The 109,871-nt window shown below is 43.1% G+C and overlaps 5 protein-coding genes across 6 annotated transcripts; 2 read left to right on the top strand and 3 right to left on the bottom strand.

Moving 5' to 3' along the window:
• Positions 1-3,610: 3,610 nt before the first annotated feature.
• On the bottom strand, positions 3,611-8,006 carry LOC310864472 (THAP domain-containing protein 5-like; the record flags this gene model as incomplete). Its single annotated transcript, XM_083773159.1, has 5 exons — positions 7,890-8,006; positions 6,583-6,766; positions 5,675-6,435; positions 4,552-4,738; positions 3,611-3,736 (listed from the first exon to the last, which is right to left on the bottom strand). Exons 1-5 carry the CDS (start codon positions 7,961-7,963, stop codon positions 3,611-3,613), a joined length of 1,332 nt encoding a protein of 443 aa, XP_083629285.1. The 5' UTR covers positions 7,964-8,006.
• Positions 8,007-10,565: 2,559 nt separating this feature from the next.
• Positions 10,566-18,588, bottom strand: LOC310864828 (uncharacterized protein). 2 transcript variants are annotated; one of them, XM_083773622.1, is made up of 4 exons: positions 18,402-18,588; positions 14,200-14,383; positions 13,303-14,054; positions 10,566-12,913 (listed from the first exon to the last, which is right to left on the bottom strand). In XM_083773622.1, exons 1-3 carry the CDS (start codon positions 18,476-18,478, stop codon positions 13,305-13,307), a joined length of 1,011 nt encoding a protein of 336 aa, XP_083629748.1. In that variant the 5' UTR covers positions 18,479-18,588; the 3' UTR covers positions 10,566-12,913; positions 13,303-13,304. The 2 variants fall into 2 exon arrangements, with proteins under 2 accessions (XP_083629748.1, XP_083629747.1); XM_083773621.1 differs by having other exon boundaries at positions 13,309-14,054.
• Positions 18,589-20,885: 2,297 nt separating this feature from the next.
• On the bottom strand, positions 20,886-49,867 carry LOC310864933 (serine/threonine-protein phosphatase 5-like). Its single transcript, XM_083773783.1, has 13 exons — positions 49,748-49,867; positions 45,305-45,546; positions 44,506-44,653; positions 40,680-40,801; positions 31,241-31,306; positions 30,775-30,873; positions 29,723-29,828; positions 28,582-28,724; positions 28,282-28,369; positions 27,771-27,811; positions 26,833-27,011; positions 26,032-26,113; positions 20,886-25,581 (listed from the first exon to the last, which is right to left on the bottom strand). The coding sequence occupies exons 1-13, from the start codon at positions 49,842-49,844 to the stop codon at positions 25,519-25,521; spliced, it is 1,476 nt and encodes a 491-aa protein (XP_083629909.1). The 5' UTR covers positions 49,845-49,867; the 3' UTR covers positions 20,886-25,518.
• Positions 36,526-38,100, top strand: LOC310863910 (E3 ubiquitin-protein ligase TRIM39-like; the record flags this gene model as incomplete). Its single annotated transcript, XM_083772438.1, has 1 exon — positions 36,526-38,100. The coding sequence occupies one exon, from the start codon at positions 36,526-36,528 to the stop codon at positions 38,098-38,100; it is 1,575 nt and encodes a 524-aa protein (XP_083628564.1).
• Positions 49,868-55,746: 5,879 nt separating the features above from the next.
• On the top strand, positions 55,747-78,977 carry tgfb1a (transforming growth factor, beta 1a). Its single transcript, XM_083773685.1, has 6 exons — positions 55,747-56,112; positions 71,481-71,756; positions 72,735-72,969; positions 74,728-74,878; positions 76,038-76,148; positions 78,068-78,977. Exons 1-6 carry the CDS (start codon positions 55,773-55,775, stop codon positions 78,113-78,115), a joined length of 1,161 nt encoding a protein of 386 aa, XP_083629811.1. The 5' UTR covers positions 55,747-55,772; the 3' UTR covers positions 78,116-78,977.
• The last annotated feature ends 30,894 nt before the right edge of the window (positions 78,978-109,871 follow it).

Genomic DNA, 109,871 nt, shown 5'->3' with positions numbered 1-109,871 from the left:
TGTTGAACTTGGTGTCCTGCTACCGTTCACCTCTCTCTCCTCTCACTGCCTGGCCCTCTGCCAGCTGACTGCGGACCCCCCCCCCCCCCCCTTCCCCGGGCCCTGACCCAGCCGTGTCTCCCCCACCCCGCGAGACAGAGCGAGGGAGCTGGAGGAAGGAGAGGAAAAGGCAGGGAGGAGAAGAAAAGGACCCGTCACAACGGGATATCTCCTTTCACCCTGCCGCTGAGAGATGGAGATTTAATTACACTATACACACACAGTCACACACACACACTGTGACACACACACACACACGCACACGCACACACACACACGCACGGTACACACACACACACAGTCGTACGCGTGCCCGCGCACTCACACGCACATGCACACACAGTCGCACACGTGTCTGCGCACACACACACACACGCGCACATACACACACACACACACACACACACACACACACACACACACACACACACACACACACACACACACACACACACACAAACACAGAACAAATAGCTGCTTGGGTTTCCGAACAGCAGTCCGTTCCCACATTTAATAACACACCTTCTGTTGAGTTCAACTTGTGTTGAGTTCAACCAGCAGACCCTCAACTCTCAACACAAACACACAGAGTATAATGAAAACCATCCTTCAGTTGGCAAAAAAATACATCCAAAATAGAGCAGAGGTTGGTGGCAGTGTTGAGTGTTGCCAGATGCGAGAGAAATTTAAGCAACTATGAAAACAAGCACAAAAGAAGCAACTAACACATGAGCACTGGTTAAACAATATTAGGAAGCCAATATTTACAATCGAAAACAAGCCCCCCTATTCTTTGCACCGTATATCTCATGCAGACTACTAGATTATGTATCCATTCTACAAACTTTTCATTCGTTTATATTTCAATTGTACCCTATTTTCCCTAATAAGGTAAAAAACAACGGCAGTGGCTCAGGTAGAGTGACTGGATGGGAACGGCAAGGTTCCCAGTTCGAACCCGGGCTCCCACAGAGTTAGTGTTGAAGTGTCCTTGAGCAAGATGGTTGGTGCCTTGCATGGTTTCCTCTAGCATCAGTGTGTGAATGGTTGAATGTAATGCACAATCTCTGTAAGGCACCTTGGATAAAGGCGCTATATAAATGCACCATTTAAGAACAACACATATTGGCCATTTTTACACTTGTGTACGCTATGTGATGCTATCAGATCCTCTTGAGTAGCTTGAGTGATGGCGCCTCCGGGCCACTATTGGAGATATCATACCACACAGTTGAAGTTAAGTTCCTATTTTGGGGTTTAGTAATACAAAAACAAAAACGAAATGGTTTGGTGATGATGATGATGACGACAAAGATGATGATGATAAACAATTATTCCTTCATTCAGAAAATGCAGTGCTTTCCATCAACAAAATCACATGAACAGTACTTCACATAATAATGCATATGAAATGAATATTAAAAACCCTGCAGTGCACACTGTAAACATAGCCTACAAAAATGGCACTTGAATGTTTTTTTTTTTTTAATTATTATTATTCACAAGCTGCATCCAACACCGTTTCTGGTTGATTGTGGACAGTTCTGAACCTTTTGTGTGGAAATTAGACAATGTTTTATTAGACATTTAGTTTAAACCACTGTTTAACATTTGTCAATGGGGAAAACCAATTTTGGCATTTTTCAATATGTTCCCCTACTTGGATTTCTTAGGACTTTTGATATGTTATTAGTGACATATTTATGAAACAAAAATTTGTTTGAGGTTAGACCCTAGATTGCCTGTACTATAAGGGCCGATACCGATACAGTATCGGGACATCTCTAATGAGGATAATGATGACTGATGAAGACTAGGTGCCAAGGTCGCTATTAAAATGGGCCTGTTATAAGTCAGGTTTACAAAAACCCATCCAAACATCACAAACATGTGAAAAATGTGCTCTGAATGTGCACTTTGAAAAAGTGCTTTGAAGAGCATTTGCTCTGCAATGAGAGACATGTAGATCCTGTGGTCTGGTAGGACACCGACTGGTTGGAAAGTGGTACTGCATGAAGCTTCCCCTCACAGTAAGCCAACACATGCTACAGTACTCACTATGCAGAATGTCCTATTGAAAAAATTCAAATGTATAAAAATATCTATTTTCAAATGGCCGAAATGTATATAGGGCTGTATATAAAGTGGTTTATGTATGTTTTGTAATAGGTGACTAGTAACTAAAGTTGTCAAATAAATATAGTGGAGTAAAAGTACAATAGTTGCCTCTGAAATGTAGTAAAATTATTGAAAGAATTATTGAAAACTTGACATACTCAATTAAAGTACAAATACCTCAAAATTGTACTTAACACCTTCAGTGCCCGGGGGTCAGGGGTCAAGGTCATGCCCATCTATTTGTCATATAATACAGTTTTGAGCCTCGTGCACATGGCATATATCAAAATGTACATCAAGATGTCGGCTATCTAAAAATAACTGAGTGGATAGGATGTTATGGTATGTAGTTGTGATCAATTCAGCTTGTTTTCACAAAATACAGCCTTCTCAGAAATAGAACTGGAGTTACAGTGAATACAAATTTAAAAAAAAGTGAAACAAAGTGCGATAATTCTTTCTCTGGTAGGCCCACATAGCCATGGCATATCTCAAATGAAAGGTAAAGTGAAATGAAAGTCTAGTTTAGTTTACAAAATAAACCAAGCATCTGAGATGTGCCCTTATGAAATGATTATCATTCGAAATGAGTATAGTTTCTCAAAATACTACAGAATTGTGGGTGAGAGGGGCAGTGATTTGGCCAATCACTGCTCGACCCACCAACTGGAGAGTGTAGTGATTGAGGGTTGAAACACTCTAAGAAGGTTGGAGAACACTTGATGACCTCTCTTCCAGGCAAAGGCTTCACCCATTAGAAATTTATTATAATTGCATCTTTGATGTATTTACAATATGCATAAAAATCTGAATCTGAATTATTTTGGTTGTTGGACTGAGTGGCTGGGTATGGGCTGATTTTTTTTTATTTAATGAGAACAGTTTATTTGCTGCATGTCAACTTTGAAGTCCTAACAGAATATGGTGCAATTTTTATATTTGGTCTCACACATCATTGGAAATTGACTGTCTGCCGTGTCAGCCCATTTGTCCTGGGAATCTATTAATGAAAGATACGGGGCTCGAAAGTGCGACTGTCATATTATGATCCCGAAATATAATCCACGTGACCGGAAAATAGAATTGGAAGCACTTGTGCGATTGCACATAATTGGTGTATATAGCATCTCATACTATATTACTTACTGATCAGAGTAGACCTTCATCTGGAAAGACTTGTTTTTGGACATCGTTTATTCCAGCTAAATGTCAATATATTTTAGCACTATTGTTGTGTTTAACATATTTTCCAGTATAACGTTATGATAGTCAGTTTCAGAATATATCGACACTCTGCAGGGATGTCCAGTCAGATTGACTGTTCTATAACCAGTCCAAGTCCATTTTTGAATTGTACAGTCAGTGACTTGTGCGTCAATGATGCTTTTTGATTTTGGTCACCAAACTAATTAGTAATGAAACAATAAAGTAATGGAGTTCTATTAGTCCATATTCATATTTCTTGCTCTACCTCATGCACTGGGGCGTAAACATAAGCACCGTCATCCTGTTCGTATTTGACAACCACTGTGTCCCACTCCCCGGTGTGCGGTCCCGCTGTACTCGCCTGGATGTAAGCCTGGTGCAAGACAAACAACAGAAAATTGAGTTAATCATAATAATAATGGATTGTATTTATAATAATGCACTTAAGCACTTTACATTTGTGTAAATCTAAAAGTGCTACAATAAGCATTTGCATAAAAAAACATCACAACTATAAAAGATCTAAGAAACAGAAACAAAGCATTTAAAACGTGAGGGCAAAAGGAAAAACCAGTGTAGCTAAAAATAAAAATACAGCTTTGTAAAAAAGACTAGAATTTCGACGCCCTTCGGGTGGCGAATCCTAGTTACGGTGCCACGCAATGGGCAGAAGGATTTGACAGCCTCCACTTCATGTTTCAGCTGTGTTTTTAAACCCAGTATTGTGCACTTCATGAAGTAACGGATAGCTACACATCGTAGACACACACACACCCTGGGTAAATTGTATGTGTACTGTACTGAGGATCATAATCTTCCCCCACGCCTCATAGTCTCCGACTGTCCGACCCAGCGGAGAGAAAAAGAAAGGGTTGGATAAAGTGTTTGTTCAGTGAAGATGTGCTGGTCTTATTATCATTATTAGTGTTAGAATTATTATTGTTGTTGTTGTTATGATTATTATTATTATGATTATTATTATTATTATTGTTATTGTTAACATGAACCTGAAGTTTACAATTGTAATATCAGATATCAGATGAAAAGAATCACAAGGTTCTCCGATCGACCGTAGACTTCCCCAGAGTTGGCGTCAAAGTGTCCTTGAGCAAGACTCTTAATTGGGTAAATTGTGTCAGTGAAAAAAGGTAGTTGACGAAACCAACAACCCTCGTGCTGCAGCCTCACCCTCTCTAGCAGCTGCAGCTTCTCGTGGTTGAGCAGATTGCTGTGTCTCAGCTGCTCCACAGTGTTCTCCAGACCCAGCAGCTTCTCCAGGTGACGTCTGTGCCGCTGCTGTAGCACCTTCACCTTCTTCTGCAGCTCGGCTGCAATGGCCTCCAGCTGCTCTTTGCTCAGACTGTTCTTGTGGTAGCTGTGCGGGAAGGAAGAACATACTGTGACGTTGCTTTCGGGGCAGAAACCTCCTAACTATTATATTCTTTAAAAAAATTCGTAAATGAACGGCCTACATGATTATACCACAGCGTCACACAAAAGTGTCAGATCAGCAGCAGATATTCTAGCTCGAAACTCGAGCATGTAGATAGTACTTTTGCATTTGAATCCTGAAAAGTCACAGTTTTGGACATAGGTTTCCACCCGACAGAGATGATACTGGATATCACTCCATGAAACATAGTTGGTCACAGCAATGCAACAAATGTATCAACAAATGTTACAAGTCGATGCATCAGTTTAGCTCTAACCACTTAAAACCTACAGTATATGCCTCGTTGACTCAGGTCTCCCAGGGGTTTGTCATTTGGCCCCCTCCTTTTTTCCCTCTACAACAAACATCAAACTCAAAGTGTTGCAACGTGGCGTCACGTTATGACAAAGCAAGCAATGCAATCCTTTTAAAATCAATAACATCATTATATTTTGTGTCACATTGTTGATTTCTTTAGTAAATGTGTAATAAGAGAGATAATGAATAGTGAGTCATGATTGTTTTGTGGCAGATTAGAACCTCCGGTGAGGTTAATTTCTCTATAATGACGACACACTGTTCATTATCCCTTACATGATAGTGAGCGGTATCACCAAGCCCCCAGAATGGCATGGCCAACGTTGAAGCGCTCGGCCCTACTGGTCAGAGCTGGGACTGCAGGCGGGACCGTGCATTTAGCACGAGTAAACCCCATGCAGCTGGGGTTTAACATTGAGCACTTCCACATTTTGGACACCAAATTTTGGTGTCCAAATCGAAAGAATGCGGAAGTAGACCGTTCTTCTGGGTGCTTCAAAACGCCACTGAGCAAATTCCATTGAAATGAATGCTTTATAACTCTATGGGTATCACCCTCACCAATGTTCCTCCAGTTGGTTTTCCTGCTGCTCAGTACTGCCCTCTACAGGGGTGTCCGGCTCTCCCTCTGTGTCCAGCGTCTCCATAGTGAGGACCAGTGCAGACGAGTGTTTGGACACTATGGGGACCGTGGACACAATGGGCGTGGAGCTCAGGGCAGACGACAGTACCGTCTCTGGGGAGATGGCGCAAGGTGGCGTGGACAGCGGCGCACAGCGTAAAAAAAGGTTGGGGATCGTCTCCAAGTACGCCATGACCTGAGCTTCGTGGTCGCTGCAGGGTACAACGGACAGCTCCTCCATGTCTGGGGTGACGTTCTCCACACGCAAAGCGGTCTGAGTGTCCACGGCGTGGCCCGTCAGCGACTCGTTCACCACCAGTTCTCTTTGATGAGCTAGAATGGCAGCGGTGATCCCGCTCAGCAAGTCGTCTTCCTCTTCAGCAGCAGGACATTGTGATACAACAACCACCTCTGCGTTCTCTCCTCTGTCAAGACCAGTTGCATCCTCCACTGTTTGGAATAAGGTCACAGGGAACTCCATTCCCGTGTCAAATCTATCCACCGATGTCGGCGGGTGCAGGTCAGTCCTCAGAACGTCAACGGTGTCCCTGATGTCATGTGGTTCCACAGTGCTGCTGCTGCCCAGCGGTGCAGTGACAGCCACTGGCTGTGTCCCATTGTCTGCCATGGGTGTCCTTCCTTTAACGTTGCATCTGAGCCGCTTGGCTTTCTTCTGACCGTGATCTATGCTCTTCCGTTTCTAGAAATGAGGACAAACACACATAATATATTGACTATGAAACAAGACTATTATAGCCAAGACTAGTGGAAGATGCCATGTTCAACATTGGAATTATTCATTTAAACCAATTTTGAATTAATTTCATGCTTCATTCTCCTGTCTTACCACAGGCACCTTGAACACTGTAGGTACAGCGTCATTCTCAAGGTAACGGATTCCCCAACGTACTTTGAAGCAAGACGGTGTAAAATGTTCATGGCAAATGTACTGGTGTTGGGAGGGAGTCCAGTCTTCTCGACCCATGTTTTTCAGCCATTGTAGTAACCTGTCTGGCTCATGTAGAGGCAATCTACAACACAGACAGTGGAGATCACACACTTTGTTAGAGAGGTGATGACATCAAACAGGAAGAGGCAGAGTACACATGGAATCAAGATAAATACAATCTTATGGCTTAGAGTTTATTGATGATGTTTAGGTATTATCATTTGCTGTGAGTGGACGATCCAATAAAGCAAAAACGGAAAAAAGAAAAACGAACCAGGTGTTCGACGGAGATATAAACATGTGATGATGATAAAAAGGTGCTCACACGGATCAAACGGGATCAAGGCATACAAGAAAAAGAAACGATCCGGGCACTCTCAATGTTACAATGAGGAGGATAGCCTTTATTAAATTAAAAAGGCAACTGCCAACATGTTGCATTCTTGCCCTGATGAAGACCGGTTAGGTCGAAACATGTTGGCAGTTGCCTTTTTAATTTAATAAAGGCTATCCTAATCCTCCTCATTTTAACCTTAAGTGCCCGGATCGTTTATTTTTTCTTTAAAGCACTACACTTGTTTAAAAGAGGGTTCACCTTGTTCAATTCATCATAATATTTAGAGATATACAAATATGCACTTCTATACATAATAATTATATAATAGTCAAAGAAAAGGAAATCATCATAAAGGGAAAAGAAAACATACATTGAGAGTCATACACTCATACACTGTTAGGGCGTTCCACATTTTGGTGGTATAGGAGCAAAAATAATTGAGTCCCTTGTTTGTGCCGAATCTGGGTTGCACATGGTTTGTTGAACTCCCTTTGGTGTTGTGGGTGTGGACTTCGTTGACATTAAGGAAGTATTTAGACAGGTAGCCTACAGTATGGTTATCTTGGTGGTGTTGTAGCGAATCTTGTGGACCAGACCCATTGCAAAGATGCTGTACTCTGTCGTCAACCTAAACCATTCCCAGCCTGCATGTCAAAGTGGGCAGGGGTGAGGTGGGTTCGGGGAGTGACGAGTGAGGCCGAGGTGAGCGTTGCGCTCTAGTGGATCATGTATCGTCGTCATTCAGAGCAGCAACACTTGACTGTTTGATTGATTGATTGAACATGGTTCAGTGTGATAGAATATAAACGTTGAAAAACACGTGCTGCTGCTGCTGTGCCTGTGAGTCAGTGACTGTGTGCATGCTTACTTGTAGAAGCTTTTCCTGTTGTCATTGTTTGCTGAATCATTCTTACAGTGAGAAACACAACAATACTTGGGCATGTCGTCCTCAAGTCCTTATCACCTTGTCGTCGCTGTCCTCTCGTGGCGGCATAACAGATACGCACCACGGACGAACGATGATCAACAGTGTTGCCAGATTTAGCAGAAATAAGCAGCCAGGTCTATGAAAACAACCCCAAAAGAAGCGACTACAGTTTAGCTATAGGTTTACATGTATAGACTAATCCAGATGGGCTAGTCTAGAATCTTTTGGACTTGGAATATGTTTTGAAACATAAAACAAATCTCGTACCGGGGGTTTGAGAACCAGTGCTTTAAAGGGATAGTTCAGATTTTTTTAATTTATAAGCTCTATGAAATACTTGCCATTAATATAGTGGTTGCAACTGTATTAATTGATTGCCCAAATCCTGTGGTGGGAGTTCTGCTCTGGTTTTGGTCAATATTAAGTATTCCGGTCATTTTGTGGGGGGCACTGGGGCGACGCAGTAAAAGTAAATCAATTCACAAATCTGACGACATTTGAATTGTTTACCTATTTCTAAAAATGATTAGCGCAACTTTCGTTCAACTTTCACATTGAACTATTTGTTGGGAGTAGTGATATGGACACAAAAAACATAGTTGTGTGATAGAGGGGTCGAATGAATGAAGGTTGCACAGTTCCATTCACAGTGTTCCATTCACCTCCACCATCTGTTCTCTCCCCACCAGGTAGGATTGCATCCAGCTCACTGATGTGCTATACCAAAACCATTTTTGCTTTTTAAACCAGTATGGAGTGGTTCACAGTGTCAAAAGCCTTTTGGAGTTCCAGCATGACCATGCCGCAGTATTTGCCAGCATCCACCTCTTGTTTGATGTGGTCGCTCAAATATAGGAGGCATGTGTCAGTGAAGTGGGATGTTCTGAAGACAGATTGGAATTTGTACATTAATTATTTTGTGGCAAGATCATTTTCAACCTCTTCATAGACTATTTTTTCCATCACTTTCGAGATGGAGCTTAGAATACAAATAGGGCGGTAGTTGCCGGGGTCTAATTTGCTCCCTTGCTTATGCAGGGGGGGTTACTTTGGCCAGTTTGAAATCTTGGGGGACCTGTCCCTGACACTCCCTGTTTGGTGGAGAGGTTTATTATGTGGGTGATGATTGGAGCTATAGAGATGGCTGAGTCTGAGAATATCCTTGTGGGGTTGAAGGGCACTCAGGCCCCATTTACACTGGCAGCCAAATCCAGCCTGAATCAGATCTGAGCCACATCCATATTGGAATCTCATTAGTTTAAATGAGTCATGTGACATGTTGGAGTCATTTAAACCAATTAGATTTCAATCTCGATGTGGCACAGATCTGAGATTTGTCTGCCAGTGTAAATGGGGCCTCAGTCTTTTAAGTACCTCCTCAGTTGTTACCATGGCCAGTTGACAACGGAACGCTGAGGAAGGCCTACTCGGCCAAAACACGTTCACCGTTTGCTTGATGTTTTGTTTGTAAACCTGGTTTTAAGTTTTTGACCGCAGCCTATAGCTGGTTATTTAGAAGCTTCCAGAGCTCCCGAGGATTGTTTTTGTTTTTCTCTGCTTTATCATTGATAAAGTAACTTTTTGCGCATTTGGTCATGGTACTTCCAATGTTTCTTAGCTTGTTTCGTTGGGTTTTTAGGATGCCCAGTTGGGTTTGGATATCACTGTCGAAGCGCATGGCTATAGCTTGGACTTGCATTTAAGAAGTTCCGAGGATTTTTTGTCTCTGGCTTTCATTGCAGTCAGTATGTCCGAATTCATCCATGGCTCCGAGCAGGTTTGATGGTTCTCAAAGGAGCCATGTTGTTTAGTACCGATGTCAATTTGGTTTTGAAGCCAAGCCATGCTTCTTCGACTACTCATCGGACCAATCCAGATTCTCCAGTTCAAGGCCTCGCTAGAGTAGGTTTTGAGGTCCCTAGATATGACTGTTTTGTGACAGCCGGACAGTTCTAGAAATTAGCAGCAAGTCTAAATAAGCAAAGTACAGACTTTAGAAATAAGACCCTAAAAAGCAACCTGCAACTTAGCCTAAGATTTAGAATCTCGTAGAGAATGTCAGAATCGATAAATACATCTACGAGAGACAGTCTAGGCCTAGGGCACGCTACCCGCAACTATTGATATTGCAAAGTGACTTTACAGAAAAACAACCCCAAAGTAGCTTATAATAAGCAGACATGGCAACACTGATGATCAGCTGTTTGTCGGGTGACGCACACTATATGCGACTGCCGACTGTCACTCATTTCGATAACATTGGGTATTTTTTTTGCCTTGCCTTACCAATTCGCAGGGATGGATTTAAGACTTAACAAATTAAGCTGACCGCAGTGCCTGCAAGGGGTTATATTAGAAAGAGCAGACTTTAGTCACAAACATCACCTCGGAACTGATCGGGAGAAAACAAGCGTTTCAGTGTCGCAGTGGTTCAGGACCATGGACAGCACCACGTTCCACTTTACCCAGACAAAAGCAGTCTGAGGCCTCATTCACACCGTTTCACACGTATCAAACACAACAAAATTACATTCAAACTATTTATATAATTTAAGTGCTGCAGATAGTGTTGAAATATGGCGAAGTGGTTTAATGTCAAGGTCATAGTACATCATAATGTTAGTGCAAAGACACACTTCTCCAACAGAAATGGGCTGTTTGAGTTATACATCAAGCTACCAGTATAACATCAAAACAGAAATAAATAATATGTAAAGCAGTTTAAAAAAATTACTTGACCAGACCTTTTTAATATTCAATACTTCTTTCCAAACATTTTAACCCCCAAAATATATACATAGGCTGACTACGCACATACACAATCGTGTTTACTGGTACACTAGTGCTTGTCTTACAGCAAAGCTAGCAAGGGACAGTAGATAAATAATTTTGAGGGGTCCCCAGATTATTAAAAAAAAATACTTTTTTTTTACTGAAAGTCTGGAAAATGGAAAGTAAGGGTTTACAATAGTAAAATAGAACAGCACACATCCTCCGATCTTGGTGCTGTGCCAAACTGTTAAACTAACAGAAATCATAAAGAAAAGCAAAGGCAAAACACTTTTGGACCAATACCGGTCGAAACGTTGTATGTCCTGCCTGCTGTGATTGTGAATATAACACGTGGAGAATTACAAAAGTGAGTTGCGAGCCTTTGCTTTTCTTTAGGGTTTACATCTGGTTTCAGTATATATTTATGTATTTTCTATTAAAGGTTTTATGACATTCATTTTCATTTATTTTTCTTTTAGGTTTTATGACCTCAATTACACCCAAAAAACCTGAACTTTGAACATTTTCTGTGGTCTGAAGTTTTCTTTGGGTTTTTTTGGGCCTTTTGAGCTACAATGAAAACAGGCAACACAGTGAAACAGTGACATCTGCTGGCAAATCCCATTGACATATATGGGATTTGCAGTAAGTGATGTCACTTACTGCCGGCAAATCAGAGCACCTGTTTGAGCCAGAAAACCCCAGATCACAGAAAATCTACTGAATGTTAAAAGTTCATGTTTTTTGGGTGCAATTGAGATTAGAAAACCTAAAAAAAAACAAGAACAATTCCAAAACCTTTTTTTTTTTATGTCACAATCCCTTTAAGGTTGTTGTAGTGGCCAATTTGAATTTTGAGGGCGGGGTCTCGAGACATGGCCAAAGCATTTTCGGGGGTCCCAAGCTAAAAACTTTGAGAACCCCTGCGCTAGGGGGCAGTAGCTGCCAAATGAGTGGCACAATGACAGACAGGGTAGCAATGCCTTCCTCTATGGGAAGGAGTGCAGCAGTGCAAAACGATATGTAGGCTAGCAGTTATAACTTATAAACTGTCACACATTAAACATAATTTTTACTACCGTATTTCTTCTAAGAGACAAAGGGAAGAAAGAACACAACTAGTTGTTGACTGGGTAGCTCCAGGTCAGTGGTTCTCAACCTTTTCTGGATCAGGGCCCACTTGAACATCAACTGCAAGTGTTTGCAGCCTACTCATCTGATCATTTAACCACATGATTTAAGTGGCTAGATCGGTGGCCGGTGTGCATTTTCAGAGCATGTCATGATCGATCGAGATCTGGCTTTGACCAATGGAACCAATAATATATAAGTTTATATTATTTATATTTATCACATTTCACAAAGAGGGAAAACAAATGCGATGTCTTTTATATACATTTTCTTTACAATATTAATATTATTTTAATCTGTAATATTTAGGGCCTAATTGCAAAATCCCCATGGCCCCAGCACACTGGGTGAGAACCACTGGTTTAACTGATGTATTAAACTAAGTATTAAACTACGCCACATTGTACTGTGAATTAATCTAAACAGGGTTTTTGGGGTCTAGAGACAGAACAAGAGTGTGGCTGTGTCCAAAATCATATACTAACATACCATCTAGCATGGCAAATTAGGAGGGTATACTTTTTACTTGTATAAAAGCTTAGTAGATACGGTACTTGCATGTGAAAACTAAATGCATTAATTTGGTAACTATTACAGCATGTAACAGTGTACACAACAAACCAGAATCCTCCGTCATAAGGTTAAATTCTTAAACAGTCATTTGTTTAAACTGATGTTGTTGGAACGCTATGTGTGGTAACTCTGCTGTCACAAGATGGGGCCTAGCATTCCATGTGGTCTCATTAGTATGTGCGATATCGTTGCTGTATGTCGGGCAGTTAAATGAATGCCCTACTAAGAGTGGCGCACAAAAACAGCCGATCTATGAGGTCATATTTTTAAAGGTTTTAAAAATAATACTTAAAAAGCATACAAACTATATTAGTATGTATTATGTGATTGTGGACACAACCCGTGTGTGCGAGCAGCGGGTGATGGGTTCAGGTCAGATGGGAGGTCGTCGGTGTCAGGTCACACCGCAGCACCCCGTCCCTCCGTCTCCACATCGTTCCCATCTGCATTAGCGCGTGGGCGTACGCCATGGGGCCGGCAGTCTGAGGCTGTGAAAAGGAAGGAGGAGGTTGGGATGAGTTCACAGTTCACACCGTCATGCCTTCAAAATTGGAAAACAACCGAAAGAAAACACACCGGCATGATGTACAACTGCAAAATGTTTTCCCTTAGTACTGTGATAATGACGAATCACATCATCTCAAGTCATGTCATGCTGTTCTTGTGGTAGCTGTGAGGAGAATATATTACAATGTGAAACATATTAGCAACATAAGAAGCAGCAATGCAACTTCCATCACCAAATACTGTGAAGCATCAGTTTAGGTTTAATTTGTGTGTGGCAGTAGAGACAATGACTTGTTTGTTGCTGTGGTGTTTAGATTAAGATTTAGGTTTTTTTCTCCCCCCCTCTCCATCCCCACCCCACCCCACACACCCTCACCAATGTTCCTCCAGTTGGTTTTCCTGCTGCTCAGTACTGCCCTCTACAGGGGTGTCCGGCTCTCCCTCCGTGTCCAGCGTCTCCAAGGTGAGGACCAGTGCAGACGAGGGTTCCGGTGTATGTTTGGACACTATGGGGACCGTGGACACAATGGGCGTGGAGCTCAGGGCAGATGACAGTACCGTCTCTGGGGAGATGGCGCAATGTGGCATGGACAGCGGCGCACAGTGTAAAAAAAGGTTGGGGATCGTCTCATAGTACGTCATGACCTGGACCTGGTCGTGGTCGCTGCAGGGTACAACGGACAGCTCCTCCATGTCTGGGGTGACGTTCTCCACACGCAAAGCGGTCTGAGTGTCCACGGCGTGGCCCGTCAGCGACTCGTTCACCACCAGTTCTCTTTGATGAGCTAGAATGGCAGCGGTGATCCCGCTCAGCAAGTCGTCTTCCTCTTCAGAAGCAGGACATTGTGATACAACAACCACCTCTGCGTTCTCTCCTCTGTCAAGACCAGTTGCATCCTCCACTGTTTGGAGTAAGGTATCCACCGATGTCGGCGGGTGCAGGTCAGTCCTCAGAACGTCAACGGTGTCCTTGATGTCATGTGGTTCCACAGTGCTGCTGCTGCCCAGCGATGCAGTGACAGCCACTGGCTGTGTCCCATTGTCTGCCATGGGTGTCCTTCCTTTAACGTTACATCTGAGCCGCTTGGCTTTCTTCCGACTTTGACTTATGCTCTTCCTTTTCTAGAAATGAGGACAAGCACACATCATATAGTGACTGTGATACAAGACTATATAGCCAAGCTGCCATGTTCATTTTAAACCAATTTTGAATTAATTTAGGGTTGAAATTTCACAACACAGTTCATGTTTCATTCTCCTGTCTTACCACAGGCGCCTTGAACACTGTAGGTACAGCTTCATTCTCAAGGTAGCAGATTCCCTCATGTACTTTGAAGCAAGACGGTGTAAAATGTTCGTGGCAAATGTATTGGTCTTGGGAGGGAGTCCAGTCTTCTCGACCCATGTTTTTCAGCCATTGTTGTAACCGGTCTGGCTCATGTAGAGGGAATCTACAACACAGACAGTGGAGATCACACGCTTGGTTAGAGGGGAAGACAATGACATCAACCATGAACATAGTTTTCAGCAAGTTTAAATAACTGAAATAATGACCAAGAGCATATCATTGATATAAGATAGAAGACACCACCAACTATTGAACACCCTTTACATCTGTGTGTTGGTTAAATAAATATTGAACCAATGGAATGTATTAAAAAGTGCTTCGGCAAAAAACGCCTAACTCCATTGGATCTTCAAACTATCTGCCAAACCAGCTAACTCATAAATCAGTCCTATTGAACAGCCTTTATGTCTGTGTGAAAAGTATTAAAAAGCACTTCGACAAAAACCTCCTAACTCCACTTGAGCTGTATTTCCTGAAATTTGTACATCTTGGAGTAAGGTGGTTTCTTCCAAACAGCAGAGATATTCACATTGTGTTCACATTCACTGTTAAATATTGGACTCTTGTTGGTTGATAATACGAGATACAGCCAACAAATGGACAATACTGTGTGTGGCGATTTCATTGTGTTTCATGAAATGTCTGAGAGTCAATTTGCCCAGAGGCATGCAATTGTGTCTGCAATTTGCAACTAGACCAAGAAAGTTTTCTTCCTGTTCTGTTTTTACTGCTCCTTGTATTGATGATCACTTGTGTAGTAAATGTATGTCTTGATATGTCTTGAATGACAGGACCACAATGGAAATAAGCCCTCAGGGCTTTTTTGGTGTTTTTTGCAAACTGTTAAAGTATTCAATCAATCAATATCTTTTGATGGGGCTGGTGGTCAAATCCTGTCTTGTTTGATGGGGGCTCTGCATTGCCCATGGGCAGACAGATAGCAGTGGGCCCTAGAGGGTATGCGCATGTCTAAAGTGACTGTGACAATTTGGCAAAGTGAGTTTAACATTGTTTAATGCAAGCAGATTTTCTGTTTGAATGTAGTGGCTGTCAAGGCCAGAAAGTATTTTTTTTTACTTGTGGGCGTTCCCGCATAACTTCCAGGTATGATGATGTTGTCAGACGTAGGGATGCAAATTATCGATTCATAGTTAATTGATACGTTTTGGTAAGCTTATCGATCGATAAGCGGCATTTTTTGTAAAAAAAGAAATCTGAATCTTAATTTCCCTCGAGGTCTAACATAAATTTTTCTGATACACAGAAATAATACAAACGGCATATTATATTCCTTAATCAAATATTTATTTGACCATTGACGATACTGGGCCAGGCAATGGCATCTTTGCGTTGGTGCAGAAAGCATTACATTCACAGAAAACAGAGAGAGAGAGAGAGAGAGAGAGAGAGAGAGAGAGAGAGAGAGAGAGAGAGAGAGAGAGAGAGAGAGAGAGAGAGAGAGAGAGAGAGAGAGAGAGAGAGAGAGAGAGAGAGACAGACACACAAAGAGTGAGAGAGGAGGCCCAGGCCGTAGCGTAACGGTCTGGGCACCGGACTGGTGATCCAGTCGCGGTGTGCCGCGGGTTCGACTCCCGGACCCGACACGGCCTTTACCGCATGTCATCCCCCCATCTCTCTCCCGTTTCCTGTCAGCCTACTATCTGTCCCTTACAAAATCAATAAAAGGCGTAAGCCGCAAAAAAATATCTTAAAAAAAAAAAAAAAAGAGTGAGAGAGGAAGAGTGAAATTACATTCCCACTTTCCCAGGTGAATTTTGTAACAATTTGACAACTTTAATATATGCTTATTTTGAAAAACAGCTCAGGCTTTCATGCCATTGACTGAGCAATACAAAATTAATGCATCCGTATAGTGGTGCTTGGTCCCTCATCTCTACCCCAAAACAGTTGATTGGCTATTTACTCATTGTCCACATTTCAACCAATCCGATAACGCAGGGCAGGACGGTGCACTGAGCAGAGAATGGTTGGCACTGGCATCATCATCAAGAGTGTGTGCATTGCATCACTTTATTCAACTACTAGTTGAACCACCAAGTACACCACAAGTAGCCTACAATGGTAACACTTTAAATATTTGTCAAGCTTTGTTGTGAGCTTGTCGATCACACACACACACACACACACACACACACACACACAGTGTTGGGCAAGTTACTTTGAAAGCGTAGCTTGTAAAGCTACAAGTAGCTCACCATGGCAGTAGCTTGATCAAGCTACATAGCTACCCCTGGAGAGATGTAGCTTGTAAAGCTACAGCTACATGGAAAAAGTAGCTCAAAGTAGCTCAGCTACTTTTTATTTTTCAGCGTTAAATTGAGAATGTACATGCGGGAGACCCCCTCCTCCCCTCTGGGAGACCCCCCCACCCTGCTCCCCTCGGGGAGACCCCTCCTCCCCCTGCTCCCCTCTGGGATTCCCCTCCCACCCTGCTCCCCTCTGGGAGACCCCTCCTCCCCCTGCTCCCCTCTGGGAGACCCCCCCACCTTGCTCCCCTCTGGGAGACCCCTCCTCCCCCTGCTCCCCTCTGGGAGACCCCCCCACCCTGCTCCCCTCTGGGAGACCCCCCCACCCTGCTCCCCTCTGGGAGACCCCTCCTCCCCCTGCTCCCCTCTGGGAGACCCCTCCTCCCCCTGCTCCCCTCTGGGAGACCCCCCCCACCCTGCTCCCCTCTGGGAGACCCCCCCACCCTGCTCCCCTCTGGGAGACCCCTCCTCACCCTGCTCCCCTCTGGGAGACCCCTCCTCACCCTGCTCCCCTCTGGGAGACCCCTCCTCACCCTACTCCCCTCTGGGAGACCCCCCCACCCTGCTCCCCTCTGGGAGACCCCTCCTCACCCTGCTCCCCTCTGGGAGACCCCTCCTCCCCTCTGGGAGACCCCCCCACCCTGCTCCCCTCTGGGAGACCCCTCCTCACCCTGCTCCCCTCTGGGAGACCCCCCCACCCTGCTCCCCTCTGGGAGACCCCTCCTCACCCTGCTCCCCTCTGGGAGACCCCCCCACCCTGCTCCCCTCTGGGAGACCCCTCCCAGCCTGCTCCCCTCTGGGAGACCCCTCCTCACCCTGCTCCCCTCTGGGAGACCCCTCCTCACCCTGCTCCCCTCTGGGAGACCCCTCCTCACCCTGCTCCCCTCTGGGAGACCCCTCCTCCCCTCTAGGAGACCCCTGCTCCCCCCTGGGAGACCCCTCCCACCCTGTGATACCAGGGCCAATCAGAGGCCAATTAGAGGCAGCTGTCAAGTGCTGATATGCCCTCAAAGCAATCAGAAAAAGGAACAGTCCTTGATTTTTCAAAGGGGGTTCTAGTACAAGAATTAACACAGCAACCAATGGTCAAAATTAATATATTTCTTTCATGTTATTGCCCAAAATTGTAGCTTGTAACTTGAGTAGCTAAGCTACAAAAAATGACCCAAAAGGTAGCTGAGCTACTTGACGAGGTACACAAATATGAATGTAGCTAAAATACCACAAGCTACAGCAAAATGTAGCTCAGCTACGTAGCTCAGCTACATGTAGCTTAATACTCCCCAACACTGCACACACACACACACACACACACACACACACACACACACACAAACAAAATCGGCTTCCCGAATGTTTGCCTATGCATGGGTGAAAGCAGTTACCAAGGGCATTGAGGCTTAGACCAAGTGGTCTGCCTTTTTAATCCACTGGCGGATAAAGAATGACTAATAGGCCTACCGTGTCAACACACAACCTGGCATATTGAACAGCTACATGAAACCTTATATCCAATGATTCAACAAACTTTAAAGCTATAGGTTAATTACCTTTTTGGGACATTATGTGTGATATTGTTGAGTGCTATAATAAAAATGTAGCATCTGAGATAAACGGAGCAGAAGTAAGTAAAAGTATCGACAATATCGCCGTAAAGTAAAAACAAATAAATACTATTAAGTTGGTCTAGACTACAATACTTGAGTAAATGTGCTTGGTTAGTGTTACATTGCATCTAAACGTAGTGTGTTTCTGACTGTGTGGATCAACACACGTGTCACTGTGTGTTTGTGTGTGTGTGTGTGTGTGTGTGTGTGGCTGTGTGCGTGCGTGCGTGCGTGCGTCCATACTTACTGGTAGAAGCTTTTCCTCTCGTCATCGTCGTTGTTTGTCGAGTCATTCTTACAGTACGACACACAACAATACTTCATCGTCCTGTTGTCACCTTCCTGTCTTTCTACTGTACTCTCGTCTCCTCTCCGAGGTGGAAAGCCTGGTTAAGCGTCTCCAGGCAGCAGGTGGGCGCAGACCATAATATACTCTAGGCGCAGACAGCTTAGCCTTTGCGTGTGTTTGTCGTGTGACGCAAACTACGCGTGACAGTCACGTTTATTGAAATCGTATGGTGCTATTTTTTCCTTGTTTTTTACCTGACACGTTCATTCATCACATGAAAAGTAGGGGTATAGGCCTACTCATGGGCGTAGTTTGAAATTTAAAAATAAATAAATTGTAGGGCGTTTTCTTTTACAATGCCCGGCTAAACTGCGGTGCGCGGTGCACCCCTTGTGGTGCGCAAGCGCCTTCTAGGTATTTTGCCAACGGCTGATTCGGTCTGGTTTATTAACCAGGCTACCTTAGGGGGTGCGCGACATGAAAAGTCTAATGGTGGTAGCACTGGTAGGCCTACTATATGGTTTTATTTTAAATATACCGGTATTAACATATTATGCCAATATATGGCAAGTAATGCAGAATATAGCCTAAGCCTATGCTGCATATATTATGCCATATTCAGGTTCATATGGGCAAAAAGGAAATAGGATATTTCCATGTGGGGGGGGGGGGGGGGTGCATCAGCTAGGTCGGGAGCCGGTAACAGGGGGTGCATGGCCAAAAAGGTTTGGGAACCGCTAGGCCTAACCCCTAAAAATGAGTTATTTAGGTAGTAGGCCGGCCTACTGTACATCAGCACGCACGCACGCACGCACACACACACACACACACACACACACACACACACACACACACACACACACACACACACACACACACACACTTGCTGCCTGCTCCATATAACTTCCAGCACTACGGGGGTTTCATGTTTTTTAACTGACTTGCTGTCATTCTGGAAGTGTCGGCACGCATTCTTTGAAACTGAATATCCCATCCACGCATGCTTCTTGTAATAAAAGGTGGAAAACGAACGTTTGGCAAATGGATATGGACAAATTTAGGCCAAGGAGTGTTTTTCGTGCAAAACTAATGCTTGGAATGGATTCAGAATCACGAAAAACCTAGTTACATAATATGTTACTTAAAGTATATGTGATGAAATATTTTCTTATAGCCTATTGGTTGTCACAAAATCGCGATGTTTCCGGCAGAGCAGACCTCTCATTCTGTGGACCTATAATGACCAAGTGAATAGAAAAAAATCACACCAGTGTGAACCAAGTGATGCAACTCCCATCTATTGGTTCTCTGTATCGTTCCAATTTGTATCATTCCAATTTCTTCTCTGTATCGTTTCAATTTCTTCTCTGTATCGTTTGCGTCCAGCAGGTGGCAGCCATGTCACATACTTCTCTCGTTCCATGCTCACACAGGTGCACACACACACACACACACACACACACACACACACACACACACACACACACACACACACACACACACACACACACACACACACACACACACACACACACACACACACACAAACAGGCACACGGACATTGTAAGCTGGATGTAGAAGTGGTTGCACCACTTAAAAACACAAATAAAATGTATGTCATGACATCACAGGTTCATCACATCCTTAACTGCTTTTGGGCCTGTGGCTCCCCGGCTATATACAGTAGGTCAGGGAGGGGTTTTCAACAGGTGGTCCCTGACCATTCATTTAGCAATGTAGGATTTGTTGATTTCTAAAAATGTTTTGAACGATCAGTCAAAAGGTAGACATCGAAGAGGAAGGACGGGTGGGGAAGGATCAACATATGGAATGTCATAACAGGTCAGCTCCATATGGATATCTAAGGGTTTGAGGTCAGATGTAGAGTTGCTGGCCAGCTTTATGTAGATCTAGAATGATTCAGTCTTCTCCATGTATGACTATCCAGGGTTTGATGAGGTCAGTGTCGTGATCTTCATATATGGAGACGGCCATATGCAGAGTTACCAACCTGCACACATTTTGTGTACCAACCACGCAATTCTAGGGGTATAAACACCTAGAATTGCGTGGTTGGTACACAAAATGTGTGCAGGTTGGTAGCTCTGCATATGGAGTGTGTCACAAGGCGTGACATACTGATGGCTTTACATGGTGGCGTGACGGACTGACGGACAGGTTTTGCAGGTTTTCATAGTAATCTGCGACCTAGTTACAATAAAATAATAGTTGAAGTGGTCAAAATGACAGATGCTTTCCCGGTTTTAATGGGTTGAGTTGAAACATCGTATAATTCCAATAAGGCACATCTGACATTTACTTCAATGTCCTCTACGATTAAAAGATGCCTGCTGCAAGACACAAAGGCTATTATTTGAGTTATAAATCGAGCTACAACTCCACATCAGCACAAGAAATAAAGAATACAAAGCCGTTTCTAAAATCACTGGACTGCATTTTATTTATTCAATATCTTTTTTCCCTCTTCCAAACATGTACACGGAATATTTTAAATGATACAGTATATATATACATACACATTTGTGTATTTTGCTTATCTAAAAAGTTGAGGGCCATGTGCGCTTCAAGAGAGACAGGATTGTTTTTTCTTATTATTATTCTTCTTTTTGGACATCTTGTGTGGTGGTGGTGAAGAAATCCACAAATGGGCCAAGAAGTCACTGGTTGTCAAACATGTACTGGTGGAGACCGGTGTTGCTACCAGTGCTTGTCTTGTCTTTACAGCAAAGCTAGCTGGGGAAATATTTGATTGTGCAGGAGAGGTGGGGAGCTGCCAGATGAGTGGCACTATGAACAGATATGGGGTAGTACTGTAGGAGCTGTGGGCAGACAGCCAATAGGGATGGGACGACATAATAATTACACTTCACGATTGTGGCAAAAAATATTTTGATTAATGATATCTCGATAATCAAAATATACTTAAAACTTTAAATGACCCTTTTGTCAACCATCTGAACACCAAGCATCCCTATTCTGGGGGGTGGGGAACGTTCGGCAAAAATAGCCAATCTAAAAGCACACAGCACGTTGTGAGCTTGTAAATCTGCTATTTCTGGCGAATCGATGTAGAGTGAAATAAGGGCGTACCAAATGCACTCTTTACAGGTCAGTTTTATGAAGCATAGAGGGAGTAAAGTGGTACTAAATTTGCAGCTCAACAAAAGCAAATTCATTCTGCCATACGATTGTTGTAAGCGTTTGGTTTTATAACGATAAATGATAATAAGTTAACAATTATTGTCCCATCCCCTAGCAGCAATACCTTTCTCTATTGAGGAGTGCAGCTGTGCAAAACATTATGTATCAGTTACACGTTTGAAACAGGCTAAACACAGTTAATGGTTGAACAACACTTTCTTGAAGGTCTTGAAGGTTCTGAATACTTTTCTATGTTTGTGGTAGTGGTGGTGGCCTGGGTGAGTACATACATCTTTTGCAATCATGGAAAACAAAACGATTCAACTACATAAACTGTCATACAGGTTTGGGACATTTAACCACTTATTCACCACCATTGAGACCTGCATGAGGCCGATTCTACAAATGCCCTCTAAACCAGTAGTTCTTTCAAGATTTTTTCAAAAAAGTTTTACAGTACAGCACACTTGTACATCTCCAATTTTTTAATAGCAAACGCTAAAATAAAAGAATTGCACGAGGCTTTCCTGGTTTTAATCTTAGTTGACCGGAATCCCAAAGCCCCTGCCCCCTCCTGTGTTCTCACTACAAAAAGGGCCCTATTTTCGCCATGCTATATATACCCCTTATCCCTAAACTATTTACTATTTGAAAACATTTTAAAATTGTTCAACTAGCCGATCTACATCAACACATTGTGAGCTTGTAGATTGTTTATTTGAACTATTCAAAAATGTTTTTCAAAATAGTAAATAAGGCAAAGAAGTAGCTGATCTACAAGCTTACAATGCACTGCATTGTTGAGATCAGCCATTTCCATCAATATTCCCACCAGAATAGAGGGTTCATGTGTTTGATAAAAAAAATTAAATAAATACTGATAAACATGATCCTGCTCCTCTCAACCCCAAGTCAAGATGCTGTGTTACACAGGCCAATACAAGTCTAGATACTGCTTCTTGTAAAAACAGAAGAAAAAAAAGGAACAAATGAAAAAAACTAAACAAAAACAATCAATTCCATTACAGGTCTTTGGTACATAACCAGCTACTTTGTCCCATTTGTCGATTATATTTATAGTCATATATTTAAAAACCAAGCAGCTCCGACGGGGCATATTGTCTGCATCCTTCGTCCAACAGTGCAACTCAAGAACAGGCGAAATAGACCACACGGAAATGGGGATTATTCTTTTTTCAGTTATAACCTCTAAAAACGCTTAATTGTCACATGGCAAAATAGCCGGCCTACAAGCTCTCAATGCCCTGCATCGCAACATCTTGTGCACTTGTATATTGGTTATTTTCACTATTTTTCTTTCTTTTAAATATAATTCTTGCCCATTCCCAAAATAGGGATGCCAGGTTGAAAGTAGTTAACACTGCAGACAAAGGATAAGGGTAATCCTGCAGTACCAATCCTCCGGTAGTTTCAGACTGCATTTCTAGGACCCTAGCGAATGGCCATGTCGACTCCACCAATACATTCTATACATATATATTCTATACATAATACAAAATTAGATTTTAGGAGTTCTCGACTCAACGTCTCATTCACTTCCATCGTCAAGTGCCACGTGTAATTTAGAAATAAATGACCCATCCAAACGGTATGCAAACTCGATGGGTGCAGTCGACAGCGCAGCCATTCCGACACTTGCCGTGGGCTGCCGTCTGTCAGCTACTAGCATAGATAAGGGTCCTGGAAATGACTACTTACGGTCATGAAACTGCAGCCTCTGGTACTGCAGGAACCCAACAAGAGCGAGAGACAAAGGGAATAAAGAAGACATCCAATTCTTGACCGGGTAGATAGTTCTAAAGCCTGCAGCATACTCCACAGAAATGACCGAACCTTTTTTCCAACCTCGGTGGGTCAATATGAACGAAATGACGTCATTGTACAGTGCTTTGGCGACATTCATTTGAGCAGCTCTTGCACCTCCAAGATTTTCTAACTAGTAAAACATCACTGTATAGACATCGACGTGACAGTCCAGAGGATTGTACAAGGTGGTAACAAAATATCTAGCCAATTTGTTTTCTAATGTTTAGTGGTTTATGCATTTATTCCTGCGCAGACTTTGTATCTTGCAGATTCAAAAGTTGTATGGGAAATAACTTTTTATACTCTGCAGCAGTTCCCTGCAGACAGCCTTAAGTCTATTAGCTCAGTTTTCTATCAAGAGCTCGCCAGTCAACAGCAGCCATTTCAGCCGAAGTACGAAAAGTGTATGTATATATTGTATAAACGTATTGTTTCCGTAAGAATTGCGCCATTTTTAGCCGTTTTGGCAGTTATGTGCTATCGCTTTCCATGAAATTCGGCAATATGGTAGAGGGCCGTGAGAATCCCTCAGGAACTGAGACAATTTTATGATTTGCTCGAATGACTTTTTCGGACATCAAAAAAGCGACGGCAAAGAATTTCGTGGCCGTGGTAACCACGCCCCTTGAACTTGCATCTCCATTCATGCGAGTGGTGTCTGTACTCTGGTTACGTGACTACGGTGTTGACAGACAACCTCTTCAGCCAATCAGCATAACAAAAAAAGCTGACGTCATCTCAGTGAACAACACTAGCCCAGAACATGGAACCTGATTGCATATTTCATGCCATGTCGGGGACACATCACAAACCCAAGAACAGCTACAAACCCCATATTGTTTGTTATTTAATGTAGAAAGCCTTTGTTTAATTAATCTATATTTTTCCTATTGTGGAGATGTTTATTGGGACCGAAAGTCGCATTTACTATGAAATCCTGCATCTCACGTCCGTCACACCTCCATATATGGTTGCGTCCATCCGTCACACCTGCATATATGGAGTCGGCCAGCAACTCTTGTTGATCTGACCTCACCAAATCCTGTACACAATTTTTGGGCTTGACCCCGTCTTATAGCTGCTTGCAGCTATATTTATTATTGATTTTATTATTCTGTATGTCTCTGCAAACCCCCAAACACGTGGCAGTATACACACATTTGCACTGAAAGGACCACAACGGAAATAAACACCAATCAATCAACCATGATTTAGATGGTTTTATTTCCGCAATCTGCCAGTAATGTACCATAGGTGTAAATCCCTCTCTGAGGGACTACAAACATAACCAGATGGTAATTAATTCATGGAGAGTGATAGCACATCATTTGTCTCTCTGAGACAAATTATGTCACAGCACAATCTATTCCAAGGGTTCCCAAATGTTTCAGGCTGGGAATCCCCAAAATAATCATTATTTGAACCACGCACCCTCACAAGCACTTGGAATTGTAGGCCTTACATTTAGTTTGACTCAGTTCCACGGATAAACATAGTGAAAATAGCCAAACTCCAAGCTCACAACTGAGGCGCTGTGAGCTGGTAGATCAGCTATTTTCACAATGTTACACACAATATTTGACAATTTGGCCAATGTGGTACTAAAAGTCATTCGATTTTGGAAATGTGCAGATAGATACCCTGTATACACTTATACTGTGTTGGTTTGTTGATGAGTGAGAAAACAATGTTGCACATCAAGCTAATCAAATGGGGACACCGCAACATAATTTGGGGACCCGCTCAGAACTGAGAGTGAAGCCGCAGTGAGTACAGTACGTGAATAAAACCGTTTCATCCTCAGGAGAACTTTGCTCGTTCTGGCAAGAGCTAGGCAAAGCAGAAGAAATAAAGAAGTTTGACATTGTTTGGAGTATTCTGCAGGCTTAAGGGATCTCTTACCATGTCAACTACATCATGGTGTACATGTGAATTGACACCACTGGGGGGGGGGGGGGACAGAACAAGAGCTTGTGTGTGAGTGTGTGTGTGAGCGAGCACTGGAGGGAGTGATGTGCGGATGGGTTCAGGTCAGATGGGAGGTCGTCGTCATGGGAGTCAACAGGCACCGGGTCCCTCTACAGTCTACATCATTCCCATCTGCATTAGCGTGTTGGCATACGCCATGGGCTTGACATTTGGATGAGGCTGTGAAAAGGACAGACACATTTTCACTCCGTGGAAATTTGTTGCCGATGTGGAAGCTTGCATCGACTTTATGAGGTTAAAAACAATCGGAAGATTTAAATCGGCCACCGATCTATCGGAGCACTCCTACTGAACCTAACCTTATTTACCTCAGTAAAACTGTGCCTGAAACCTAACCATATTTCTAAACTTAACCTCAGTAAAACTATGCCCAACCCTAAACGTATTCCTAACCTAAACCTCAGTAGAACCGCTGGGGGCGAGCAGTCCGCCACAGAAACGGGGGTGAAATACTCATTGCCTTACGAGGCACAGCTCTCTAAACATTATGCAAGAACGCACTATAAAACACTATAAACTTTAACGATACTAGTAGGTCGCACATCAAGACTTCGAATAAAAACAAAGACAAAGAGGGTATAGTGCTTTTTATAGTGCTTGGCTACTTACCACAGCAGTGAACTGGTGAAACTCTGGCTTGAGGTCAGATCCCCTGAGGTGAATATAGGCTCCTTTATTTGCCATCTGATCACTGTTGAAACACACAGTATGCCATCATAGTAAAGATTTTGAAATAGAAATGCATCAATAATGACAACAATTACCATAATCATGGCGCAACCTATACGTTGTTTTACCTTTGAAGCCGGATGCTACCTCTGTGTCTCATTAGTTATTGCTGTACATGTAGCAACATCATTATTGTTTTTACATTTTTTTATAAGAATTTGTTAATTTGTTAATAAGAACTTAAGTTCATCAGCCTCAGGTATCAATGGTTTACTTTAAAGCAAAATAAAATATCATGGCTGAAAATGTTTGTATGACCAAGACCTAATGTGCGATTTGTGAAACAGTGTTGAAAGATTTCAGATTGAGGCTTTAGCCATTGCTTTTATATAAAAAATATCCAAGACTATTAACATTTTTATGGAAGATTCTTCTGAACACATTTCATGTTAATGCTCTAATCTTAACCCATTTTAGGGGGGAACCCGTTTAACTAAGCATTATTTGGCTATTGAAAAATAGCAGATCTACAAGCTGGCGAACTACGAGCTTGTAGGTCTGCTATTTTTGAAAAATCGTAAAAATGCGGCACAAATCTTTTAATATATATTCTTTCAGAGCGAACGTTTTTTTTATTTCGACGTCGGGCCTAAATAGGTTAAAATAATAACCGAAAATAGACGATCTGAATTTACTCAGGACTTTAATGCATGCACGAGGAAAAAGCAATAAGACACATACCAGTAGTTGGGCGCTGAGAACACGGTGATGCATTTCCCTGAGTGGGTGACCTCGTAGCCCTCGCCCTTCACCTCGTGGCTGCGCACAATGAAGTCCAGCTTGTTCTGCTCCAGAAAGCGTGCCGTGACGTCCGGACCAAACTGACAGCTCACTCCTCGCTTGCTGACCGACCGCCCATTCTGTGTCCCCACACACACACACACACACAGACACAGACACACAGACACAGACACACAGACAAACACACACGATGATGAACAACTAGAACAGTGGTTCTCAAACCTGTTAACGGACCATTTGGTTCCTAACTATCAAACATTTGGCTTGGGAGACCCCCTGGAACCCCCTCAAGGACCACCGGGAGTTCCAGGACCCTAACTAAAGAGCACTCTGGTAGTAGGGCTAGCCAATATGGAAATCACACATTTGTTTTTAGCCATATGCCATGATATATTGATAATGTGATGATATTGTGCATATGACATGTGTAAAACACTAGTTAAATATCAGTTTTTTACTGCATGAGTTTCAGATTTTTCTCACTGAACCTGAATACCTAAAGCCAAGTAGGACACCTAGTGGCTGACAGCGGTAATGAGGTTATTTAAAGCAGGCTGCACCCAAAGTGAAATAAATAAAGTAAGATATGTGCAATTGCACATGTGCATCCAAAACTTGCTGTATTGATGCCGGTACCATAGGCAAACGATCAAAATAACAATTATTATACATTCTCTAATTGTGTAGACTTATCAAGAGTTAAAGATCTATTTAGGGTCCATTCGGTTACCAACTCTCCATTTAGCTAGGGACCACCTGGATCACCCTCAAGGACCACTGTTGGTTTAGAATAATAAACCTGCAGAAAAAGACTTTTCGGAGCAATGCTGCTGTTGCAGAGATGTTTATTATTCTAAATAAAATGCAAGGGAACTAACCTGAGGCTGCGGGTCTGACCACAGAAGATCACACATGGGACCTGAGGAGGGGAACAGAGGACAAAGTTGAAGGGCGGCCGTTTCTCCTCTGGGGGTTTAGTCACAGTCACACGGTGCACTCAGGTTGCATGGGATAGCAAAAGAAAATATCATGACTCATCTCCTAATCTGTGATTTGTGAAACAGCATGGAAGGAGCCACCCACCCATAGTACTTAGTCTTCGAAAAACACAAGACACAAAATGTAGATTTTTAGGTATTCTGATCCTAAACCCATGTTCTTGCTTTAACCTTTTACTCCTATGAAATATCCGAGACCATCAGGGTTTTGTGGAAGATGCATATGAACATGTATTCTATTGCTAGTTTGACCACTTGAAATATGCTTTCATCTTAAAATAACTGAAAATAGCCAATCTATTTTGGTGCGGGACATGTTTCCAAATGACTGAAATAAGTTGTGGTGAGTGAGACCTTCAATCCATGAGGTTATCATGTCAAGTTACCCTACCAGAGTCTGGAGGCTGTCGGTTCCTCTCTATCTTCCTGAGATCGTCCAATGTGACGCCATCTTCACTGAACAGTCCTCCGTGCATCACCTGCCATTAAAACACAGAAGAGGGGCTTATGTGTCGCTCAATCACACAGGCACAAGCAATTTCATTACATTGGTGTGACATGCTCCACGAAACAATGAACAACTAAATATACAACAAGATAATAAGAATACTGGACCGTAGTGGAAAGAAAGAAGACAAATCAGGTTAAAAAGGGTCAGGAAATGGGTTAAAACACACTAGTGTGTACTGACCAGAACTTTACTGTTGATACACTGTGCGAGAGGGAGCCACTGGAAGACCTCGCTAAACAACTGGAACATCTGGGCTGTGTACTTGGCTTTCACTTCCCCTTCAAACCCATACATCTGGTTCATGTTGTCCGTTTCGTGGTTACCTAGAAGAGGGAGGGGCATTTTGGGGCGCAACAGTTAATCAATCTAATCGATTGAATCAATTATCAAAAAGATATATACATGTATTTTTCCTTTCTTTGAGTAGCCAATTCTTTAATCGATCTAATCGATTGAATCAATTATCAAAAAAATATATACATGTATTTTTCCTTTCTTTGTGTAGCCAATTCTTTAAGCTTTTTCTCCTCTCAATTTAGTCGCATTTAATTCCTTCCCCTGCTTGCCACTGCGGTTTCTCCTCACTGAGGAGCCCCCACCAAGAGGACACGCCTCCGTCCTACTCCTCCCCAGCCCGTAAATGACATGAACACATGACTGAACACAATCTGTCCATCACGACCCCAATGAGTCCTTATTAGCAAAAAGTCCTAATTAGTCCTATCTAATCTGTGATTTGTGAAATACCGCGAAAGGAGCACCACCACACTCTAGCGGCGTGTTTTCATAAACAAGCTAAATAAGTCAAATAATAATGTGTCAGTAGCCATTGGCCAGTTGAAGAAATTGCAGATTGAGGATTTCAAACCTTTGCTTTTATGAAATATGCAAGATCATTAGGGTTTTATGGAAGATTTAACATGTATTCTATCGCTAGTTTCACCACTTCAAATACTATTTAATCTTAAAATAACTAATAACCGAAAATAGGCTGTCTAGAAGCTTACAGTGCGTTGTAAGGTTCTGGATAGACTATTTTCAGTCACACGCTTCCATATAAGTCATGACTGAAATCAGTCGTGGCAACTGAGAACTTTAATCCACGCGACCCTTTCCGGCCTGGTGGAGATAAAGACATATCAGATAACAGACTGACTGATTGCCTGCCTACTTGACCCGAATTTGTTGACTGACATCCTGGGATATATTAGAATTATAATAATATAACTTGTGCCTTGAATGCTGGAATATCTATGCACTACCATAACAGTTTGCAACATATTGGTACACTACAAATGCATTGCACGGTGAGTACACTCACCTCTAAGCAAGAAGAAGCAGTCAGGGTAGAGCAGCTTATAGCCAAAGAGTGTAAGAATGACCTCAACGGAGAAGGAGCCACGATCCACAAAGTCACCATTAAACAGCTGCAGTGCATGGTTGGTTAAGGATTTGGCTGCACCATTTACGGTCAACTGTGGGAACCTTATGTTCAAAACCATTACTTTTCAGGAAATTAGGAAAAAAAGAAAAAGACCTGCGTTCAAATGGAGTTGCGAGACTTCGTCCAAAGCTCTTGTTAATCATTTTAATTAACCCATTCAATTATAATTTATTTTTTAAGCAAACATTATGAACACAATTTTTGTTTCTGGGGATCCCTGGAACAAAATATTTATAAATGGCCTGGGCCGTGGCTCAGCGGTTCAGGCACCTTGGCTGGTAATCCAGTCTAGCAGTGTGCCGCGGGTTCGACTCCCGATCCCGACGGCCTTTACTGCATGTCACCCCCCCCCCCCCATTTCCTGTGAGCCTACTGTCTGTCCCTCCATAAAAATTATACAATAAAGGCGAAAGCCACAAAAAAAACATTATATTATATATATATATACTGTATATTATATATATATTTATAGATGGAGGTTGGCGGCCAAAGACAGATGTAAAGGATGACCAATACTATTGATTCATGAGCAAATAAAAGACAAGATACAGAGATACAAGGTTTCTACCAAACAGCGGAACATTCAACATTTGAGCAGAGAGGACTTTCCTTTATTAACTGTGTGGAGTTTGCATGTTCTCCCCGTGTCCCCTAGGGCAGGGGTTCTCAACGTTTTTGGCAGGGGACCCCCGGAAATGCTTTGGCCATGTCTCACGACAAAACATAAAATATGGCCAATTGTTTTTATTTATTACAGATGCTTTCCTGGTTTTAATGGGTAAAATTCAGTGTACTTTCATCTTGGTAAAATAAATAGCAAAACAAATGGAAACATTATCAAACACAGATGTGATGGCAGATGGGTAAACACGTGAGTAGCGCACATGTTCCAAGGCGAACAATATGATTTCTGAATGAAATAAGGATACATAAGAGTTGGTCTCTGATGGTAAGCCGTTCAGCTCAAAGATATTGAGGAGGTCGTAATATTGCCCATGGGTGTCGCCACAAATTGTTATCTTTTCTGTCTAGGGTATAAAAAGAGAAACGCCATTATTACAGTTCAAACTTAGGGTATAACAGTATACACAAAACAACATTTCATCATAAAGATTATAATAAAAATAAACACTTTAGGGCAGAACTTTAAGGAATACAATGTTGACACTGACAGTCTTTACTTAAAGCGTACTATGTAACTTTTTTTTAATGAATAAAATGATAATTTCTCCAATCTTTTTTAACTGATGGTAAGATTCAATTTATCCCCTGAGCAAGCTCAAATCAAAGATCAAATCCGGGGCAGAAGGGGAAAGTTGCATAGTGCAGCTTTAACTGTCATGTACTCCAGGAAGTGACTAAACAGCCACAACCTAATAATCATTCAACACTTACCTCTTTTAATGTGATTTCAATCAGACTTGGAAGTTTGGACAAAAGCTCTTTGACTTGGATCAAAATCTGCAATGACAGATAAAAGCATGTATTTTAACGCTGCATACAGCAACATTTTGTTTAGGGCCTGTCCAATGCCAGGTTTGGATCAGATGGCCGTCCTGAAGTCCTAGAACAACATCCTCAAGGCCTTATTTATTCAGCATTTGAGCCACGGACCACTATTTCATGACATTTAGCCTCTCAGAACAAGAATTTGCATATTTTGTTCCGATGGATACAATTTCCCCCAAATTCCATGTTGTATTGAGTGGTACCATAGGAGGGATAACAGGGAAACATTGACCATTGATCTCTAATTGTGGAGACCTCTTGTAAATTAAGTAATGCAGATGAGAGGGTTCATTTGGTTACCAACTTGTTATTGTTCTTTATAAAAAAAAAATATATATATATATATATATGAATGATATTATTTACAATCATTATCAAGTATCTAAAGCTGAAGATCTTTGTTAACAAATACCATATATTCTTTTGTCTCCACCAGGCCGAAGGCATGAGGAGAGAGTATGTTTTGCACTCCGTCCGTCCGTCCGTGTACAGCTAATCTCCGGCACCATTAACCCGGTCAATGCCAAAATTTGCACACACTCTCCCCTCTACCCCAACTTTTCCAGAAGAACCTGTTATAACGCCACCATGAGGCAGATTTTCACATTTTTACCTAAAACTGCACCGATCTGCGTGAAACGTTGCATGCACACTTCCTAGAGGCAAAGGAAAAACCTTTGACCATGCATTTTTCACATGTGCCTTTTATAGCAACACCAGGAGGCCGACTTTTGTAAAACAATTTTTTTTATATTACTCCGGCAGATTCTGTCTAGCAAAACATAAATAAAGATAAAGTGCCAATCGGCACAGGTCTCCACCAGGATTCTTCCTCAGCCTAGTGGGAATATGCATGCACAGTTTCATCGCAATCGGACGCTGCGTTGAGGAGTTGTGGCCATTTGCTACTCCTGAAAACTGTAGGAGCCAATCGTGGCCAATCAGGATGGAATATGAGAAATCAAACAAACCTGTCTTGATCACATGACTATGGAGATGATGTGTACCGATTTGCGTGAAATTTGGATAAAATCTGAAGGAGTAATAATAGAAAATGTGTTTTACATATGTCGGCCTCCTGGTGGCGCTATAAAGAGCAGATGTGAAAAATTCCAGACAAAGATTTTTCCTTGGCCTCTAGGGAGTTGGCATACAAAGTTATCCACAGATCCGTGCAGTTAGAGGTAAAAACACTTTTTGGCCAGTTATAGCGCCACCTTGAGGCTGAGTTGAAATTGTTCATGTGGCATTTTGTCCTCGGCCTAGTGGGAATGTGGGTGCACAATTTCACGGAAATCACACGATGTGTTCAGCATTTTGTTTGAAACTGAGCACTCCTGTGAACTTTGGAAGCCAATCTTAACCAATCAGGATGGAGTGTGAGAAATCTGAAAGAGCGGTTTCGTTGAATGGCTGTAGAGAGACTGTGTACCAATTTGCGTGATGTTTGGACAAAATCTGTAGGTGTACTGTGCAAAAACTTGTTTTGCACAAAGCGGCCTCCTGGTGGCGCTATAACAGGCATCCAGGGAGTGTGTGTGCAAAATGTGGCATCGACCGGGTTAACGGTGGCCGAGATTAGCTGCTAACGGACGGACGGACGGAGTGCAAAACATACTCTCCCCACATGCCTTCGGCCTGGTGGAGACAAATATACATACATACTGGACATTTGGTCCTCAGACCATCAACTCTGTGTCTGTCTGCCGCATAATAATGAATTGCATTTTTATAGTGCTTTTCCAAGTGCTCAAAGCACTTTACAACGGTTCATTCATTCATACATTGGAAGAATATCGAGAAATGTCCTGAGGATGTTGTCCAAAAATATCAAAGAATCCACAAATCTCATGTCCCTTTCATGGCGATTCCTGATGTCATCAATATGACATCATAGTACTAAAGACAGACTGGACTCCAAGTACTATGATAACAGATACTGCACACAGGGGTTACAACGGGTACTCTGGCCAAGGGTACACTGGGTTCTCTGACAAGGGGTACTGCATAACTGAGATGCATGCATTCCCAGTATTTCAGTAAGCTTAGGTCAGGATTTAACTCTTTGAGGGTTTAAAGTCAAATCCCATGTCAAATCCCCTTTTCCCAATGGGAGAAATGCGTTTTTGAATGATTTATTGAAAATTCTCTGTTGTGACTCTGCGACAATAAAAGACCTTCAGAGAAAGCTTGACAAGTTTGCTTCCAGGAAAAAAATGAATTGAGTTGATACAATGTTTAGTTTTTGTGTTGGAAGCCATTTAAAAAAGAATGCGCTTACACAATGTAGTGTTTTTAGCACATGGAAAAAAGATACAGGCGTTTTAAAGTTTATTTTGGTAACAACTTTTTTTCTACAGGGCGCACATACCTATGACATATCTCATTTTAAAGGGTGAGTTGTCTAGTTCAATAATAAAAAAATAAAAAGTTTCCCACATCTACCACTGTAGATATTTTGCCATCTATAAATAGCAAAGTCAGTCATGAGCAAACTGACCAACCCAGCTAAAACTGCCTACTGCCCCCTACTAGAACAAGATAGAAACTAAATGTTATTCTTTCCTGAAACTTGACATTTTAACGAAGATTTCGATATATAATATGTTTACATAGTCTTACCAGTACCCTAGTCTATTCATTCATGTATCTCAAAAACCTGTTATGAAGAAACACAGTTTTGATAAAAAACACATCCAATGACATAGTTTTCCGGACTTGGTGCCTATGAGATGTATAGAAATGTAGACTTGAATGTACTGTATTATATAAAAAAAAAAAATTGGGTTCTTACCATCTACCGTTACAGAGTAAATCACAGTTGAAACTCGCTTAGTCAGAACATAAACCTCAGAATAGTGTAAAAATAGACATGAGATGTATCTCGGATTTGAAAAGTGCAAGTTTTATTTCTTTTTTTCTTACAAACATAAAATTATAATAAATATAGAAAATAAATAATGCAATAGGACACCCACTGCCCCCCCTCCTCCCCCCCTGAACCACCGGAGATCTGCTCCAGTACATCTGTGATGAGACTAACCGCTATGCAGCGCAGTCCATCGCAAAGGTGTGTATTGTGTATATATATATATATATAAGAAGCCAACCCTCGTGTCCTACTGGTCTAGGTGTAAGGCTAATGAGACACCGCAGTTCAGGAGAACCATGAAACTGGCCCGGTTTCTGCTGCTCAAGCGGTTTCTTCATTTCAGTAACCAGGAGACTCCAGACACAGGGGACCGAATGTACAAGGTCAGACATCTTCTGAACTATCTACTGGCCCGGTTTCAGTCTTGCTACACACCAGAGAAGAACATCTCACCATGAGGAAGAACAGGGAGATGAAGCGGCTTAGCAAACCAAATGACATGAAGCCGGGCGAGACTCTCATGCGCCACAACATGACGGGGTGATGCTGTTGGCTTGGCGGGACAAGGTGGCGAAGATGTGCACCACCATCCACCCACACACGATGGTCAAAGTCACTGAGAGCCTGTAAAGTTCTACCTGTTTCGGATGGCAATGTACAATGCGTTCTTGTTGCACAAAATAAAGCAGGGCAGGACAAAAAATCTCCTGGACTATCTAATGTTGGTGGTGGAGAAGTCGACATCACTGCGCAGAGGAGGAGGAGACATCCGTCCATTTCTTCACGTCCTGGATCTAGATAGATAGACAGACAAGTTAGATTTATTTGCAGAAATTACAAGTGTTGATCCATTTCAGAGTCAACACATTGTAGCCAACACACATCAGTGTTGATCATCCATTTAATTATCACAGCGAAATGTCCGTCATTGTTCTTTACTTTGCCGCGGGGTAAGGCTGGTACTGTAATGCAGGCGGCTAAGCTAATTTATTATACTTCTAAATCTATAAGTATTGCGCTTGCATGATGATCAAATCAACGTATTGTACCGTGGTTTATATGCTATATATATTATGAGAAATGTTCCATTACTTCCCCTCCTCCCATATATTCAGATGGCTATTATTATCGCTGTTTTGTTTTTTTTACTTTGCAGAGGAGTTGCTAGCAGCTAGCATTACAGGCTGCGGCCTGCGCTCCAGAAGCTCGGCAAAAAAAGAAAAAAAACAGCGATCATGATTCATGATAGCGATCTGAATATATGGAAGGGGGGGGAAGTAATGGAACATTTCTCATAATATATAGCATATAAACCACGGTACAATACGTTCATTTGATCATGTAAGCTCAATACAGATCTATTTGAAAGCCCCAGTGGTTGCTAGCAGCATGTAGCATGGATGGATGGAAGAATATCCATCCATTTATTATACATTAGCTCAGCGGCCTGCCACAGCGGCGCGGCAGACAGCGAGCATAAACTAATACACACTGAATAGATATAGCATATAATGTTTCAGACAATAAGATTCTTACCATAGAAAAATCTGGTCACCCGTCCAGATCGGAGTAGGATGTCATCGCTCGAGCCAGGCCGGGAAGAATGGTCGGAAAGCCCGCAACAGCTGGCTTGCTCAGCGTAAAGAGGTTACGGTTACGGGGCCGGTCCTTCAGGACGAAGATCGTACAGAGGTGTTCCTCCATTGTCGTCTGACGCACCAGACAGACAACAGACTACTAACTAATACATCTAAACTAAATATAATCGCTAAATATACTCAATCACTTTCGACACGCCACCAACTCTCTCCCCATGCAGAACCGCAGGGGGCGGGCACGTTTTTTATAGCCAAGGACGCGCGCGTGTTACGTGACACGGGATTTCTGGGTATTGTAGTTTGAATTTCAACAAAGGGACTTCACACAGCGATGCGGAGGTTATTAATCTACCGATATTCATAAAAATAAAAAAAAACGAAGAAATTCGTTTTCCCCCACACTCAGAACGTTATTGAATAACGCATTTATTAGTTATTTAATGGGCTTTTTAGGATCGGCCTCAGTCCAAAACGGGTTAAGTGTCCAAGTGCAGGACAATGAAGATCAATGTGCAGACTTTAATAATCATCTCCTCTCCCGTAAACATCTTGGTGAAGTATTCTGCCTCACAGAGTTTCCCTGTGAACGTCCGTCTCTGCGATGACATTGCACGCCTATATGTTGTCAGTATGACGTGGTTTGATTAGGTGTCTGTACAAATAAACCCGACTCGACACACTTTGATCCTCAGTGTTTAAGAATGGCCTGTATGAGCAGTTGTCTGTCTGAGGAGCAGTTACGCTGTGCAATCTGTCTGGATGTGTTCACCGATCCAATTGCCACTCCATGTGGCCACAACTACTGTAAAACCTGCATTACATATTACTGGGATACTAACGATGTGTGTCAGTGTCCACTGTGTGCGAAGAAGTTCCATAAGAGACCAGAGGTCTCAATCAATACTTTGATTTCCGAGATGGCCGATCAGTTCAGGAAGTCTCAGCAGCAACCTGCTGAACCGGATGATGTGTTGTGTGACGTCTGCACAGAGGCCAAGCACAAGGCCCTGAAGTCCTGCCTGGTGTGTCTCACCTCCTACTGCGAGACTCACCTGGAACGTCACCAGACGGTCCCAGCGTTACAACAACACAAACTAATCAACCCTGTAAAGAACCTGGAGGACATCATCTGTAAGAAACATGACAGGCCTCTGGAGATGTTCTGTAGGACTGACCACATGTGTGTCTGTCAGATATGCATCGAGGCAGACCACAAGGTGCATCACATTGTATCTCTGAAAGAGGAGTGTGAAGGAAAAAAGGCTGAGCTCAGAAAGACAGAAGCGAAAGTTCAGCAGATGATCCAGGAGAAGAAACTGAAGATCCAGGATGTCAAATACTCGGTAGAGCACAGCAAGAAAGACGTAGACAAGGAGATAGCGGACACATGCACGCAGTTTTTCACTGCTCTGACGAGCTGCATTGAAAAACACAAAGCAACAGAGAAACAGGCGGAGGCCTTCATTAAAGAGCTGGAAAATGAAATCACTGAGTTAAAGAAAAGAAGCAGTGACATTAAGCACCTCTCATACACTGAAGACCACCTCCACCTCCTCCAAATGTTTGCATCCGTCAGCAGCCTTCCACCCACCAAGGACTGGACAAATATCAATGTCCACCCGTCTTCATATGAGGGGAGTGTGAGGACAGCTGTGGCTCAGTTGGAGAAGACAATCGGTCACGAGATAGAGAAACTTTATGACGCCGAACTGAAAAGCGTCCAGCAACATGCGGTGAATGTAATTCTGGACCCCGACACAGCACACTGCTATCTCATCCTTTCTGAGGATGGAAAACAAGTTAATCATGGCCTATGGCAAAATCTCCCAGACAACAAGGAGAGATTCTACCCATGTCCATGTGTCTTGGGAAAAGAAAGCTTCTCAGAAGGAAGATTTTACTATGAGGTCCAGGTTAAAGGGAAGACAGACTGGGATTTGGGAATGGCCACAGAGTCCATCAACAGGATCAACATCGCATTTAGACCCAACAACGGTTACTGGACCATGTCATTAAGGGATGAACATGTGTACTGGGCCGGCACCGACCCCCCTGTCCTCCTCCCTGTAAGAGAGAAGCTCCAGAAGGTGGGGGTGTTTGTGGATTATGAGGAGGGCCTGGTCTCCTTTTATGATGTGGAGGCCAGAAATCATATCTACTCTTTCACTGCCTGCAACTTCACTGAGAAACTATTTCCATACTTATGTCCTCATCTTCATAATGGTAAAAACTCTGCTCCCCTCATCATCTCTCCTGTCAATCAGAGTATAGTGTAATACTCTGCTTTATAGTCAACCTAGCATGCTGTGAAAGAAAAACAGCACCCTGACTTCACACAGGTGTGATTTTATTTTGTTATTAATCAACCCAGCCAAATATTTAAAAAAAAATTGCCACGTAAATAACATTTGGTTTCCATATCGCAAAGAAGCTCACTCTGCACTGAAACTATGCCCACTCAAAGGAGAGCTGCAGGCTGTCTCAAGTGTCAAATACACTTTGGCACTTTATTAAAAAAATGGTCTTACTCAGCATAAAGTTTACAAATGTCCAATGGATCAAGGTTAAAAAAAAATTGACACGTTGAGGTGAAGATAAATATGTGGATTGAGATTGTTATCTGCTCCGAGACATGAGTAACTTCTACTGTGATGGACCTGGAAACGACCAAAGCACAACAGCTCAGTCTGTGTTCTTCCTTAAGGACAAGACAGTGTAGAAACCGACGACATACCCATTACCCAAATGTATAGATATGGTAATAAAGTTCATTATCATTACTGCACAATCTGTTCAGTGGATACTACATTACCCCTTGAACATTTCCTCACTGTACAGCCCCCATTGCAGCTAATGTTTTTTTTTGTTGCTAATGCCTATGTATAGATGTATACATCTTATCACACCTTCTCCCCCTCTACTGCCTGTATACCTATGACTGCACGGCCACACACACAACTCCAACTTAATGGTCAATGACGAGACGAAGATGAGAGAGCCTAGCCTACAGGAGAAAGGTGCCGAACCAGACACCATGGTGCCAGGAGAGCCTGGCTCTCAATGTTGGAAGGACAAAGAGCAGAGGTACAGGAGGTCAGGCTAACAGCACAGCACACCCCGTCATCTATAATGAAGGTGTTGCAGTGGATAGGGTCTGGCAGTGCTCCAGTTAAACGCAGAGGGCAAACTCGAGATCATACGCCACAAGGTCCTGTGGCGTATGATCTGTGAACTGTGCTGACCTCAATCGCAAAGCACAGGGTCTGGACGAACAGCCCAACACATGCAGACATAAGGCCATTGGCAGTAGACTGCTAAAGAGCCTTCCCCCCCAGACAATCAGACCCATGAACAAGATATAGCCAATAAACTTGGGAAATGCCAATATCCCTCCAGCCCGACAGCGCCCCCACATGCCCATATGATGATTTACAGCACCTGCATGTTCACATTATGATGTTTACATTAGGGGGTAGATTACCTAGGAGTAACAACTTCACACGCGGCACCTTAAAGCACTGACTGTAATAATTCCTTGAACCTTGAACATAGTTCACAGTCTCTTTACAGCATGGCTCTGAATGAGGTTGGTCGTTTAATAATCTTTTACTTTCCTTTTGTTTTAATTAAATGTTGTTTTACCTTGCTGCACTGCATTTTATTTACGCTTGTATATTGTTTACGCTTTGTAAACCCTTATATATTATATAAAAAGTGTATTATTATTATTATGATAACGTGGGTTACACACAGACAGACGTACAGAGACTTTTATAGATAGATATCACGTCTAGGTCTATAATGTTCAATTGTTCAACATATTGTTTCGGGGAGCCTGAAAAGCAAACCCTCTTCAAGCTAAAATTACAGCATTTGTTTCACAGCAAAATATGATAGTGGTTATAGGTGGAAACCACCGCAAACACTGTCCGTTCAACAGGGGATTCACTTGAATAGATATTATCCATGTATGTATGGTGCTAGGATGGATCAGGCAAGATGGACTCAATATACCTAGATTTATGATATACTTTGAAACAAATGTGCTAGGATAGTAGTGAATGAACAGGGTTGCAGGTGTATTATTTCTTTCTTTGTTTTCTTTTTCTGTATCATTTCATATATTTGTTCAATCATAATGGCTGTACAGGCCGGGTTCCCATACATTTTTAACAAAACATTTTTGTACGTTTTCTAAAGTATTTTATATATTTCCAGGCCATTAGCAATCATATGGTGGCTCTTACTCCAGTGTGCCATCAATGCCCCAAGACCGTCTCAAGTGAAGGCGTCACATGACAAAAAGAACAGATTGACAAGCTATCACGGTGCACGGTTTTTGCCTTTATTAGACAGTATACAGTTACTAGGCTAGTCTGACAGGACATTGTCAAGATCGGGATTCGAACCCACGACACGCTGTGAAGCAGCATAGGTGCCTGGACCACTACGCCAGCCGTCCAGGCCAGATCTTTTATTTTTCACATGACATCCTGTATACATTAGGCACACTCGTGCAGCACAGGCTAGCACTACGCTTTACCATGTTATACGTCATTTAGACAAGACATGATTTTTTATAACAAAATCAATAGCCAAAAACATTCAAAAATGTTTTCCCCAAAACCATTCCCAAAGGATTTGATTAATTCCAAACCTTTTCTAAGCCTGCAAAATTTCTCCCCCAGGAATGTCATGATCGTAGGAACCCTCACTATTGATACATTTCATTGTTGTAAACCTGCAAACTGCTGAAAATCTGTCACATCTTCTATGTAGATATATCATCACTATGACTGTTTTGTCTGCATATTTGCGCCGTCCTGTTCCAATCAAAGACACATACACTACATACCTGATAAGCACACTTTCTGTGCAGTTTTTTCTGCTCCTTGAACCACTCCATCATGTCCTTCATGAACGTCAATGTTACCTTCCCGTCTTCCAGTTTGGGTCCAGCATATTCATCCTCAATCGCTGCATTACAAGATCAGAGATGCACACCAAAGAAAGAATACATGGGATTAGTAACATGGTGCCATATCATTTGAAGCTGAAAATAGTTAATGTAGTAAAAAGCAGTTTCCACGACTGAAAAAGGAATGCTTGCATAAAGCCTTTGTACTATTCTTGTAATAATGCAGAAACAGTCATGTAACATGAAACACGACGCCAAATGTACAGTATTAGAATTGAGTGAACTCAAATAAAAAGTGTGGTTAAACGGAACAAGCAGACTGGAACTATTATTCTATTATTATTCACTAGAATTTCGCGGCCGCTTCGCGGCCGCTCATCCCAGAGTTACTTTGCCGCGCACTATGGGAAGAAGGAAATTGCGGGAGTTGACTTCACATGTAGTAACGGATGGGTTATTAGTTATTATTATGTGTCCTTATTAGTGTAGTGTAGTCAACACGTTATGGCTCATACACACTGCCCGGTATTTGCTCCGATTATGCTGTCGGGGAGCATTTTTGGCGCTGGCCGACAAAACCCCTGATCTGACGTTACTGGTAGATCGTGATCTACCTTTTGGGCACCGCTTAACTCAACCTTTTTTGTCCCAGGGCACACTTTTCATAGCCTAAAAATGTCGGGGCACACCTAGATATACGGTTTGTGTACACTGTATATATACCGGTGTGTACATATAGTAAATATAGTAAATATATATATTATATATAATATATATATATATATATATATATATATATATATATATATATATAGAATATTAGTGGTCCATGACATGAAAATGTTTGAGAACCACTGCTCTAAAACAACATTGGACAATGATGTTTGACAGTCAGCAATATTGTTGCTTATTCTAGATTTATTTTCTGACTTTTTCGGATTTTCTGATTTGATCTGGCCTGTTAACATTTTCATAGACCTGGTTTCCCTCTCAGTCAATGTGGCAACCCTGGTCAATGCCGTGTTGACTGTTGTGGTTCTGTATGATGATTTAGGTTAGCACAGCTAGGAGGATGCAGCAGGCTGATGCCGTCATGTTTAAAGATGGAGTGCCGTGATTTTTTCCCACACTTAAACATGATCATCAGGTGTATTTAGGTGTATATAAGGTATAATTTTTTCAAAAAAGTGTACAGTATTTGTTAAAATGATGGTTTTATGTGGACACACCCACCAGTTCATTAGGTATGCGTGAGTTTAACCGTAGCACCACCCACCTAATCCAGTTCCTCCGCCTCCTCCTTTAAGACCACCCACTTGTCCTAGTCCCTCCCCCTCCTTATAAAAGGACAGCCCATGGCTCTGCCCTTTTGTTTACAAAATGACAAATTGGTGTCTGTAATGTAACAAGAACTCATGTTTTTGTGAATGTTAGAAGTGAATCCCATATTTCTGAGATAGGCCTATCGTATAAGCACCATTATGCACTTATACTGCCACCATCCATGTATAGGCCACGCATCCATACCATCAGATCTGATTTTTCTGATTTTTTTTATAATCATTTATTTATTTCTTCCAATTATATTGACCCTATTGTCACAATCAGCTCAGCTCATCATCCAATTAAATCATAGTTTAACAGCAGAAACAATTCATTTGATAGATCATTTAGCATGAATAATTTTATTAATTTGACAATATATTGTAGGCTATTGATTTCCTCCAGCTAAGCACCCTGGCATCAAAACTGTCCAAAACACTTGCACTGCCCTAGGCACATTATGCTCTGGACAGAAGACTCTCCACTCTTGCTCTGATCAAACTAAATTTACAACATGAATGTTCCTTCTGACTGCATTGAGTTTCAGCAAAAGTCGCCAGATTTGAAGAAACAAGCGGCCAAGTCCACAAAAATAAGTCACAGATATTGCCTTGAATATTTATGAAAACGTTTCAACAACACCAATCCTTTTAACAACATATTAATTTGAGGGTCCTTCACATGAACCATTGGTCAAGTCAACCACATCTCCCCTGAAAGTTACTTATATGAAAACAAGCCCAAGTCGCTTGTAATAGCCAGACATGGCAACATGGCAACTTCCAGCGCGACACAACAACATATTCTAATTCTTGACTTTACAGCCTCATATAAGTATTAGGACCTACATATTGACTACAACAGCCAACAAGAATGCACATGCACTGTGACACTACACTCTGTATCAAAGCCCGACCACTGTGATTATAAAAGAAACAACCTACTCCTTGAGAACAACAAGAGCAACTATACAGCAGAGCAGGTAGGAGGCTGGTTTGTTGTGGTTCCTTGATTATCCTGAGGACCCGACGTGAACATTTACTTGCTTCCAATCTAACGGAAAACAGTCTGCTCTGCTGTGAACTGGTAATGTGTGAAATGACTGTTTGAAAATCTGCCACACAGTTACACACAGCAGCAAAGAGCAAACTGGCTGCGCCGTTCAGTTCACACGTGTGTATGTGGCAGGCAGCTCCGCCCACAGAGGTTGTCGTATTTAAAAATATATATAGAGGGGGAGGTGCGTGTGTGCGTGCAATATTTTTACGTCACACTATCCGTGTTTACTTCATTGGCCCGTTTGACCGACAAGTGTTCAGCCTCCAGGAAGAAACCCTAAATACAAAGTTATTACACCATTGCAAATAAAAACGACTCCAGGGTGTCTAATGAAGTACTGTCACCCCATAGACACATGAAAAGCTGGAAAAATACAAAAATTGTGGCACTCCATCTTTAACAGTATTTTGCGCAATTTATGGATATGGACTTATGGCTCCATCGCTGCCTCTTTCTTTAGTAGAAGTAGAAATGTAACGTGTTGCTGACTGTTTACCTCCCTCTCACACGCGCGCGCGCACACACACACACACACAGCTGACGTCCTCTCCCACCGACGTCAGCTGTTAATTTATCTCCTTATTCATACACGCTTTGAGCTGAGAGAAGCTATAAACGCCTTTTAAATATGACAATGCTGTATATATATCAGCTGCACAGTTCAGGCAAGTGTCTGTGGCACATTTAACTTTAACAAAATAGCTTTGACAGCTTAAATCCGCGCGGCAGTGTTGTGTGTGTGTGGGACACGGGGTAGTGTTGTGTGTGTGTGTGTGTGTGTGTGCAATCAGAAGTACTGGCAGTAGCGAAATAACAAACGCGATCTGTCTAATCGTAGTAGTTAGGCACAAACCAAGTACTTTCTAAGAACAATGTTGATGTAACTAAGACATTCGCTGAGCGAGCTATATTTTAAATACAGAGATTTAGAAGGAATAAGCGAGATGGTTCCCCCTTCCGTGAGGTAAGGTTTCTCTGCGGAGTGCGGAGAGGGAGATCCATAGGGGAGATCACATTACAGCAGCCAAAGAGGGAGGGGGGGGCTGAGAGCTAGTGACGGCTGCGCAGATGTTGGCTTGGTTGAGTTTTCATTGGCTAGTGGCCACATCTTATGGGCACATCTTTTATGGGCACATAACTTTACAATGATTAAATTAGATTGTATTAGGTTGAGTTGTCAAATAATTAAAATATAAATCGTAACAGATGTGCCATGTCATAGGTTGGTGAACCAATAGGGAGCCGGCGTCAGTTTCCAGCGCTAGTTTGAACCTGCCCCTCTAGTCCTTGGAAAGCTTGGGTACTTTCAGGCTACTAAATTAACAATTAGTGGCATAGTATGCAGTCACTACATAACTATACTATAGCACCATGCACTTACTCATGTTCTCGATGTCTAAGGAGTCCACGACAGATCTTTTGATCTCGTCGCTGGCGATGGCTCTCTCAAAGGCCTTCTGCTTTACTATCTTGTTGCACTCCTGGTACTTCATCTTGGCGTCCTTGTCGTTGGGCCGTACCTTCACTACCTGTTGACCACAACAAGGGAATAACTCACTTCACTACCTGATGACCACAACAAGGGAATCCTACTGATTCATAACAAATTAACAGGTTACAACAGAACCTGAAGTAAACAAAGTTATGATTACCATTTCAATCAAACAAGTATTCTGTCTATTAAGGTATACCATAGAATATCTTCTCTGTTGGCTGGAAACCTCATATCACTAAAATAGCGGATAAACAAGCTCAAAATGCCTTTTCGAGCTTGTAAATCGGTTATTACAAGCTTTGACAATACGAGCAAAAAAACTAAACTAAAACACTAAACTAAACTAAAACACAAAAAGTAAAAATGTGGAGATATGGTTTCTGACTAACAGCAACAATATCATATTCTAAGTCTAAAAATCAAAGCAGATACTTTGCAAAAGAATGAAATTGATATATAGACCATTGTATATCTTTAGCCCAGCACCCAGGCACCTGTCGATGTATATTATCTAGGTCCTCTTTCATGATATAATTTTCTCTAAACTTTCAAGACAATGTATGTAAGTACATGTGGGGTCTTTTGTATGTTTTGTGAGGTTATACAACAAATGTGATTTATGTTATGGTGGTTTATTGGTTTACCACTGCAAGTGCACCGCACTGGCACAAACTGGGCTTCTTACCGTCTCGTAGTCTTTTAGTGCCGCCTTGAACTTGCCCAGTGCCATGTTGGAGGTGGCGCGTCGGTAATAGCCTTTGATGTAGTTCTTGTCGACCTCCAGGGCCTTCGTGGCGTCGGCCAGGGCGTACCCGTAGCACTCTGTGCGCAGGTACGCCAAACTGCGGTTGCTGTAGAATACGGCATTGTTTGGGTTGAGCTCCAGAGCCTCCGTGTAGTATTTGATTGCATTGTCATAGTCCTTATCTAAAAACAAAACAAAAGAAACAGTCATAATTATTCGATAATGACAGGACCAACATCATCTCTCTATTTCTAACTTTTTTTTCATCTCTATTTCTAACGTTCCCTCCCATTACCCTAGGCGGGATAGTGAGGCCAGTGCCAGTGAAATGCGCAAAAAACCAAATAAGAAGAGCCCCCTGGCCAACCAGGAAGTGTAGCCTCAGGGGGATTATTTTGATGAGTGTGAGCTTGGATTAATGTTTTCTAAGCTCCCAAACATCGTACTTTATACCATTTTGAGCAGAAAAACGGCAAAAAACTGTGCCTGCGGCTACGTCGGATTCGGTGTCCATGACCACTGGCACATATTAGTCACCATACAGTATATCTTACAGTATGAATGAAAGGGGTGAAAAAAAGAAATGACGTCTCAGAGGTACCGATCTCGTGGAGACTGTCCAGCAAACAAAAACTTTGGCTTTCAAACTGCTCAGCCAAAGAGGGAATCCCCCCCGGGCAAAAATTCAAACTATTTCAAAATCTAGAGTTTGCGATGCACTGTGAGCTTGTTTTTTTTTTTTTTTAAGATATTTTTTTGCGGCTTACGCCTTTATTGATTTTTGAAGGGATAGAAAGTAGGCTGACAGGAAACGGGAGAGAGATGGGGGATGACATGCGGTAAAGGCCGTGTCGGGTCCGGGAGTCGAACCCGCGGCACACCGCGACTGGATCACCAGTCCGGTGCCCAGACCGTTACGCTACGGCCTGGGCCCACTGTGAGCTTGTTGATTGGCTTGTAGATTTAGTTTAGAAGATTAGCAATTTGTCATGCAACGCAGTATATATAAGGATTAAGTGCTTATCTAAGTCAGTATCCTTTCAACCAGTACTAATAGCCCAATCCTCATCCACGAGGAGTGTGTGGAACAGGTGACCTAATATAAGTAAACTGGGCCAACCAAGTTGACTCCATCTGTTCCCGAATTAACCAGCGCATGCACTTTCTGAGAAGGCCTCAGGGTCCATGGCGTGGCAACAAACATCATGATTCATGTTACTGTTCTACAGGGAAAACATAGAATCCGTTATCCGTTATGGCATCACCACATGGTTTGGTAACCTGTCCGTCAAACTCAAATCCCAACTTCAAAACCTAGTCAAGAAGAGGGCTGGGAAAATCATAGGCATGCAGCCACCATGTTCTCTTCAAGAGATATTTGAGACTACAGTGAGGAAGCAGGGCCTCAAAATCACCCGAGACCCGAACCACATCCTCCATAAGGAATATGAGTTGATGCCATCTGGCAGACGGTACAGATCACCATACTGTAAGCTCAACAGATATAAATTCTCTTTTGTTCCACTGTCAAAACACTCAATAACAGATAACTAACTACTGGGGGGAACGGGGAAGACCTTATGATGGGAGAGTGCAATACTGCAATACTTGAACCTTGATATATTTGCACAGTGTGGGTAGGATAATTAATATTATTATTATTTTTGTACTATGAACTGTGTGTGTATGTATGTATGTAATAATGTACAACGCTGTCTCTTGGTGCCCAAGACAAATTTCTCCTCGGAGGCTAATTTAATTGAATTAATCAACTGTAACAAAAAATACTATTAGCCAACGTAGGAGAACTAATCAACTTAACAAATGTCTAGGCCATTGGTTCTCAACATGAGGGGGCCCAGGGGTCCTTGAGGTAATTCCAAGGGATCCCTAGCTAAAAGACTGATACATGAATTATCTACACTGTTATTACATGTAAAAACGTCATATTCTAGAGTAATGTATTGGTTAATTTTTTGATCAGAGCTTCACTGTTATATCTATAGACGAATCCAGTCCACAGAGGCCAGGGTATCCTGGGCACGGCTATAACTGTGGTGTTACTGCCTGGTGTACCATTATAAGCACAGCTTTATACCACAGCACTGATTAGCAACACCTGGCCTAGTACAGGGCACTGCTCCATGGATTTGTCTATACCTAACAGTAGGTAGGTAGGAAGGTTGGTAGTTAGGTAGATGCTAAGTAGACAGGCAGGCACAGACAATTTCAAAACATTACAGTACATCCCTTTACCAACAGTAATGGAATTCGGAACCAAATGACAGACCATATTGGACCAAATCATGTCTGACACAAACACAATACTGTTCTTTATTAGATTATGGCCCCAGAGATGTATAATAATAATAATAATCTTATCAAATGGGGACCATGGTTGGCCTAATGATGCATATCAAATTGGGGTGGTTCTTGGGATTAGAAAGTATGACAATAGCTGGTCTAGGCCTTTTTTCTCCTCCAGGAGACTTTCAACCTGGTCCTGGTGTCACCCTTTTTGTCTTAAAGGCAAAAATGTTCAAAATGTTTCCACATAAATATAACTTTTATCTAGCTAAAACAGGGTCATTTGCTGTATGATATTAGGGCTGAAGACTTAAGTGCTTATGGCAGCTATCATTTCAGCGCCATAGCTCAACCAACCACCGCAATGCCTAATACAGTATGTCAAGACAATGGCAGAGCTCTTTGCTGCCAACATGTAACGTTGTGTGTGATTGCCTATTGTGTTGAGATCCGACAGACATGAGGGGAGACCTACGCCATCCTGACAGAATGCCTCTCCCTTGCATCTGCTTTGACTTGTCACTCACACAATGTCAGTCCTGTTCATGTCCATGTGCATATTACAGAGGCTCCTGCTATTCTCAAATCGCCTGGCCTACCCTATAGCATATCGTCACTGTTGGGAAGAAACATCCTATCTCAATATGCAAAGTTTGTTTTTCGTAAATGAACGCACTATACTTGATCATACTACACTAACTACAGCATCACACAAAAGCATCAAAATTAGCAGATCTTGTGCGCTTGAAAAGTAACCGTTTTGGACACCGACAGAGACCGATTCTCAATTTCGAGGACCCACAGTTTTACATGCATTAAGACTTAATGCTCATTGACCCCCATCTGTGATTTTTATTTTATTTGTTTTCTAAACTGTACAAATCTATTTTTGTAATTTAACTCTTAAGAGTGTGCATATGTAGCCAAATGGACTCATAACTAATGGTCCATTCGGTTTCATTTGTACACTCTTCACAGTTACCCATACAGGTCCATTTGGTTCCTAACTATCAGTCATTTACAGTAGCTACTGCATGGGGTGCCCCATAACCACCTCAATGACCTAACGTGGAGAACCAGCTGCATTCTATTCATCTTACTCAAAAATAAAATGACATCAAGATTTCAAGTCAGCATGCTCAAGTCAGCATGCTCCTAAATTACATTAGTATCTCAAACTGATGACTCAAAGTATCATAATAATCTAAATTATAATGAGTTGATAGTGTCTTGTTTTGTTTTTAGATATACTAAGTGAATTTGTCATTGTTTTAGAAGCCAGTCATTATTTTGAGATACATATATACATTTTGAGATAGGGTAGGGTAGGTCATTACTTTGAGTTACTGAGTCAGTTTTCAGACACCAAGACAAAGTTTGCAATCATAACTATAACATAACACCACGACATTGGTGGGAAATGGTCTTCCTTTAAAAGTCTTCAGGCTGAAACTGACCACACCATTTAAGTGGTTATAACATTCCAGGTGAACACAATGATGTTTGTACAAATCATCCTTTCATAACAGTTACAACACGCGTTGGTGGCTCATGTTGGAGTTCCATGCAGTTGCTAAGTACTTAGCTGCTTCCTTCTTCTATCTTAAGGAAGACATTGCAGACATGTGGGGCCTATCGAATTGTGTGACTTCCGGGAATATTCGTTTTATTCCGTTTCAGCGAATACGTGCTTTATGTAGAGTTAATACGTGCTTTATGTAGAGTTTATGCAATGTTTATAATGTATACGGTTGAAGTGGTATCGGTATCGCGCGAAAAGCTCTTTGGATTGTGTGTTTACTGTTTACAAAATAAACGCGCCACGGTCGAAATTCCAACAGTGCCCCCTCTGGTCGCAGTATTCGATATGGCGCCGGTTTCGGTGTAACGGCGTCCAATGAATGAACGGTCTTCCTCCGGTTAGCATTGCTCGCTAGGCTAACATTAGCTAGTCTCTCGGGTTAGCAAGCTGCGTGCTTTTTACGCAAGAGTCGGCGGCGCCACGCGGACGGCCAGGTTCAACTCCGTGCGTGCCGCCGGGACACGAGGTGAACCTGTCACAACCGCAGCAATTACCTTTAAAGTAACTATTCGCCTTCTCCTTGAGTAACTCTGCATTTTTATCCCCCTCCGCCATCTTCTTCTCACTGCCGTCTGTCGTCGCATGCGCCATTGGTTCGGGCGTCGCAAAATGTGTCGCAAAGTGAACTTTGCCTTTCTTCGTTGGTGTTTTACGGCATCTGGAACTCCTCAAAAGTTTCGTTAATGCGTTCTACTGCCACTTTCTGGTGTTCTAATGATATCACTGCCTATTCCTTCCATCTCTGCTTCATTTAAACCCGGTTTAGGTTTATCATCATCTCCATTAATAATGTATCCTTCATCTACCTTATCTATTACTGTACTGTGTGTGAGTGAGATACGAGAGAGAGCGCGTGCGTGCGACAGCATGTGCGTCTGTGCATCTGTCGTGATTAAGTTCATTCATGATCTGTCCTGATGATGGTAAACGGTGCATTTACTGTATATAGCACCTTTAAAGGCTTTATCCAAGGTGCTTTACATAGATTGTGCATCAATTCACCCCTATTCATTCATACACCAATGGTAGCGGAAACCATGCAAGGCACCAACCAGCACATCAGGAGCAATTAGGGGTTCTACTTCAGAGTCTTGCTCAAGGACACTTCAACACTAACTCTTGGACTCCCGGATTCGAACTGGCAACCATGTGGGTACCTCCATCCGGCCACTCTACCCCTGAGCCACCACTGATATTGACCGGCTACTACAGGTAATTGCACAATGGCAGGGTAAAAAAATAGTTTAAAAGTGTGGGTGGAAATGCTCTCTGGCATGTGGTGTCAGGTTGTGTCCTGACTCTGAGTCAGAGACTCAGAGGGTGAGCCCGATGCTCTCCTACTCCTGTCACTTATGTGTAGATTGTGTCAGTGTAGAATTAACTGCCAGTGCCACCACATCTGCACAGACCTATTTTTTGCGGTAGGCAAAGTGTAGACTGTAGAGGGTCCAGTGCCTCAGGAATAACCAGAGTTCATGGACTGTAGAACCAGCTTCTCCATGCACTTCATTGCCACTGGTCTGAAATCATTCATTGGGCTTGTGTTGCTTTTTTAAGGACTGGTATTATGACAGAAGAAGGAGCTGTGAAGTGTACACCCTGCCAGCTGCCCAGCACAGGCCTACCTGCAGTTAGTTAGTGCCACCTGTAGTGCCATCTCCCCATCCAGGGTCGGGGGGCAGATTTTGAGGAGGTGTCTCCATTCAGTCTGTCAATAGCATAGAAACCGTTTAGGTTATCCGGCATGTTGTTGTCTCAGGTCTCTGTCCCATTCGTACTTCTCCTATAGTTAGTGACAGTTTTGCACTAACGTCAATGACCACTGACCAGTTCTACTATGTGCAAACATAGCAAATAATCCTGAATAGTGCACAGCACAGTCCCGCTAAATAATCAACAACATTGTTGTATTTCACCCCTGAGATTGTATTATCACATTTTGACTCAACAGTTTTGAGTCTGAGTTTGTGTGGACAATGTTCCTCGTTTTCAACAATCCTTGTTTCACCACCAGGTGGCATCACACACCTGTTTAAGCTCCTGACAGTATGCATAACGAAAAGTAAACAAATATGGTGATATGTCATCCTCATTACATCCCACCCTCCTACCATTCACAGGAATCAGTGATATCTAAACAGCACTGTGTCACAATTACAATTTACAATTTTGGCATTTAGCAGACGCTCTTAATCCAGAGCCACTTACAATAAGTAAGAACGGAAAACATTGTAATACATCAAAACATAAAAAAGTCAGAATCCTACATAAGCTTAAGAACAGTGGAATATCTATTTAAGGAAACTATATGTGTATAGAGTGCTCTGTCTACATAAAGTGCTATTTAAGTTACATAAGTTGAGCCTGTACATACGTCTGTAGGAGGTCGAGGCCAGGGCAAGTAATAGGGACACTGTGCCAAACTCTGTTTTCAGAGTGTGCCTGTAGTAGTGCTTTTTGTATTTTAGAGGACTTTGTCAGGCCTATTGCATTATAATTATACCCGTTCCTCCTTAAGAACAGAGTTGTGTCAGAGATTGATGAATAGGTTATTTAGACCAGCGGATTTCCACATCTAAACTGTGGTTTGGTGTCAACTATAAACCAGACATAATAGAGACTTAACCACACAAACCATATCATCCCTATTTTGAGCATCATAGCCTAATGGCGAAAATAGGGGAACATTCTCAGAAATATAAGATCTATAAGCTCACAAGGTGTTGTGAGCTTGAATCGATTTAATGGGATTTAAAACAACATAGGTAGGTGGTTGGGTTAATGCCATGGTGTAATTGTTATACCAATTATTACATTACAAAACTCAACATGGCTATTCTTTCTTTCTTTCTTTCTTTCTTTCTTTCTAAAAATGTCAACTTCCTGTTGATTGAAGATCTATCATCTATCCAGTTCGGATGTTCTTCCTTATTCAAATAGTGAGCTGAATATTATATACACTCGCAGAAACAGTTTGGTTTGAATTGGTTTATTATGTGCTAAAAGAGTGACTTTGAAACCTGTTTCACTGTGTGCAATGTAAGTCAAATAGCATAATATTTTTGAAATACCAATTTCGAATCAACAGAGTGACTATGTATCTTGTCAATATTTTGAGTTACATCATAGCAAGGTAATAACACAACCCGAACCTTTACCAAGGGTGGCATTTTGCTTTAAGTGGTAAACCTCAACTCCTCAATTACTTTTACCTCAACTCTCTTTTACATACCCGTTACTAACGGGCCGTTAGACAGGGATGAAATGGCTAAATCTAGCATTTGTTTATTCCACTGGTTCTCAACCCTTTTCATCTGAAGGGCCCACAAATTAAGATGTATTTGGCCAATGGACCCCCATCTGAAAATATTGTGTGCCAGCCGGGGACCAAGACTTGTGTTTCACTTTTCTCTTTTAAGATTTATTTTGAAAATAGAAGATCTACAAGCTCACAATGTGTTGCATCTTGATGACAAGATTTAGATTGGCTCTTTTAAAATAACCATGGGGTTAAAGTGGTTAAACTGTGTTGTGGGAGGAAGTGGACTAATAAAGGGGAGGAGCCAAACCGAGTTCCTGTTTCTGAACAAAAAAAGGAGGTGGTGCACCCATGCAGAGGCTAAAACAAACGTGGAAAAATACTATATATTTTTCTCAGGGGGTTCCAGGGGGTCTCAGTCAGACCCCCTGGAACCCCCTCAAAGACCCCTGGGGGTCCCCACTTTAAGAACCACTGGTTAACACAAGTAGCCTATAGTAGTAGTCTCCCCCCCCCCCCCCCCCCCCCTCCATACAAGCAGCATCACAATTCAGCTCTCAGATCCAGGCCCCAAAACCTAACCTACAGCAACACAGTGAGCCTTGTTGAATCTCCATCCTGTGAAATCCACTGCTCCGCTCCTTGTTTTTATTTACCCACACAGAACGGTGTGGGCTGGCGGGGGTGTGTGGCTGCCTCCGCTCCCTCTGGCCTGGCAGTCGTTTACCTTGGCTGGCACCTGCTAAATGCAGCGGTCGGTTGGCCAGACACTGGTGCCCATGGAAGGCTTGTGTTGACATGTCACTCATCACGGCCGCACTGCCCAGACAGACCGGACGAGAGAGACAGACAGACAGACAGACAGACAGACACACAGTGTGCGTGCGTGCATGCTGTGCGTGCGTGCGTGCGTGCGTGCGTGTGTGTGTGTGTGCGTGTGTGCGTGTGTGCGTGTGTGCGTGTGTGTGTGTGTGTGTGTGTGTGTGTGTGTGTGCGTGCGCGTGCGTGCGTATGCGTGTTGAGGGGGGAAGGCCAGTGGCACTATAACTGAGCCAGGCATTCAGTGCATTCTGCCACTGGCTGCTTCTTCCTGGTGTGTGTGTGTGTGTGTGTGTGCGTGTGCGTGTGCGTGTGCGTGTGTGTGTGTGTGGACAGGCAGTGGAGCTTCGCTGTTAAACAGCAGATGTTCTGCACTGAGGCCGTTACCCTCATTTCCTGGGCGGAGAGCAGCTCCTCCGCTCTATTAGACAAGTAACAGGAACCGAAAAAAACAGAAGAAAAAACAGAAAGAGTAACAGAGAGAGAAAGAGAGTGAGGGAGGGAAAAGTTGAGCTCGAGCTCCACAGAGCAGCTCTCCACAAATCACTTTGTCACCAGCAAGCTCTGACAAGCACCAAGAGAGAGAGAGAGAGAGAGAGGGAGAGAGAGGCCTGCTGAGAAAGAAAGATTGACCGAGAGAGAAAGAGAAGCACAGGGGGGGAGAGATACAGCTGAACAGAGGGACAGTGTGAGAAGAGAGTTGTGCATGTCAGAGGAGAGGAGAGGAGCGTCCGCCGAAAGAGAAGAAAAGGTGTGAGGACTGAGGAGGAAGAGGCGCTGTTGGATGGATTGATACAGGGAGGAGGAGAGCACTGCAATCTGACTCCTGGATAACAGAGAGAGAGAGAGAGAGAGATGAGTTGTTACTCCTGATAAAGCGTCGCTGTCAGACAACTCTCTGCTCCAGTCTGGTCGGTCCTCTCACAACACTGACACGGTGCGTTCAACTTCTCACTTTGTGTTACACGAGGGGAGCGTGCCTGGCTGAGTGACTCCTGGAACCAGGCTGCTGCTTGCTGCTGGTTCCTCCTCCAGTGCTGGTCGCTGCTGCTGGACGGGTTCCCGTTTCAACTTCTCTCACCTCAGGCCCTGTACAAAGATAGCGGGACGTTATCAGTGCTATCACACCGCCCGCAGCGTGGGACCGAAGAGCAAATAGTCACACTGTACGAAGAAGTTCACTCCCTTTCTGCGTGTGTGTGTGTGTGTGTGTGTGTGAGATGTGCATGTGAGAATGACTTTGAGGTGTTGAAAGCGATTACTGGTGTACGGCTTGACGTTCATCACATGTTCGTAATGTTGAAAAGAGGTAGTCATACTAATTGTCAGATGTTTTTCTTTCTGTTCAGATTCATGACTTCTTGCTGAACTGTAGTTGAATATGATGTGTGTGTGATATGAATTGAGGGGCAGTATTACTTAACTCTGTCTCTCTCTCTCTCTGGCCCTCAGCTATCTGATGGACTCTGGGCAGAGTCAAATCCACAGAGAGATTTATCAGGCCTGCAGAGGAAGCCCAGAGGTCGTCTGATCAAACTTGAGAGACACGAGATATAAGAAGGACCCTCCTCACCCCCACGGAGATATAGGAAGGACCCTCCTCACTCCCACTTAGGAGCACAGGACACGGCACTGTTCGTTTCCCTTTGTTGGAAGAGGGGCTGTCGAGAGGGGCGAATGAGCTCGAACCGCATAGGAAGGACTCATAACCGAACGGAGGCCTTTTGGGGTCAAGGAGGACAGGAAGCCGTGGTCTTTGAGTCAGACGCTAGTGAGAGTTGAGATCTGCCCGAGGAACCACTCTTGGTTTTGTTGCGTGTTAAACAGGCAACTCCCCTCACACTCACTCTGACCGTCTCCGGGGAGGTATAAAGCGCATACCGGCTTGGCTGTGTGATTTACACAGTGAGCCCGACCACTGGACTGGTATGTCACTAGATTGTGTTCTTGGACTTGGACAGGACTGACATAATATTTGAATACGCTGACACCAGGTCGTGGGCTCTGGCACCGACTGCTGCTGCTCTGGTGGACTTCGGGGGGTGGGGGGGCTTGCTGCAGACTGCAGACCGCCGGCTCAGGCTGTGTTTGTGTTGGACAGGGGGGGGTGGGGGGGCTCAGCGCAGTGCAGCCTCGGGGGGAGGTCATCGAGTTACCTGCAGCTGAGTCACAGTTTGTGTAGCGCTTGCTTGTTGGGATTCTCCCCTCCTCGGCTCAGACACACAGCAGCAACATCGGTTTTGTCTCCGGGAGCCACTAAAACGGTCCAGGACTCTCGACACTGCCCCGATTGTTTCCCCTTCGTCTGTAAACACCTCGTCGCGTCCGTCGCACCTCTCCGACGCAGTGATTCACGGTTCCCACAGGGGGGGTGGGGGGCGGATTAAAGGCTGATTCCAGTGTAGCCGAGGGAGGGGGGAGGCTTTTTTTTTAACATCACAATGAGGCTGGCCTACTTAACGGCGTTGGTGGCGGTGGCGGTGTGCTGGGTGGGAGCGGGCGTGAGCGATGCCATGTCCACGTGCAAGACGCTGGACCTGGAGCTGGTTAAGAAGAAGCGCATCGAGGCCATCCGCGGCCAGATCCTCAGCAAGCTGCGGCTGCCCAAGGAGCCCGACGCCGAGGAGGAGCAGGAGAAGATCCCCGACGCGCTGCTGTCACTCTACAACAGCACCGAGGAGATGCTGAAGGAGCAGCAGGCGCTGCCGCCGCCCGTCTCCATGCAGCAGGAGGAGGAGGAGTATTTCGCCAAGGAGCTGCACAAGTTCATCATGAAGCAAGGTGAGTCGGGTCGGTACCATGACGACGGTGTACCTCGGTACCTGCAGTATAGTACAGTATAATGCCTAAAGGCCTATTCATACTCGGGTGATTTTCACATTTATGTTTATGTGATTTTCATAATGTTGCTGATGTCTGAGGTATGGGTGCGCTCCTTGGGTACCTTCATGATGCTCAGTGACATCATAGAAGGTATGTGTGTTTCCCTGCCCACATCCCTGTTTTCTTCTACGGGGGAATTTCACCAGGGTTTATAGTTATAGAGGGTAAATAAATTTAAATTGTAATAATCCCATGCTCCCAAATTGGACAGCTAATTAAATCACTGGAATATACTGGAATATAAAAATTAAAATAAAAAACATTTTCACCAATTTTGCCACCCCATATATGTTTTGATTTAAAATAAATATACCAGGGTTTAGTGATGGTGTTGTGACAACATTTGGGTTTAGTGTTCTATAGGGTTAAGACATTTTTAACTAATTTAGGACTGAGACCAGATTCTACAAATCATGACGGTTTTCAGACAAACCTATGTTTCTATATCAGTGGTTCTCAAACTATTTCATGTCAAGGACCCCAAAAATGATCTGTATTTGGCTGCCGACCCCCATCTGAAAATATGTTGTTCCAGGGAGTTAAAAACGTTTGCTCTGAAAGAATATACTGTATATTCCAAATTCTTTACACATTTTCATGATTTTTCAAAAATCTACAAACTCGTACCGCGGCCATGCTATGAGCTTGTAGATCTGCAAACTTTCTATAGCTGAAGTACCAACTAAGAAGCCTAAAGGCGAGAAGCGACCTCGCCCTTTAGGGTGAGATTGTGTGCACACTGCACGCACCCGCCTGGGTGACGGCAGACTGCTGGGCGAGAGCTGACGCTTTGGCATGGGGGGTCAGATCAACATATGGAATTAATTCTGTACTGGCCATATAAGAAGCGTGTTTGTGTTTGATGAGTTTGATGAGGTCAGATCAATGAATGTTCGAACAGGTCAAGCTGAACATGTGACAGAAAACTTGGACCAGGCATGCCCTTATCCATATTGTGGCCTATACAGTGTTCTATAGGCACCCTTTCACCTTGCAGCATAAATGAATGGACCAGGCATGCCCTTATTTCTGTATCATTTTATTAAAGGACAAAAGCTTAGTTACCGAATTCATGTTCACTCCACTCCAGTGCTAGTCATCCTATAGAGCTCCACCTCACACCAGCAGGTCTTTCCAGCAGTGCCCGATCTTGATTCCTGCCTCTCTGTCTCTGGGAGACCAAGCTTATGTATGGGTTTGCATATAGCCTATGCGTATGCATGTGCATGTATTGTACAAAACAGTGTGCGTGGTATGTACTGTGCGCACGTGCACGCAGAGTCTAGACATCATGCTGAGCAGGTGACCATTTCTAATTTCTATAGGATGTCAACACAATGCCCCATTGATTACTATTATGGCCCTGCGCGTGGTGTCTCACCAGACACAAGTCACAAGTCCAGAGTTCCCATGTTCCCATGACAGTATATAACATGATATCAACAATATGGATATTTCATCGTGATGTGGCTCCTTAATATACGATACGGCATAAGATTACATTTACCTCCTCTTGTGTTCTCCACGCACGCACGCACGCACGCACATGTGCCACTGGAGTGCGAGGCGGCACCCTGGTCATGGTTCAAGTCTTGTATCATCCGATGCTGGAAGTCAACCTGTAATGCGAAACAGCAGTCACTCACTACCACATGCAGTCACTGCCATTGGATTCTTATGGCCGTAAATTTGCTCTCAACATGTGTTTTATGCACGCAAACACACACACACACACACACACACACACACACACACACACACACACACACACACACACACACCTCACACACACACACACACACACACACACACACAAAGCTGTTGGGGATCAGAGATCACAGCCGCATGCAGTCAGTGGGGCTCTGGCTTGCATCTGTTGTGATGCTCTACACATGCACGGCTCCCATGGTATCTGTGGCATTTTTACGGCTCCATTGTTTACTCGGCTGGCTGCAGTGTTTTGGCCAACTTTTCCTGGGCCTCTAATTGTGGAATGAGCTATTATACCAAACACCTTTATGTTCCTCTGTTACTCTGCCTATGCAATATACACTGCAGTGGTCCCCAGCCTTTGTGTGAGCTCTGGACCATTAGCATACTGTCTGCCGGATAGTAACCTCATATCATATCATAATATGATCTCTCATATACAGTTTTGGACATATATTATATGTCCAAAACTGTAACTTTTCAGGACGCTACAAGTTGAAGCCACGCACTAGCGTACTTTCCATCCACCGGAAGAGACGCCTATAGGCACTTTCTTGACGCCTTTCTGGACCCACTGAGTCTGGTTGTTATTGCTTAAACATGTCATTTTATAATTTTGTGGAACATAATATGCCATATAGTTGTTAAGAAATGACATATAGTGCTTCTTTAATTTCCGCCCAAAAAAGGTTTCTGCCTGACAGCAATAATATTCCAAGAAATATTCAAGGACTCCCCACAACAACATGTATTTATTAAAAGAAGGCAGCCATATAAGAATGTCATGCCATTTCTATTTTATTGTATTACATTTTCATTAATGATCTCAAAAGAGCATTTATAATTATAATTACATGCCTGTTTCGCAAACCATTAACAGTAATTATTTAATGTTGACATTTTTTTAAGTCCCACGCTATGCATGCATGTTAGTCTGAAGCATGTTCAGATGTTTTTATTTCCTGAGGGAAACAAAAGGTACAATATACCAGTATATTTAAAACATGACAACAAACGAGAAACCAGTGCCGTGTAGTGCTCTTTCAGCACCCTGGCATCCTCCCTATCCCCTCGTTTTAACGACCACTTCAAAAGGAAAAGAAGCGTTGAGCGGACAGAGCTCGCTCAGGCGTGCACAGAAAACCCCAACAACAAAAGAACCTTCAGAAAACGATGGCAATCGTGTGGTTCTGCTTTGATGAGTGCCAAAGAACATAAGAGAAAGACGCACAGCACACTCCTTCACCCTCATTCTGTCGTCCTCGTCGTCTCCCCCCCACCCCCTCCCCTTCTCGTTCTTTGGCCATCCCTCAGGAACTGGGGGGGGTTTCCTGTAACTCGAGCACTGGGTTCTCCCTTCCTCGCCCTGTCACTTCTCCTCTCCACCCTTATCTCCTTCTAATATCTTTTTTCCTTCTCTCTTTCTCTCTCCTTTCCTCTCTTTGCCCCCCCCCCCCCCCGCCCCCCCCCCCGCTCTCCTCCGTCTTCCTGAGCTTATTGCGAACGCAGTGAGCCACTTACTATGACAGCAAGGGCTGAATGTCTGTGTGTGTGTCTGTGTGTCTGTCTGTCTGTCCCGCTGTTACACCACCCGCCCGCCACCAGAGGGCGCAGCTGTAGCACACACACACACACACACACACACACACACACACACACACAGGGCGCAGCTGTAGCACACACACACACACACAACCACACACACACGAGCTGCGTTCGCTTCCCGCGTTTGCGCGTCTTACTTGTTATCAGTTAGTGACATGGCAGCTTGGCAGGAAGGAAGGCCAGGCCCGGCGATAGCCACTGAGTTTGTGACTCATGTCCGGTCCGGTGCCCCATAGGGAGCCTGTGTGTTTCCTATCTCTGTGGTGAACCAAATACCACAGTCTTACCAAACACATTCTTACAGTACCTCCTTGCCCCCCCCCCCCCCCCCCCGCTTGCTACACTAGATGGTTGACCCATATTACCAAGTCTAGAGTGTTAAACGTGCTGTAAGTGGTAATATAGGCCTATATTGTTCAAAAAAGGTTAACCCATTTAGGCCTGACCTCAAAATTTTAAAGAAATCTTCTAAATCCTCCAGTTTTCTGAAATAAATTGGTTCACGATTTTTCAAAAATAGCAGAGCTCGTAGTGCGCCACTCGGTAGATCTGCTATTTCTCAATAGCTAAATTATAACATAATGTTTAAAACACCAAAAGGGGTTCCCGCCGCTCTGTCTATGTTAACATTGTATATTATGTTATGTTTGTTTAGTAACAGGGGTCTCCCTGTCTCTCTTTCCTGGCCGCGATAGCAATTTGATCAAATCAGGAGAGTGACCTCAGAATACAGAATATTGGAAAACAAACAAGTGAAATTGGAAATTGGTTTCCCACCTGAAAGTTATTAGCTTGTGTGTTCAAATGTGCAGAACTAATGGCAGAACAATAAGGATTGTATTTTATTTCTGTCAAAAACATCGTCGTTTCTGTCCATGGTTCATTTTCCTGGAAGAAACACCAGCTTGCCCCGAGCAACCTGCAATGCAGGCGTGCCGCGTGCATTATTCGTGTGCAAGATCATCTTATAATGTAATACTTTTACTGTCTCAGTTTGTGCATCGGGTAAGAATTAGAATAGATCAAATCCCTGCCAGCCGATGAATGGAGACGTCCTTCCCTCAAAGCACACACAGATCCACCTCTCCCGCTTAGAAAAAAGCATGTGTCAAAGCAAAAGCTGCAACCTTGAACACAGACGTAGTTGTATTCAGAGGAAAATTAAGTGTTTTTTTTTAAAGGGGAGTATAGCAATAGGTTCTGCGTAGGAGAAGAGTGGTTGTTTTATTTAGCATTAATCTGTGAGGATTAAGACCTACCACCAAGCGAGGAAAAAAAGCATGGGTGTGTGTGTGTGTGTGGGGGGGGGGGGGGGGGGGGTGCGTGCGTGCGTGCGTTTGTGGTCTGTCATTAGCTGCGTTCACTAGCAGCACGACGCATGTTGCTGAGTTGCCGTTAAAGTGTTGCTCAACACGTTCGTTGGCGTCATCAAGCGATCATCCATGTGTGGGAGCATCAAACAAGAGATCACTTTACCGTGTAGTGCGCTGAAATTGTTTTTAAGCCAGCTCAAATTTCTTTTGTAGCTTTTATAGTTCGTCATGAAACGACGTGAAGTGTCGGGATGTCGCTAGCTTCCATTGAAAATTACTATACTGTATGTGTGGCCTTGTCACTGCTACTCTGTGAACTGAACACACCAATCAGTCTTTTTGAAAATCACACAGATCTAGTTTCATCTCCTTGGGCTAAACTACTTTACCATTTTTTTTTTTTTTTTTCTTTTTTTTTTTTTTGCGGCTTACGCCTTTATTGATTTTTTAAGGGACAGATAGTAGGCTGACAGGAAACGGGAGAGAGATGGGGGGATGACATGCGGTAAAGGCCGTGTCGGGTCCGGGAGTCGAACCCGCGGCACACCGCGACTGGATCACCAGTCCGGTGCCCAGACCGTTACGCTACGGCCTGGGCCTACTTTACCATCTTTTAATGGTAAATGGTGCATTCATATACCGTCTTTATCCAAGGCGCTTTACAATGTGCATTACATGCACCCACTCACACACACGTTCATACCAACGGCAAGTGAAAAACCATGTGCAAGGCACCAACCTGCTCATCGAGAGCAATTCAGTATCTTGCTCAAGCACACTGTACGTTTTAACAATGGGCGTCCGGAAGTGCGTTAATTGTCTATGGGACCTGCATGGCAACTATCGGCGATAGCAGGCGAAGAGGTGGGCGGAGGAACGTCGCCAGAAAACATGAAAATATTTTATCTTTGGACGACATCGTCCGGCAATAGCCAATCTAATTTGTGTGTTGCTTTGTTTACCCTCCATACCACCTATACGAGGACATAGGTGGAACCGTGGAACGCTCACTAGTAGATTTGTATTTGCCCAGAGTCGCCGTTGTTCTCCCGCTGTTAAAACGCACTGTAACTGGGAACATTCCGTTACCCCAGTGGCCACTCTTAGTCACTGCCACCCCATTAAGATGCCAATCTTTCAACTGAGAGAACCTAATACGGTTATTTGTATAATATTTTAGGTCTGCAACCATTTATGAAATATTTAATATCTCTCGATTAAGTGAATAATATATGCATCTCTCTGCTGTCTGGAAGAAAACACTCCACATTTATAGGAGGTTTTTGTCGAAGCGCTTTTTAATACTTTTCATTGGTTCAATATTTCTTAACCAACACACAGACGTAAAGGGTGTTTTATATATCAACAAATCAACAGCTAATAACATTGAATAGATTTTCTTTATAATCAACTAAATCGATTGTAATTTAACGACTTGAGACATATTTTCATCACACATTTTCATGTCGCGCAAACATACCAAATGAAAGAACTCATCTACGAGCTCCCAACTGCTATTGATCTTTTAATCAGCCTGTACATATTTCTTTCACCGGACGCTGGTCCCTGAACAGGGCCATGACGGTACGGTTCATGTGGAAGGTGGAGGTGGGCGGTGCACGGTAGGAGGGTGGAGCTGATGGTATACGGACTGGAGGAGGCAGGTATTTAGGCTTGTTGCTGGAATCTGGTTCCTCCCGCTGGTAATTACAGAGCTGTCTCTCTGCCTGTCACAACAGCTGTCCCTGGCTTACCTGGGGATAGGCGCTGATTAAACACACAAATCCCCCCCCCCCACACCCATAGCTAGCATGCAGGGACGCCGTGCACAACACGCATGGATTAAAGTTCTTCAGTCTCCATGACTGACTTCAGTCATTTGGATTCCATGGAAGCCGTGCATGTCTTCTGTGGAAGCATGTTGTGGAAGCATGTTGCTTATTAGTTGTTAACATGAAAGGGTATTTGAAATGGTCAAACTGCAAAGAAAGCCAACCACTTCCACATTTTCTGGGGGTGCCCCAAGTTGGGGGTGTTTTGGAACAATATTCACAAATCACTGTGTTCAGTATTTAATACTCCAATACCTTTTAACTTCACAACCTTGTACCTGGGCCACATTGAATGTCTTAACCAGTCGAGATACACAAAGCTACTGCAGGTGCTCTTGGCAGCCAGCAAAAAGTCAATAACAAGAAGATGGCTATCCCCAATCACACCCACAATGGACGATTGGCATGGAATAGTCCTGGATATTTTCAAAATGGAGAAATGAACATACATGTTAAGAACTAGATTAGACAATTACCAAATTTGGAACAACTGGATAGTGCACATTGCCCCTCTGAGAGCGGACTTTGTGTGATCTCACTGGTCCTTCGCCTGCTTTACGATTGTAGAAAATGTTCAAGACACCTCTCTTTCTCTCATGGTCGAAGACCAAAGCTGTATTGTTTTTGTCCCCCTCAGCAATAGTGTATATACTTTCGTTTTTTTTTTTTTTTTTTTGGTTGTTGTTGTTTTTCTGTCTGTCTTTTTCTGCCCACTCTTTTCTTTTTGTCCTCCTGAAATGTTTCAATCCAAAGTGATATTGCCCTGTTTGTCCCTGTTTAAGTGTGGACTTGATGTCATATGAAAAAGGACTATACAGAGACATTGGAGTTGGAGCCACATGAGGGAGGGAAGAGGGGTTAAAAACAAACAAACAAAACAAAAAACTTGGGAATTGCTCGTGTGTCATATGTGAAAATGTTATCTGTAATGCACTGCTCTTTCCAAATAAAACAAATATTAAAAAAAAAAAAAAGGTCAAACTAGCGATGGACTACGTGTTTAGAAGCATGTTCCATAAACGTGAATGGTCTCAGAAATGTCAGAAAAGCAAAAGGTTAGTGCCTCAAATGCCTGTGATTTCTTCAACTTGGTTGGCTGTATGTGGAACAGCAGCATCATCACCTCAACATCATCACCATTAAAATTTCACCCATGAGATTGTGAGATTGTATTTTACTTTATTCCCCTTCCCTAATATCTATTCTAGAAGCAGGCCTTGTACAGTACAGTACAGTACAGTATGTGCACACACACACACACACACACACACACACACACACACACACACAGTTCAGGAGGTCTGACTTGATCAAACCTGATTCCCGATCAGATTCTGGATTGTCCAGATCTGATTAGTAGTACGAGCTGCCAGTGTAAACTTATTTATATTTTTGAGGGGCGCTAGCCTCTCCTATATACAGGTTTAATGTTTTTAGTTCAATGTCTGTTTTAAAAACACTATTGACAATGAAGGGAAAATTGACATCATATTGTCACCCTCATTACATCATATTGTCTCTTTATTGTTAATGGCATTTAATGTTTGTGTTGGCACCGTTTGTTTTACACCACCATTACATCACCTAATCAACATGAGTTAGACTTTGAATATATTAGCGCCCCTCACTTGATTTTTAATTTCAAGGAAACCCATAACTCTACAGGTCCATTTGGTTCCATTTGTACAGAGTTACAGACCTGTAATAATACTCCAGTTTTATGTGATAAGGTGACCACCGAAAACTGCAACATGACGTCACACCGTGGTGATTGATTGATTGAAATTGTATTAACAGATTACAGAATGGGTACAGTCCAAGGAAGGTACAGGTCAATACAAAAGCTGCTAAGAGGATGAAACCAGAAAAAGCACTAAGACTTGCCTACATCAAGGTCCTCCATTTTCAATCAATCAAAACATTTAAATACATTCAACCAGTAAGACGCCTATGGGCGAGAAGGCCAAAAGGGCGAAGCCCCTGAGAAGCCCAAAAGAGATGCGGTTTTGAAGGAGGCTAGTTGGAAGGGCATTCCACATTTTGGTGGCATAGGAGCTAAATAAATTTAGCCCCTTGTTTGAGCCAAATCTGGGTTGAACATGGGTTGTTGAACTCCCTCTGGTGTTGTCTTCGTGGACTCTGTTGATAAGTGACTCACCCCAACACATGTCTCTCTGTTTTTACTAACCACCATTTCGGTGGTCACCATATCACCTAAAACTATATGAATATAGGCCTTCAGGATCCATTTGGAACGCCCTCCTCAAGGGACCCTGACCGTCCCTTGACCCCACTTTGACCAATGGCCTTAAAGTTATAGTCAAATTTGTAACACCTACATTTGGGGAGGGTAGATGAAAACGTTTCAAAATAGTGTACAATGGGTTAAACCAAAGTGAAGCACGCTACTTTGTGTAACACCACTCCTCCATTGTGCAATGACACAATGACAAATGCTTGTGATGAAGGACAGAGTCCCTTCAGGCTTCAGTGCCACATGTGTTGCCACTTCACAGTCAGTCAAGCTACGTACTAGTGTTGCCTAAGCTTAATAAGCGACTTTGGGCTTGTGTTTCTGAAAAGTTGCTTGTAGTTGGTAGTTGTGGGTTGCTTTTTTGGGGGGCTTGTTTTTGCAAATATCAACCATCGGAGAATGTGATCATATAGTGATAGTGGTCAACTGTGACTACTGAAAAGGCAACGCGTTTGTAGATCGGCTATTTTCAAACATATTTTCAAACATATGTTTAAAGTTCTCGTGTGGCCTAGTAGTCATTTCTTTTGGGCTTGTTTTCAAAGACCTGGTTGCTTATTTCCTCACAGTCTGGTAACTGCTACGTTACATGTGGAACCAGGTTTACGCTCTCTCTGGGTTGCCTCCAGGCCGCGCATTTCCATCTCCCGCTATGAAGCTTGCTCAACAAGACATGCCACTAAAAGCATCGCCTCCGGAAACAATCCGGGGCTGAGTTAATTGGAAAGTTTAAGTGCTAAAGTCACAGCGTAATAATTATGGGCAGTATAAAACTGGTAAGGTTTCATTTGAGGAAGTGACTTAATTTCCTGCTTGCAGAAAAACACTCCATCCATCATCAACCCCCCAGATGTATCTACCTCATATCTCTTGTGTTGTCTAACGTCACTTTGGGGCGATGGCTTCCTTTGCTAACAGCCCAGCATTACGCCACTGCCAGTGTTGCCAGATCTTACGAGAGAAATAAGCAACCAGGTCTATGAAAACAAGCCCAAAAGAAGCTTATAGGCTGCATGAGCAATTAAGTTTAACTGGCATCGGATATTTGAAAACAGACGATCTATACAAGTAGCTTGTCGATCTGCTATTTTCAAAAGTACACTACATATTAATTTGTGGGGGTCCTTGACATGAAAATGTTTGAGAACCACTGGTTTAAAAAATATTTAGGAAGCAAGCCAAAATAAGCAACTACACTTTAGAAACAAGCCCCGTCCCTAAAGATCTTTCCAAGCGACTTTACAGAAAAGACAAGCCCAATGTGCTTATAATAAGCAGACCTGGCAACACTGGCCACTGCTGTCCTCACTTCGATATGATTAATTCTCCGTTGACGTTCCCTCATTATTCTCTCTGGGTGGATCAGGCACAGTGTCATCTATAAGTCATCTCCTTCTGTGCTTGACCACAGCTCCTTTCCCTTTCATGGTCTGCCGTTTCAACTCTAAAGATGTGAAAGTTCACATCATTCATGCCACAATGACATGAAAAACAAGACAAAACATAAACCAAAACAAACAGCATTGCAGCCAAAAGCCCAGCACATACAAGACAATTGTAGTGTCTTCTGTCTGCAGCTCTTCATTGTTGAAGGATTCTTCACCCCATGAGCCATATAAAATGATGGTCAGGATGGATTTATTTTGGGGTGAGGAAGCGTCCAAGGGAGTCCATGTCGATTTTGGCATGTGCATCTCTATGGCCTTTTGACAATAATCATGAATCATCGTGAACATCTGATGGCCATTAAGTGGTCAGACTCTGAGTGCATAACCAAATCTACCACAAGATATCTTGTGTTTAGCTATTAAACCCTCCTTTGCCAAACACGAGAACACGATATTTGATAAAGAGTATTAATCCAGAATTAATAATAATATTTGTACGTATTTTAGCTTCCGTCGCTAGCCACCGCTTGCTTCCATATGTGACGTCACCGAAATCCCAAAACATGCGCGCACACGCAATCTTTAGTGGCTTCAGGGCTCAGAATGACGTAAAGGATATTAAAGCATATTAGTGTTTCTATTGCTAGATTACCCTGGTTCGAAAATGCCCCCCCCCCCCCCCCCACACACACACACACACACACACACACACACTAGCACGGATTCCTAAACGATTGACACAATATGTAAACTAAAATGACGTTTTAGTACTATTGTTCCATACTGCCAACCAGGTGAAGAAATCACAGATTGAGGCTTTTCTTTTATATAAAATATAATAACTGGAAATGGCCTATTTCTACAAGCTCTCAATGCGTCTCAGACGAATTGAGAGCTTGTTGTTTTCTCCGTGCAACATTCCATATAGAAGACATGCTCCAAATGGTTGAAATCAGTCATGGCGATTGAGAACTTTAATGTAACCCATGCATATGGTATAACAATGAAAACTGAAAAATATTGTATCATTACAATTTTAGCATTTCAGCATTATTTGGGTGGCCCCACTTGCAATATCTGCACGGCCCACCCCGCCACAATAGCGATATACTGGTAGTAGGAAATGTTCACTATACACATATAAGATGTTAATGTTGTTGGGTAACGAGGGGAGGCACAGCAGCTGTGCTGCCTGGTACGTCTTGGAACAGCCTGCAAAGAAGCATATCGTCGCTGTCGGACAGAAACCTCTTATCTCTGAACCCCAAGCTTGTGGATCTGCTTAGCCACTTTGAATGTTATCAAGCAATAATCACCAATATATTCTTATCAAGACCATGCAATGGAGCCAGTAGGCCTATGGATATATTTCCTACATATTGACGTTGTTGTCACTGAGCCATTGTCTGATGTCGCAGTTGGCATGTTGTCCGACTATTACTAACCCTAACCCTAAATCTAACCCTAATCCAACCTCAGTCTTAACCGGCCACGTAAGTAAAGTTTCACAATGTTTTAGCTTCGTTGGCAGTAATTTCACTTCTGTGTTTCCTATAGTCGCCTACTCACGGTAGGCAGTATGTAAGAAATGTCATACTGGCTCCATTGCATGGCCTTGATAAGAACATTGGTGATTATTGGTTGATAATATTCGAAGCCGGTGAGCTGCTACTTTTGAAAAGTAACAGTCTTGGACATATGAGGTTTCCACCTGACATATGAGGTTTCCACCTGACAGAGACGATATGTACAGTATAAGCGTACATTAAGCCTGGTGGTGGTTCTGGCTCTATTCTGGCTTGCTGTCAGAAGGTAATTATTGACGCTGAGAGTGTCTTAGCTTTAACAGGCTGGGACACAGCAGACCTGAGTGGTGTAGGAGGTTTTGGGTCCCTGCCATACCCCAGTCTCTCTCTATCTCTACCATTGATACAGTGCACATATCCAGTTTCCATTCCACACACACACACACACACACACACACACACACACACACACACACACACACACACACACACACACACACACACACTGTACATTCTCTCTCTCTCTCTCCCTTCACATTATTCACATGTGTCTGTGTCATGTGTTCATACGGGTGCATTCACTTCACTTATGTTCTTCTTTTATCCTCCTCCTCTCCCTTTCCTGTTATCTTCCTTCCTTTCTGCACTCGTTCTCCCTGTGCGTGTGTGCGTGCGTGCGTACACTGCAGTGTCGCACACGAAGAATAACTATAATATAAGTGTGATTTAATAAAAGTAATAGATGACTATATACAAGTGACAACTTAAAGGAGTAGTTCACCCAAAAGATTACTCATTTTAGCAATTACACACCCCATGAAGCCTTGAATTCACGGAGATTGTTTTGTTTTGATCACATTCCAAAGCCAACAATTTGATGCCCAGAAGAGTCTCAAAGAGTCTCCATTGCATCTCTGCTGGTAATAAAAGTATTGGCGTAGGAATGTGATAAAACAAAATCTCCAAGAATTCAAGGCTTCAAGGGTGTGTAATTGATAGAGAACAAGTACTTTTTTGGCCGAACTATTCATTTAAGCCTGATAGAAAAAGGTACAGCGCATCATGATGCAATGCGTTGTGAGCTTGTAGATCTGCTATTTTTGCTATATTTAAAGGTATATTCAGTGATTTCACTCAAAAAACCGTAGGTTTCGTTTTTGGCTGTGGGACCCAGCCTTTCGTCCAATCAGGATAGAGAGTCAAAAACGAAACCTAAGGTTTTTTGACCCCCAGGGGTTAACTGGGGACAGGGAGGAACTCCTTATATGGCCAGCACACTCTATAGTAGGGAGGATTATCACAACAAAACAAAAAAATAAGTGATATTTGAATTAAGTGAAATCACTGAATATACCTTTAAAAAAAGAAGAAAGAGAATAGTTTTTAAATTGTTGCCTCTAATGACTTAGTGAGCCCCTGATTGTCCCAGGCCAGGCCAGCATTGTGTCGATGTGTGTCCCTGCTAGACTGTGGACAGTATGTAAACATATACAGTACATACACGGTAGGTTAGGTTTACATTCTCCTGTCAGCGTCCAGGTCACTGTACTAGATCATACAAATGACATATACTGATATCAATATAGTAGGCTACTTGTCCATTTTAACTTGTTGTGTTTATTCATAAAAACTTATCTACTTGATCATACTACAGCGTCAAACAAAAAAAATAGCAGATCTACAAGCTTGAAACATGGCGTGTAGCGATGCGTTTTGTGTCCGTCGGTCTGCCATTTTTGCAAAATTTGAATCCTTAAAAGTAACAATTTTGGACATTGTCGGATTTCCACCCGACAGACAATATAATACTACTACGACTATCACTACTACTGCTACTACTACTACTACTATCATTATATAAATAATATACATTAATTCACTAGTATAATAATGCATTTATTTGAATGTATTTGCATTATTTCTAAACATATAGAGAAAACAAAAGTTGCAATTTCCATAGCTCTTCTCCTCGCACACATTCTCCCCAAGTGAAAGTTAAGTAATGGAAAAGATAGGATGGTTATGACATAATCCTCTGGCCTTCATTTTAACACGTAATCAGATGTTTAGCAAGTGAGAGCATGTTGTAAAACACGGTAAAATCCAGTGTTACTTTAACTGTGTGAGAGCGAAAAAACTGACCCTTGTTGGTCTTAAAAAAAAGCCCACTTTAATAAAAGGATTTTGACGTGTTGCAGTTGAACCTCCAGGAGCCTTCAGTTGCGGAAACGAAGCCACAAAGCATTTTGAGCTTGTGGATCTGCTATTTTTGATGCTTTTGTGTGACACAAAGTAAGACATTAATTTATGGAAAAACACTAAAAGTTAGAATGTGGAGATAAGAGGTTTCTGCCCGACTACAACGTAATTTGACTGTGTGGGAATCCACTCCTGGAACCAGTGTGGACCTCACGTGTAGGCTACACGTAGGTCATACCAGTGGTGTAAATTAACTTAGTGCATTTACAATTTTGTATTTACAATTTTATGTCATTTTACTTCTACTCCACTACATCTCAGGGGCAAATATTATACTTTTACTCCACTATACAATTATTTGAAAACGTTCCATTTGTACACTCTCTGAGTATATCTTCATTGCATTATTGATATGTTTACTTAAGTAAAAAAAATGTAGTACTTTTTCCACCCACTGGTTTACACATTCACACTCTGACTATGGTTGTGTGAGGCCGGTTTTTACACCACGACTCCACCCACCATCCCATCCATCATATATGAGGCTTCATATATGTGTGAACTACAGTGTGTATTAGCTCAATAGTAAAAATGTCAGCACCTGTGCAGGAAAAGGGTTCAAATCATGGGTAGAAAAGGAAAGTCACATAGTGCTTTTTAAACTAACTATAGACCTGTACCTGTCGAGCACCGGCCTACTTGGGAACGATGCAAGTTGGGAACAATGATAATTGGGAATGCATATACCCCACCCTAGTATGCAATACCTGTTATATCGGTTGGTATAGCACCCATTTTAACTGTCTGCTGTGTCCCTTTTGTGCCCATACATGCAGATCTCTGTATCTGTCTGTCCTTGTACCTTTTATGTCCAATATATGGCATATGGGGGGATCAGCAGTTGTGGAAAGTCCTTGTGCAGTGGTAAACGTCTGTGGAGAATGTGTGGAAATGTCTGAAGATTACAAACTGACTGTGAAAAGTAAGCAAATCGCAGGTGTGGGGAATTCAGGAGGGGTTGCCATGGCAATCAATTGGCTCAGGCAGAGCATGGAAATTGGACACGTGTGGGGACTTAAGGCTCATACATAGTCTGGATTTTCGGTGGTGGGGTGACCACCGAACTACAACATGACGTCACGAGCCGCGGTGAAGAGCAAACCACCGCCACCGCTCCAGCCCTTCTCTCTGTTTTTACTCACGAGTCACCACCGCTCAACGTTATTTCAGCTCCGGTGGTCACCTCACCACAGAAAATCCAGACTATGAATAGGCCTTTAGGCTCATTAGGTCCACTGGCAGAGCCTTTTCTGGCGGTATCTGACCGACTCAAGGCACCCCGTGTGGTGGCGTGCAACACGTGTCGAATTTGAAGGCGGTGGGGCGAATATAGCATTTCTAATATTGTCACATTTTTTCTACTTCTCCCACCGGGCCAGGCACCAGCAGCACCAGCACCAAGCAGAACCACCAGATGTTCTTCAACATCAGCCAGATGCGTCAGAGCGTAGGCAACTACCCGCTGCTGACCAGCGCAGAGCTGCGCATGTACATCAAGAACCCCACCATCGCCTCGCAGCAGCGGGTGGAGCTCTATGAGGGCCTGGGCGCCACCGCCCACTACCTGGCCTCCCGCTTCATCACCAACAAGATGAAGGACAGCTGGTTGTCCTTCGACATCACCGAGACCCTGCAGAGATGGCTCAAGGGGACCGGTGAGTCACTTAACAACTTACAAATGTATAATTAGTGGACGCTCGTCTTAACCAGAGACACTTACAATAAATAAGGTACATACACGTCTCCCCAGCTCTTTAATGAATAGAAAACACATGTTCAGGTCAGTATACCAGTTTTATCCAATCAAGGAGAGACAACGCATACAGGATACAGGATATTAAGCAAGTGAAACTGGAAGGAAGCGATGAAACACTCTTGATTGGATGAAATTTGTAACTCACCTGAAACTGGGTTTTCTGTTTACTAAAGTGCTGGACAGACCACTGTCAATCACAGTCCCCAGTTAAGTCCCAGGTTATTTTTTAAATGTGTTTATATATACAGGTATATGTGTGTGCGCGTGTATGCGTGCGTGTGTCAGAAATTGAAAGCAATTTACTCTAAGTGTGTACAAATTATGATCTTGAAGGGAGAGGGCCCTAAACAAATGTTTACTTAGTTTAGTGGGTCGGGAGCTTTTACTGTTCCATGCTCATTGCTCCTACACCCAGCAATTATAGTGATCACTATCATTTGATAACAAGAGACAGTATCTTGTCCTATCCCACCTCTGATTTACTGATTTGGCACAGCTGTGTGATGTGTTCATCATGTTAAACCTAACATAATGTATCATATGATACAATATAACCTAAGATGAAGATGTTGACCCCAGAGGGCGAATTGTCAGCAGTCAGGTATGAGATAGAATTAAATTACAACTGCAATTACATTTGTCAGGAATCCCGGAATGTGTTTGTTGGACGTACACACAGGAAACTCAGGAGGACAGTTTACGTTTACGATGACTTTAATTAAACTTAACAGTTAATACAAAACAAGGTAGCCTACACCTCACAGGGCGAATAAATGTCATAATTGATACTTTTACTTAAGTAAAAAAAAAACGTCAGTAGGCATACTTTTTTCCATTAGTTTTTGTGTGAATGTATTGTCTCGTATGCGTTCCACAGAGGAGGAGCAGGCCCTCCAGCTGAGGCTGTACTGTGAGTGTGGCGAGTCCACGGTGGACAACCAATTTGACTTCACCGTCTCTGGCATGGGGGAAGGCAGGGGAGACACTGCCACGCTGGCTAAGACCATGCAGAGACCCTACATCCTGGCCATGTCCATCCCCCAGAACAGCAGCAGCCTGCCCACCTCACGCAAGAAGCGCTCCACCGCCGGCACAGAGGACTCCTGTACAGAGTAAGGGTCCACTCGCCTTGTGCACCTTTCACAATGGGTACACAGAATAACTCTTCCTACTTCCGGGCAAAGACGCTTTGAGAAGGAAAGGAAATGGTCATGTGACTGGGCTGCGCCATGACACTTTCATGGACACTTTCATGGGAGCCAACTCACACCGGAGGTTCAATGAATACATGGCAGTGAATGGAGCCGGCTGGACCAGCTCATAACAAACATTGTTTCTGAACAATTGAGACCTTTGTCATATAATCGGTTCAGTAATTTAAAAGAAGACATATCACAAGTTGTTTTCTAATCACTTGCTTTCGATGACAGAGCTAGTGCACAGTATATAATTTTATTTGAGGATCTAAACAGCAGCAGGTACCGTTTCTGGCTCTGTGGTATTGCAAGATTTGACTGACAGACAGGAAACTGTGGGAAGTCTCGCAATACTTTGTAGGCTATGTTCAGAAAGGTGCTTTGTGCTCTTTAGATACCATACCTCTATAAAATTACACAGTGTACACATCGAAAAGCAACACAGCAGACAATAATGTGTTACATATCTTATGCTATTTTCCAGAAGCGATTACTTTACAAAAGGTCTAGTGTTTGTTCATGAGCTGGTCATTGAGCTCTCATTGACTCCAGTGCTTCTGCCGAACTCCCGGGTGTAGTTTGGCTCCTATGAAAGCCTCCATGAAAGTGTCATGCGCAGCCCAGTCACGTGACCATTGCCTTTCCTTCTCAAAGCTTCTTTGCTTCCATTTACACTCTGATGGTGGTCCTTGAAATTAAAGAGTTTGAGAACCACTGCACACTAAATGGAACAGAGCCTTAATTAGTATCATTGGTAACACCTGTGAGAAATAGAATAGAAATAAAAGATCATTGCTCAAGTTCTATTTTAATTGTGTCAAGACTCCAGACTCGACTCGGACTAGAGCTCCGAGACTCGTGGGCATCTCTGGTGACATCATCATCATACCCGGAAGTTATATGCAGGAGCGCTTGAGTGCCAAAAAATTACTTTCTAGCCTTGACAGCCCATACATCCAAACAGAAAATCTGATTGCATTAAACAATGTTAAACTCACTTTGCCACTCGATTTGCCACTCACTTTATGCATACCGTCTATTGTCCAAATTAATGTTGTTTATTATTATCACAAATGATATTTGCTAACACTATATTGTATAATCCAATATAGATATTAGATATTAGATTTGGATTCACACAATTTGGATTCAGCAGAAACCGGACCTGAGCCCCACGAGGCATGCGGTGCGAATGGGTGCGATGTCCGCTTCTGCCGAATAACTGTATTTTAAGTTGCACACGATAGTCTTGGAAGCAACACAGTTCTCTGCTCCACGAAAATGGAGGGACTTTCACCCTATAGTTTTAGACCACGACGGAGGGGCGAACTTGAGAGACACCACCGAGCGAGCTAAAGCGAGCAAGTTGCCATGTTGAACATTGCGAGTTGTAACCCAATAGGCAGAGAATAGATAAATCCTCATCCCCCCTACAATGAACAATGTGCTCCCTACCCCACCTTCCAGCCCCTCTCTTCATGGGGCAGAAAACAGGGTCGCTCGCGCCTTGGAATGGATGAGTTGTCCTCAGTGACAAATCCGCCAAGTGCGAAGTCACTCAGATGAACAGTTGATGGACATGCAGATGCAGAAAGATTCCAGGAATGAATACTGTCTGTATATACAAGAACTCAACAGTCACTCAACATGTTTTTGCACCACCTGTTGTTGCAGCAAAACGGAGAGCTGCTGTGTCAGAAAGCTGTACATCGACTTTCGAAAGGATCTGGGCTGGAAGTGGATTCACAAACCCAAGGGATACCACGCCAACTACTGCATGGGCTCCTGTACCTATATCTGGAACGCAGAGAACAAATATTCTCAGGTAACAGCAACCATCCATGTATGAAGTGTGTCCACATTGTTGTTATAGTGCTACAGTTTGACTAGTACAAAACAAATAGTATTTCCACTTTCGTCAACCTTGTAGTGTGACAATGTCATGGATTGACTTAAGTTTAATTTACTATTTAGACGGGACAATGCAATGAACATTCAATACATGAACGTGAATTCAATCAACTGAACATGCATCTCATGTAAACATGCCAGATTTAGCTAGAAGCTCATTTCCATCCGTAGTCCCCACTCCCAGTCCCCACACATAAAAACGCCACAGTAACAACATGACAAAACTGTGCCTAAAAACTATAACTAAAAGTCTGATGCCCGAGTGGTGGGTTCTGTCAACTTGAATCCATTGAAACAAAGTATATGAATGAAATATCACAGAGTGTCAATGATCTAATGTAATCCTGGGCGCTAGACTCTCTCTGCAAACCCAGCTTTTTAAAGCTCAACATTAAAAACACAATAAAATGTTAAGCTAATGACATAATTTGGGTCACACCAATGAGCAGCAACTGAATTGACTTTCAGTGCGCTCTACTCCTTAATTGTTCTATGGACTTATGGGCTGTATTTTGCGTGTCTTAAGTACCAGGTCTTATTACTTAACTTAAGACCTGGAGGCGTGGCCAAAGAGCATTGACCACGCCTCCAGGTCTTAAGTTAAGTAATAAGACCTGGTACTTAAGACACGCAAAATACAGCCCCAACTTGGACTGGCTCAGGCTACTGTGACAGCAGTGGGAATAGCAGCCTCTCGATAATGTGCTCCCATCATCGTGCTCGTGTTTACCAAAAGTTCTGTTTTTGACTTTGGCCTTGGTTCTTATTCTGCTGTGGTGTACAGTACAGTACATGTACTTCTTATGAGGTAGTGACCTATCTTGGATGTGTGACAGTTGGAGGCTCAAGATGAAGTAACACTGTCACAGCCGCATGTCAGCAAATAACAGTCCCGAGTTCTCAGTATGGCTCACACGCTCTCTCTCTCTCCTCTTACATCTCTCTCTCGCTCTCGCTCTCTCTCTCTCTCTCTCTCTCTTTTTGGCAGGAGGTCAAGGTGACAATGATGGAATTGTGAAGCTAAATTCTCTGGTGTTTTCTGTCTCTCCCATCTCAAACATAATCACATGCAGATCTTGGCTCTGTATAAACACCACAACCCAGGGGCCTCTGCCCAGCCCTGCTGCGTCCCTCAGGCCCTCGACCCGCTGCCAATTCTCTACTACGTGGGAAGGCAACACAAGGTACTGTAGCTACAACACAAACCTGAATCTGCAGTCCAAACCTATACACGGACCTCAAATATTTATACAGCACTGGTTCTCCGAATTTGTCATGTCATAGACAAAATGTATTTGGCCGTGGAGACCTCACCTTTAAAAAAATATTTTATGCCAGGGGACCTCCATATGGGATTTTTGGCGTTAAAATGTTTCATTAATTATTATTTTTTGCAAGATTATCGTTTTGAAAATTGCAGATCTACAGTACAAGCTAGCTCACAATGTTCTACATTGCAACGCATTGTGAGCTTGTAGATCAGCTATTTTCAAATAGACAATGTTTATAGGATTAAAGTGGTTAAAAGTGGTTAAACTTAAAAATGCATGAGGTTTGGGTTGTGTAGTTACCATAGACTATTAGACTGTAAAAAAAATATGGACAAAGCGTTCTCCGGGTCTGATATGGACGTAATATGAAGCCTGTCAGTCCTTGAATTGTAAATCGCCATCTTTCTAGATCCGTTTGGGCCCAGCTGGCCATAGGCTGGCCCAGACAACGAGGCGGGACTTCCCCCCCCTTCTTCTTCGTTGGTTTTTATTTTGACTCGAACGGGGGGTGGCTCCCGATTATAGACTGTAACGGTAGCCACGCCCCTCAGAACATACTCGACTTTATGGTCATTCTTTTAATAAATGGGACTATAATTTTCCAAAAAGAATATTATGACATGAGAAATGAGACTTTAAACTAGTGACTGGAAGCAGAAAGTATTCATGACCATGTTTATTAAGGTAATACAGTCTAGGTGAAGTTGGGCCCAAATACATGGACCTCTATGGAGCTATGGGTTTTTTTGGGGCCCAATGACAGCGCCACAACAGGCCATTATATGACAGAGAAACCAAGTACATTAAATAGTGTAATAGTGTAAGTCATTGTATATGCTCTATAATATATTCTATTCAATATATCATATTATGATCAATAAAAAAATTATTTATATATTTCATATAATACATACATACTGTATGGTATATTATATATATATATACATATATATATACATACAATCAATTAAGTACAATTATCTAAATGATAAGTCAGTGTTTTGTAACTCTTCCTCTCTATACCTCTTAATAATGTATTCTTTATATATTTCTTTTAACAGGTTCACACTTTGGCATTGCTTGAGTTCCACATGCAAACTGTTCCATAGTTTTACTCCACAGATTGAAATACAAAATGATTTAAGTGTTGTCCGAGCCACTCTGGTTTTTAGATTTAGTTCCCCCCTTAAATTATAGCCCCCCTCTCTATCAGAGAACATCACCTGAATATTTCCAGGTAGTTGATTATTCCTTACTTTGTACATTATAAGGGCAGTTTTAGTTTCTATTATATCCATGAATTTTAAAAGATATGAATTTAAAAATAATATATTAGTGTGATCTCTATATCCAGCATTATGTATAATTCTTATAGCTCGTTTTTGAAGTATAGTTATTGCATTAAGTGAAGTTTTATAAGTAAATGTGGACAAGGAAAAAAAATGCTCCAGTGATTAGAAATTGATGATTCAAAATATGCTCCTCATTAACATTGTACGATGAAAGTAATTATTTTAGTAGCTTATGTAAACAAAGTTGATTCAGACAATATAGAACATCAACTTACTGTTGATTTTGCTATATTTGAACATGGATCCGGATTCACAAATTTCTTCCTAATAAAAATGGCATATTTTAATGCCATAGTTTTCTTGTCCACATTTGGAGTTACCTCAGGTAACTACACAACCTCTACCAAAGTGGTCTTACCCTTTAATTACCCCTGGGGGTAGTTTGAGAACCACTGGTTTTTACACTGTGAGAGGTGGGAGACATTTCACAGATGATATGTTCACTGCTTTTCGTGATCTGTCCCGTTTGTGTTTCCGCAGGTGGAACAGTTATCCAACATGATCGTGAAGTCCTGCAAATGTAGCTAAAAAGGGCAAAAGGAGCGATCGCCTCCCCCAGGGTTTTTGTCTGGGATCCGGTCGCCACTCGTCTCAAGAGACACGTACGTTCTGAAATGGAGGAACTGGGGGAAAGGTTTGCGGTGGAAAAAGACACCCTGCAAGGAAAAGAGATTGAGAGAGAGAGAGAGGTTGACTTACGAAGGGATTCAAGGGGAAGAGCAAAAAAAAAGAGCAATTATAAAACTCGACTATCTTGACAGCGCAGCCTTCGACATTCCCTTCCTCCGACACTGAGCCCCATGCCGTCATGTGACTGACTTCTGAAGCAGACATGAAGAGGGAATTCGTTTATTTTATTTTATATATAGATAGATAATATTTCATTTGTGAATATATATATACATATATATATATATATATATATATATAGGCCTATGTTTCTTTCTAGTTGTAGCCCCAGAATGTATGCTTCTTGAATTGAACAGATTAATTTATTTGTTCCTTTGGACTGATGAGCTGTACAGTATTGCTTAATTTATATGTCGGCGTGCGACGGTGACAAAAATAGGCCAACTACAAGCTCAAAACAGGTCGCCCTTTGCGACCCGTTGTGAGCTTGTAAATCGCCTGTTTTTTGCCAAAGCTGTGGCGCGCAACAGTATATACCGGGCTTAAGGCGGTGATGAGATGGTAGAATGATGACGTGGTTGGTGGGAATGATTAATGAAGAACATTATTGGTATCATCAGAACAGAACATCAGAACCAGGACTGTGGGACCAAAGCTGAGTGAAGGAGCTCTTCCATTCTGCAGACGCAGGATATTCTCGTTTGTCTGCCATCATGCCATGTCATGCTTCCGCACAAAAAAAGAAGAAAAAAAAAGAAAACATGAGAGAAAAAGGTGCTGAATCTGGGAAATCTGTGTGTGTGTGTTTTTTTTATAAATGGTAAATGGTGCATTTATATAGTGCCTTTATCCAAGGCGCTTTACATAGATTGTGCATTACATTCACACACACATTCATACACCGATGGCGGCGGAAACCATGCAAGGCACCAACCAGCACATCGGGAGCAATTAGGGGTTCAGGGTCTTGCTCAAGGACACTTCGACACCAACTCTGGGGGAGCCCGGGTTCGAGCTGGCAACCTTGCGGTTACCATCCAGCCACTCTACCCCTGAGCCACCACCGCCCCCATTATATATATATACTGTATATATTTTATGAACGAACCAGGTGTTTCTCCAGGTAACAACTCCACCATAAAGGACTTCTTACCCCACACTAGCCAGCCGGCCAGCCAGACAGACAGACAGACATACAGACAGCAGACCCAGGGGAGAACCTTCCTCTAACCCCTCCCTGTACCACATATTTCCTCTGCATCGCTCATCACTTCTTAGATAGACAGCAATGCAACCACCTTTCTTCTGTATCGCTCATCACTTCTTCTGACTTTCTTCTTCTTCTTATTATTATTATTATTATTATTATTAATAATAATAATAGACCATGGCCGTGCTGTCGTTGAATGTCAACTTGTCCTGCTGTTGACATGGCTGGATGAGTAATATACAGGGTGGTTGTGATCGCGGTGACACCATGTTTTTCTCTCCCCCTCGTTTTATGGCCGGCTTGTTGTTTTTAGAGGGCTGGGGTTAAGGGGGATGTGGCTGTGGCGTTGGTTTCTTAAGGGAGCACGATTCAGACTCCATGCACACATACACTCTCTGCTTTTACATTGCCACAGTAAATTAGGGAGAGATTTACGGCCTTTTATTTACGTATAAAGAAGTATCGGCTACTTTCTTTTTTTGATGTCTGTTGTTGTGTGATGCTCTCTTTGCACAATCCGATCCTTTGAAGACGTTTAATTCAGCCAGTATGATCCCGGCATTAGCAATAAAACAACACAAACACTTTGGATCTGTTGTCCATGTTTTATATTGCACTTAATTTGTTTTGTCATCCTCCCTCCTTTGTAAATATCTGAATTTGAAATAAACAGTGACGTTTAAAAAAAATTACGTGGAAGATTTATTGGAAGCCAATATGTTTATCAGTAAGATGTGGTACACAGTACACACGCTATCAGAGACATGGGCATGACTTGGGGAAATCGGGGTCAGATGGATACATGAACACTGCATGGGTACAGAGTCGATGCTTGTGTGTCTATTATTTGTGTCAAGTCAAGCATGTTGTTCAGAAGGTTGTATTTGTGCATGGGTGCGTTGCGTGTGTGCAGGTATTGTTAATCCGGATTAACAATGGAATTTAGTGGAGTTTAAACTCCAGGGCCCGCAGCTTGCAGGGCACTGTGCGAGACTATTTCAAATAGGTACAGCGGTTGCTTCCGTTAAAACCGTATTCATATGTAACGCTTCACAGGAACCCCAGCTATAGTGTTCTTGGTCGTCCAACAGTTTCTTAACTGCTCGGTGGGAGCAGAGCCTCAAGAAGAGAGTCGCAAAGTGCTTTGATCTCTCCGCAAAGCGGGGTGCTATGGGCTATAGTTCCAACTTCCAAACATTGGAACTATCTCATTGAGATAGAATGAGCACTTCCGCATTCTATTATTACAATGGGAGTCAACGCTAGTGTCATCACTCTAGATCACGCTGGGTGGGAGGAGACTCAAAAATAGCAGATACAGCGTCAGGGAGCAGCCTAACAACGCAAAAAGTGTCGTTGATTGTGTTACACGCATTAATCACACACATGGGGATTTTGATTCGGTGTAGCTCCAGGGCCCTCGGAGGGGTTTATTCGGCACTGCAGTTCACCATCGCGACATTGGGCAAAGTGATGCACAATATGAGGGGGCTAATACATGATTGTCTCCACCAGGCCGAATGCACTCCGTCCGTGTGTGTCCTTCCTTCCTTCCGTCCGTCCGTCCGTCCGTCCGTTATCAGTTAATCTCCGGCACCATTGGCCCGATCCATGCCAAACTTTGCACACACACTCCCTGGATGCCAACGACAAACCAAATATTCCTGTGGCCTGTTATAGCGCCACCATGAGGCCGATTTAGGCAAAACACATTTCTGTAGATTACTCGTACACATTTTATCCATACATCACACAATTCGGTATACACTATCTCCATAGTCATGTGATCAACACGGATCTGCACCATTTCCCATCTTCCATCCTGATTGGCTAAGATTGGCTTCCAAAGCTCACACGATTGGTCCGTTTCGAAAAAATGCCACAAATCACAAACACAGTGTGCAATTTCCGTGAAATTATACACGCACATTTCCATTAGGCCGAGGACGACATGCCACACTTCTTTCCACAAATCAGCCTCACGGTGGCACTATAACAGGCCAATTCCTGTTTTTAGCTATAACTGCATCGATCTGTATACAACTTATGTATGCTCACTCCCTAGAGGCCATGGAAAAACATTGTCCCTGCATCCCTCCACATCTGCCGGTTATAGCGCCACCATGAGACCGATTTCTGCTAAACACATTCTGAGTCTGTTGGATTTCTCAGATTCTACACTGATTGGCTAAGATTGCCCGTTTCGTTCAAAATGCTGCACATGTCCTGCTCATCCAGAATTCTATCCTCAGAGATGCTATGAGTGATCTGGCTCTGCATTTCCTCAACAAAATGAAGAAAATTGTTGCAAAAAACTAAAACTAAAAAACATGTTTTACTCCTAAACATTTTGCCAAACATCTCACACAGTCCTATCCTCCTGGTGGAGGCCTGTGCCAAGAAGGCCATTTTTTCTAGTTCATACTTGAAAATGACAGATCTGCTGTTGTCCAACAAGAGGAAAACTATCGTATTTCCATCTCTCTTTGATGGAAAATGTAATTTTGGTCATCTGGCACAACAAACAAACACCCCATGATGCCTTTATAACCCTGTAGTGATGCACTTATATCTGTTCTTACATTTTCCGTTTTGTTTTACGATCTGCCCCCCCCCCCCACACACACACACACACACACACACTGCGGCCCGTCACTCTGTCACCCTCAGTACTCAAAGGATTACTGGCAAAACCCTGAGAGGCTGCAGTGGGAATGAAGAGAGCAGGCCTGGACCCGTTGGTAAGTCCCAGACTTAAGGGCAGCAGTGACTGCATGGAAAATTAAACACACTGTGTGCATGTGCGTGTGCGTGCGTACGTGCGTGCACACACGTACATGCATGTGCACTGAACCCACTGACAACATGGCTGGCTCAAGCATCTCAATGCAGAGAGTACCTTACATAAGCTGTGTATTTACTAGTGCATGTGTGTATGCATGTGTGTATGTGTGCACGTGCATGTTTCAGGACGATGCTCCAGGCTGCACACAGTGACAGTGATCTGTGCTATCTTGTTCCGTGGCCTCGTCATGTTACCTACAGTAGGGCTCTTTTTCGGAAAGCACCCGGAATGTTCCGGGTCGGTGCGAGGAGCCAACATAGATCAGCGTTTGAAATGCAAAAAAATAAGCACATGCTACAAAATAACATGAAACACGATCGGCATATAATTGAATCCCCCCCCCCCCCCCCTGCTCTCTCTCCTTTGCAGAAGTTTGCACCTCCCGTGCTATTCAATCAGATGTGCTGCCAGCGATTTCATCCTAAAAGCAGTGCCAGGGTACTGAATGTGCCGACTTATCTCCCCCTTGTAATGAGGGAGAATGATGAAAGCACCAGAATGGGTGTTTGCAGAGGGAACAAGATTCATTATCGAAACCAAACACGCACAAAACAACACTTTCGCTGGCAGGAGACAAGATCATTAAACTCTCCTTTTTTCATCAGCCTGCCAGAATTCTTCCACCTGTTTTGCTTTTTCCCTTGCAAGCAGAACTAGCAACAAAAAAAAAGCTGCATGTCAGGGGCTTCGTCAATCTATCACTGTGAGGGCGTTACTGGGACGACTAGCCCAGAGGGAAGACATTGTACCCCTGTTGCTTCTCAGCAGAAAGCTTTCTGGCTGCAGCCTTCAGGACTCAAATGTTTGCTTTGTTGAGTGACTCAGAAAATAAAAAAAATTCAACTAACTCAAAGTTTTTGCCAGGTGCTTGAAAGGCGCCTTGACTACATTTGCTACTACCTCTAGTAGCGACCATAGTGGACACTTTTTCATGATTGGCTGCCTCGTCTCTAAGTCAATGGGAGACTTATGCATAAAACCCATAGTCTGAACGGCATGAAACCTATACTCTGAACGCAGCAACCCTTGAGCTGAGGCAGAGGCTGCGGCACACAAACTGATTATACTGTAGATGTTCATTAAGGAGAGCTTTCTGCACCTGGCATTCTTGTTTATTTTATGTCGGTGAGCCACACTGACATAACGGCAAAGTACATAGACCAGGTTGCATGCTATGGCAATAAAGTGATTCTGGAAAAACGGGACAACCTTTTTCATTTGGAAATGTGTCGTTTTCGTTGAGCGACAAATTCACATACGTACATCTTTGGGAGAGAGATCCTTTATAGTGCAGTTTCTTTATGAGTGAATTAACCGTAAAGATAAACAGAACTACCACTACGATGGTGTCGCATGGCAAAAAATAGCCTTTTTCGGAGGGGATGGATGTCATAAGAAGACGAATGTCTCCCGCAACCCTGAGGCCTTGCAGGTGTTGTTTCACCACCAGTGGTGGAAATTAAGTACATTTAGGCTACTTAAGCTTTGAAGAATCACCCAATCGTGAACGTAGCTCCATTTCACGATTATCGGCCTTAAAATAGCGCGATCGTTTCTCATATGTTGTCACATGTTGAGACATATTCCACCACCGCCGTCCAAAACAAGGAAGAAGAACAGAGCGACCCGCTCGCTGCCATGACTCTCCATAGGATTGCATTGTGACTCCATTACCCAGAAGCCCTGAGAAGCGAGCGTCAGTTATTTTCTACTGGTCACGTGATCCAAACGTGTGACGTATGCGTATCACAGTGTCACACAACCTTGTATGTCTTAAAAGTTACCAATGTCGGCCGATAAAACAAATAAAACACAAGTCGGGAAAGTCATGTTTAGCAGGGAAAAGAGGTCTTTATCAATTAGGTCGGAAAGGTAAAGTGGTGTTTGGGGGTCAAAGTGTTTTAAGTAACAAATGTTTTTCTACCACTGTTCACAATCACCATGCACTATACACACAATCCATACACGTGTCACATTTACACCACTGAGTAACACCAAAATTGTCCTGTTGTTGCACATCACCAGAGTGACTAAGGCACTTGTTTACGTTTACATATAACACATAATTGGCCTTTTAATAGCATCCATGTGCCTGGTTTTCTTCGTTAAATGTAAAAAAAGAGTTTGTAACTCTAGCCTTACGCATTTGCTCATTGTTTGGTTTTACAGGCAAACAATGAAAAGCCATCATGGTACAGTATATATACGCTCAAGAGGAGCCTAGCTGGGTCACTGTGTCTCTCTGGACTCAAAATAACATTCGGGGCCTCCTCCGTCTTATTAGAAGATCTATGACATTCGCAATTATATGGCCACAGATCTGTTGCCGCAACATCTCATTAAAATGCAGGGCAGTAAAGTGGCCTAGCTAGCTGGTGTAATTCCTGTGGAATTAGACGGCGCTTTGGCTAGCGGCCTTAATAACACATCTCTGATGTCCTGCTGGTGTGCGACTCGCCTGCACAAACACACACAGCTGCTGCTGCTCAAAGCCATTGTTGCACCAGGTGCGCTGCAGTTCACGCACGCAAGCACGCACACACACACACAGAGCACACCATGCACACGTGCATTTCAAAACCCACGTTTGATTCTACAATCACAATAAACAAATGCACGTGTATCCGCATGCAAAACAACAGAACAACGGCTATAGGATAATTGGGTCATTGATCAAATATGGATAGGATATATGAATGATACAATGTATAGGATATATCAATGATAAAATACATCAAAATGATCAATTAATAGGATTCATATAAACAAACAAATTAATTGAAAATTGCTCTCCAGGCTTTTGAGATTCATTCTCCACTCTATCTCAAACTTCCTGAGAATGCATAATGTGAAGTAATATACACAACCTATCCATTATTAATTCATGAATACATAATTTTGATTTAAAAATATTGTCCGCGACCCACAAATGAGTCCCGACCCAGTGTTTGGGGAAACGGTGCTCTACCTCACACCTGCAGTTGAAGTTGTGATGCTTATCTTCCAGGGAGGCAGCAGACCATGATCTCTTGTCCTGTGTGTCTCTCTCTCTCATATCTATTCTTATGTCGGGCTCCTCCTTGAAGCAGGCAGCAGCCCTTTGAAGAGGCTACTTTGGCCCTCCCAGAGCAATCGGCTAAAACTAAACAACACGTGTACACATGGAGGTGAAACCAAAACGGCAAGAAAACAGCCTGAGAGAGCTGACAAAAGGACCACACACACACACACACACACACACACACACGTGTCTTGTCTTAGCGGATTTGAATGTTATCGACCCATAATCGCCAGTATTGATTGATTCAGTTTGTAGAATGGGTTATAGTTCAACTAAAAACAAATCAATACAAATCTGCTATACGAGAAAAAGCACAAAGACTTGTTTACATCAGGGTCCTCCATTTTCAATTCATCAGAACATTTAAAGACGTACAAATATACACTTATATACACATATAAACGTGTAAAGTATGGGAAAAAAGGGGTGGGGATTGACTTTAACTTTTTTACAAGGGCCAGTTTCAAATTGCAGCTGCCGGTAAATCAGGGATTAATGGGAAAGCAAAATAAGGGTGCTGTCATCAGCAGAGGGACATCTACACTCGCTGCCACCCAGTCTTTTATGGTTCAGCCTAGGGAGCACTACTGGCCAGGTGCTCCCAATGAACCTGATTGGGAAGACGGCGACATAGATCTGTGGGGGAAACACTATACAGTAGACAGGGGTAGGGATATGAATCTTTAGGTGTCCCACGATTCAATTGCGTTTCTTGGGGTCACGATTAGATTAAAATTGATTTTATTTTTAAATTCAACTTGATTCTCGATTTTCCGGTACCTACTGTATGAGTGCATACCACCACCCCAAATGCTCTTAAAAACTCTTATTTTGAAATGTGCACCCGCTTTGAGAGGAAATAAATAGGTGGCTGATGGAACCCCCTTACCACATCATCAAGCCTGTGTTATGACGGTGCGTAAGTAAAACAACTCTCAGGCTGTAGACTTTTGCATCCGTTAGTGTTGTTCGTTGCATATGGAATATATACTTTCAGCCTTGGGGACAGCATGCATTTTGTAAGATAAGGAGGAAGTGGAGGACGACATAAACAAACAACGTGCAGGTATTTAGCATTGCGTACTGTTCTGATGATGGGCCACCATAACTTGTTATAGGCTATGGTTAAGGTTTTATTTGGGGAAATATCGGCTCGTTAATTAAACTTTGTGTGCTAAAAAACTATAATATTAGTAACAATGATCGCGTGGTGGTGCACTGTCTGCAGCTCCTCCGTTTTGTGTGGGGAAAAAAACGAATAGTTTTGCTTACTATGTGGGTAAAATAAAAATAAAGTGTTTGTTAAATAGTCTGTCCATGGACTTCGGTCCTCACTAATGTTAATGATAAAACACCACAATTTGTTTCTACTCTGTGTCTCATGGGAGGGTTGTGCAGGTTCAGAAACCTGTCCACCAGTGACATCATCGATGGGGAATCCAAGCCAATATAGAAACTGCAAGCTTTCTATCCCTGAAAAGTTGTAATGCGATAATGGAAGCCATCGTTTTCACGATAATACAAATCTAAATATTTCTTAGAAAAAGATGTTTAAAAAGAATCTGCCTAATGATGATGTCACTGGTGGACGGGTTTCTGAACTGCCCACAGCCCTCCTATTGACCATTTGCAGACCGCAGCCATCTTGCCATCAGAGTTTGGAAGCACACTTGCAAGGGCCTTGCAAACGTGAAGCGAGAAACGCAGGTGTTGTTGCCTGGATCAACACAGGTCTCCTCCAGGTCTGTTGAAGAGGGGCGCGACAACGCAAGCGTAAAAAAAAAGCTAAACAGAATCCACTTGTTAGCACCTTGCCATTAACTTATATGGTAAGATAGCCACGGTCTGCATATGGTGGATGAGACACCGACCGAGTAGATTAATATACGGAAACCTTCCCCGTGTTTCTTCACTAGTCCGATCCAGAATTTGCCGGCCACTGCTACAGAGCTGACAATGAGGTTATATCTTCCCTCCCTATCTGGAGTCCTGCCTCAAAGCAGACCAGAGGTAGAAAACTGTCGTTCCCTGATGTCATCGGACACATGCATCAGTAAGCAGGAACTGGGGATGGCAATGAAGGACCATTGTGAAATCCATGATCTCGACTGCGGTCGAAAAATGATGAGTAGATTATTTTTTTCATGATAATTAGTGAGGACCAATTATATGAAGAGAAGTTGAAAATGTGTGTGATGGGTATGGGTGTCTTAGAGGTGTAGCGGATAGTATAAGTATGTCTTCAAGCAATGGAGCCTTGGACATTTCCTGCATATTGACGTTGTTGTCAGCCATTGTCCGACGTTGCGTTTGTCCTGTTGTCCGACTAACCCTAACCCTGAATCTAACTCTAATCTCAGTCTTAACCAGCCACGTGAGTAAACATAGAGCAAAGTTAATGCATAGCGCAGTTTCACAATGTTTTCGCTTCGGCGGCAGTCATTTCACTTCCGCGTTTCCTAGTCCATGTAGGAAATGTCCATACTGGTTTCATCGCATGGTCTTGATAAGAACATACTGGTGATTATGGGTTGATAACATTCGGAGCGGGTGATTGTCTACTCTGCACAAGGTGCTACAGTTTTTGAGCGGCACTAGCCACTCCTATGCACAGCTTTGTGTATCTGATGATGATTGATGCTTAAGGTATTGCCACTCTGAGTGTATAAATGGAACAACATTTTTGGTTCCATTTCTAGACGAGTTACAAGAGTTAAAAGAGATAAAGATTTATATATTTTTTCAAATGGGTCCGTGGCCTAACGTAATACCAAACTGGGGTCCCTGAAATGAAGAATGAGAATCGCTGATACAGTATATAAAGCATTACGTGGTTATAAGCATTACAGTGTACTTATACAAAACGGAACCCTTGCACGAACTTCGGGGTGAACAGATTTTTTGGGATGACAGCTTTTGGGACGGCGGATCAAAGGCTGCGAAAGGGAAACCGGGCGGCGGGTCTCTTTTCAAAGAAGGAAAACTACAAAGGGGGAAAGTATGAGGCATGCGGTGGGCCGGCTGGACGGATGGGCTGGCAGAGGGAGGAGGAGAGTGCATGAGGGAGTGTGTCACTGGCTGTTGGAGGAGTTGTAAAAGTGCAACTGACTCATTCTCTGGAAGTCACTATTAAGAAATGTTTTCTAAAAAAGGAAAGGTACCAATTACATCTGCAGGCTGGCTCCCTTCTCGCGGCACCGCCCCTCTAGTACCCCCCCCCCCCCCTCTCCCTCTCTCTCTTTGTATAGTTAAAAGACTATATAAAGATGTGTAAACAGAGCTGCAGGAATAGCAATGTAGGAATAGCCTATTGTGTATTGCTGTCAGAAATCATACATAGTAAAAGATATTTCACACTCTCTCCCTTTATCTTTCTTCCTCTCTCCATCAATCACTGTGCTTCCCTGTGTGTTCGTGTGTGTGTGTGTGTGTGTGTGTGCGTGCGTGTCATTGTGTACGTCCAGACACACAGCGACACAACCCCCCTCAACATCATGTAAACAGCCTCCATGCTGCAGTGCATGCTGGATAAAACAGAACAGTGAGCAGAGGGAACGGACAGGGAGGTCAGAGAGACGTCGCTGTACAACATAACATCCCAGACTCAGAGGAAAAACAGACCCCCATATAGCTCTGCTCTCTCCCAACCCCCTATTGGCTAATACACCATAAGGGAGATTTGGGGGTTGTATACTGTAATTCCTCTAAGCACACACACACAGTCAGTCACACACACACACACACACACACACACACACACACACACACCATCACATCCATCCAACTCTACGGACACTCACTGGAGCTATAGTACTTACACGAAAGAAAGAAAGAAAGAAAGAAAGAAAGAAGCAATTTCAAAGGCCTGAATAGTGAGTTTTTGTCTTGCAATTCCGAACTTCATGTGTTTGAATTTGTTGTTTTCACGTTTCATTTGTTTTATACTCAAATGTGAGGTATATGCCATATCGCGAGTGATATCGGTGAATTCCAAAACATAAAGTCCCATTTGCAAACAGAAAGTAGTGCGGTAGCTACGGTACGTGGGCCTGCATGCTAATTAGTGGTGATGTGGCAACCTTGTGTCATTTTAAATGCCCTGTTTGACTGTTTCACAACCCTGATGAAGCCTACTACTGCTGAACCAGTCAAACCAACACCATGGACATGCACGCATGCACGCACACACACACACACACACACGGTCATATCCTCAGTGTACAAAATGTAATGAAATATAGGAAGCCATTTTGTTCCTCATTTCTCCATATGTTCCTTATTTATTTACCCTATAACTCTGAAGCCACGTGTGACCAAAATGGTCCCTTAAGGGTCCTTTTGGTTACATTTGTACCTCTCAGGAGTTAGATTTACACTCAATACTTCACAGAATTGAATGTAAACACACATGCACGGTCGCACGCAAACACACGCACACGCACGCACATCACACACACACACACACACACACACACTTGTCCATACAGCATAATAAGCATGTAACATGACTCTCCCATGGGATTACGGTGGGGACAGGGAGGTGTCATTGTTTGAATGTGTTGTTGGAACAGGCTCTGGTTTGGATTAGCCTGTCACGACCCCCCCTCTACTTCCAGGGGGGGATCTGGTTCTCCTGATGGCTGCACTGGGGTTATGACAGCCTTAACATATAGCCTGTGAGGCATCATTTAATACAATTATTTTTATTCAAAAATAGCTAAAATGTCCCATCGCCATCGACAAGCTCACAAAGCATCGCCATGTGATGACGTAGGACCCAAATGCAGAACATGATTTACTCATAATGATTTTTTAAACAAGAATACCAGGGACACAAAGGAGAACATGTACTAGTACAGAACACCACAACATTTTTTTAAGAACTGGCACTGGGCAAGGAACATGACGAACTGAGGGTTTATATACACATAACCAGATACAGGTGAACACAACTGCCAATCAATACAGGGATAGGCTATAGTGGACTAACAGGACACAGGTGGAGAAAACTAATAAACAAGACAAAAAGACACGCCATCTGTGGAGGAAATATGAATAAAAGACCAGAATGTTGAGGTTAAATGTGATAGTGGGTGGCAATAGACTATGCACAGCAGCCATATTGGAAACCTCTTCTTTACTTCATTCACAGGTGTTACCAATACTAATAAAGACTTTCAAGGACCTCCTGAACCCCCTCAAGGAACCATGAGGTACCACACTTTGAGACCCATTGGTGTAGCAGAGTGTTTGAGCCAACATGCTGTTTGAGCCAACATGCACTATCAGCATCTTGACTCTGTTTGAACAGAAAGGAGCAGAGTCTTCATTAGTGAACTTGACAAGACAAGACCCATGAGGAAGTAAGAAAGAGGCCCAATTTCTTTCCAATATGGCTGCCGTGCAGAGCTTATTGCCATCCACAGGAAGCCCAAATGAGGGCCCTCTGAACACACAGGGCAGGGGACATTAGGTCAGTGTGAGCAGAGCGCGCACCTCCCCTCCTCTCCTCCGCACTCCACTCCACTCCCCCACCGGCTCTTGAATTCCCCCAGAACAACACATTCCTTCAGCTCCAGTGTTTACCACATGCCATCCTTTGAAGCGACGTGTGAGTGTTTATGTATACGTGCACGACGACTGTGCGAACACCGTGCATGTGTGTGTGTGTGTGTGTGTGTGTGTACATGTTTGTGTGTTCTTGGCCCCCCTGAGCATTGAACCTCTGCTGCACATAAACTTTTCCATATGACAGAGGGTGAAAGGAAAAAGCACCCGTCGAGTCCTTGAGCACACGTGGCCGACAGGACTGACCGAGAGAGTTGTGTGGTTTTGTGCGTATACGCGAGGAGCACCTGAGCAGGTAACGACACGAGAACGCACATCTGTGTGACAGCTGAGAAACAGAGACAGAGAGACACACAGAGAGAGAGAGAGAGAGAGAGAGAGAGAGAGGATGGAATCTTTTGAATATGGAAGGAGAAGGGAGAGTGCATGAGGACATGGGTGGAGGACAGAGCAGTGAGTCATCGCTAAACTCAGATGCGTCCGTTCGTTTGAGACATGCGGACAGACAGACAGACAGACAGACAAGGAGGTGGATGGAGGGAATGGGTAATGAACCTCATTTGCACCTCGTCATACGATGGTGTTATGCACTGGAAATAGCCGATATGGCCATGCACTCAAAATATATTACAGACGAGACATTATCTTGTACGGACAAGATAAAATATATTTTGAATGCATGGCCATTCAGGGGTTCCGTAGATACACAAGCTCACAACACTCAACTTAGCTCGACTACATTTTACGTTCGACCAAAGGTCAACCAAAGTGGCGTGCTGTACAAGGTGTGGGAGGTCGGGTGGGAATCAGGAGTCAGAATGCAGTATCAAGGGTTTGACACACGGTGGCGCCCCTTGTTTTATTTCAGATAATGTCAGACAAAAGTCAATATCACATCAGATTATGCATGAGATAACATTCTTCCTTGAAGTCAGGCCTCCTTGGATTGGTTCGTCACTGCAGAGGATGAGAGGGGTGTTAGCAAGCGGTCAGAGCACAAGGTAAGTACAGGGTTGGGGCCTGAGACTCCGGTCTAGGCTTTCTACCAACTAGACTTTTCTATAACTTTCCTCTTCTTCTTTTCCAGGGTCCAGAGGGTGCCAGGTGGCTCCCCCGGAGGTAGGTACGATGTTAGGTAGTCTTCCCTATCCACAGAAGAGTACTTTTGAGTAGAAGTACTCGGATACATTTGGGCGAGTAATCAGAGTAAAAGTACTTTGTTCGGGACCGGGTGAGTATGTAACCTAGGGCCCCTTAGGCTCGGCCAACAGGTAGGTACACAAGCATTTATACTCTGATTTCTCTCTATATACTGGGGTCGCCGTAGAGGTACGTCAAAGGCAGCCAGTGGGTTAACAGAATAGAGCACTATATTTCTAATCACAGTCTCGGTCTTCTTTCACCGGAGTAAGGCGGGGCTCTCGCCAACTTAGTCTTTTAAGGGTTTAACTGAACACAAACGGCCTGTCTTTGTTCACAGGGTTAAGGTGACACTTTAGCTAGAATATGCTTTCTTCGATAAACATCAACAAGGTCTTCTTCTTTCACAGTCTTCAGGGTTAACGTGACACAGTTAACTATATGTCTTCTCTTCAGTAAACATCAACAAGGTGCTTTTCTTCATTCACAATTCTTCTTATTATCCTTAGCTTCTCAAGCATCTGTAAGTGCCTCTTCTTAGCCAAACGTGTGATAGTGAGAGAACAGTTGTCTTACTGTGACCTTAACGTGCGGTGGGCTGCCAGTCGATACGAGGGTCCGATCTTCTGCTACTCGTCCCCGAACCGAGTCAGGTGGGTTTCCAGGTATATGTGCGGCTTTCCACTCGTCACTTATTTATGGGGGGGCACACACTCCCGTGTGTGCTTTCAGCCCCACTCCTACAAGCCTGATGAAGTGGAATACAAGACAGAATTGAGTTGCGGTACAAACAATCAAACAGTGAGTTTAGATAGTGTCGAGGGATCCGGTACCGAGAGGAGTGTGGACTTACCATCCAGCGCCAAGCTGCCGACATACATTGTCCGAGCGTTCTTGGGTGAACCAGCCAGTGTCAGGGCTAAGTTCAACTGGCGTTTATAAAGGGCGCGGCTGACAGGTTGCGGCTGTCGCTGATTGCTAATCGGGCGGCGGCCGCATTAGACGCAGCTGGTGTAGGATCGCACTGGGGTAGTAGATGGCGTCTATGACACGTCCGTGGGCAGAGCGCGTCGGCGTTTGTCTGGTTGTCATAGGAACGCGCCCATTATTCTGGTGGTACTGTGGCGAAACTCCACAAAGGTTAGAAGAAAAATAAAATAAAAACAAGGCTGACAAAGAAAAGAAGACTGATTAAGATCACTTCCGGCACGGGGCAGTGTGGTACGAGGGAACGTACAATTTGTCCATCAAGGGAAAAACTAGCAGGTCACTTGTTATTAAAGGATGCCCTTAAGTGGTGGTGTGTGTGTGTGTGTGTGTGTGTGTGGGGGGGGGGGGGGGGGGGGGGGCTAACTGAGTCATACCCTGACACCCATTTCCTGTGACCAGGGCAGTCAGTCTGGGTGTTTGGGTCATGCAAGCCTCCCTCCTTTCGACCTACACCGCTACTACTCCCTCTTATTAAGCACTCACTTACTCACACACTCCCTCACATGCACACATCACGGTACCAGTTTGTACACTTACACCGGTCAGTCTCACACACACACGCCGCACTGCGTGTGCATGAACACGCACACACATTTTAACAAGTTATTTATGCCCACACAAACGGAAATGCATACGGACACAATGAGGGCACAAATATTACAGTGCAGCAAGGTTACATCCACAAAGCAAAGGCATAATGTCCTCATGATTACAACAAGCATGTCATGTCACCCAGCGTTCCATGGGCACAAGCAGCAGTGTCTCCGCATGACACATGGACATGTGCACACACACACACACGCTTCATAGGTAATATCCTCTGTGTTCATTTATATACATCTGTTCCTTATTTCCCCTAATTCTGAGAGTGCACACACACACACACACACACACACACACACACACACACACACACACACACACACACACACACACACACACACACACACACACACACACACACACACACACACACACACACACACACACACACACACACACACACACACACACACACACACACACACACCAGTAGAACCCCACAACGGAGCTGCGCTACCTAATTCAAGCCAGTTCTTTCTCGGGGACCGGTGCCACAGTCCAGGCCCGCAGGGCTGGTTGAATCATAAAGGCCTTAGCGCTTCAACACAGGACCGGCTGACAGATGGCAAGACTATCCATAAACCGCTCTCCCCAAACCCCCTCCCTCCCACCCCAACCCAACCCAATGGCATCTGAGCCATGTCTGAATAACAACAAATCGGCGGTTATCAGCGTTTCGGGGGAGATGATACAGCAGCCGGTCATAAAGGCTAGGGTGTACCACAACACTCCAGTGAGAGTGTTCCTTGTTAAGGAGGACATCTGTGCTGGATGTTTTTAATACGACTGCATACCTTATCAGTAAGTGTGAGTGAGCTATAATATCCGTGGTGCTGTTTCTCAAATCTTTTCATGTCAAGCACCCACAATTGAATACTGTATGTAATTTTAGCCGCGGACCCTCATCTGAAAATATTGTGTGGCAGCGACCACCATACAACATTTACTGTGTTATAAATTATAATGGTTCAGAAACTATTTTTAAGATTGCTTGAAAAATCTACAAGGAGATGGGTATTAATATAGCGCTTTTCATGAGTATACTCAAAGACGGGCCAGGGGAGAAAACGTAGGAAAAGGACAACTTTATTAGGAAAAAGATAGCCAATGTAAAGTTGAAGTTGACTTTGATGCTAGATCAACTAATCTGAATGGACACCCCTCCTCAAGGACCCCTGGGTGGATCCACAGACCCCACTTTGAAAATCACTAATAGTGACTGCATAGGTCCTCAAGCAAAAAAGGAAAATCTGCTCCAAAACAGTGATTACTGATTATACTTCCTCCCGCTCGACAGAAAAGGACCGTCTCAAAAGTGCCGTTTTCAGTTGCAGGTTGGTTACGCTTTCCTATAGGGCAGGGATGTCAAACTCAAATACACAAAATAAAGAAATTGGTAGAAGTCAAAGGCCGGACTGTGTTTCAACACACGGGCACCGTGGTCAGGAGGACGTCCCAGGCAAATAGCAAAAAAGTAAATGCATTTCAAACTGAAAATGCATTATTATTAAGCTCAGTTTCCTGTTATATGATCCTCACAAAGCAGGACTTGTAGTATTATGGTGGTCCGTGCAATATACCAGAGGGCCAGTTCTAATACTAATTAAATATCATCCCGCGTCCAGGCCGTAGCGTAACGGTCTGGGCACCGGACTGGTGATCCAGTCGCGGTGTGCCGCGGGTTCGACTCCCGGACCCGGCACGGCCTTTACCGCATGTCATCCCCCCATCTCTCTCCCGTTTCCTGTCAGCCTACTTTCTATCCCTTAAAAAATCAATAAAGGCGTAAGCCGCAAAAAAAATATCTTTAAAAAAATATATATATATCATCCCGCGGGCCAAAGATAATTCATTCACGGGCCTGATTTGGCCCCCATATATGAGTTTGACATATATGCTATAGGAGTATAGGGCATCGTTGGCTGACAGGCAAAACAATGCATTTGGCTTTTAGACCGGAGTCGAGTCGGTTGAATGTTGCTTCCATATTCCGTGTGACGGATCCCTACTGTAGCTCTCTCCCTCCCTGCTGACCACCCAAGTGCACAGGATGTGAACTAATACTTTACAGTAAGGAATTGTACTCCCCAGAGAGACGGGGGGAGGAGGGGGAGGAGGGGGGAGGCAGGGATGAGTTTGGAACGAACCCAATGCTCTGTCAGCGGTTAATGTGAAGTGACAGGAAGGGCCCAACGGTAAGAGAAACAGGAAGAGGAAATTCTCCCCCTACACAACATCCTGGATGGATATGGCCTGTCTCTGGGCCAGTGGATATTTTCAGACACAAGCTCTGTTCTATGCTTGGTATTGACAGAAGGAAGTTGTGAATATCTTTGTTTTTATTGCCACTGTAACGTGTGTAAATCACACTACTAGTAACTCACAGTTAGGCAACCATTTGGCTTAACCATACTGTATGTTGCTTGATTCAATATTTAGATGTTTGATATTAATTTCATCAGACACACATCTCTCCTATAAGACCATTCAACTTCAAACTCCATGTTACTCATTAAAAACACACGTCACTGCTTCTGGTGACTGATATTGTCCTACTGTATTATGAATGTTAGACTCACTGAAAAGTGAAAACACACATCCCTGCTTCTGGTGAGTGATATACGTCATTCAAATGAATGGAATATTACCTTAATTTTTCCATGAGTTATTTCAAGCCGGAACATCATGAATTTCATGCATGAACTTCACAGGAAACATTACATTACAGAAAATATTAACACAACTGTCTGGGCTGCTCACAAACACCCGACTAGACGTGAAAGTTAAATTCCCATTTAACTTTGAGGAGTGACGACAACCCCAGGATTGCCTATTCTTGGGGCATCATTCATCATAACAGATCATGTATATCAGCACATTTTGGATGGAAGAGTTTTTGTGTAAACAGCTGTAACGGAAGTCTGTTGCTCTGAGACTAGAGGGTTTAAGTGGTTAAGTGAAAGCTATAATAAACCGGTACTAGCCGTGGCTATAATAAACCGCTACTGTAGAGCTGCATGTGGGGATATTTGTATTTCTGCCTTAAACACTTGATTGATGACCCACTGTGTGGTGTGGTGTGTGTGTGTGTGTGTGTGTGTGTGTGTGTGTGTGTGTGTGTGTGTGTGTGTGCGCGCATGTGTGTGTGTGTGTGTGTGTGTGTGTGTGTGTGTGTGTGCGCGTGCGTGCGTGTGGGTCATTAACAGTAGCGTGTTTGTTATTCTTGCCTCTTCACATCAGAGACCATGGAGTCACTCCTGTGGGGATGTCACAGCGCCTTCGACAACCACTAGCCTATTTTTTCAACACTCATCACCGTGTTTGTTTGTCGTACAAGAGCGGCCCATTGAAAATCTTCCTTCCCCTTTATGTTCCATAGTCATCGAACGGTCAGAGAAGGCTTGTGTACCCAGACGGCCCTGAGTCACTCGTGCTGTGGGTTTGTCTCTGTGGGAAAGCCTGGGCCATGTGTGTGCGTCTCACCATCGTTCATTGCTCATAAACAGAAGGCCCCGGGCCTCGCCGATGTAAAATAAACGAGCCGTCCGCCGCGACACGACGCTCGCTACCGTTAACCAGCACGAAAACAACAACCGCACTGCCAGATGAAAGGGGCCGGTAGCGGGTCACAATTACGCCGCTATGCTCCGCAGCCACTTTGAGCTGACGAAGACGGGGATTTCTTTACGAGGTGTTTGCCTACAACCGCCAGCGGGTTGCCATCTGACACATTGGCACTACTGTAGGATGTGGGTGTGATGCTAGACCTCACTGACAAAACCCAGCATATTACCCAGAGGTTCGAGCACACAAATACACACAGGTTGTGTCTCTGCCTGGCTCACAGGTGTATTTAAAGAAGCACTTTGTTAGTGTGTTTGGGGCAACCAGACTATAGTAATTGTCACACTTTAAGTTTGCCGGACTATACTTTTCCCACAGTTTTGGTGGCACGCACTTGAGCCATATGTCAAATTGACTGGCTTCATCGGGAATCGTGTGCTTGTAATTTGCTAAGAGAAATGCTCCTTATATGGCCAGTACAGAATACATTTCATGTTGATCTGACCCCCCATGCCAAAGCACCAGCGCTCGCCCAGTAGTCTGCCGTCAACGAGGCGGATGCGTGCACGCGACCTCGTAGATTCTCGCCCTAAGGCGTCTTACTGGTTAACATAAAATTATATCGGTCGTAATATCCTATGATTACGAGCCAAATAACCACTTTTGGTGGCCAGTAGGCTATATAATGAGTCCCAGTGAACAAGCTAAACAGGACTGAGCATAGGGGCCTTTAAGGGACCCCTGGAGTTATAAATTGCCATCATAAGGACATTATCACACGCCTTCGGAAAATCTTCCGGTTCAGGAAGGAGAGTATAAGGAAATGTGGAGGTGCGCGGGTTCTGAGGACAAGTTGTAGGACCACACCACACCCTTCCCAAGCTTGGAATTATGTCAATTTATAAGGAGTATATGGACCGTGAGTCTGGTAAGAAACTGCTCTGTGACAGCATGCATGCTATTCCTCTTTCTAAAGACACCCTCTCCTCACTCACATGCCTTCACCATCCATCCACACCCTTCACCCTGTTCCATTTTACTATGCTGTTCTTTACTATATTGTTTTACAATGTGTATGTCTCTATTGCCCGTCTGTCTGTCTGTATATCTATCTATCTCTCAATCTTTCTGTCTTTCCTCCGTTCTCTCTGAGGCACGCAGAGTCTTGAACTTTTGAATTTCTCATTTCCTGTTTGGGCTGCGTGACCAGAATGATCCCTTGTTCTTCTGCCCAACACACATCAAACAAACTGCAAATGAGAAACGAAAACGCACAGAGAGGACGGGCTGAATGTGAAACGAAGGACACGACGGGTTCTGGAGGCTGGAGATCAATGAATGAATGCATGGCTGCAGGAAGGAGGAACAAAGTTCAGTCCAAGGATAGAAATCCAAAGTACGCAGCACTCTAAAAAGAAACAGTGAGAAATTACTCGTAAATAGGGGAACCTCTTTTGGTCTAAAAAAGGTTCGATATAGAACCATTATGTGTCTAAACTATGCTGAAGAACCAGTAGAGAACGTCCACAGAACCATAACAGCTTGAAGGGCTTCTTTGTACACAACAATAATGCTATAGAACAGAAATAACTAGTCCTCCTCAACCACCACAAAGAACCACTGAAGAACTGACAAGAAGGACCTATATTTAGTATGGGAAAAAGAGAGAAAGAAGCAAGGATAACAATGTTAATCCTGCCAATTTGAAAACAATTGTGAGGGGCATGGTTGGTAGCGCTGTCACAGCTAGATGCTGTGGGCGCTGGGAGCGTGTTCTCTCCTCCGCATCAATATAACTGCTGCAATTATTCCAATTAATTTGTATTTAAGTTAATTATTGCTCTCATAATGTCTTATTCATTGCATGTCTAAGTCAGGCCGGAAGTGCCATTGTTTGGCTAATGCGGAACCCCTTATATGGCAGTCTGGTATCACTGAGACAGGTAGACAGGTTGCACACGTCTGTTTGACAGCGTGATGCAGACAGAAGTTCCCAAGTTTATGCATCGCTGTGTTCAGCACAGCTATTTCATTCCCTTATGCTTAGAGCAGCCAGTAAGGTATGTTAATGTTGTTGTTTTGCATGTTATTTGAGTGCATTTTATTTATTTCATTCATGCTTTTATGCTGTATTGTTTATGCCATGTTATACTAAGCATTTGTGTATGTTTTGTTGTTGTTTATCAGTTCGACGTTGGTTTGTGTGCTTCACAATAAATCCATCAGTATGCAGAACAACTGACTCGTTTTTGGACAAGAGCAGAGGGAGTGATAAATACCCTATAGGTGGGGTTGGCGAAAGGGCCTTTCTGTGTGGCGTTTGCATGTTCTCCCGTGTCCCCTAGGCCTACTGTATAGTCCGCTGGCCAGAATTTGGACCCGGACATTTTGAGTACCCTAAGGGTTTATGTTAGAAATGTTGAGTATGGGTCACCACCATTTAGAAACTGCTGGATGCTAACTTGCATATGTTGGGAAATTAGCATAATAAGCTGGGGTACTATTATCCAATATATGGCAACCTTTTCAAAATGTCATTATGCTTTAAGTAGCATGACGGGTCAAACAAGGGGGTTTCCATGATTCTGAATCCATTGAAAGCATTATTTTCGCATAAAAATCACTCCTTGGGCTAAATGTTATCATATTTTTGCTGAATGAGTGTTTTTCGTGCAAAACTTGCTTGCAATGGATTCAGAATCATGAAAAACCCCTAGTTTGACCCGTCCCATGCCACTTAAAGCATAATGACATGTGAAAATTTGAAAATGTTGCCTTATATTGGATGTTAATGTTACCCCAGCTTATTATGCTAATTATGAAAATTGCCCAACATATGCAAGTTAGTATCCGGCAGTTTCTAAATTCTGGGGACCCATACTCAACATTTCTAACGGACTACTAGGGTATAGACCCTCACAAAAAACATGCAGTAATCCTGGTCTCTATACGGACTCCCCCCCTGCCAGCTGGGGCACATGGAGGGAAAAGGAACTGGTTCCTTACACACGCTATACGTCGTCCCCCCTGTCAGGTTATAAGAAGTAGCCTGCTCACTCCTCATGCATTGAAGGAAGCATGAGCTCAGTTCGGGCCTCTCCCCAGGTTGGAAGAGGGATAGTAGCGCCCAGGTTTTCAGTTTAGGCAATTGTCACCGGGTGAAAAAATTGATTAAATAATCATGCAAGAGTAAATTTTTGTGAGCCTGCCCTAGGACATTTTCACTGTATGTGGAGCTAAAGTAGTTAAGATTCATTAAAATGTTCCTCATGGACCGCCAGGCAGTCTGGCATTAACTTAAACACTGTGAATGTGTCCATTTTCAAACCTGGCTAATTTTGGGGTGAGTTTAGGTGTTTTGGTACCCACTGTAATTTGTTTTTATTTAGGTTAATTGGCTATATATTTAGTCAGACATCTCCTAATTGAGTTTAACAAGGCCATGGAGCCAGTAGGGAGAGGTTGTTAGGTACAACTTAATGAAAAGAAAATTAAAAAGACAAGAAAAAGTTATACACTCAAATGGTCGACAATTGGTGCTGTTAAGCCCCTTAAGAAGGTGTGCGTGCGTGCGTGCGTGCGTGCGTGCGTGCGTGCGTGCGTGCGTGCGTGCGTGCGTGCGTGCGTGCGTGCGTGCGTGCGTGCGTGCGTGCGTGTGCCACGTACCACACATGTTGTTTATTGTTTCGTTGCTTCACTTCCAACTACCAATATCATTTCAACCAGATTTTTACACACATTTTATTGGTCTAATAACTTTCCACCTATTGTCATTTTTGGCCAAATATGTTAAAACTTAACAGCTAGAGATTTTCTAGAAATACAAAAACATTTCCCTGTGATGGGAAACTACTCAAAAACAGTCGGACATTTTTGTGTAAAGGAGCAAGAAGAATAAACAATGACGACTTGAAGTCTCCCTGGAATGAGAGGAGAACGTCATTAAGGATTAAATAGACACAGATGAAAACAAAGACACCCGTTTGTACCTTGAAGCATGCTGCACACTGCTAATGTGTGTACTCCCCCTGTCAATATTTAATTTTTTCTGTACCCATAATATAGGTTTTATTAAACTATGAATGGAAAACCCATTCACTTGAACTTGAAGAGGGGCTTAACACATTGCCAGCCAGGCTATTAATGAATGAATTCTTCCACCACCGGCAGTGTTTTATTTTTTATTACATTTTTTGACCTTACTTTGTTGACCCATGGGACCCGCAATGTGTCCCGGATGTAAACAAAGGTGGATTGTATGTTCTTTCACCCGGAAAATAATTGTTGTAAACGTGACCATCGGTTCTTTAATTATGGCCCGTGAATAAAGCTTGTTTTGACCAAAAAAAGAATACGAGATAAATGTGCTGTCCAGCCCCCCCCCCCCCCCCCCCCCCCCCCCACATGAAAACACAACAGGAAGACAAAAAAAGACAGATTGTGACAATATTCCTTTAAAAAGGTAATATTATTTCTTGTCATCAGAAATAATAGAAAATACTAAAGTATATTTGGATTAGTAACTAATATAATTATATTACATATTAAGTAGTTACTGCACAACAGTGATTGTAAGCCACATTTCTGCTCCATTTTCTGCAGTTGTGCACGTGGGAAGATTTGCTACTGAAGACCGCGGTTGTCAAAAGGTATACATATTCTTTACTCCATATTTAAAACAACCGTGCCGAAAAATGTAAACGGACACTCTGCAAAATATAAACACAATGTGTGTGTGTGCCCTTCTTTAGACCTGGCCGCGCCGCCCCGTGTCATTTCATAAACCACCAGGCCGGCCAACAACCTGGGTTTAATGTCCAAGGTCAAGGCACTGAGCACTGTTGCCATAATGTCTACATATTACAAGCAACGTTGGGCTTGCTTGTTTTTATTTTATATATATTTTTTCTGTAAAGTTGCTTGTAAACATAAATGGTAATTGCGGTTTGCAATATATATATATATATATATATATATTCTTTTTTTTAAAGATATTTTTTTTAATGATTTCTTATGTTATGCCGTGGATCAGCTTTGTTTCCGTAGACACATCCGCTTGTTTCTCTCACAAAACCTGGCAACACTGGTCGAAAGGTCAAGGCGATGAGCAGCAGAGCAGTATTATCAAGACAGGTATGTGTTGCATTGCGTTGCTTTCTTTCCGTTACGTCACATGTCCAACCCCCACCCCATCCCCCCACCACAGTTCAGCTAACCTCGGTGGTGAACTTGTCATGTGTCATTACGGGACGTTGATTTACACGTTAGCTATGGCGTCCGTGGAGACAGCAGAGAGATTCCAGTGGGGAGGAGGAGAGATTGAGGAGAAGCTTTTTGGAGCACAGCCCTGGACTGTGAACAATGCAGCCATGAGTCAATCAAAAGGAGATAATGGTCCCAAAAGAAAGTCACGTGTAGTCACACACGATGCAAGTTTTCAAAGAGTGACGGGTTGGAAGAGTATGAAAGAGCTATAAGAACACTTTACGCACACGGTACACTGTACCTAAATTCCCTTTCGTTCTGGTAGTTTACTCCTAATCCCATGTGCGTTACTACCCGTTCACTCACATCATATTATAGCATATAATATTAAGAAGCAAGATTTCTTGCCACAGTGACACAAAAAGCCTTGTCATTTTGTTGTTGTTGCCACCTATCAAAGTCGAATCACAGATGAAGTTAGGGAGTTCAGTAAACTCTGGTCTCTGCTGAGCACGAAGATATGGGAGAAGAGGAAGAAGAATCAAACGGAAGGTGGAGCTCTACAAGGACGAAAATACTCAGATTTATCTTTAATTCTGTGAGTTCTTGCTGCCCTGCCCTGCTAGAAAAACATGTGGTTTGAATGAGCGGCCCCTGCCCTGCCAGACCTCCCGCAGAGACCCCCGAAGCCAAGTTCTCATTAGCGAGATAGGAGAGAGAGAGAGAGGGGGAGAGAGAGAGAGAGAGAGAGAGAGACACCAGTGGTGTGGACATAAAGTGTCTGTTTTGGCTACTACAGACCATTCACACATGCCCTGTGTATCTGTGTGTGAAGGAGTTAAAATGCACAGGCACGCACGTACACATCATTTCCTAATTGTAAGCTTAACCTTAAAAACAACCGGGATCAGACCATTTTACTTCGTACCAAATATCAAATGACATTTTGTACTCAACAAGTATGGTAATACAAGTATACACACATACACACACACACGCCATGAGGGGTATTCACATCCTAGGATAATAAATACTAAAAGTCAGGATGGGGCTTACGTAAGGCAGACAGTGGTTGGGAACCCTCCAGGGTTCCTTGGGAGGGTTCCGAATGGACCCTTACAGATACAGATCCATAACTGTACGAATATAACCTACTTTTCCTGAATCAGCTGGAATAAGAAGAAGAAGAAGAAGGTTTGGTGGTCGTCTTATAAGTAAGCGCTTAAGTGGTTAAACTGAAGTGATATCGATGAATTCCAAATATTATCAAAGTATTCTGAGTTGGACTTGTGCCACGGCACGCACTTTGAGAAACCCTGTGTTACACCGAGGCCTTGTCGCTCATCCTCTGACCACGAGCACGTCACTCATGCACACGGACGACCAACTTCATCCGTCTCTTTCTCCCGGTCGCTCGTATATCACGCTCGACAGTCCCTGCATTTCTGTTTGCTTTAAGCCTTCTCAGGCCCCCTGAAAACCCCCTCTGTCTCTCTCTACACTCATGCATCTAACACCCAGGAGGACAGCAATTTCCCTCGCTCACCAACCCACCCACTCACCACATTTCACCTCATCTCCTCCCACTCCACGTCTCTCCCACTCAGCGTCTGCATTTATTCCTATTTGGAGGGGGGTGGGGGGCTGGGAGAGACAGTTTGGTTGTAAACGCGAGGTATACACTCTCAGCCTTTTATTGATTTCTTGTTCTTCTCTTAAAGCCATCAGTGAGTTAAAGACGTGTTGTTATGTGGCTCAGTGACCAGGCGAGTCACCGATAATCTCGCTCAGAGAAAGTGAACACTCTTCCTAATACTTGTACAAACTAAAGAAGGTCATGCTGAGTCACTGGTCTGTCTAGCACCACTGTGGGATGTCCCTCTGTGAGTCAGGCCGGCTTGTCACACGTCTGTCTATATGAACTCATTTAAATGCCCCCACAGATTAAATGAGTTATTGCTAATGTGGTGATGAAGTTAATTTGTCTGGTCTTTGGTTTGGATTTCACAATCAAAATGTGTTGTTTGACATGCTATAAAGGCAGTGCAGTTCCATCACCTTTTTGTTTAACTCAACAAAGATTGGGCTACATACAATATAACTCGTACAATTGTGGTGGTTGTATTTTGCCTCCCTGCTCTCCTATTGAGACATTTAGATTGTGTCAAAGGTCACGTCTCACCTAGAAACAGGAATTACGAATTCTGACATGATGGTCAAGATTCAATTTATCCCCTGAGCAAGGCAGGCTCTATTAGCACTTGCCGAGGAAACAGAGTTCAAGTCCAGGGTAGAAGAGTGCAGTTGCATATTGCAGCTTTAATTTATACTTATTTGTGCGCAGAAAATAGACGAAATAGCTCACGTTGAGAGCATATCGATTGGCTGTTTTCAAATGACTTCTTAAACAGTACTATTCAATAGCTGAAGAAGTCATTCAAAAACAGTTGATAATAAGCTAACAACGTAAGCTATTTGGGATGTTTTCAGCGCACAAATAATTGTACTGCATGCCCACCATGTCAACAGCAATATAGACTGTATTTATAGTTGAGCTAAAGCTACAACGAGTTTGTGTTGCCACTGAGTGAAGCCAGATGTCAAATACATAAAATAAATGTGTTCATGACATTGGAGTGTTTGTTCTTGATTGATTGTTCCCAGTTTGTTGTTTTTGTTTTTTTTAAGAAATGCAATGCTCTGCCATAAAACACAATTTATTCAATAACATATTATAGTTATTAAGGAAGGTCAATACACATATAACATCATACTGATGCTTGTACACAGTACAATCCTCAGTATTTATTTAAGAGAGTTAAAATAACTCAGCATCAACTCTTTCACCATTGAATCAAGGTGAAACGGAATCCCTTTATAATAACATGTTATTGATTATGGGTCTAATTAGTTAGTCAAAATTACTTGGGTCTTCGTTTAAGTCGAGGGGTGACTTTGGCAAACTTAACTTTACTGGCCCCCCAGACTTGGGATTGAGAAATATGATGTAATTTATACTTCATAGTATGAGGGGAACTGGGGAAGTGTGTTTCTGGGCTATATCAAACAGGGTATATGGAATGCACCCTCAGCTCATGTATTTTGGCAGCAGAGGAGGCAATTAAGGTGGATGCATTCATGCGAGTATTGGGATTTGGCTATATGGCAGCCAAAATCCAGCCACATTCAAAATGGCTGCCGTGTTAAGTGGTCAGATGGGTGGACCGCGAACATAGATTTCAAGTGGGCTAAAGGTTAAGAACCAGAACCACTGGGTTAAGGTGAGCTTATACATCAGGCTGTCCAAATCAAACATTAGATAAAGAAAAGATATGCCACCACCCTCAACGTTTTGCATGTGCTCTTCTTCTTGTGTCTTAGTATTCTGTACAGACTCCAGTTAGAAAACAATCCCTACATTTAATTTGTTTTTCTGTTTATGGCCGTGTGATGTCTGAACTTCTGAAGTGGTCGAGACTCCAATGCGTCACAGCGACTGTGTTGTAGAGAGGAACGCTGTGGACACGTTGCACCTGTGCAACTATCTGCCTTGTGGCTTCCGATATATATATCCCACAATGCAATGTTCCCATGGCAGGAAAAGAAACCCTCAAATGCCGAGGTATTTGAAGGGGGAGACCACAAACATTAACTTTAGCAAATGGGTGGTCTTTCCATTTAAAAAGGAGGGCTTCTATGTAAACGTCCTGCTTTCTTTATGCATTTTATTTGCCTTATTCAGACTAGTCACACAAAGAAATGCAGGGAGGTGGTCCAACATTGCAAAACGTCCAAAACCAAGATAAGTGCCGAGAAATACGGCTCCTTACGAGCATGACTCATTGTCCTAATTCTTAATTAATGGGCGGTTTTTATATCAGGCCTCATCATCAGTGCATTCTCCAGGCTGAAGGGCTCTGAGGTTAGCCTCAACCTCAAACGAAAATATTCTTCTGTGTTTGAGAACTGAACAGGCCTTTGTGCTGCTGCTAAGAGCTCAGCTGCTCTGCTCTGCTAATTCTACTGAGGAGTATCACTGACCTCTGCTGGTTGACTGATGGTAATGGTATTAATTCAATCCGAGTTCAAGTGACCCAGATGCACTCCATAACAAGGCACTCTCACACAGTGGCCAAGTATAAGCATTCTATGGATAATAAGGGGGTAACCTCAAACAAATTGCAACATAAACTCTTCCAACTTTTTTTGTTTCATAAATATGTTAGTAACAACAACGTGGTGGGACATATTTAATTCTGAATCCATTGCAAGCATTTGTTTTGCACGAAAAACACTCATTGGTTAAAAACGCCCATAGCCACAGCAATGAAAAAGTTGAAAGCGTTTCTGTTGCAATTTATTTTGAGGTTAACCCCTCAAAATAATATGCACGTTTTTTTTTATACTGATTTTGCCCCCATGATAAATATAAAGAAGAGTATCTCAAGTTTCCATGTATTGCTGTACTTATTTTTGATGAGAAATATTTGTTATGGAATAACACTGCATGGGTAAAATATACCCATGTTTAGTGATGGTGTTAATAAGAATCACACTTGTGTGAAGTGAGCGGTGCAACTGTACCGTGTGGGGGTCCCCGCAAAATCCAGACCATAGATCCAGACCCTCAGGAACGCGCCCATGGGGGGCAGCCCGATTCCGGCGAGCCGCCCCGTGTCTGAAACCTAGAGAAATTACAGAGTTACAGTGGGGGTTTAAGCCAATTAAATATAATGATGTGGATTGTAATCGATTTCTAACGTAAAACACATTAGTATAAATGAAATGGATCAATTAAATAAAACACTAAAATCAGTCTAAACAAAACAGCAGTGGTGACATCTATAAGGAAGTGAAAACAAAACATTTAGTACATTATAAAGTTAAACAAATAAATCATTGTGACAACAATTTGATATGATGTATATAGGCTACTTGAGTCTGTGTTCATTCACATCGGCCCCTCTGGCACATGAGCTCATCGCTTCCAGGCACATGAACTCACCCTAGGTAGGGTAGTATAGTAACAAATTATAAAAATACTTATTTAGAAAACACTTGATGGACACGTCTATCCATCATGTTACTCACCAAGGCAGGGACAGATAAAAGACAATTAAGACCTGAATCGATCTCAGGGGCCACAGGCAACACCAAGAAACCTGGGTTTGTTAGACTGCAGGGCCTTTAAATAGTCAACACTGATTGACAAGGAAGTGGTAGGGCAGCCAGTCTACGGTGGCCCTTGAGGCTCAACTTTGCCTGGCTATACATAGAGAAATGACAGAGTTACAGTGTGGGGGTCTGGTGGGGGTCCCCGGGGAGTCCCCGGAACATCCAGACCCCCAGGAACTCGTCCAGGGGGCCGGCCCGGTTCCGGCGACCCTTCCCGCGTCCGAAACGGTCGAGAAATGACAGTTACCGTGTTGCAGCTTTTCGTGCTTGGACATAGGCCTACAGACCTATAATACAGACACAGGGACAGACACGGGGACAACATACATACAATGATACACATACACACATTGCTATTTGCTACGTAATGGAGCGGTTAGGCTGCGGCAACGCTCAAAAATACGTTTAGGCCTAATGTTCTAGGGTAAAAGGGATCGAAGCATCAGGTGATTTCTGAATTAGGCTATTTCCATATTTTCCACTCAACACACGCACAAACGCAATATATAACACTAAAGCAGCTAAGTGAAGGAGATATTTTATCTATATCTATAATTGATTGATTGATTTGAACTGGGTTCAATCCATGCAATGATGCAAATCGTCTTGTTTATCTATATGGGAAATGACTGAAGTTTTCAGTCCTGTGCATCGTCGGTTACCTGGGCAACGGTAGCCTTGGTAACCGACGACGCACAGGACGCGCGACGTAGGAAGGGGAGAGAGAGGCTGGCGGAGAGAGAGAGAGAGAGAGAGAGCATTTTTTAAATTAAAACATGAATTCCAAAGGGAACGGACTGTCGAGGCGTTTAATTTTGCGCACGGACGCGCGCACGTGACGGACGCTTTTGGTTTTGCACCGTTTGCAGACTACTCTGACCGTTTGTTGTGTGAGAGTCATCTTGGACCCCCAAATGATGACCGTCACCTGCCTCTCCACCTGCTACAGACAGTGGTGAGTTCGACCTTCTAAAAAGTCACTATGCAAAAGCTTGTCAATCTGCTTACAGGCATTCAGAGTGTGAATGATAGAATGAACAATATGGAACACATAGCCTGGGAAAATAGTGGATGCGATCCGCAATTCCCGTTATGGATCTTTCTTTTTAAACTACCAGACAGAAATACATGAATACAACAATGTGCGAACACAGCAGCAAGATTTGTGAACTGTGTTGTTGCTTTAAAGTCTACTTGCCAGCCCATATATGCCCCATTGTGAACCCGGACCAAAGTTTTATGTTAGAAATGTTGAGTATGGGTCCCCAGGATTTAGAAACTGCTAAATGCTAACTTGCATATGTTGAGCAATTTTCACAATTGGCATAATTATCTGAATATACTATATTAACAACTAGAAGGCAAAAACAATCTAAATTTCATCATGCTAGGAGCATGTCACTTGTCAAAAAACACTCATTGGGCTAAAATGGCCATAATCACTTCACCAAATGTGCTGACATTTTAGCCCAAGTTACAAGTAGTGTTTTTCGTGCAAAACTAATGCTTGGAATAGATTCAGCATCATGAAAACCCCCTAGTTTGACACGGCACATAAAACTTAGCATGATGAAATTATAGATTGTTAATGGTATGGTCACATATTATGCCAATTATGAAAATTGCTCAACATAATGTTGGCATCCGGCAGTTTCTAAATGCTGGGGATACAGTATACACAACATCAACATCTCTAAGTCTAACATAAAACGTTGGTGTACTGTAGGCTACTCAACATGCCTGCATGGGTTCACATTCTGGCAAGTGGACTATTATAGGCTTTTGTATATGATTTAAATAGTTTTCAGGAAAAAATGCTTTGTCCCAAAGTGACTGCAACATATTGGTGCTATTTGTTTCAAAAAGCTTTGTATAATGGGACATAAATAGCTCTCTGTTTACACGCTGTACCCCTCCAATTGTATATAGGCCTACTTTCTTGCACGTTTTAATTGACACTTTCTGGCAATGTTTTCTTATGGCAATAAAGCTTAATTGAATTGAATTGAATTGAATTGAATTGAATTGAATTGAATTTGGTATGCACACAGAATAATTCCTGCTCCTTATACTATACTGTTTGGTCAAACATGAGTCAGGGTGCTGTTAAGTTAATGAAATGCCACCACGTTGCCACCCTGCTTTTTCAATGCAATGTGAATTATGGTCTATTGTGCCTGTTGGCTCATGGAAACACTCTGCTGCACCTCTCAGGGTGTCCTTGAGCCTGTTCCAAATGGCCCCAGTAGAACCAAACGGACCCGCAACCCTCAAGTGTCCAATGGAACCAAAT

Source organism: Protomyctophum parallelum, assembly GCF_964188405.1.
Source record: "Protomyctophum parallelum genome assembly, chromosome: 9".
In the NCBI taxonomy this organism is placed as follows: Eukaryota; Metazoa; Chordata; class Actinopteri; order Myctophiformes; family Myctophidae; genus Protomyctophum; species Protomyctophum parallelum.
This window is presented reverse-complemented; position numbering and strand designations above follow the sequence as displayed.

Excerpts from the sequence above, each read along its gene's own strand:
- LOC310864933 (XM_083773783.1), bottom strand. The coding sequence starts at position 49,844 with ATGGCGCATGCGACGACAGACGGCAGTGAGAAGAAGATGGCGGAGGGG. Across the intron at positions 28,725-29,722 it reads CTGCTTCTTCTTGCTTAGAG|GTAACCACGAAACGGACAAC; the intron begins GTGAGTGTACTC and ends TCCCTCTTCTAG. Across the intron at positions 26,114-26,832 it reads TTCTCAGCGCCCAACTACTG|TGATCAGATGGCAAATAAAG; the intron begins GTATGTGTCTTA and ends GTGTTTCAACAG.
- LOC310864828 (XM_083773621.1), bottom strand. The coding sequence starts at position 18,478 with ATGAAGTATTGTTGTGTGTCGTACTGTAAGAATGACTCGACAAACAAC. Across the intron at positions 14,055-14,199 it reads CAGTGTTCAAGGCGCCTGTG|AAAAGGAAGAGCATAAGTCA; the intron begins GTAAGACAGGAG and ends CCTCATTTCTAG. Across the intron at positions 12,914-13,308 it reads AACCAACTGGAGGAACATTG|CCTCAGACTGCCGGCCCCAT; the intron begins GTGAGGGTGTGT and ends TCCTTTTCACAG.
- tgfb1a (XM_083773685.1), top strand. The coding sequence starts at position 55,773 with ATGAGGCTGGCCTACTTAACGGCGTTGGTGGCGGTGGCGGTGTGCTGG. Across the intron at positions 56,113-71,480 it reads CAAGTTCATCATGAAGCAAG|GCACCAGCAGCACCAGCACC; the intron begins GTGAGTCGGGTC and ends CCACCGGGCCAG. Across the intron at positions 71,757-72,734 it reads GAGATGGCTCAAGGGGACCG|AGGAGGAGCAGGCCCTCCAG; the intron begins GTGAGTCACTTA and ends TGCGTTCCACAG.